The following is a 134,960-nucleotide window of genomic DNA, read 5'->3' as shown; positions in this document are numbered from 1 at the left end:
TAAACCTAACAATATTAACAAACAGTAACGCACGCGATTATACCTAGTGTAATGAACAAGGTAGGTACCTATAATATGATACACGCATTACACAATCAAAAGACATTGACTGCTGCTTTCTCCGTGATGAAAATCGTTGTCATATTATTTGAGTGTACAGTGCAAGTGTGCAACTATTCATAAGATGTAAAAAGTATAAGGCATACGCATACCTACCTATTATGATATATATTTGTCATTAACTATACCTACTTGCCTACTTGTCAACGTCTGAATATGATAACGAATGGTGAGTAAGCTATATAGGTATAGATATAGAATGCACATGTGAGTTTTGAAGTCTAGAAATTATTACGAATTTAATATAGTTAACAGACGTACACAAATAAATGAATTTTATATTTATAATAAGCACTTTTATTAAACTTTGACGTCCAGTGGCGATCGAGTCACACGATCACCACCTGGCTTTAACACTGGTGGTCAGTGGTAACCGAGTCTCACGATCACCACTTACTGACCCTGTTTCTGTCTTTCAAAATTACTTATATATCAATATTACAATCGAAGCACTATTGGTAGTATCGATATTAAGTTTAACTTAGTTACATCACTTACTGACTATGCTTAAAATTATAATAAACTAACCTACCCTATTGTGTTTTTTGAAATTGTGGCCGTCATTTTTGTAGTTTAAAATAGTTACCTAAACATGTTTAGTTACACTGAGTTACAACTTTACAAGCCTCGCAATAGGTATAGCTCCTACTCCACCACCGTATACTGATATTAAAATAAACTGTTTACTCTGTAGCAGTGTACCTAGATATCCCTATAGAATATGATGGGAAGAACTGTTAAATGTAATTAATTAATCATTGTAATAAGTGATAACTTTTATAACGGACAGTTAAGTTTTCGATGACGGCTGAAGCGTTGGAAAACGGCTCTTTTCCGTCCAGCGGGTGGTAAAGTGGAAATTCCAAAAAGTGCCGGGCAGTAAACTGGAAATCCCCAAAAGTGCCGGCCGTATCCATGCACAACCTGACACTGAATTCTATACCACGGTCCTTATAAAACATAAGCTTTTGGTTACATCTTATATTCATATTACAACTTCCTTGCACGACACTTAATAAAATAAATAAAACCAAATCGTTTCTTTCATGAAATTGTTTTTGTAGAATAGTGTAGTTGTTGCATAAATCCCTGCAGCATCACCTTGGCCGTGATCAGTGGCGGATCCAGGGCTTAATTTTGGGAGGGGCATGAAAGGGGGGGAGCAAATGCCCCCTTTGCTCTCCCCCTGGATCCGCCACTGGCCGTGATTGATGAATGCAGAGGTGTGACAAAAAATTGTATGCGTATTCTCTTGCGAGAAGGCAATTTCAGAATTGGGTGAAATAGCTCACTTCCCACCCTTGCCAGTTGTCACACAACATACTATTGTTCTAATCAATATTTTAGAAATTATTTATTTTTTTTTTGCTATTTTTATTAATATTTTAATTAAAATACTATTCTTTTTTTTTAAATATACCTAATTTATGTCATGTCACTACATCAGTTCTATCAGTTACGTATGACACGTTGACACACCCTATACCACTGGGCACTATAGGTATGTGACTATGTGAGAACACTAAATAAGAATGACGGTATAGATCTGCGAATCTGTGATTTTTCGACGAACCTGCTTCAACAGCCGGCCCTTGTGTGCGTCGTGCGTGGTTTATGTCAAACAACTATTTTATCATATTATTATTTTCAAAATCATCCTGCAGTTTAACAGTATTGTTTACTCACAGCAGGCGTACATATAGGTATATAATTACATTATAGTATTTCCTGATTCCGGGACCGACGTTACAGGAAGTAGGTAGGTAATATCGCGTAAAACTGTGCGAATTCACTATAGGTAGTGCACACTCGCACATCTCGAGGTCTCGGAATGTGTTGCGGACACGGATGAGTATATTATATTATGTTTGGCCGTGCTTAATGCGTACACAGTATACACATACAATCTCGTATTTGCGTACACATATTTATTATTGTTTATAATATAAAATATATATTGTAAATATATCATATATAGCCTGTGCTAAAAGTGGTAAAAAATTCCGAGGGGAGGGACTGTGACCTCAACATCTATAATATTTTTTTGAGTATTCCATAAAATGCATAATGTACCTACATATTTAAAAAATTTCTATTATATCTAATTTTGTAGAAATATGTATTTTTAGTTTTTACTAGGATTTGACTGGCCTCACACAAATATTGAAAATGCCCTTTTAAAAACGCCCTTATAAAATGCTCTTTTATGAAAAAAAAACTCTAAAAAATGTCATAAAAGCTATTATAATTCCATAGAAATTGACCCTGGGTTATTTCAGAAATCAATATAAATTTGTGAGCTGTTTATTTAAAAACCCTATATGTTACCTTATATAAACCTTAATTACCTTACGTTGTTTTAGTAAAATCTTCTTCTCCTTAAACAGCTTAACCGTTCATTAAGGACCTGCGCTGCCACTAGTAAACCTCTCCATTTTTTCCGTCCAAAGTCCAGTCTAACGTTGCATTCTCATCTATCAGTAATCAGTCTCATATCTTTTTCTACGGTCGTGTCTTTCCATCTTGTTCTTGGTTTTCCAAGTGGAAGTTTTTTATTTATTTTTCCTATCAGAACATTCTTATTATTTTAGTACAATATGTGTATTTATTATTTTTTCGTAATATTAACAGAAATAGGTTAAAAAATGTCTTGCAAAAAATAAATAAAGCCCTTAAAACGTTTAAAATCGCACTTAAACGTGAAAATCCTCGAAAATGCAAAAAAAAAATTCCACGAAAATGTTAGTTGTTACCATAGTGTGTACCTACTTGTAACACATTTGTATCTCAAAAAGCATTGACATTCCAAAAACAAAAAAAATGCAAATGCATCGAAATCCGATCCCTAGTTATTATTATTTAGTACTATTAGTATTTACTACGCATTATGTGTTTACATTGGTATATTGTAACAAAAAAGTATAAATATTTAACATACAGAAAATAAACGAAATTAATATACTAATATACTATATTACTATGTAATTTATAATATTATAATATTATGCATACCTACATAATATATAGGAGCTCTTATTTTGTATTTTTAGTCACCCCATACGGCTATAATACGACTATGCATATTAGGTATACGCATTAAATACGAGCCGCGACCATCGAACACATAACTCTACCGCAGGCCACATCAAGTTAATTTCTATAAGCCTCTTCTCTACACCTATACCTCTTTGTAATCGTATACTACATATATATATATATATATATATATATATATATATATATATATATATTGAAATAATAACAACATTATAAAATAAAATTCATAATATTATCAATAATACATAATATCTGTTTCTCGTATGTATAATTAATTTGGATCTGTGACCCACCTATACTGCAGGTCTCTTCGATATAATACTATGCTTACTCTATGGAAAAGTCACAGAAATTTTTCTTTTCAAGGTAAATCCCATATTATTGAGGTGAAAATGCGCGTTCCAGGTAATTGGCTATAGTTGGCTGTCAGTATACACTATACTGTACACTTACATTACTTTTGTATGATCTAAGCTTTAAAAGTTTGGTGGGGCAAACCTACGTACCTACTTATATTATATTGTCTTGTAGTTTAAAAATTGTCTTAAGATAATATTATTACAAAGTATGTTAGTTGATTGACTAATCGTCAATCGAAATAACAAAATTGAGTTTACCGGAAAATCGTATGTATATAGGTACAGTCGCGATAACCGAAAATTACGATCCTAGGTACGTATTACATATTTTAATATATTATAAACTATATCCGACGACGAAGACGCAGCGGATTGGCCCGCTCCTTCCGTACGACTCGATGAAATTAATATATTTTGTGTACACTTTCCCTCCAACAACTCGAGGCTCGTCTATAAAGCGGAATAGGAGCCTGACGGATCGCGTATTGCTCGACAGTCGTCCGCGCGCAACACACACCGAGTAAATTGTAACCACCTGTAACGACGAGCACAGCAACAATATGCGCAACGCAGTCATACTTTTACTGGCCGCGTTTTCCGCGGTCGCCAGGGCGGCCATCATTAGGTCGGGCGGCGTCGAATTGCGTAAGTACTCATTTTGAACACACTTACATACACATTATACAATCGTATAATATATTTATTATTGAATATTTGAGTCTATGTATAATGTATTGACGTATTGTATAATAGCTGGTATATTGTAGTTTAAACATCGGCGTGACCATACCATATTATAAGTTGCAAGTATTAAATTGTGTCTTCAGGAAGATTGAGCAAAATTACATTATTTTCAGTTTTTTTTTTTAATTATACTTACAGGCTACAATTTTATAAGGACACAAAAAGTATATGTAATACTACGAGAAAAAAAATTACATATGTATTATAGGTATATAAATAGTTATGTATAAACGTTGAAAAGCCATTAACGAAAACTGTTTACCCCCATTAATGACATGCACAGATTGTTTGTTTTGATTTGAGTATATATAATATTTTGTAATATTGGCATTAATGGTATTATGCATCTAGCAGGTCATGATGACGATACCATTTACTTTAGGTCTTGTAGGATTACCGTAATTGTGGGGACTGCTGTGAGCTTTTTGACAAGTGGATTAGAGTGGACGATTATATAGATCATTATATAGACCATTGCAGGAACTTTTGTAAAATACTCGTAGATTAGCTTCTTCATGGATGGATTTCAATTTGAGATCGAAATGTATTGTATGGTTAGAGAGCCAGATATAGATATGGAAGGGTGTTAATTAATTCTCTTAGTGAAATATTTTGTAAAGTTTGAACTTTGTTGATGTTTGATTTTTTGCGTTTCCCCACGATTTTAAGAACTTAAATAACTTTTTATTGCCTACTTAGGATTAAATGGCATTTTTATAGAAAATAAAACATCAAATATACTATTATACTATATACCTACCTACTTATATTCAAAAACAAATACAATTTAATACTTTGTTAAGATATTTTTTGATTTAAAAGTTTCATAATATGTGTGTGCCCGAGCCATCCATACATCTGCACTTATTTGTATGGGTATTAACATATAGGTAATGCTCTGTTTTTTTTTATTAATTTTCCCTTTTATAAGTTTATCTATCGTTATTTATATATAACTTCTAATATTAATTTTAATAGATTTATTTTTAGATTACAGTTACAGTAATTGTTGTCATTAGTCTGTAGGTATATATTCTTTTACTATGAGATATTTTGTAAAAGTGCAGAACCGGCAGAACCCCGTTGATATTTACAAGGCTACATATTATAAATAAATAAATGAATAATAACATAATAAATTAACAATTATTATGTGCTGGTGACATGGACTTAATGTTCTTCTTTTGTTTTTTCGCCTTTCAAGTTTTCAACAACATAATTATGTACAACCAAATACATGTAATAATGTTATATAATACGCCGTTACGTGTGGTGTACACGGTCTCTAAATAGTTATACGAAAGACCACTACCTTAATGTGCCTACACCCAGAGTGCGGAAGTAGGAATCTGTATTCGTAATACTATACTTTGTGAACACACGTAACCGTAGTTATATATTAATTTATACCGCGTTGTTCTTTTAGAATTTGAGCTTAGTCAACTACGAAGTTAACGATTCAACCACTACATAATATACCTAAAATATTGTATAACAATCACTCAAATTTTCTTAGAAGCGGTTTTATTTGTTTTCAAAAATTGTTATCATCTGGAAATTATTTAAAATATTCGACTATTAAAGTTTATCCAAGCTATACTTACATAATATAAAATATATTATTTATTATAAAATTATTATTCTCCTGTTTCCTATTTTTGTATTTCTACAACCAATAGGTAATAATATTGGTATAAACTATCAGAAAAATCATACTCTGAACCACAAAATTAGGTTATATTTATCTTTACATTATTAGGTTGTTACTCGTTGTGAAGTTGTGAGGTACGAAGTAGAAGTAGTAAAAAGATTATAATTTATAATCTTCTTTACTAAATAGTTTTCACATAATACTAGCTTAATTGAATGAGTATAATGGCATGTATCATAAATTATGCAATTTGAAATAAAACATATGATGTACATTGAGTTGCAGTAGAATAAATATACAGCTTAAGTCAAAATTATTAGTTTCAAATAATTTATGTTTCCATTTAAAAGTATCGATGTCAAGGTAAATGAATGATACATTATAATATACAAATATATATATAAATATTTTTTAAACTTTACTTTAAAAACAAACAATCTGTAATTTATTTATTACAATAAGCCTGTATGCAGATATATATATATATATTATATACCCAATGACAACACTTTACTCGGGGATTTGGTTAGTTTTGATTATAAATTTTAATTAAATTTAGTTTTTTCTTTTTTTTATGCTTTATAAATATAAATTACAATATAGGTACTATTATAATTTATATACCTAACCTGCTTAGTGCTTATAATAAATAATATTTTATAAGGTAATTATACTAATATGATAATTATTTATTATTTAAGCGGACAGCAATAATTGATATCATAACAAAATAGGTATTTGAATTAATTCAAAATTTCGACCGTATAAATACTTAAATAATTTATATTAGGTACCTATAAACTATATGACTAAACTATTGATTGAATATTTATGTAATGGCAATAGGTATTTTTTATAAAACTCAAATTATTCAAATTTAAAATATCCAGTTTTTTAATTTGTGTACTTGACATAGTTATATACTTGCATAAACATTTAATGTTTTGGGGCATTAGTTTTTATAAATATAAATAATTCTAGGCTAAAATGATTATGAATTATCATTATGAATATATAATTGTACCTATTATATGCTATAACTTGTTTATAATTGGCTATAATATATTGGATTATTAAAACGGGAAATACAGAATTTCCGGGCAAAATAAGACGTACGAATATTGATTTCCGATAAAAATATACTTATCCATATACTATATATACTTACAACTGTTCAAATTGGTTCATATAGGTAATTATATAAATATATGATGACTGCGTTATTTTTCACCATACATCTTTTAAGCATAAATGTGGACAAAATGTCCAACTACTCGAGAACGAACCACTGATTGCTGAAATGCCAAATCGTTTGACGGGAAACATAGTTCAGAATTTTATTACGCAATACGTATAGTTTATGCTTATTCTTGTATATAAATGTACTTCAGCTACACACAATACACATAAATATTAACCATGCCTATAGGTGCCAGGTTTTATAGGTATTATAGACACTCCTAAGTCTAGTTAATTTCCTCAAAGTTAAATCATTAAAATGAAAGTTCATCTGAACCAATTTGTATGTTACCTGTAGACTACCTGGGAATATCGCAGTATTGTATTTAGCTTATCATAACGTTTTATGATTAAAAACATAACTTAATTATGCTCGTTTGAGATGCATATCGTCCAACAATAATTGGCACGCAGCTGTGGCAATAAATTGGTAATCGCATCCGTCATTTTCCTTGCGTTTTACCCACAAGTATTATCGCATTTTGAAAATTATAATCTGGAGAGAGTTTGTTGGATTTTCTCTACAAATGACAATGAAAATGTAAAATTGCATGCAGATGCAATGAAAAAAATGCAAGCCATAATACCGCGTATCAATCTATATACAAAAACTAATTTACACGCATTGATTGTTGTCATTGCAGGGGAAATTTCACATTCACCGATATTACATATATTATACACATAATATATACATACAATGTACATTGTACACTGTGTATATAAAATATATATTTATTAAGAGTTTCCATAGTAATAATATATCATAATAGGACGTACAAATAAAAAAAAATTAACGGTTTCACCGTCGTTGTCGTATTTATATATATACGCAGTAGGTAGCGTTACACTTTCATTATAGGTATATATTTCGCAGGACCGGATCATTGACCGCAGGTTATAGACATGATCAAAAGAACAGAATATAAAACGAGTACAAAAAAACGTTTAAGTAGGTAGCTGGTAGGTATAGCTGACACACAAAGCGGTACAACTGTGGTAGTCTATAATGTATATGTAATATAGATATATATTATTATATACCTACTCAACCCATACAATTTGAAAGTGAATTTTGAGTAAAAGTTGTTTACTATATACAATAAAGTATAAATACGCGAAAGCTCAAGTCTATTATATTATATTGTTTTCTTTTAGTTGAAAGAAAATAATTTGCCTAAAAAACAGACGTAGGTATGCTGCAGCAACCACGTTAAATTCAAATTGAAAACAAATATTAATTTCATATCCTATACGAAGGAAACTTACTAGACATTAAATAAATAATAACAAATTCGAATTTGCTTATTTTTTTTTTTATCTTGTTCAAATGCATATGGCCCTGAAGCATAATTAATTATTATGTGTAGGTACGTCCTCTCAAGACTCGATTAGTTAGGACTTGGTATGGCGTCTACATAGTACCTACATATATAAACGTAAATACGTATATACGTACTACGCATAAAGTTTACCTGAAGGTCAACTACTATACAATGTATATAAGTACATAATATAGTAATAACATAAATGTGTACCTAATCAAAACATCATCATAACATTATACACGCAACACGCATCATCCAATGAGATAATAAAATAATAATAGTAATTTAGGACAAAAAGGTTTAGCCATGGATTTGCAAGATACATAATAAACATTTTATATTTTTATGAAAAAAATAAATTAGCAGTTTTAAATTTAACTAATTTTAAGACGTTTAACTATGGGTATTCGATAAAAACAAAATGTGTGCACACGAAATAAAAACATTTTATATAACTCATTTATGTACATCATAATTCATTATGTAAATATTAATTATTATATAATTTGTATTGTTTTTTGTAGCAACTTACACAGATCCATGCAAAAGAAATGATAAGGACTTCAGTGGTTGTCTAAAGAAAACCCTTCAATACTTGATCCCGAAATTTAGCAAAGGTTAATATTATTATATTTTTATACTACAACGGTTCAAAAACTAATAACTCTATTGGTCAAACAATTTTCAGAGGGCATTCCACAGTTGAACATCACATCTTTGGACCCATTCTATTTAAATGAATATCTTATGCATTTCGAGTCTACACAAATCGAAGGAAAATCTCTATTCAAAGATGTTTACAACCATGGTTTGGGATCTATAAAAATCGTCGATGTCAGGTAGTTAGAATTTAAATAGATAATCAATCGTTGTATTTTTCTACTGATTAAAGTTAATTTGAAAATTAAGTTATTTCATAACTGACGTCTGATATTCAATAGGTAATTTAAAAGCCAACGATTCAGCGAATAAAGAAAATACGTTTCACTTTAGTGCATGATAAATAATTTATTGAAAATATTGTTTTTTAGATCTGTCGTGGAAGACCCAGAACAGTTGGAATTAGAAGTCGACTTTTACATGCCAAAAGTGATATCAAACGGAAAATTCAAGGGCGAGGGAAGAATTGGCCAGATGCCAATCATGGGCAAAGGCGTATTCAACGTGACGTCTTGTAAGTACAAAATCGCTCAAAAACCAGTCAATAAAAATTTGAATAAATAATAAAAATAAAACATTGAATTCCATTTTTGTGCGTAGATGATGTGACCGGTTCGTGGATGTTGAAAGGCAATGCCGTTGAGTTGGACGGACAACGCTACATGCGTATCAAGGACGTTGGCATGAAATTAGACATTGGAGACATGAAAATATACGCGACCAACATGATTAATGGTAGTCCCGAATTGAGTGAGTACTATATACACCAGAAATACGATTGAATATTGCGAAGAGAAAGCCAATCATAAATTATAATACGTGGTGTTATTATCAATATTCTAGGCCAAATGGCGTTAACCTTCGCTAACCAATTTTGGCGAGTGATATTCCAAATCATGATGCCGTACGCCGAAGAGGGTTTCGAGAAGATCACAAGACCCATTCTCAACCAAGTGTTCCTGGAGGTTCCTTATGACCAGCTGTTCCCGCCCAGCCGCAAATAAACCCTCCCAATAAAATCATATTTCTCTTTGACTTACCTTAAGTTCTTCTCTGTGTTGTAGGACTGTAGTATTTCTTACTATATTGTAGGTGTAATAAGTTTTTATTTTTAATAATATTATGAAACGCATCACCTAAAACTGGAATTGCAAACCAGTAGGATATCCGACCAATGTTATTTATTATTAAGATTAATATATTATATTTTGTTTTAAGCGACATAAATAATTAATTTAATAACTATATATTGTTATATAAGTAAACTATTTTAAGACATAATCGCTGAATTTTTCTTTACGTTTATTTACCACCGTCACTCCAAACCTTAGAGGCTAGATATGTATTGTATATAATAATATATAGTCTATACAATTTGACTTTGAATCAATATAATATAGGTAGGCACTCATCGCATACACAAACATCTGACACTAATGCAATAACGTTAAGAGACATTTATAAGTACGCAATACAACGAACATTATTTGTTATTTATACGACAAACTTGGTCTATGCATTAACTTGGTACCGTTAATGTTTTAATTTGACACGGAAATAATATGTGTTCCTAAATATCAATTAAAATGTAATCCGCGGCTGATGAATTATCATTAACGTTTAATAACAACGTATTGTGTTTCTATAGGCCAAACTGTATCTTTATATTATTATGTTACTTTTGAATCTGTATAATATAATAATGTCTGAAAGGGGATCATCTCATTGCTGAATAAAACATTTAAACAATATTACCTGCCGTAGCCTCGTCTATGTATTGTTTGACGTTATACATAATAATACATAATATAATATTAGGTATAATATTCGTCATAAATATACAGCAGGCACGTAATAGGTATACTTAGTGTAGGCATACAGTCGCGTGTATGGTTTTAAATATTTAATTCACAACGATTTTTAATGTAATATTAATTAATCGCATCATGGTGTGTGATTGGGATTCACAGTCGCAGACGGGGACGTGTGTTAAATATCTTATCAAACTTATAATTTATAATACATATCACAATAACCAATATTAAACATCTTGCCACGAATATGTATATATATATATAATACTTGGTTAGAACTTACAATGTTACATAAACGTGTATTGTGCACAATAAACACGTAGGTTCATACGTTATTTTCATTCTAATCTCTAATGAAAGTATTCATTTTTAATAATTATAAATATGAAAAAATTATTTATTTTTCAGTTCAGTTTTATAATCTACTTTGACACACACCGGGCACACGCGATCATTTATTTATTTTAAATTATTACCTTGACTTCATTATGCATTTTAATTGATACTCTGAATTTATACGGGGACTAAAATATGTTTTAATTTTAAAACAAATTAATTATAAAACTATAATTATCCAACAATGGCGCTGACAATCGTTTGCCTAAGTCTTAAAGTTACGAAAAAAATCTAATTGTGAGGATGCATATTGTAGCAGTTTTTTAAGTATTCTGTATTATATTCAAATCATAGGTACACATTAAATATGAAACACATCGCATGTCGGAGAACCTATAATTATTTTACCTTTAAGACTTTAACTTGTGCTTAGTGACTATTAGTTGGCCAAATGGATCATACGCAATATAGTATACACTACAGATTAGTGTTATTTACGTAACGCTAAGTATATTTATCATTGTTGCTACCTATTTAGGTGAATATAGAGTTTATACTAAGGATTTTTGTCAACTGTGAATTTTGTTTTATGAAGCATAATCCATAGAAATGTCGCTAAAATCTCAAAATAAAATATTAAACTGTACTTAAAACTGGATATACATATTTAGGTTTTCGGTATAAATGGTATAATAATTAAAAATGTAACATATAAAATATAAATAAAACAATAAACATACAAATTTAAAATATTTGATTTCAATTAAGGGAATTTTTACTTTTTTGTAATAGGTATTTACTATTTATATTTTAGAAAAAACCGTTTTAATTAACGCTTTGCGGCATGTGTCACATATTGGCCGAGGGTCTTTAATAATGAAGTATATGAGTAATGAGTGTGTGAGGAAGGTGTGTCCGATTTTGATGCAGAAGCTGTGAACTGTTTACTATCAAAATATGACTGTACATTTTACCTATAACTATATACGTATGGGTTATTGAGAATTGGGATCAACCAAATATTAATGTTTTAATAATTACGCATTGGTGTGCGGTTATAATTTATTATTTCTATAAGATTATAATTTGTACTTATATCAACAAATTATTAAAAAATCAATTACGTGAAAATTGATTATCATATGCACATCTAGATTTTTGACATAGGTACGTTTCCTAAAAATAGTTGATTTTAAAAAGTTTTTGATAAAAACGGGCTTTGGCAAAAGCGGAATAAAAACTTTATTTTTTGACAGAAACGACCAAATATTAGGTTAGGTATAACCTAACCTAACCTAACCTAACCGCGATATGGCGATTACGGATAATATACTATTCTGGCGGAAATAAGTAATTACAGGGATTATTACAATTGTTATGGTCTAGCTACGTCCATAATTTTACACCTTATACTAATGTAATTTCGCATTAAGCATCCAGGAGATCCCAATAATTTAATGACGTTTCGCTGTTTTGCGACATACCTATAACTAATTCTAAGTTATTATAACATAATAATGTTTTAGACGATGTATCGTAGCCCGTAGGTAATGACTGATAATAAACATCATATATAATTATATAAATGTCCACCAAAAAAAAAACAAAAAGGTTAACATGTTAAAAATATCATTCAAGTATTTCAACTATCGTATATAAAAAAATTGTAAAAATATACTAATAAATACGAGGCCATAAGTTGTCACATCCACACGTAAAAATCATTGAATAAATTACGTATTAATATTTTTCTTACTCCGAACTTGTGTAATAATAGTATATAATAATACTACTCAGGGCTGGCACAATGCGGTAGCAAAATAGGCAGCCACCTATAAGGCGGCACGCCAGTACTTGTTTTTGGCGTAAGATTTCCAATGAAAAACATGAAACAGAAATACAAACAAATATAAATTAAGAATATCTCGTTTACCGCCGTAATCGTAATGTTGAATACAGATAGAACGGCAATTAACAATAAACGCCGAATTTTTTTGAAAAATTCAAGCTACTCTATTCCCTCACGAAAAAAAAAACAGTGTTCTTTTCTTATGAACACCTTATCGAACCCATAATTGTATAGTAGTTAGTCACTACTACTTGTATATAATATATATAGGCTAGATTGCTAGAACTTAGAAGTATAATAGGTACACACTAACTGTTAGTAAATTAGTTATATCATGGGCCATTGCTAGTATTACTCTATAACCTACGCTTTTATGCATTGTCCCGCGGTAAGTTAGATGTACCTAATACATTTTTTATTAGTTATTAGTTTATTACTTCAAACTCACTAATGTATAATACACATGATTATATAGGTAATATGCAGTCTTACGCAATCCGACCACTCTGGACACATATCCACCAGAATTTGGTTTGAGGCATGGGCCTTAAAAAACAGCTCACAAGTTTCTCGTTGTGTAACACACGTAAGTTTCGCATATCTATTTTTGGTATTTTTCAGAGGACGCCACGCATATATTGGCTTGACCTTATAAACGTACAACATAAAAAAATTGTGATCAGAAGTACCAATTTAGTGGAGTAACATTTAATAATACAGTGAATTGATCTATTATAAAAATGTAGAGTAAGAACTTTATCCTTGTTTTCATTTTATTTTTTTACGATATTTTATTTTTTAAGCAACAGATAAATTTTTAAATTGTAATATTTTATATACCCATATTCATAACTTGCATAAAAATTAAAATATCACCAAAAACCCATGTTAAAAGTTAAGACAGATAATGTTCTTATACCTTTAAGTTCGGTTATATGTCATTCGCTCTATTATTAAAGGTTATACTAAGTACCAAAAATACTCAAAAACGAAACATTTTCTGTGTCGTAGGTACGTTTGTATGACGGTGACAACACACGCGGGTATTTAAATACTTTAACTTTTAAGTTACGTTATCTTCTATCCACACCAGCCAAATAAATAAATGCCGGCCAAATTAGTTATATATTTTTATTTTATAAAATTGTATAGTGGATATGATGCAGGTATCGATTTCGAAGACGATTCTCCACTTATGAAGAGCGTGAACCCGAGGAATCACGTGGTGGCAAAGAAAACATTTCCGGACAGAAATCTTCCAGGGAGTCCAAAACGTATGTAGCGTTAGCGGTAAATTCTCTTGGTAACATGCGATCGGGTACCATAATCACTTGCATGCCGGCCGCTAAAGCCGCAGTCACACCGTTAGGTGAGTCTTCGAACACCAGGCACTATATTACAACATATCAAACATGCGTGTATATTATTAGAGTGGTCATCATTTTCAATGTTGGATTATTAATATTATCAGACAATAATCAGTTCCAATACGCGTAAAAATAAGGTGTTGCACAAAAATGTTATACAGAATATTAAAATTTGATTTTCCATTAGTGGTATTCTTTGTAAGAAATCATTGTATGTGATATTAACTTAAAATTAACACGTGTATAACGCTCTGCTTTACATTATGTGTCATCGCTCCGCTCAGAATCTAAAATAACATAGTATGGTGTAGGTGTTTGATATATCTACCGGCAGCATAATGAATAGTTTATGGTACCATATCATAATATAACATATGTAGGTAAACTTATAATCTATAATCTACTTATATATTATAGCGATTATTAAATGATTAATGATTCCTACAAATGATACGTTTTTGTTTCCTGAATTATAACAGAATACGAAGTTATTTCGGTTGGAAGTAGGTACTTAAGCTAAAAAAACGGCATGACGTGCTTATTATTATTACTGTTATAATAAGTGTTGTTAATATTACTATTATTATTTATTACATTATTTCAATGTAATTTTCATACTTTTAGGTTCTTAAAGGAGCGACGAATGTATTAATTTTACAATGTGTGTTTTTATTAAATTTTTTTTGTGTGTCTTTTTTAAAGATAAGTAGTTGAAATACCGCTTTGATTTTCAACTTCAGTATCTTGTTTGATGGGAAAGTGAATCTAGTTGGTGCATTGGGGAGGTCAAAATTCCAGTAATTTTCAAAAGCGCCAAGGAAAATAAAATAAAAATTAAGGTAAACCGGGAATTTTTACCGAAAATCGGTTTTTAACAAAATCGATTTTGGTTTTTGGTGTAACTCTAAAGCAAATGACCGTAGATACATTCAATTTTCAGTGGTTGTTTATATTATAATTTTCTATACACGATAACATTTTCAAAATATTTTGATTTGTTTTGAACTGTTTACAGATATTTTCAGTTTCCAATTTTTAGTTTTTTTTTTCTATGAATGTCAATACAATTTTATCTGTTGGGTGAAAAAGCTCGAAAATTTAATACAATAGGCTCTTAACATATTGTTATAATGACGTTTAAAAATATTAAAAATGTATAGTCACAATTTTTTTATAAGCATTTAAAGTTCAAATGTTGACAAAACACTTAAATATCACGAAAATGTGCAAAATTATTTTGAGTTAGAAATTCATAAAAATTTTTCTTTTTAAATCTAAGATTTTAAAATGTAACACAAAATTTCTCATAAGTTTTACTACCTTTATCAAAAAAAAAAAGTATCTACAAGAAAGTCACTTATGTGCGTTTGAAGTTCATATTTTTACAAAATGAATATTCACTCACAATCTCGTGTAGCGATTTTCTTATTTTGTTGTAATTTAAAAACGAATAATCGTAGATACATGAAAATTTCACTGACTGTTTATATTCCCATTTCCTATATACCATAAAATGTTGAAAATATTTTGACTTTTTTTGAGCTGTTTACGGACAATTTCAAATTTAAATTATTTTAGTTTTTTTTTTATAAATATCTATATAATTTTATTTGTTGGGCTAAAAAGTGTGAAAATTTAATACAAAGCTCCTGATATATCAATACAATAGCAGTAAAAAAATATAAAAATACATAAGCACAATTTGTTTTTATAAACATTTAAAGTTCGATTTTTGACAAAATTTATCAAATTAAAAATTTAACAATTATTTTGTAGTTAACAATTTATAAAATGTTCAGCTTTTATAGCTAAGAATTGAAAATTTAAAACAAGGTTCTACTTAAGTAGGTTATAAATAAATTACTTTATTCACAATAATATCTACAAAGTATACTTAGTAATATCATAGGCTGTCTAACCGACTTCGCTCAGAATCGTTTTTCTTATACAATGATATTATATCGTTGAATTCATATTTAATACCATCAATTACAATGACTCACTTGTAACCTAATGTACCTACAGCACAGCGAAACCCACTTGCCCACCTTTTTTTATTGTTACTATTTACAAATTTTTAATTTTCTAAATCTTAGTTTGTCTGTTAAGATACATAAATAAATAAATTACCTTGCAGTTTGCTGGGCTCCCTGGAAACCTGGAAGCACATATTTTGAAGATGTCTGGTGCTGGTTTACCATTTTTTACTTCCGGATCCGAAGAACCGGTGACCACGTGGTGAAACATAGAGAATATATTCTTTAAATGATTTGTCTTCATGCGGAAACCCTCCTCTGAACTACTCGTTGCAATCGCTATCGGTATCTTGTGTTGACAGAGATGTTTCAAGAGATCTTCGACTCCTAAATTGTTAACATATAATAATAATTATAATTATAACCACGTAAAATATTTTAACATTGCTTAAAATTTAAAATAAATTATTGTTTGGTGGGAGGAGAGAGAAGTATAGAGATTCATACATATTCTTACCAATCTACAATTTTTTTCAAATATGGTTTGATTAATTGATTTTATAGAGTAGGCAGGTAACTATTTATAAAAAATATGTTATATATAGGTGCTTGATATTAATTTATGCACACTTTTACTTTCTTGATTTTTAATCAAGTAATTATGGTAGGTAATTGAAATGAAAAAAGTTTGAATTTTGAAAACTTCAAGATTTTGTCTTGAATAGGAAAATAATAAAAATGTAACTCAGTAATGATGAGTAGTGGGCAATTTAGCTAGCTTTAATATAAAATATTAATGAGATAGCTTTGATATCACACCCAAGCGGTATAACCACTTGAATCCATAAAAGCGTTGGCGTGAACCTCGGCGTAAACAGTCTCAACACTTTAATTTTTTAACTTTTCTCCTAAACTATGATAGCTAGAAAGTTGGTTGATAACTCATTAAAAAGGGATTATCAAGTAAATATTAAAGTTATTAAAGTTATTAAAGTTTATTAAGAATTAAAATTTTTTTAAAAAATTATTTAATTTTTCAAAAAGTTATTTTTCGCTAGATTTTCATTTAGCGCGGTAGATTTCTGAAACTGGAGAACGGATTTTGTTTTTGGGGTCTTGTTAGATTCACATTGGCTAGGAGAAGTGCAGTGAAGATTTTCAGAACTTTATCTTCAATCGTTAATTCACTACAAAGCTGTCAAGCTGAAAAACTTCAAAAAACGCTGTTCAAAATAATGGTCTTTAGTGAATTAACTATTAAAGATAAAGTTCTGAAAATCTTCACTGCACTTCTCCTAACCAATGTGGTTCTAACAAGACCCCAAACAACGAAATCTGCTCTCTGGTTTCGGAGATCTATCTCACTAAATGAAAATGAAAATGATTTTTTGTGGCGCTGTTCACACCGAAATTTTTCTGGATTCAACTTGTTATACCGCTATCAGTTAATACATTTCTAAAAATTAAAAATCAGGGAAGTTTACATGCCGATCCCTGACTTGGCAAGCGTTTGTTATACGTATCTACTTACACATTGTTTCGTGATCATAATTTATATTCAACATGGATACATACTCTTGAAAAAAAAAGAATTTAACTATAAGTACTTGAAAAAACTGTCCACGTTTCTAATGTTGATAGAAGTAGTGACGAATATTTCGTTAAAAATTATATTATTCTGTTATTAAGTTTCTAATCTTAATACAGACTCGGAAAAATCAGCATAATATTATTTAGACTTTGGAGTATACTTCCGATAGTTTAATACCTTAAAATTATGTCCTATGAATGTTGGAATATGTATATAAAAGTTCAGAAATAAATTTTCTTTATAAATTAAATGATTTATGTAAAATGTTTTATGAAAATATTCATTCATTTTTATATGAGGTAAAAAATTACCCCACCAACATGGTGATGTTTCTAGAATGTAATCTAAGCCCTAAGGTTTGACTTCCTATATCATATATAGGGATGGGCAACTGGCGGCTCGTGCGCCGCATCCGGCCCGTGTACCATTTTTAAATGGTCAGTGCTACATTTCAATTTAGTGTATAAAAATCGATATAACGTTTATCATAAAACGATATAAATTATTATCTAGTATGGAACTATTAAAGTATAGTATATCTATAGTATACTATATAGTATATCACATTATATAGGCATATAGCCCAGTGTTTCCCAACTTATTGGTTATCGTGTCCCACAAATTTATGTACGCGATAATTTTGTATACAGGACCCTAGTAGATCTACTACTAAAAAAAAATTAAGTATGGCATAATATAGTATAGTTTAAACATTTTTACTACCTATAAGCAATTTTATCGTTTAATTTGTATATAATTCAATACTGATCAGTATCAGTTCGTTATTATTCATTATTCGAATAATGGATAATAACTAGTTTTGTTAAATATAAAGATGATTTTTAAATAAAAATAATATATAAAAAAATGTATATTATAATATGATTATAAGTTATAACATTTTCCACAATCGTAATAAAATAATACGAAAGTTAATAAAAATATAATTTATTATATATATACATCTATTGTAATATCCTATATGTTCTACGATACCAATTAAACTTCACATTATTATTATACCTATATCAACATAATATCAAATATAACATGAGAATTTTTAATAAATTTAGGACTAAAATTATTTTTGTATATATTTGTTTTGTCTTATAATGAAGGTAGTTTTCTTATTAGTTTAAGAGCCTTGTTGTAAGTTGGGAAACAATGATATATTATATTATATTATATTATATAAACAATGATTATATTATGTTATTATAGTATATTAATTATATACACAATGCATTGACTAAATAAAGTTATTTATTCAGTTATGCACATTATCACCACTGCACCTATTTAATATATTAAAGCATTAAATCATTACTTATTGATATAATGTTTGGAATTTTGAATGGTTTATATTTTTCATAGTAAGGTATTAATTTATTATTTAAAAAAAAAAACATATTATATAGGTACATGCTTTTACATTAGTTGTAAACTGTGTACATAATATAACATACCTATACATAATAGTATAAAATATTACTGTCATATTTTAGAAGTAAGTCTTTAAAATTTATTTATAGATTAATGCTAATTTAATAGGTACCTATTTTGTATTTCAAACTTTGAGATTCGACTATTGAAGATCACTAAACTTACTATAGATACTATATTAAGATAAAAAAAATATTCATACATTAATATATTAAAGATTACTAGGCACCTACATAAAAGCAGTGTTATAAAGTATTTGAGTAAAAGTATTCAAATACTTTTTTTTATTCCTTTAATCTCTAATTTGTTTCTAAATATTATAACAATAATTAAATTATAATATAATTACCTATTAATGTATTATATTAATCATTATTCATTTATGGACAATTCAATATCGGTTTTGGTTTTTGTCTATTTATAGCTTAATTAAATATTATCTTCTCCAGAAAACAGTTTACCGTCGACGACAATCGAAACGTACCAATTTAAAATATATTATTATAGGTTACTTTCAGGCTAAAAGTAACCTATACCTACTTACCGTTCATAAGTTTTACGTTTTTTAGTTCATTTTCTTCTATGATACGAGCTTTTTCTAATAATTCTTCGGGTGTAAAATTCAGTTGCAATGTGCTGACTATCAAATTAGCGACATCCATTTCTTGTTTTCCGAGGATTTGTAAACGTAAATCATCGGGAAATTCTTTACCACAATCACTGGCGATTTTCAAGTAAGTTTTTTTATGAATCTGCTCCGTATCTAAACGCGCAGGTAATAATATAAGTACATAGTACATAGGTACTTTAGATATATATAGTATATTACACAAAAAAAATTATTTAATTGATAATTTAAATGTACATAAGATGTATATGGTCAATTAAATACTTTTTTTAGTTACTTAATAAATTTTGATTTGCAATTAATTACTATTTAAGAAAAAAAAAACCTAATATTTATTTCTTCTGTGTTAGTAATTAAATGTAGGTACGTATACATTATTACTAGAAATTAATTATATTACAACACATACGCATATAAACTTACCTAATAGAGTTCCATCCAAATCAAAAATGACGTGGGTCACAGGTTTAAATACCGGTGTACTCATTGTTGGTTAGAACAGTTGAATGTCGATCGGACGATGTCTGTAATTGTACGCACCTATACCTACCAAATAAATAAGTTCCTACCTCGAAAATCGAAATTATAAAATATGGTAAGGCCACGGAGAGTCAAAGTAGATGTGTTTGTAAAATTAATAATACATCATGGAATATAATATTGGATAGGTACGGGATGAGGCAACTCAGCAACTGAAAACTAATAATCAGCTGTGTTTCAAGCCACTATACATTTTTTTTCTTGTATTCTTTGTTTTTTCTTAGTATTCTCTAGTATTATATTCTTGAACTATTTTTGAACCTTAATTATGATTTATGCCTATGCCTATTTATATATATATAAAATAATATCATTATACTGCTTATACACATTTCTTCGTTTGAATCAAATTAATGGTTGTAGATAATAATTTGCATTTTAAATTCTGAGCGGATAGATGAATAGATTGAATGTATTGGTCTTACAATGATACCATTTTTTTACGTCACCTTTAGAAGCAGTAAAAATGAGTAACCAACAACATTTTTTGACAACATAAATCGTATTTTATAAAACAGTTAAAAAAAAAAAAACTAAAATGTAATGAAAATTGCCCAAGTTAGAGCTAATTATTATTTTGAATTTCTAAGAATAATAGTTATGTTACCTAAACATACGGCAATAGCAAAATATGATTCGTATGTTAATTATTACAATTACGCTGATTTTCGGGCTAAAATTAAAAATAATAATTAGGTCCAACTTGGGCGATTTTCATTAAATTTTAAAATTTTGTTTTTTTAAACTGCTTTAAAAAATACGATCAACAAAATAGCTATCTTGGAAATTTAAAAAACTTACTTGCCTAAAAAGAAACTGATAATTTTTGAATTTTTGAAAAAAAATCGAATATTATGCTATTCAATCAAAATTTCCATACTTATGACTGTGAAAAAACTGAATATAAATATATTGATTTTCCACGGAGATACTAAGGGTGATACGGGACTTCTGGCCTCTGAGACATACTGTAGGTATATCGTACATCATCAGAATATATTCTACCGCGGGCTCCCATATAAGTTATAAGTGGTGTTCCCGTTCCGTCATCTTGGACCGGAGTTCGTGGACTTTTGAAAACTTGTGAAGTATAAAAAATCTTATATTTGAAATTGTGAATTAAAAATAAAAAAATATTTGATAATATAAAATGTGTCAGGGGTTTTTTATATTCTGAGCGGAGCGAGGAAGATAGTGGTTTTACAATGGTATATGTATTTATTTATAATTTTATTCTGTATACAAAATTTCTATCAGAAGGAATGCTTCGAATTTTTTAGCGAATTGGATCAAAATGGTACTTTAAAGAGGTAATTTTTCGATTTTCTGAATAGTTATTTAATGCCACGGAAAAAGCTACCGATTTTAATTTCTAACGCTTTGTTTATCACCATAACAACGATTAAAAAATAATAATATCATAATATTAATTCAACTAACAGGCATAAACTGACAAACCGTCTCCGCTCAGAATCGTTTTTCTTATACACTGATATTATATATCATTGAATTCAAGTTTAATACAATCCATTATACATTGACCTACTTGTAACCTACTGTACAGCAGAGTGAAATCCACTTACCAGCTTATTTTTAATGTAGGGTTAAAAAATGGAAAAAATAATCGTCAATACCCAAACGGCTCCCGTCTATTGTTTATTATTCCCAAACAGCTCCCGTCAAAAAAGGTTTTACGAACAGGTCAATACCCAAACGGCTCCCGTCGAAAAAGGTTTTACGAACAGGTAAATTACCAAACGGCTCCCGTCGAAAAAAGTGCACGGAATCGTGCACATTTTAAGAGACGATTTTACAATATTTTTATATTTTTATATTTTCTTTATATTTTGTAACCGTATACAGTTTTTGTATACTGAAATTAATTATATGTTACGGGCAAAGTGGAAAATTCTTATAAAGTACCTATAAATAGTTATATGCTACGTCTATCATAATCGCCAAAGCTTGTGTGTATTATTTCGTCGTGTATATATAACTCGTATATCATCGATATCTAATCTATAGCATATGTGTTCATGGCTAATTGGAAATATCGACCGATTATCAGTGTTGGGAAGGAACGCGTTCCTTTTATAGGAACGAAGCTCGGAACGCGTTCCATTTAAAATATAGGAACGAGGAACGGGAACGAGTTCCTATTTTGAAGGAACTTGAACGAAAATTTCCGTTCCTCAAATAATGAAAAAATGTTAACACGTTGAATGCCACAGTATATTTTATGAAGCGCATATAGTGTGTTTCCGCGCCAAAACTGAGCCGCGATGCCGTCGGTCGACTACGTGTCGTGTTCCGGGTCGTTTCCGGTTCCGCGCGCCAAATTAGTTCTTCTCAAACAAAACAAAATGTCAGTATAAAAATATTTTTTCAAATAAATTGAATTAAAAAAAAAAAACAGATTGTTGTATCATACTATGTCCTATACTCCTATGGGCTATAAGCCTATAACCTATAGCATATCTCTATGTGTGGTGTATCGTGTATAGTACACACTATACACTGTATACTATACTACTATAGTAATATACATGTATAATATTATGCAATTATGCAATATGAATGTATATATATAAAGTTTCAAGTCTACGCTATACAACTTTTGAATTATAACAAAAAAAATCTAAGACAAATCATTTTTGTTAAAAATCGGTGCTCCTAGAAAGGAGTGAGTTAACCGATTTCAGTGGTGGTCAATGGTGTTTTTTGCGAAAAATTTTTAAGTCAGAAATAATCGGTTAACTCTCTCGGTTCGATTATTTCTGACTTAAAAATTGTTCGCAAAATACACCATTGACCACCACTCAAATTGCAAAAAAAGGAACATGAAGGAACGGGAACGCGTTCCTTTTTAAAAAGGAACGGGAACGCGTTCTTTTTTCGGGACAGGAAAGAGGAACGGGAACGAGTTCCTTCCTTACAGTAGGAACGAGGAACGGGAACGAGTTCCTTTTTAAAAGGAACTTTCCCAACACTGCCGATTATGCGATATAAGATAATGGCTATGGCACACAATCGTGTCAGCTTGTGCAATTTGTTTGAACTTCAGTCTGTTCACGATATCCGCCGCCGTTGTGTGTATGCTCAGAGATGTCAAGTGAAATCCGTGAAAAAAAATGTATAGAACATTTTTGGTTTTCTTTTCACAAAAAACTCGCCGACGACGCGGAGCGTTGGAAATGTACAACACGTAGCTGTAAGGCTTATTTTAAGCAAAACAGTATTGGTGAAAGGTACGATGAACATCTGGACCATGACCACGAGTAATTAGATGTCAGTGTTTTAAGGAGGGGGGAGATTAACAATAGCTTAAAGCGTAAAGTGCAAGAAAATTTGCACGAAAGGCCCGCGAAACTTCTCTGAAGTGAACTTGTACCTAATGATTTACATGTTTTGACCACACAAGATGTCAATGCTATTCGTAAGACAGTATATTATGCACGTTCAAAATTACTACCAAAATTACCTAAATCGACAGAGGAGAAGCGCAGGATGCTTTAGATAAAATTGGTATTAAGACTTTGACAGGCGAGAATTTTTTATTTCATAATGATACAGCATCAAATATTGTTATTCTTACATGTAACACCAACTTGAACATTCTCAAGAAAAGCCGTAGTATTTATGTTGATGGCACGTTTAAGTGTTGTCCAAAATTTTTTTACCAAATGTTTACCATCCATGTTTTACATAACGGATACTATCTTTCCCTGATTTACTGTTTTTTGCCTAATAAAACCTCGGTTACCTACGGAAAAGCTTTTTCAGCATTGTGTGATTACATTGACCCACAAGTTGTTTTCGCAGATTTTGAAGAGGCTATTCATTTTGCAATACGAAAAACGTGGCCATCGGTAAAAATAAAGGGATGTAGATTCCATTTAGGTCAATTTTATACATTTTTAACTACAAAATAATTAAGAAATTATAAATTTGATAAATGTTGTCAAAATTTGAACTTTAAATGCTTTTAAAAAAAAATTGTGCTTATGAATTTTTAATATTTTTCAACTGCTATTAGAACGATATATCAGGAGCCTTATATTAAATATTCATGCTTTTTTACCCAACAAATAAAATTTTATTGATATTTATAGAAAAAAAAACTAAAAAAATTGAAAACTGACAATGTCCGTAAACAGCTCAAAAAGAGTCAAAATATTTTCAACATTTTATGGTGTATATAAAATGCTAATGTAAACATTCAATGAAATTTTCAAGAATCTACAATCGTTCGTTTTTTAATTACAATAAAATAAGAAAATCGTTACATGAAATATCAAGTGAATATCAAATGTTGTAAAAATATGAATTTCAAACGCTCATAAAAATTTAATTTAAGTTTCTTGTAGACATTTTTTTTTTGATAAAGGTAGGCAAACTTATGAGTAATCTTATATTACATTTTCAAATCTTAGATTTAAAAAAAAAAAAATTTTATGAATTCTCAACTCAAAATAATTTGCTAATTTTCGTGATTTTTCAGTATTTTGTCAATATTTGAACTTTAAATGCTTATAAATAAAAACTGTGATTAAAGATTTTTAATTTTTTTCATCTGCTTTTTAAACAATAACCTAGGAGCCTTTTATTAAATTTTCAAGCTTTTTTATCCAACAGATAAAATTTTATTGATAATTATAGAAAAAAAAACTAAAAAAAATGGAAACTGAAAATATCCGTAAACAGCTCAAAATAAGTCAAAATATTTTCAAAATTTTATGGTGTATAGAAAATGCTAATATAAACATTCAGTCGAAATTTCATGTCCCTACGGTCATTTGTGTTAGAGTTACACCAAAAACCAAAATCGATTTTCTTGAAAACAGATTTTGCGTAAAAATTCCCGTTTTTCCTTAATTTTTCTTTTGTTTTTCACAGCGCTTTTGAAAACTACTGGGAAATTTTTACTTTTGGCCCCCCAAAGTACCAACTAGATTCACTTTCCTATCAGAAAAGTTACTGTTGAAGAAAATCCAAGCACTTTTACTGTCCTAAAAGGTGATGACAGACACAAAAATAAAAAAAATTTAAAAAAAACTCGCATCATTGTAAAATCAATACATTCATCGCTTCTCTCAGAATCTAAAATATTGTTTTTAAACAAAATAAATGAGTTTTGAGATCTGGGGGATTCGCCCGCGTATGTCTATACTTATAGTCTCACGAAAAAAATGTACCGCGCTCGACGAAATCCGGTAATTCTTGCGCATATCCACTCCGCACCGCCTATACTACTACAACAGCTGGAACGTCGGCGATGGTCGTGGTAACGAGTAAACACGACCAGTGACGCAGTAACGGCGGCGACGTGAACCGAACGTTCTCCGTCGTCGTACTGCTGGGGTACCGATAGAGAGCGTGGAGCGTGCTCGACGGCCCGGCGTCGAATCGTAGCCGAGTCTACGCATGTGGGAAATGGTACTTTTTTTTCGTGAAACCACGGTGGTCTTATATTATATTATTACGGTCGTGAACTCGTGACCGTGCGTGAGACAGACAAGTGATGGGCATAATTGAATGATTTCGATAATTGAATGATTTCGATAATCGAATGATTAGCACCAAATCGAGACATTTTCATAATCACTCGAAATTAAAATCGTTTATTCGTTTGATAAAAATAATCGACTATTTTAACATTATTAAATAATCAAAAAATCGAAAAAGTTATTAGAAATATTCAAATATGAATCTAATTTTGTTTTTTTTTCTTTTGTGGGTGTAATATTATTAATTAAATTTTAGTTTAGGAATGTTAATACCTATTTTAATCGGTAATCATATTATATTAATTTAATATCTAATTATTAGATTCTAATATTGCATCAGGTATTATTTATTTATAAGTGTTGAAAATTAATGACCCAATACTTTTTATCTTTATTAATATTTGTTGTTAAAATTAATCTACTAGCCTAAAATACTTTAAATTCAGGATTATGCATAAAATGTGCATATTTTATCTTTTTATATAATATTTAAAAATTAGTATTGTTTAAATGATCAGTCTGTACAGTTTCTTTTAAGTCAATATGCAAATTAGTTTGATCTTAACATGACTTACATGCAATACTATTAGCATTATCTTCTTCTGGTATGTAAGCATTATTTATAACAATGAAGTCATCAAGTGTACGAGTGTACCATCCACAATACCCGACATAATTATTAAAAATGTTTATTATGGAGATATATTATAATATTTAGTTATTTAAATTTTAAATCTTTTTTTTTTAAATGTAAGTGTTTAAACAATTAATATTATTGTATGAATGTGTTCATTATTCTAATTAATATTCAAAAGTACTCACTATTGATATTAGTTTCATTGTTTATATTTTCATTTGAGATACTATGATCTATTGCTGTAACGACTAACGTTTGAAATTGGTTTATCGTCACTTTAATCAATAGAAAAAATCCAGTTATTTTACTGCACTTAAAAGCAGATGTCATTCTGAAATGAGCACCACTTAAATACTTCTTACAGTCACTCATATTTGATTTTAACTTTAAATTTCTTGTAAAATTGTTGTATTTGTAAGACAAAACACTAACAGTAGGTAACTACGTTATTGAAACTTCAACAGAAGACTGAACAAGACTTCTATTGTTATCGTAGAAAAACAACGTAAATACAATTTAAAAAAAAATAGACGTTATTGCCAATATTACGATAGCATATTAATACTAATAATCAAATAGTCAAATATTTAATATTAGTGGTTTGTTTCATAATTTTATATATTTTAAAGTTGATTTCTGAACAATGAAAAATTGCGAAATTTGTGGACGTGAAAGAGGAGACATGAACCCTACAAATTGGAACAGACATGTGAAAAGCTGTAGATTAAAGACGCCTATACCACATAAACCAAAAAGAAATTTAAATAATACTTCAATCAAAGAATTTTTCACTAAGAGAAGAAAATTAGAAAGAATTGGTAAGCTTAAAATAATTATGTTGTTCTTAATATATTATAATTTATAGATAGGTACTTTATAGTCAAATTTGGAGTATCATTAATTAATTAAAATACCAATAGGTATGTTCTACAAAATTTACTCTTAACATTTAAATATTTTAAAACACTAAGATGCTAAACTTTAAATGGTATCACATATTTCATTACAATTTTTTAAATGTTTATTTCATTTTAGGTATAGGTAGGTGTATTTTTATTTTTAAATAGCCTTCAAATTTGTACTTTACTTATAATAGTAGGGCTGGAATTTTAATTTAAACTAAAACATCTAAAAAAATGAAAAAATAACATTAAATTAAACATAAGAAGCTTAAAAACTTAAAATAAATTAAATTAATATACTAAAAATATATTTTTGTTTTTTTAAATAGTATTTTATGCATAAAGTATTAGCAATAGTATTAGTATAAATATAAGTTTAAAAAAATATTTACACTTTTACAATTATCTAGATTTATAAATCAATGATATCGATAATAATATAATAGGAATTAGTACCTCCTTTATATAATTTTCTATATTTTCTATATTTTTTCTAATATTTTTATTTAGGTTCTACAGGTAGTAATGACAATACTGAAAATGTAGAAAATAATCAACCTTGTTCTTTTATTCTAAATAGAATTGATGATCAAAATGAACAATCTACATCAACTGGTAAGATTATTATACAATTATATTGATAGGTACAATTTTGTAATTTAAATCTGAATATTTTCATTTAGGTGCTACAGGTAGTAATGACATTACTGAAAATGTAGAAAATAATCAACCTTGTTCTTCTATTCTAAATAAAATTAATGACTAAAATGAACAATCTACATCAACTGGTAAATTATCATATAATTATATGTATTTATTCATATTAGTATATTTATATTTTATTATTTTATATGTATTAAATACAAACAACTGACATAATTTGTATCACGTATTGTTAAAATTATTAAGTATTACGAATAGTTTTAAATTATACCTAAATTAATACACTATAACCATCATACAAATATTCAGTTGCTTGCTTATTAATTTAAAACATAATATATTTTTTGATTTCAGAAAATATTAATCTTCCAGGAACATTATGTGTTTCAACTTCAACACAATCAAATTTGATTTATGTAAATGATCCGGCTAAATTTCATAATTTTTTCAATATTACACTAGAATTTACTGATATGATAGTACGAAAAGGGCCTTGTCAACCTACAAATAATATTTTTATGTATCCAACAAATGAGGAGCACAGGAGTTTTCAAGAGTCGTGGTTTACAAAAAAATTAAATGATGGGACTTTTTAATAGAGTTTGGTTATCATATTCTATTTCCACAGATAAAATGTTTGGTTGTCATTGTCAGTTATTTGGTAGAACAAAAAGAGACAACTGGATCATTAATGGTGTAAGTAAATGGAAAAATGCATTACATACAATTTTAGTTCATGAAACATCATCAAATCATATAGATGTATCTTTAAAATTTAAATTGAGAAATCAAGTATTATCTATTCTTCCAACACTGACCGAGAAAAAAAAATTTGAAGTCCTCTGTAACTGTGGAATAGTAATAGAACTTATCGAAATCACATGGTTTTTAAGCCGCCATTCTTTAGCTTTTCGTGGTCATCGTGAAAAATGGTCAGATTCATTGAGAGGAAATTTCAAAGATTTTGGCAATATACATATCAAATTTCAAAAATAAAAATAATAAACCTCAGTGTTCTTTCATATCATGGCGGAGACAAAATGAACTCAAAGAATGTATTATGTATATCAGATGAAATTGTCGGAATCATATCTAAAAGTATAAAGGATTCTCCTTTCTTTAGTATTTCACTTGATACAACATTTGATGTATCTCGAAAAGAACAATTGTCGTTTATTGTTCGTTACATCGATCAAAACTCTGGTAGTATTTATGAACGTCTAATAGCTGTCCTGGAAACACCTATAACAACAGGTCATGAATTAATGAATGTCTTTAAACAAACTTGTGATTCGTTAAACTTAGATTGAAAATATCATCTTGTTTATCAATCGTATGATGGTGCTGCCAATATGAGGGGTAATTATAATGGACTTCAAAGTTTAATCAAAGAAATAAATCCTCCCGTTATTTATGTACGGTTTTGGATACACCGATTAGACTTGGTGATAACTGATGTAGTAAGTTCAGGAGTCAATGCAATGGATATGTTTGGAAATTCAGAAAAATTATATGATCTAATTAATTCAAGTAAAATTAGAGTTATGTATTACGAACAGTTTCAAAAAGAAAGGTATAAGAAGAAATAAATTCGTCGAATTAAACGTGTGACAACTACACGTTGGATGTCGTTTTCATATGCACTGTACATAGTTTTGAGTACATATTTGGCTGTATTAGACACTTTTGTCTTAAAAAAAGCTGATGAAATGAAGAATTCATTCAACTTCCACTCCTCGTTTACGTAAGAAGAAAAATGTCTGGTGAACTTTCAGATGATGAAGTTATTTTAGATCCAATTCAAAACATAAAAGTGAACACATATTTTTCTGCAATAGACATAGTACAAAGACAACTATCTGAACGTTTCAGTGATAAATCAATTGGTGTTCTTAAGGATCCATCACTTCTTACAAGTAAAGTATTTTATAAACTAAATAAAGATCCTAATTCTTTACCAAAAGATAGTTTCAAGTTCTTCTTAGAAATATATGGAAAGTTTGTCGATAAAAAATATTTATGTTCAGAGTACTCACAATTTGTTCCAATTTTCAATACTCTTATAACATCAGAAGCTTTACCAAACAACTTACATAGAAAATGTAAAGAAATATTTGGGAGTGAATCTGAACCAGAAATCGATGATGCAAGTGACGAAGATGATAATAATTCAGAAAATATTGTATCAAACATTAAAAACAATTCGGGAAGTTTACAATCAATTTTTCAAATATTTTTAAATAAAGGTTTAATATCTGTATTCCCAAATGTTTATACAATGTTAAAGATAGGATTGACTAAGTAACTAGTGTTAGTCCTGAAAGAGTGTTTTCCAAGCTGAAAATAGTGAAGAATCAACTTTGTTTTATTATGGGACAAGAGAGATTACAATGATTAATGAGAATAACTTGTGAAAAAGATATAATTATAAATTATCAAAATATCATTAACACCTTTGCATCTTAAAGTCCACATCTACTAAAAGCATTAGTATTATAGATTATAATATTTTTTTTTACCCCATATAATATCTATTATAATATTATTTATTACTTGCATTTGAAATACAATTTGTAATTATTATAATATTAATATATATATCATGATAATTAATTATTAAAATATTATACATTTGAAAGTGAAGTAGGTACCTCCTACATAAATAAATATTTTTGTGAACAATACTAGCCTAGTATGACTAAATACCTATTTATAATCAAACATTTTTTAATTCATTAAATGTATATTAATTTATAGTACCATAGTAATAATAATAATAAGTTGTAAAATTAATCATTTACATTTGAATTTCCTATTACTATCTATTTGTTTTCTCTCTCTGGCCCACGCGCAACATAGACAAAACGTATTTATGCAGATTCATTTTTTCTATGTTTTTAAAGTAATCTTAGAGTAAAATAACCCATGACAAAAAAGATAAAGAATAATATTTTATGGATTTTATGGATTTTAATACCCATTTGTCTAAATATTGTCTCAAAACAATTTAAACATAATTTCAATTTACAAAATGTTTTTGTTTATTTTGAAGGTCGAATAGCAATAAAATATAAAATCAATATCGTTCCCTCAAAAATATTATTCTCTATCTTTTTTGTTATGGTTGATTTTTTCAAAATGAATCTCGTCCACAAAATCTTAATTATTCTTATCCAACTACAGTATTTCATCAACAGAATAATGCTCCATATTTTCATCCTGGGTATTTAAATGCGTTTAATTCGTCTTCTCCAATCTCATACCAACACCAACAAGCATCTCAATCACAAAGTTCAATAGATACTCTACACCATAACATATATTCTGAACCAATTCCTACAAATCAATATTCTCAACTACAGCCTTCTTCTGAAAACTCACCACTTTATCAACCAAAGCCACAACAATTTCCTCCACATAATCCCCATGATGGTAACCAACAAATTTAAAATATGTTAATTAAGTGTATTTTCAAAAAGTGATATTTATATTTATTTTAAAAAGTTTATGAAAGTTAAACAGTTTTTTTTTGTTATTAACTATATTTGTAAGAATATTTATATTTTATATTCCTTTTACAATTTATAGTTTTTTTGTTTTATAAATAGTTAATACATTTTTTTTTGTACTTAGAAGTTAATAAAAAAAGAATACATCTTTTCATAACGTATCTGTACAAACCATATTTATATTTTAGTAATTGTAAGAAATTACAGGTAGGTATACAAAGTTCAGCGTATTAAATTTTTAGTGATATTAATATGCGTAATCAAGTTGATGCAATTTCGTCCATATAAAAAACACTTACAATTCTTTTTTTGAGATAATTTAACTTTAACTTTTAATAAATTTAAAATATGGTTTATACATTTCAGTTTATTTTATTTTACTATAAAAAATATATAAGCATTCCTACAGGGTTTTAATTTTTTTTTATACTTTTAGTAATAAAGGTAAAATAAATTGTTTATACTGTTTTTAGTTTTCAGTTTTCTCAAATAAACTATTACTTCTAATTATTTACTGATTGTTTATAAAATATTAATTATTAATATATTTGATGTGTATAAAATTAGGTAAGTACATTAGTACATATTTTAATCTATGATAATTTAAAAAAATATATTTTTTTCCTTATAGTAATTGTAAGTCTTTGCTCAACACATATTGGATTCCTCATATTAGTATGCTGCTTTGTTAAACTAGGACGAATTATTTCCAATAACTCATCGAAAGAAGTTAGCGACATTCGATAATATTCAAAAAACTTTTGAGGGAATTTTCGAATTGAAGTGTAAAAGTTTTTGAACAAATAATCCTTCTCTCTATTTTGATTGAGTGGATGTACCCAAAATTGTCTTCATCTAGTTCACCGGATGCTTCCGCAGCACAAATAATATTTAAAAGAGCACTCATAGTGAAACAAAATCGACCGTACTTGTCGTAAGCAGAAGTTTGACTGGTTCTATGTCAGCTGGTCATGATAACGTAGGTATAATATTAGTATTTAGTATTTTTAGATTTTCAATTAAAACATAAATTATATAAATCAATTGATGTATTATTTATATTATAAAAATAAATACATTTTTGATTTCGCATCCGGCAATTCCGCATCGTGTGGTCGAACACGGCTATTGCGGAATTTCCGCATTCATATTTTCCAACGCGGAAAAAACGCATCGTGTGGCCCGAGCCTTAGACGATTACCACTGCCACCTCTACGAACCACGATTAAAGATAATATTATACTGGTTAGTGGTTACACATCTAGTCAGAATAAAATGGCCTTCTTTGATTAGATAGTTACAAAAAGGTATGTAGAACTAATAACTTAGGTAGCGCCTCTGGTGGAAAAATTTCAAACATATTATCATTTATTTATTCAGCCAAAACAATTACGAATTAAATAATTACAATAAAATAAATTAATAATAGCTGATACAGTGATACGAATACCATCTGAGCTATAAGCTCGTATCTGGTATACGAAGTTCAACGATATTACAATTCGTTAAAAGTAAAATACTTATACAAATAAAAATATGATATAATTAAATAGTGTTATCTATGATCGTGATAATATTGAATATACAACATAGTTGAGTTTAAGATATTAGATAATTCTATCTTAAACTATGATAAACAGCAACCAATAGCTATCGTAATTTCACTATAGAAGCGGTAAACATTAGTACTAGGGGAAACCTGGGTAAGACGAGCACTAGAGGTAAGATGGGACATCGTTGTATCTCGGAAACTATTGAGTTTTTGAAAAAAATGTTTTAACAAAAAATGTAGTACGTTTTTCACACTATAATAATATTATTTGATATCAAGAAATAATTTATGCGACACGGTGTTATTTATGGCTTTGAGTATAACGACAATATGCGATGTAATATTTTGCGAACATCAAAATAATGAATAATAGCTATTAAATAATTGTTTATTCTTAATTACTCTGGTATGACTTTTAATGGCTAGTCTTGTTAGGTTTAGATTAATGCGACTTTGGTAGAATGTACCTACCCTTGTTTTAAGAATAATAGACAAGTTAAATTAAAATATTACTATTTGGGGTAAGATGGGAAAAATACAATGGGGCAAGATGTCCCATGATATTATTTTTTTTTTAAAGTTTTGAATTCGGCTTTTTGTTTATTCTGTTGTATGAATATACCTAGTATACTAAAGTAAATGTTTTATAAGCAAATATATTTATAGGTATTATCATTTAGACATAAGATACGAAACTTAATTCTATAACTATCATTTTCCCTCGCATTTTCCTGATAAATGTTAATGTGCATTAATTGTGTGTGTGTTAAATGTATTTATACAATAAATAAAAACAAAGATTTTAAGCTTGAATAACATTTAATTACCTATATGATATTAAATTAATTATGTTTATTATGAATAAGGACCTATCTTACCTCGGCCATGGTCCATGATGGGACAAAAATCAACTTTCATGTTTATTCAAAATGTATGTATAATTAATAATAATATAACAAAACTGTTTAGAAATGTAGTAACTACATATAATTTGACATAATAAAGGGTCTTCGTTTTTTCAATAAAATAAAGTATTAACCCTCTTATATACAATTAAAGTTGGATGTCCCATCTTACCCAGGTTTCCCCTACATGTATTTGGGGCCACAGATAAATTCGAATTATTTTACATATCAGTTGTGTACCCAGTATCATATTTAATCATGCTACGAACGATGGATACAACATCAATAGCGAGACGAACAGTAACCCCTCGTCCCGTCGTCCGCGCACGCGCACGTCGGGAAGGTAGAAAAGGCCAAGTATTGTATTGTCGATAGCCGAAATACTAGTTTTACAACAATAAAAATAAACCAGTTTTTTGCCGTGCGTTAATGGATAGTGGATCGCCACATTCCTTTATCACACAGCTCATGGGCTATGCCCAGTAAAATTAGACGAAAATTAGGCTCCGGTACGGAAAAATTCTCATAAAGCTGAATTTTGCCATACACCTTTATAACGTCGTCATAAACAATGTGTTATAAGTTTACTTCGAAATTATAGCGAGTAAAAGGCTATTCTAAGTCAAAGGTCAAAGGTCACAAAATTATTTTTTTGAATATCTCGCTTTCCATTGGTCGTACGATAAGAAGTTTCAGACAAAAATTGTAGAGGAGAAAATTATCTAAAAGATGGTTTTATTTTTTTAAATATATATGTAATAGAACTTGTTGTGTTCACCGTTAACAAAATTACGAGTGTATGACGTTATTAAAAATTCTTTCGTTTTATGTGTGATGTAACATATTTTAGAGTAGGTACTGGACCCGGATGCCGGCCGGCTAGTTGGTTGTTTGTGATAGGCATAGCGTGTATATATATATATTTTTGATTTAAAGACCGGTTATTATGTTATAAAAGCATCTTAGTCCCCTACTTTTTTTAACAACATCTGCCGAACCAGCTGCACATACCTACGCCGCACCGGCCTGCTGCACGTACGCCATCGATCATTGTAGTATTGTACGACATTTAGTTATGTTTGGACCATACTAACGTCGTCCGCTTCTGTGTAAATATACATCGTATTTTAGTATTATTTTGGTGAGTGTTGCACACATTTTTTTCACGATTCGTACGTTTATAATAAAACCGGGTGTTTTTAATTGAGTTAAGTTAAGCTGATGGAAAATATTTAAAAATGTTTAAAAAGGTAATAGGTATCCTAATTTTAAACTAAATTAAATTAAAAGATGTATGTAATATGTAAATTAACTTATTAACTTACGTTAGGTTTTTATTTTTTTTTTAATCTATAAAAACCAATATTATGATTTAAAAAAATAAACAGTAAATGTTTACGCCCAGGCTTGTAATTATAATATTACACTGCCTACTCAAAGGCATGGAATATTGTTTTATTTGTGAAAAACACGGACTAAGGTATAATGGACTGGAAACCATCAGCTTATAAGTGGCCACGAATGTACACGAGGTAAGTGCGGAGGGTCGCATTACGGACGTAGCCTATTCGGTTCCTGTCTTACAAAAAGGTCAATTCCCAACGGTCTCCCGTCAAAGAAGGTCTTACAAACAGGTAAATTCCTAGACGGCTCCGGTTTTTTACAATACAAATTTCTTCCCACTTCATACAGACTTTTGACTTAGGACTGTCTCAAAAGAGGTTTAGTTAAAAATTTGTTGTTGTTTTCCCTTTGAGTGCCAAATTAATTTTGACCAGTGGCATCTGCCAGACCAAGTTATTTCTGCATTTTTATTTTTATTTTTTTATATTTTATTATTTTTTTTCGTTGAATATTATGACTAAAAAAAAAAAAAAATGTTTGGACTTAAGTTTCCAAAGTTATTGTACTTTTAGAACTAAGCGTACAGTGGTTTCTAAAATGTTAATGAATGCGATAGTTAGCGGTGTTAACGATTGAGCATTTGCTTATGGTAACACAACTTTTATTTTTTATGCAGTACATAATAATAATAGTAATATTATAAAAATAAAAGATTCGTCTTTGAATTTGCAATCTATTGGTATACATTAAAGTATTGATAACGGCAGTAAATGATTTTAACAAGTAAAGACGCATATATGCGTCCATGGCACTTGACGGTTGTTGTATGGTGAACGTATATATGCGTCTATGGCACTCAAAGGTTTAAGGTTATATTTTAAGTAAATTATAAAAATTATATAAAACATTATATATTGTGAATTAAATGCTATTAAAATAATATTACACTAGCGATAAAAATAGAAAAATCAAACAAATGTATGTAGGACGTACATGTAAAAACTAAAAATATGACATTTTTGGGTACATTTTTTATACAATCCATTCGTTTTATTTAATTCTATGAAATTTCGTCAATGATTCCTTTGAGACGCTGTTTTTTTTCGATTTAGGTGTATTTATAATTTACAATTTATATATTTATTTTTTTCAATTTCAATTTGAATTATACAACGGTATACAGTATAACTATCAGTTAATCGGTATATCGATGTATCGACCTCAAATCGGTAACCGGTATTATTGTCAGCCGTTTGGGAATTTACCTGTTGGCTGTTTGTAATACTATTTTCGACGGGTGCCGTTCGGGAATAACCAAACAATGGACGGGAGCCGTTTGGGATGCGCCAGAGTTTACAACGTTATCTGTACAAAACACAGACTCAGATACAAAATGTGAAGCCAAATAAAACCACCGTTAGCGCTGAAAACCTTTTGGTGGCTGTCCTCCGACCCCCGCCGACCATGTAGCATGTAGTTTCCAGCCCATGACACCGGTCTAATCCGTGGTAGAAACCATAGACCTTTTACTACTATATAGAACATCTAGGTGGGTTGCGGGTGGGTGGTGCGGTCTTTCAAAGCGTGCCAGCAGTGATACCATCCTTGCGACTAAAAACATTGTTATTAACATTTACCATATAATATACAACTTATAATATACAAGCCATATTCTTATAATTAACTAGACGTAGTATAAAATATGTATAGTGTTTATTACTATATTGTATAATTGTATACAGTTACTAGATAGTACGCGATTATTACGGTGAATTAAAAAATTGTTGTATAATACCATAGTTTTTGTGCGCATGTCCGGTGTAGGTACCTTCTACTTTGATCAGCGCTCTCGCCTCTCACGCATGGACGCCGCCGCGGTGAAACTATACAACGCTATGTTCCGTCTATCTCCGTATACGGTTTATAGGTTATAGTAAAAAGTCGCATCGGTCGGTGAAACTGTTAACGTTGAGTGTGGATTAAAAACTTTAAATAAAACGTAACTAGTGATATATACGATGGCTGCATTGCATTTTAAAAAACAGTGTTGATTCGGTGATGGTTCATGTGCTGTGCCGAAACAAGTATGCAGTATGCGACAAGGAGAAAATTGCCGCATTTCAAAGACCAACGAGATGAAAACGCCGCAGATCCATCATACGCATCCTTCTCCGCAAAAAAAAAAACAAAAGTGGGCAAGGTAAACAAAATAATTAACTCAAGGTAAGTTAAAAGAATACAAGATCGATAAGTTAGAAATTAATAATAATCAAATTATAAATTTAACTTGATATATATGTTAAAAGTTAATCGACTTTTTTATATTAGTATTTGTAACAGATAAGAGTGACTCCATTCTTTCTAATTTTCTAAATTCTAATATGCAATTTTATTGAACTTTTATCATAATGTACAGTGTAAATATGTACCTAATTTACATGATTATTAAATATTCAAAATATACCTATACAGCTCAATTAATAACTTAATAAATATTATTATTTTTATATCAAATAGCATATTAAAGTCATAATATAAAATTATGCCTATCTAATTTACTAAAATATATCTATACACAAAATAAATTATGTTATCAAGAAAAATAGGTAACAGAAATGATCGTGTAATAATTAAGTATCGGTTATTTTTATTTATATTTTATGAGTAGGCCATACCCGAGTGCGTTGCCTTTGTCTAACAAACGTATAACATAGCAAATTGTAACGTTCTAAATAATTCATTTAAGAGGACACTACATCTATATTTGTTGTCTCCGTCACACGTAGGTAACATACCAAATGTACGCTCAGCAAATCACATTTAGCTCACTTAGTTTACAAATTTGGGAGAATCGACCTACTATGAAACTTGATGGTAAGAACATTATTTGTATTGGTATGTGGGATACTTCAATTTTTTAGCAAGTTTTATGAATATAATATGGCGTAAATTAAAAATGCTCATAACTCACTTAAAACCACTGTTCAAAATTGATATATAAAAATCCCTACGTCATTGACTAGATAAAATTCTTATATCTAAAGTTGATAATAGGTCAATTAACTCTAAAATTAAACACAAAAGAGTTAAATTAGTTATTCAGAACGTACAATTTGCAATGCAATGCAGCTGTAAGACGGAGACAACGCATTCGGGTATAGCGTCCTCTTAATATTAATAGTTACGTACGTATACACCATAAAAACAATACAAATTTCAAAACAATTTTAACATGATGAATTATTTTTAAATCAGCTGAGAAAAGCTTAGTTATTTCAACAGTCCATTGAACTAATCAAGTTCATATTTTAATTAGAAAACTAGTTAGTTACGTTTAAAAGTTTTAAAAAATTAACTTTTTAACTTACCATTAACTTTTAAACTAGTTAATTGCAACCTTTGTAAAAAAAAGGACAAAAGCATTCTTGAAATGAAACGCAGTGCTTATTTTGCAGTAAGTGAGAGAGGAGCTGAAGAAGAAACAGTGATAAAGGAGCATCAAGCATAAAGAACGAACAATTACTAGGTTAGTACACTTATCTTTTAAAAGTAATGTTATTTATACAGCCAAGTTACGTGATGACAACTAGGGAAAGGGTTAATTTTGAATACGATTTTGTAGCTGCTGAGGCTATATACCCAGGTGATAGTTTATTTTATATTTCATTAAATTATATTTCACTACTTCTGTCTATTCGATTTCATGTCAAAAATATTTACCGTGAATTATTAAAAGTTAAAAAAGTATATCATTCGATAATAACTAAATATGGAAATACTGTTAAAAAAATAAACACAATAATCTGTAATTTAGTTTTGGGTTGTCAGAAATAAAGTACGCTAGCATTGAATACTCAAATTAACTTTTTTCAACTTAATAAAAAGTTAACAAAACGTGTGTATTAACTTTTAACTTAACTGACTTAAAAAAAATCATAAGATTGCCCAACCTTGATAATATAGGATGCTTAATTGGAACATCTAAAAAGGAAAAAAGGCCAACTAGGACGACGATAATAAAACGCAGAAACTGACGTAACATACACCATAACAACCTTAATTTTGATACTTATTTATTTGATATATTTTATGCATTGATAATTTATTATTCTTTATTATAACTGATTTTTTTGTTGATTTTTTTATAATTTTTATTCTTAATTTTTTGAAATAGTCTAACAACTTAAATATTTATTATTATTTACGAACCTTAATTAATCACATTGAATTATTTAAGTACTTTATACTGAACTTGAACGTAAACCGAGAATTGCTGCGTAATTCTGTAACGTCACCAGCAATAACATTCGTTGTCGTATGATCCGCTACCTGGAACTGTCATCTCTAGAGCCACTGTAAAAGATTATTAAAGAATTGACGCTTGAAAAGTCAGGGGCTATGTTTACCAAACTCGAAGCATGCAAGAAGCTTCAACGCACACACGCATAAACATGTAAAATTTTGTGAATTGAAAATGTATAAAACGCCGGGCCAGACAGCCAACATTGTTCGACCTTCCATGTACGGATGCCGGGTAAACTGTAGACACAACAGCCACAGCAAAGTTGCCTCTGCTATATTTTTTTTATATAAACTAAGTTTATACATTAAATACAAAAAAGCACCAAAATTAAAATATTTAAAAGTCATGGCGAATAAACCTAAAGCTCAAAAACTAACCTAACGGACTAAATAACAAACGTAAAATTTTATATTTATTAATTTTATATTATTTTATGTGTTTATAATATTTTATTTTTCGTTATTATTAATTTAAACTACGGTTTTTATTGGTGTTTTTAAATTTTCATTCGTACTTTTTGATACAGTCTTATAACTTAAATATTTATAATTATTTAAGAACCTTAATTAATCACATTAAATAATTTAAGTAATTTATACTGAACTGGAATGTAACCCGAGAATTGCTGCGTAATTCTGTAACGTCACCAACAATAACATTCGTTGTCGTATGATCCGCTGCCTGGAACTGCCTTCTCTAGAGCCACTCCTAATAGATAACTAAAGGCTGGACGCATGACAAGTCAGGAGCCACCGTCGCCAAAGTTGATTAATGCGAGGTGATTCTACGCACACACGCATACACAAGTAACATTTTGTGAATATGACATGTACAAAACGCCGGACTAGGCGGCCACAATCTTTCGACACTAAATGTTAGGACCACTGTTATATCGTAGAAGCCAAACTACTTGCTAACCGTGTAACTTTGCTAGCGCAGCAGCACGCTGCTAATTATCTTTTAAAAAATAAATAAAAAATAGGTTTCAAAATTAAAGTACTTAATTATGAATGCAAATTAATTTAAAACGCAGAAACTGACGTAACATACACCATAACAACCTTAATTTTGATACTTATTTATTTGATATATTTTATGCATTGATAATTTATCATTTTTTATTATAACTGATTTTTTTGTTGATTTTTTTATAATTTTTATTCTTACTTTTTTGAAATAGTCTAACAACTTAAATATTTATTATTATTTACGAACCTTAATTAATCACATTGAATTATTTAAGTACTTTATACTGAACTTGAACGTAACCCGAGAATTGCTGCGTAATTCTGTAACGTCACCAGCAATAACATTCATTGTCGTATGATCCGCTATCTGGAACTGTCATCTCTAGAGCCACTGTAAAAGATTATTAAAGAATTGACGCTTGAAAAGTCAGGGGCTATGTTTACCAAACTCGAAGCATGCAAGAAGCTTCAACGCACACACGCATAAACATGTAAAATTTTGTGAATTGAAAATGTATAAAACGCCGGGCCAGACAGCCAACATTGTTCGACCTTCCATGTACGGATGCCGGGTAAACTGTAGACACAACAGCCACAGCAAAGTTGCCTCTGCTATATTTTTTTTATATAAACTAAGTTTATACATTAAATACAAAAAAGCACCAAAATTAAAATATTTAAAAGTCATGGCGAATAAACCTAAAGCTCAAAAACTAACCTAACGGACTAAATAACAAACGTAAAATTTTATATTTATTAATTTTATATTATTTTATGTGTTTATAATATTTTATTTTTCGTTATTATTAATTTAAACTACGGTTTTTATTGGTGTTTTTAAATTTTCATTCGTACTTTTTGATACAGTCTTATAACTTAAATATTTATAATTATTTAAGAACCTTAATTAATCACATTAAATAATTTAAGTAATTTATACTGAACTGGAATGTAACCCGAGAATTGCTGCGTAATTCTGTAACGTCACCAACAATAACATTCGTTGTCGTATGATCCGCTGCCTGGAACTGCCTTCTCTAGAGCCACTCCTAATAGATAACTAAAGGCTGGACGCATGACAAGTCAGGAGCCACCGTCGCCAAAGTTGATTAATGCGAGGTGATTCTACGCACACACGCATACACAAGTAACATTTTGTGAATATGACATGTACAAAACGCCGGACTAGGCGGCCACAATCTTTCGACACTAAATGTTAGGACCACTGTTATATCGTAGAAGCCAAACTACTTGCTAACCGTGTAACTTTGCTAGCGCAGCAGCACGCTGCTAATTATCTTTTAAAAAATAAATAAAAAATAGGTTTCAAAATTAAAGTACTTAATTATGAATGCAAATTAATTTAAAACGCAGAAACTGACGTAACATACACCATAACAACCTTAATTTTGATACTTATTTATTTGATATATTTTATGCATTGATAATTTATCATTTTTTATTATAACTGATTTTTTTGTTGATTTTTTTATAATTTTTATTCTTACTTTTTTGAAATAGTCTAACAACTTAAATATTTATTATTATTTACGAACCTTAATTAATCACATTGAATTATTTAAGTACTTTATACTGAACTTGAACGTAACCCGAGAATTGCTGCGTAATTCTGTAACGTCACCAGCAATAACATTCATTGTCGTATGATCCGCTATCTGGAACTGTCATCTCTAGAGCCACTGTAAAAGATTATTAAAGAATGGACGCTTGAAAAGTCAGGGGCTATGTTTACCAAACTCGAAGCATGCAAGAAGCTTCAACGCACACACGCATAAACATGTAAAATTTTGTGAATTGAAAATGTACAAACGCCGGGCCAGACAGCCAACATTGTTCGACCTTCCATGTACGGATGCCGGGTAAACTGTAGACACAACAGTCACAGCACAGTTTCCTCTGCTATTATTTTTCATATAAACTAAGTTTATACATTAAATACAAAAAAGCACCAAAATTAAAATATTTAAAAGTCATGGCGAATAAACCTAAAGCTCAAAAACTAACCTAACGGACTAAATAACAAACGTAAATTTTTATATTTATTAATTTTATTTTATTTTATATGTCGATAATATATTATTTTTCGTTATTATTATTTATTTGATATATTTTATGCATTGATAATTTATCATTTTTTATTATAACTGATTTTTTTGTTGACTTTTTTTAAATTTTTATTCTTACTTTTTTGAAATAGTCTTACAACTTAAATATTTATTATTATTTACGAACCTTAAATAATCTCATTGAATTATTTAAGTACTTTATAGACCTACGGTTTTTATTGGTGTTTTTAAATTTTCGTTCGTACTTTTTGATACAGTCTTATAACTTAAATATTTATAATTATTTAAGAACCTTAATTAATCACATTAAATAATTTAAGTAATTTATACTGAACTGGAATGTAACCCGATAATTGCTGCGTAATTCTGTAACGTCACCAACAATAACATTCGTTGTCGTATGATCCGCTACCTGGAACTGCTATCTCTAGAGCCACTGCTTATAGAATATTAGAGACTGGACGCTTGAAAAGTCAGGGGCTATATTTACCAAACTCGAAGCATGCAAGCGGCTTCAACGCACACACGCATAAACATGTAAAATTTTGTGTTTTGAACATGTACAAACGCTGGGCCAGTCAGCCCACATTTTTCGACCAGCCATGCACGGATGCCGGGTAAACTGTAGACACAACAGCCACAGCAAAGTTGCCTCTGCTATATTTTTTTTATATAAACTAAGTTTATACATTAAATACAAAAAAGCTCCAAAATTAAAATATTTAAAAGTCATGGCGAATAAACTTAAAGCTCAAAAACTAACCTAACGGACAAAATAACAAACGTAAATTTTTATATTTATTAATTTTATTTTATTTTATGTGTTGATAATATTATATTACTTTTTGTTATTATTAATTATAACTACGGTTTTTATTGGTCTTTTTAAATTTTCATTCGTTCTTTATGATACAGTCTTATAACTTAAATATTTATAATTATTTACGAACCTTAATTAATCACATTGAATTATTTAAGTACTTTATACTGAACTTGAACGTAACCCGAGAATCACTGCGTAATTCTGTAACGTCACCAACAATAACATTCGTTGTCGTATGATCCGCTGCCTGGAACTGCCTTCTCTAGAGCCACTCCTAATAGATAACTAAAGGCTGGACGCATGACAAGTCAGGAGCCACCGTCGCCAAAGTTGATTAATGCGAGGTGATTCTACGCACACACGCATACACAAGTAACATTTTGTGAATATGACATGTACAAAACGCCGGACTAGGCGGCCACAATCTTTCGACACTAAATGTTAGGACCACTGTTATATCGTAGAAGCCAAACTACTTGCCAACTGTGTAACTTTGCTAACGCAGCAGCACGCTGCTAATTATCTTTTAAAAAGTAAATAAAAAATAGGTTTCAAAATTAAAGTACTTAAATATGAATGCAAATTAATTTAAAACGCAGAAACTGACGTAACATACACCATAACAACCTTAATTTTAATACTTATTTATTTGATATATTTTATGCATTGATAATTTATCATTTTTTATTATAACTGATTTTATTGTTGATTTTTTGAAATTTTTATTTTTACTTTTTTGAAATAGTCTAACAACTTAAATATTTATTATTATTTACGAACCTTAATTAATCACATTGAATTATTTAAGTACTTTATACTGAACTTGAACGTAAACCGAGAATTGCTGCGTAATTCTGTAACGTCACCAGCAATAACATTCATTGTCGTATGATCCGCTATCTGGAACTGTCATCTCTAGAGCCACTGTAAAAGATTATTAAAGAATTGACGCTTGAAAAGTCAGGGGCTATGTTTACCAAACTCGAAGCATGCAAGAAGCTTCAACGCACACACGCATAAACATGTAAAATTTTGTGAATTGAAAATGTATAAAACGCCGGGCCAGACAGCCAACATTGTTCGACCTTCCATGTACGGATGCCGGGTAAACTGTAGACACAACAGCCACAGCAAAGTTGCCTCTGCTATATTTTTTTTATATAAACTAAGTTTATACATTGAATACAAAAAAGCACCAAAATTAAAATATTTAAAAGTCATGGCGAATAAACCTAAAGCTCAAAAACTAACCTAACGGACTAAATAACAAACGTAAAATTTTATATTTATTTATTTTATATTATTTTATGTGTTTATAATATTTTATTTTTCGTTATTATTAATTTAAACTACGGTTTTTATTGGTGTTTTTAAATTTTCATTCGTACTTTTTGATACAGTCTTATAACTTAAATATTTATAATTATTTAAGAACCTTAATTAATCACATTAAATAATTTAAGTAATTTATACTGAACTGGAATGTAACCCGAGAATTGCTGCGTAATTCTGTAACGTCACCAACAATAACATTCGTTGTCGTATGATCCGCTGCCTGGAACTGCCTTCTCTAGAGCCACTCCTAATAGATAACTAAAGGCTGGACGCATGACAAGTCAGGAGCCACCGTCGCCAAAGTTGATTAATGCGAGGTGATTCTACGCACACACGCATACACAAGTAACATTTTGTGAATATGACATGTACAAAACGCCGGACTAGGCGGCCACAATCTTTCGACACTAAATGTTAGGACCACTGTTATATCGTAGAAGCCAAACTACTTGCTAACCGTGTAACTTTGCTAGCGCAGCAGCACGCTGCTAATTATCTTTTAAAAAATAAATAAAAAATAGGTTTCAAAATTAAAGTACTTAATTATGAATGCAAATTAATTTAAAACGCAGAAACTGACGTAACATACACCATAACAACCTTAATTTTAATACTTATTTATTTGATATATTTTATGCATTGATAATTTATCATTTTTTATTATAACTGATTTTATTGTTGATTTTTTGAAATTTTTATTTTTACTTTTTTGAAATAGTCTAACAACTTAAATATTTATTATTATTTACGAACCTTAATTAATCACATTGAATTATTTAAGTACTTTATACTGAACTTGAACGTAAACCGAGAATTGCTGCGTAATTCTGTAACGTCACCAGCAATAACATTCATTGTCGTATGATCCGCTATCTGGAACTGTCATCTCTAGAGCCACTGTAAAAGATTATTAAAGAATGGACGCTTGAAAAGTCAGGGGCTATGTTTACCAAACTCGAAGCATGCAAGAAGCTTCAACGCACACACGCATAAACATGTAAAATTTTGTGAATTGAAAATGTACAAACGCCGGGCCAGACAGCCAACATTGTTCGACCTTCCATGTACGGATGCCGGGTAAACTGTAGACACAACAGTCACAGCACAGTTTCCTCTGCTTTTATTTTTCATATAAACTAAGTTTATACATTAAATACAAAAAAGCACCAAAATTAAAATATTTAAAAGTCATGGCGAATAAACCTAAAGCTCAAAAACTAACCTAACGGACTTTAGGTTATAACAAACGTAAATTTTTATATTTATTAATTTTATTTTATTTTATATGTCGATAATATATTATTTTTCGTTATTATTATTTATTTGATATATTTTATGCATTGATAATTTATCATTTTTTATTATAACTGATTTTTTTGTTGACTTTTTTTAAATTTTTATTCTTACTTTTTTGAAATAGTCTTACAACTTAAATATTTATTATTATTTACGAACCTTAAATAATCTCATTGAATTATTTAAGTACTTTATAGACCTAAGGTTTTTATTGGTGTTTTTAAATTTTCGTTCGTACTTTTTGATACAGTCTTATAACTTAAATATTTATAGTTATTTAAGAACCTTAAATAATCACATTAAATAATTTAAGTAATTTATACTGAACTGGAATGTAATCCGATAATTGCTGCGTAATTCTGTAACGTCACCAACAATAACATTCGTTTTCGTATGATCCGCTACCTGGAACTGCTATCTCTAGAGCCACTGCTTATAGAATATTAGAGACTGGTCGCTTGAAAAGTCAGGGGCTATATTTACCAAACTCGAAGCATGCAAGCGGCTTCAACGCACACACGCATAAACATGTAAAATTTTGTGTTTTGAACATGTACAAACGCTGGGCCAGTCAGCCCACATTTTTCGACCAGCCATGCACGGATGCCGGGTAAACTGTAGACACAACAGCCACAGCAAAGTTGCCTCTGCTATATTTTTTTTATATAAACTAAGTTTATACATTAAATACAAAAAAGCTCCAAAATTAAAATATTTAAAAGTCATGGCGAATAAACTTAAAGCTCAAAAACTACCCTAACGGACAAAATAACAAACGTAAATTTTTATATTTATTAATTTTATTTTATTTTATGTGTTGATAATATTATATTACTTTTTGTTATTATTAATTATAACTACGGTTTTTATTGGTCTTTTTAAATTTTCATTCGTTCTTTTTGATATAGTCTTATAACTTAAATATTTATAATTATTTACGAACCTTAATTAATCACATTGAATTATTTAAGTACTTTATACTGAACTTGAACGTAAACCGATAATTGCTGCGTAATTCTGTAACGTCACCAACAATAACATTCGTTGTCGTATCATCCGCTACCTGGAATTGCCATCACTAGAGCCACTGCTTATAGAATATTAGAGACTGGACGCTTGAAAAGTCAGGTGCTATATTTACCAAACTCGAAGCATGCAAGCGGCTTCAACGCACACACGCATAAACATGTAAAATTTTGTGTTTTGAACATGTACAAACGCTGGGCCAGTCAGCCCACATTTTTCGACCAGCCATGCACGGATGCCGGGTAAACTGTAGACACAACAGCCACAGCAAAGTTGCCTCTGCTATATTTTTTTTATATAAACTTAATTTATAAATTAAATACAAAGAAGCTCCAAAATTAAAATATTTAAAAATCATAGCGAATAAACTTAAAGCTCAAAAACTAACCTAACGGACAAAATAACAAACGTAAAATTTTATATTTATTAATTTTATATTATTTTATGTGTTTATAATATATTATTGTTCGTTATTATTAATTTAAACTATGGTTTTTATTGGTGTTTTTAAATTTTCATTCGTACTTTTTGATACAGTCTTATAACTTAAATATCTATTATTATTTACGAACCTTAATTAATCACATTGAATTATTTAAGCAAATTATACTGAACTGGAATGTAACCCGAGAATTGCTGCGTAATTCTGTAACGTCACCAACAATAACATTCGTTGTCGTATGATCCGCTACCTGGAACTGCCATCTCTAGAGCCACTGCTTATAGATTATTAAAGACTGGACGCTTGAAAAGTCAGGAGCCACCGTCGCCAAAGTTGATTAATGCGTGGTGATTTTACGCACACGTGCATACACAAGTAACCTTTTGTGTATATGACATGTACAAAACGCGGGACTAGGCGGCCACAATCTTTCGACACTAAATGTTAGGACCACTGTTATATCGTAGAAGCCAAAATACTTGCTAACCGTGTAACTTTGCTAGCGCAGCAGTACGCTGCTAATTATCTTTTAAAAAATAAATAAAAAATCGGTTTCAAAATTAAAGTACTTAACTATGAATGCAAATTAATTTAAAACGCAGAAACTGACGTAACATACACCATAACAACCTTAATTTTGATACTTATTTATTTGATATATTTTATGCATTGATAATTTATCATTTTTTATTATAACTGATTTTTTTGTTGATTTTTTTATAATTTTTATTCTTACTTTTTTGAAATAGTCTAACAACTTAAATATTTATTATTATTTACGAACCTTAATTAATCACATTGAATTATTTAAGTACTTTATACTGAACTTGAACGTAACCCGAGAATTGCTGCGTAATTCTGTAACGTCACCAGCAATAACATTCATTGTCGTATGATCCGCTATCTGGAACTGTCATCTCTAGAGCCACTGTAAAAGATTATTAAAGAATGGACGCTTGAAAAGTCAGGGGCTATGTTTACCAAACTCGAAGCATGCAAGAAGCTTCAACGCACACACGCATAAACATGTAAAATTTTGTGAATTGAAAATGTACAAACGCCGGGCCAGACAGCCAACATTGTTCGACCTTCCATGTACGGATGCCGGGTAAACTGTAGACACAACAGTCACAGCACAGTTTCCTCTGCTATTATTTTTTATATAAACTAAGTTTATACATTAAATACAAAAAAGCACCAAAATTAAAATATTTAAAAGTCATGGCGAATAAACCTAAAGCTCAAAAACTAACCTAACGGACTAAATAACAAACGTAAATTTTTATATTTATTAATTTTATTTTATTTTATGTGTTGATAATATATTATTTTTCGTTATTATTATTTATTTGATATATTTTAGGCATTGATAATTTATCATTTTTTATTATAACTGATTTTTTTGTTGATTTTTTTTAAATTTTTATTCTTACTTTTTTGAAATAGTCTTACAACTTAAATATTTATTATTATTTACGAACCTTAAATAATCTCATTGAATTATTTAAGTACTTTATAGACCTACGGTTTTTATTGGTGTTTTTAAATTTTCATTCGTACTTTTTGATACAGTCTTATAACTTAAATATTTATAATTATTTAAGAACCTTAATTAATCACGTTAAATAATAAAAGTAATTTAACTGAACTGGAATGTAACCCGAGAATTGCCGCGTATTTCTGTAACGTCACCAACAATAACATTCGTTGTCGTATGATCCGCTACATGGAACTGCCATCTCTATAGCCACTGCTTATAGATTATTAAAGACTGGACGCTTGAAAAGTAAGGGGCTATGTTTACCAAACTCGAAGCATGCAAGAAGCTTCAACGCACACACGCATAAACATGTAAAATTTTGTGAATTGAAAATGTACAAACGCCGGGCCAGACTGCCAACATTTTTCGACCAGCCATGTACGGATGCCGGGTAAACTGTAGACACAACAGCCACAGCCAAGTGGCCTCTGCTATATTTTTTTTATATAAACTTAATTTATAAATTAAATACAAAGAAGCTCCAAAATTAAAATATTTAAAAATCATGGCGAATAAACTTAAAGCTCAAAAACTAACCTAACGGACAAAATAACAAACGTAAAATTTTATATTTATTAATTTTATATTATTTTATGTGTTTATAATATATTATTGTTCGTTATTATTAATTTAAACTATGGTTTTTATTGGTGTTTTTAAATTTTCATTCGTACTTTTTGATACAGTCTTATAACTTAAATATTTATAATTATTTAAGAAACTCGAAGCATGCAAGGGGCTTCAACGCACACACGCATAAACATGTAAAATTTTGTGTTTTGAACATGTACAAAACACCGGACTTGGGGGCCACAGTCTTTCGACCCTAAATGTTAAGACCACTGGTATACTGTAGCAGCCAAACTACTTGCTAACTGTGTAACTTTGCTAGCGCAGCAGCAGGTTGCTAATTATCTTTTAAAAAATAAATGATTAATTAAATAAAAAATAGGTTGCAAAATTAAAGTATTTAAATATGAATGCAAATCAATTAAAAACGCAGAAACTGACGTAACATACTATAAAAACCTTAATTTTAATACTTATTTATTTGATTATATTTTATGCATTGATCATTTTTCATTTTTTATTATAACTGTTTTTTTTTTCGTTGATTTTTTTAAAATTTTTATTCTGACTTCTTTGAAACGCTTGATCGGACTAGGCGGCCATAATATTTTGACCCTTAATCTTAAGATCCCGCGTATATTGTTGACAGCTACACTACTCGGTACATGGGCGACTCTGCTTGCTTCCACGCACACAACAGGCATAAACAATTTTTAAACATAATTTTTTAATCTTTGTTAATAAATTTAAACTCTGAAACTAACCTAACATATAACATAACTAACTTAAATTTTTTTATTATTTTATTTTATGTGTGGATAATTTATTATTTTTCATTTTTATTAATTACTAACTGATCTACCCTTAATATTATAACTTATATGGATATGCTCAAGGACTCCAGAATGCATTGTTTATATACAGGATGTCCCACTGAGATCTGACAAATGAAATAACTTCTGTTCTAATTAATATTTTTAAAAAAATTCTTTTAAATATAATTCATAGACTATTGCGATACATTTTTAGTAGGTATACATTTTTTATTTTTTAATACTGAAAATAAAAAACTTAAAAACTGATAAAAAAATTTTCCAAAATATCCAAAATAGCCAATTTGTAAATCTGATTTTCGGAAATGTTATATCGTAAAAACATTTATTTAAGTCAAGTTGCTGATTTTTTACCATTTTTTTAAATATCAATATTCTTGTTAAGTAACAATTTCTTGTTAAGTAAGTTGTCTAGAAACATTATAATTTCAAAAAATATAAATCATTTTGAAATTATGTTACAATATGTTCATATAAAATAATTTCAAAATGATTTATATTTTTTGAAATTATAATGTCTAACATAAACTAGATCGTATATTACTTAACAAGAATATTGATATTTAAAAAAATGGTAAAAAATCAGCCACTTGACTTAAATAAATGTTTTTACGATATAAATTTTTCTGAATATTAGATTTACAAATTGGCTATTTTGGATATTTTGGAAATTTTTTTATCAGTTTTTAAGTTTTTTATTTTCAGTATTAAAAAATAAAAAATTTATACTAAAAATGTAGCGCAATAGTCTATGAATTATATTTAAAAGAAATTTTTTAAAAATATTAATTAGAACAAAAGTTATTTCATTTGTCAGATCTCAGTGGGACACCCTGTATTATAACTGATCCCGTTCGCTTCGTTGCTCGTTAAAATACGTACTGACTCTATATGATTCAAACTTTGTTCAATTTGTTTATTTTATTTTCGTTGTTTGATGTTGAAAACTTAAAACTTTTCTTCGATCATCTTGAATATAAAATTACCCGATTGACACGCGTATGTTTTGTACGCTTGAGACACACAGTATGTTTTCTGGTAGGCATTCCATCTGCGGTGGATTGCAGACCCCTCGAAGGGTGTACGTTATTACGATTGTTTTATTAACACGTTTATATAAGTTACGATGTGCAATTGTCAACAAATTAGACTTGGGAATACCAGTTTTACTATTCTATATAGCTACAGGTTTAAAATTATATTCATTATTCAATCATTACCAATAGCCACCTTACAATAAACAAAAATATATTATTATATTTAAATTCTTTTCTTACTGGGCAGATGGTTCCTACATTTAGTTTTCCTACATTTCCGTTGGATTTTTTAAAATTATATTACTTAAGAGTTAAGAACCTTCTCCTGATAATACAATAAAAAAGAATTAGTGAAGTCGGTCCAGCCGTTCACAAGTGATGCCGCGTCCAAGAGAAATATACATTTAATTTATATATATATTTATAAATAGATAGATTGATACATTTAGTTTATTAATAGAAGTTGAATTTTACTTCTCCAAACAATACATATCTACACACCGATAAAACACACACAAAAGAAAAAAGGTCAGGTACACCTAGCTGGAAACTGGCGGCCTATCGTGCCGCACAATATGTATAATAATAAGTATTTATAATAGGTATACAATGTACATGTTTATTTTAATTAATAATAACTATTTACTTAAGATTATTTAGATAACTTTGGGCAGGAACCTTGACAAGTCGGAAACCGCCGTCGCCAAAGTTGATGCATGCGAGGTGCTTTTACGCACACACGCATAAACATGTAAAATGTTGAATAGTGAATAGAACGCTGGACGAGGTGGTCACAATCTTTCGACCATAAATGTTAGGACTCCAGGTATATTGTAGACATTCACACTACTCGCTAAGCGGGCGATTGTGTTGTACATCATCGATGATCATTTATTATTTTTCATTATTTTTAATAATGATTGCTGTTTTTATTGATTTTTTTAGATTTTTATTCTGGAATTTTTCATATTTCATATTAATTATTTTATGTATTAATCATTTATAATTTTTTTATGATTTCTACTGTATTTTTGATTTTTATTACATTTTTGTTCTTATATTTTTTGCAATTGTATATTTACTTAAATGTTTATAATTATGTATTAACCTTAATTATTGACTTGGCATGAAATCAATATTTTGACGATGAAAATTAACAATATTAAATGGACTAGGCCTACCGGGGAAACCATTTAAAAAAAAACGCACCCTGCTTCTACCTCAATGGTGGTGTGGAAATGAATGCATTCTTATTATCGGTTAGATTATACTCGCTATATTTTTTTAATATTTAAATTCGTATTCCGGAATTGAGTTTACATATATATATAAATGTGAAAATGAAAAACTTTGAGGCCTATGTTCTCAGAAACTACTGAACCGATCGTTATGATTTTTTTTTAAAATTTAAAAGCTTATTACGGAGAAGGTTTATGGCATTTGATCGATTCTCTAACTTAATAAACAAAGGAGTTATCAATTATTATAAATAATGGCCTGTTACGTAATAATAAATAATTATAATAAATCAATATTCTCAACTCCTATAACCCATAGCAACCATTAATAAACAACAATTTCTATCGTAAATCTCAAAATTCCTGTTTGAGAACCTACCAGAGGTGATCAATTCCCTTTTTAAATTAGTCTATGACACTCACAAAGAATGTGGCTTTCTATTGGTGAAAGAATTTTCTAAATCGGTTCAGTAGTTCCAGAGATTACCCTTAACAATGGTAACTAACAACTCCTCTTTATATAATAGTATAGACTAGCTGATTCCGTGCACTTCGTTGCCCGTTAAATGTATCAATTCTATATGAATCAAACTTTGTTCAATTCGTTATTTAATATTCGGTGTATAGTATTCAAAATTTATCTTAACTTTTCCGTTTCCCGGAATAAAAATTCTGATACGCAGCAGTACATTATTAGGTATGTATGTATTTAAGTATAGGATAATCATATCTCTAGTGATATTTTTGTACTTTGTATTTACCTCGTGTTCCATTCTGTTTCGGCTACCGAAAAAAAATGTCTACAAGCAAATCAAATTACATTTTTATGAGCGTTTGAAGTTCATATTTTTACAAGATTGGATATTCACTCAAATTCTCATGTAGCGATTTTGTTATTTTGTTGTTTCAAAAACAAATAACTGTAGATACTTTAAAATTTCATTGAATGTTAACATTAGCATTTTCTATACACCATAAAATTTTGAAAATATTTTGACTCTTTTTGAGCTGTTTACGGACATTGCCAGTTTTCAATTTTTTTAGTTTTTTTTTCCATAAATGTCAATTTTATTTTATTTGTTGGATAAAAAAGCGTGAAAATGTAATGCAAGGCTCCTGATATACTATTACAATAGCAGTTGAAAAATAGTAAAAATACGTAAGCTTAATTTTTTATAAGCATTTAAAGTTCGAATTTCAACAAAATTTATCAAATTTAAAATTTAATAATTATTTTGTAGTTAAAAATGTATAAAATGTTCAACTTTTATAGCTAAGGATTGAACATTTTCTACGTAAATAGGTAAATATATAAATTACTTTATTCACAATAATATCATAAAATATACTTAGTAATATTAATATACTAATATCATAGGCTGACTGACAGTTTTCGCTCAGAATCGTTTTTCTTATACAATGATATTATATCATTGAATTCAAATTTTAAAACCATCCATTACAGTGACCCACTTCTAACATACTGTACAGCAGCCAAAAGTTAATTGGTGAAAATATTAAAAATTTATTTATTACTAAATTTTGAACTAACAATTTGTCAAAAACGTGTGTACATTCATACCACGTACATTTTTTTTTTTTTTATATTAAATATTGCCATGTGATAACATATTATTTATCTTATTATTATCTGTTCAATTAATATTAGCATTGACAAATACATACTATATAATGTATGTAGATTGGCTAGCTGACTAGAGATCATAATAATTTAACATAGTTGTATTATCATTATGAAGCTTGTCAGAACCAATTCATATGTTACCTGTTAACCTGTATACAGCCCAGGATCCTATTTGATAATTAAGAACTAACTCGTAGTCGCCCGTCGTCAGGACACCTTTGACACGCAAATTTTGCATATTTTTGATATTTTTTATGATAATTAAGTATTTTTACTTTTAAGTGGAGTGTTCGTATATCTTTATCAATTTATTGATTTGCACCCATTAAATAAAAAAAATCTGGGAAAATGGTTAAATATTTTTATTTGTACGTAAATAATAAATTGAATGCATATATTCAATCATTCAACGAAGGTAATAATTTCGAAGATATAAACTCAAACTTAAAAAAATCATGAACCAGTAAAATATGGAGGTAGTGAAAACATTTCCGGACGAAAATCTTCCAGGGAGTTTAACACATACGTAGCGTTAGCGGTCGACATGTTATGCCATATTGACAAAATGGGATCGGGTACCATGACCACTTGCATTCCGGCCGCTAAAGCCGCAGTCACTCCATTCGGCGATTCATCGAACACCAAGAACTGTAAAAATATATATTATAATATAATATGCATGTTTGTTACTTAATTGTATACCTACTATATAGAGTGATCTTAATTTATCAATATTGGATAGTTATCAAACGATCCACCTAAATCAGTTCCAATGTGTATATAAAAATAGAATGTTACTCGAAAAATGTTATGCTGTATACAATTTTATTTTATATCAATTGTATTTAGCTTAATTTTTTTTTTTGTTTTTTAGGTTAACCCTCGGCAACATAGGCCATTGGGTGTGGGGGAGGGAACTGTAAGTTTTTAAGTTGGGTAGGTTGGTTCACGTGTGTGTTGTGTTTTGGCAGAATTTCTAATGGGCACCGGTATAGGTTTCTGCCATGCCCCGGGTGGGGGGATGGCGGCACTTGTTCTCCGGACACCGTGACTTGCCCGAAGAAAAATGCCGCCCGCGGCCGAGGTATCGAACCAGCGACGGCTGCGTCGCAGTCGACGCCTTAGTCCGCTCGGCCACTCCGTCCCCCCTTTATTTTTTTATAGAATGATTATAACGTGATATCCATTAAAAAAATAACATTATTTAAAATAAAAAATGTAGGCAATCTAGAACTTTGAAGTGACATGGGTAAATTATCACAATGAGTATATTGTACTAACATTTTAACAATCAACTTAGAGATAAATAGATATTGCATGTTAATAACTCTTTAAAAAATGATAAAATTTAAAAAAAAACTTCAAAGTTCTGTCAAATTATGATAAATTTAAGTAACTCAATTCTGTCAACGGAATCTGTTTACAGATATTCAATAGTTTTCAACAAAAAAATCATCAAAACACTATTTTGAATCCAAATTTTAATTTCTTATTAATTTCTTAATATATTAAAAATCTATCTTCTGCGTAGAAAAGCAGTAGAATATGTATGCAATTAAAGTGAGATTTTGCAAAACCACGTCGCTGTTACCTAACCTCTGACCTTATATCGCATGTAGCCTTGGATGAGATAAACTATAAAAAACATCGCGATGTGATTATAATTACCTTGCTGTACACGGGGTTCCCTGGAAACCTAGCAGCACATATTTTGAAAATATCTGGTGCTGGCTTGCCATTTTTTACTTCCGGGTCGGAAGAACCGGTGACCACATGATGGAATACAGAGAATATGTCCTTCAGATGATCTGTTTTCATGTGGAAATTCTCCTCCGAACTACTAGTTGTCACCGCCATAGGTATATTGTGCCGATGGAAATGCTCCAAAAGATCTTCGACTCCTAAAGAAATATCACATATTAAATATTACCTTTATAATATACACATATTATATGTCCGTAGAATATATGATTCTTACATTACAATTAATCATTGGATAAAGTTTAAAACAAATTATGTGTGTAGTGTGTGTATTCAAACACGTCTTATTAGTTATTATAATCCACCAAAATTTTTTTTACTAAAAATACTAGCAGGTAGGTACATATATTTTTTACGTTCAAAATATAAAAAGATTTTTTTAAATTTATTCTCGTTATTACTCCAGCTTTAACAAAAATATAAAATTATTCTTAATACAATAGTCAATAAACAATATTCACCGCTAAAATATTTCTACTTTTAAAAAATGTGGGGGGTTGAACCTCTGGACGCCTCCTACGGTTACAGTTTTATACTGTAGTATACTATTATAGACTAATTATACAAACGGTGGCAGTTTTTACTAGTTGTTTTTATGGTCCATCTTATCTTATAAAAATATAATATTATAATATTAATATAGGTAGGTAAAACATAAAAATAATCGAAAATATATTTTAATTAACTTATATTAACGAAAAACATTTATTTTTACTTGCATGACTATACTTAATCTATTCAATTTTTTTGTTAATTTATTCGGATCCTGGATGAGAGTCCTGACCCCCCGGGCCGTTTTCTCCAACCGCATTACCACTATTAATTATAAATATAATGCATAATTGTATAATATTAGGTATAATTAAATAAACACAACGCCACTTATTTTTATTCACTTTCCACTAGTTCAAAAAAAAACTGTGTTATAAGATATCTATTAAACCTATGAAATTGTCTGGAATTCAATCAATTGGTCTCGGCTGTTATAAAATTCTATCGGTAAGATAAACCTAGTTTATACTTAAATAATTTCTAGGTAATGTACAAATAATAAAACATTTTAACTTTGAACTATAAATAAAAAGTTGGAACTATAGGTAACCATATAATTATAATGAGGTTTATGACCTTTAATAAAGGAATTATTCAAAATTAAATTAAACTAGTATAATAGTAATAGGCAGTAGGTTTTTTGAAGTATATAAGTATTATTATTTTGAACATTTTAAACGTTTATGTATAAACATTAAGACACTTTCCAACTATGTTTGGACTTATGTTTATTTTATTTTTACCTTAACTTATAAAATAATATATAAGGTAGGTACTTAGTAATTTTCAATTAACTATAGTTCAATTTTGAAGTTCGAATCAAAGTTTTTGTACAACTTTATATACCTACCTACTATTGTCTTTGTTTATTACAAATATTGAATTATTTATTGGTTCACTCAAATTGAATGGACCAATCATAGGCCACTTAATCATGTTGAAGGGACCATTAACTCACTATTGAATCATTAAATTATTAGTGATTGTTAATGCAACCTAGCATGGCGGCATATATGATAATATATATACATGACAGTATAATATTATTATTAAACACTATATTTTGTACATAATATGCAAAAACCCGTTGATGATGTGTTGTGTGTAATATGGTTTGTGATATACTCAATTTATATTTATAATAATATTAATCATCTAACATATTTTAATGGTTTGATGTTGTAAGGGTAGTTTTATACTCACCATACATGAGTTTTAAATTTTTTAGTGATTTTTCTTCCTCGATACGAGCTTTTTGTAATAATTCTTCGGGAGTTAAATTCAGTTGCAATGTGTTGATAATCAAATTAGCGACGTCCATTTCTTGTTTTCCGAGAATTTGTAAACGCAAATCATCAGGAAATACTTTACCACAATCATTGGCAATTCTCGTAAACGTTTTTCTATGAATTCGTTCCGTATCTAAACGCAACAGTGTGATAAATTGATATTATACATACCTATAAGTACATCGTACATACCATCATAAATAACATAACATAATATGTGTATTGAGTATAGTAGACAATTTAAATATAGGTACCTACATCAAAATATCAAATGTATGAAGTGTTAATTTAAATATAAAATACAAAATGCTTAACTTTAAAAATTTTAAATTTCTCATTACTTTTAAAAGATAAATTAGTAATATGTCTAATTAAATTCTAATCTATCGATCATATTGCATTATAATAATACAAATTCCCCTTTACAGAATGATATGAATTTATGCAATATTATTTATTATATATTTAGCTAACAAAAAATAATATTTTTAATGTTTAAGATTTGTCTATCGCACTAATGTCAACCTGAAATAAAATTCCTAGATTTTTAACGTAAATAGTTTAGAAGCAAGTATTCCATCAACCTTTATTTTCTCGTACAGTAGGTATACCTACTACCAATATTAAAATTATCATACCTAATTATTGGAATTATTGAAAGGTCTCCTAGCTGTCCACGGATCAAATAGAATCCGCTTTCAAACACAAAGAAAGATGGAAATATTATTCAAACCAACAAAGTGCTGCTTTTAAATATTCTGTTTATGTAAATACTAAATAGCACTCCTCCATTTCCGGAATATTATGAAACCCAACACCTTTCTTCATGACAAAAATTTTCCGAGTTAAAATGAAAACCGCCACTTTTCAAATTCTACGAAAATTAAACATAAATCCCGTCTCTCACTAAACAAAAAAAAATCATTACCAGTAGAATAATATCAGTGTTTCCCTAATCTTAATTTTATAAATACCAAGGCCACACTTTGAAAAGCTAGACAACCAATTTTTTTAATCGACACTCCATCTATTAAATTAACCGAATATCTCATAAATTCTTCTTTTCCCCCTATTTTCTCACCAGACCCTAATTGAATCTTTCGTAAATTCCCTAATTGCTATTCCTAACTCCAATCTCACCTCTTAAATAATTAATTACAATCGACAACACTTAGATCTAACTATGTATCATAATAAAACAAATTCCATTCACGCCTAATAATAATAACCTCTGCAGTGATCTCCCTCACATCCTATTCGTCTGTCCTGCACGTTAAACACTAAATCTTGTTTAATAGGTACCCTAAAAGCCTAAAATATTCTAAAATTCACATCAAGCCACCATCCTTAAAACTAATATTTAACCTGTCATTTATATATTTTAGAAGTGGGTTTTATTATACCTATATATAATAGTACTGTTCTTATTATTCTATTTTGAATAATTATAACTATTGAACCATCATAGTTTATGTATTATAGGTTTTTTTTTTTCATTAACATGATTATCCTTATTTAAGAGGACGCTACACTCACATGTGCTGTCTCCGTCTTACAAATGTACAACATAGCAAACACTGTTTTGCGAGGGAAAGGACCAAGAAGGCTACAGTCATAACTAAGAAACGAGAGATTTTCCCCACATAAAAAGGAGAGCTTTGGCAGTGCAACATTGTTTTTATTTTTTTGATATCATTTATATGAAAAAAGCTTTTTAAGTTTGAAAAACACAAACAATAATGGTTTTTGAAACAGTAAGAACTTTTTTCATATAATTGATATCACAAAAATAAAAACAACAACATTGCACATCAAAAGTTCTACTTTTTATGTAGTGCAAATCTCGTTTCTTAGTTATGACTGTAGCCTTATCGGTTCTTTCCCGCGCAAAACAGTTTTTGCTATGTTGTACATTTTGTAAGACGGAGACAACACATGCGGGTGTATCGTCATCTTAACTCGATATAAAATATAATTTATATAAAGCTAATAAAACCGTCATATAATTATTATTTATATTCTCTTTATAAAGTATAATTGTTGTCGTTTATTAATTATTAACTCAAGGCTGGGCATTAACAAGTTAATAAGTTAGAAGTTAAGTTGATTTTAACTTATTAACCTAACTTACTAGTTCGGTGCTCTAATTAACTTAACTTTAACTTAACTCATTTGCCTCTTCATTAGGAGGGCTCCAATCGAGGAAAAAAGTGACTTTTAGACCAATAAGCTAGACAAAACCGGAGGAATTTGGTTTGGCGGATTTTATCTTTGAAAACGGATTATGATTGATTAACAAGTTTACTACAAGTTTACTGTAAGTAGGTTTTGCCAGAGGCGATTTTAAATATTTATTTTTTCAGCTGTGATATCCAAGAATAAAAAAAGTGGGTGTCGCTCTGCTGTACAGTAGGTTACAAGTGGATCACTGTAATAGATGGTGTTAAATTTGAATTCAATGATATAATATCATTGTATGAGAAAAACGATTCTGAGCGAAAACCGTCAGTTGATGATATTATTGTAAATAAAGTAATTTATATATAACCTATTTACGTGAGGCCTAAGAGCCTTGTGTTCAATTTACAATCATTAGCTATAAAAGTTGAACATTTTATAAATTTTTAACTTCAAAATAATTATTAAATTATAAATTTGATAAATGTTGTCAAAATTCGAATTAAAACATAATGCGGTAGTGAAAGGGTTAAATGCTTATAAAAAAAAATTGTGCCTATGTATTTTTAATATTTTTCAACTGATATTGTATTAATATATCAGGAGCCTTGTATTAAATTTTTACACTTTTTGGCCCAACAGATAAAACTTTACTGATATTTATTGAAAAAAAAACTAAAAAAATTGAAAACTGAAAATGTCCGTAAACAGCTCAAAAAGATTCAAAATATTTTCAAAATTGTATGGTGTATAGAAAATGCTAATATAAACATTCAGTGAAATTTTCAAGTATCTAAATTCTACGAAATTCCAACGAACTATTTACTATTATTTATTTCACCTAATATATTAATCATTAAACGTACATGCAGGTAGGTATATCTATTAAATAACTCGATATTAACTTTATAAATATATTATAAGCACATATATTTTACTCACCTATAAGAGTTCCTTCCAAATCAAAAATGACGTGAGTTACGGGTTTAAATACCGGTATGCTCATTGTTGGAACAGTTGAATGTCGATCACACTATGTGTCGATCTCTATGATAATTTATTTTAAAAGTCTGTTACCGAATGAGTTCCTATACAATAAAATGAGAAATAATATAATATTATGGTACGCAATACGCCATGGTTTGTCGGAGTCGGAGAAGATGTATATTTTGATGTTTAAAACATACATATTGGTAGGTACTGGATACGGGAACGAGACAACTGAAAACTGCGAAGCCAATCAGCTGTGCAGTAGTAGGTAATATAATAGGTATACGATTTCTCGCTGTTTTATATTTCCGCGCTTTTTTGAAACTTTATTATTTCTTATTTATGCTTTTAATTATTTATAAATACAGAATAATAGCAACCCGCGTTTAACAATATCTATAATACTATAGAATATAATATTATGTATTAATGTATTACGTATTCTTTGCTTAAAACAAAATTAAATTGTTTGATAGTCATTTCAAATTTGAATTCATTATTATTTATTATTGCATCGTGTATTCCTGAGTATTAAATATATTCGTAATATTATAAGTAAAAATAAAAAAAACGAGGATGAACTTGCTCAGCTATAGTAGGTAGGATAACGAGTGAATCTCGTATTATTGAGTACCTACCTAGATCATATTGTAATAGATGTGTTAAAACTAAATGCCACATTAATCTTGGAACTTCAAACTTTGATGAAATGGGTCTTGAAAAATTAAATATTTTATTTTGGATTCCGAATTACCGAAAAATATGAATGATGCATATTATTAGGTAGAGGTATATATTGATTTTATATGCAATGATTTTTTTTTTGTATATTTATATTATATTATAGGTATACACTTTCTAGTAGAAAAAATGTTTAGATTATTAGATTGGGATGGGGGGGGGGGGGGTCGTATACTAGTAAAAAATTGGATTTATAAATCTATAGAATCTAGAATTTTCAAAACTGTCTGGAAAAACCAGTAATTTTTACGCGAAACCAGTTCTTCGCAAAATCTTAGAAATAGATAGACCTACTTAAAATTTTCACCAAATGTTTATATTAATATTTTAAATACATGATATAATTTTCAAAATATTACACTGATAACTTTTGAGATATTTATAGACATTTTAGATTTTAGATTTTTTTTCTATACATTCTAAATCTCTATATTATTATTGCCATTTAAAAATAATAAAGTTACTATACTAACTACTATCAAGGTTTTTACAAAATTATTTAAGTTCACGAAAGTCTATACATTATTTCGCAGTTAAAAATTTATTTAGCGTTCAATTTTTTTACTTAAAGCTTGAAAATGTAATATAAGGTTTCTCATATGTAAGTAATTCATATTGTAATAAATTTAAAAAATATATTTATAAGTACAATTTTATTCCAAACATTTCAAGTTTAAATTTGGAAGGAAATATATTATATTTAAATTTTAATAACGATTATTCGTGGATACCTACTTAGAACTTTTAACGAATGTGTTTACCTATATTAATATATATTATATACATTACACACGCAATGACATTTTCAAATGCATTGATTTTGACAAAAATATAGCAGAGTAGTTATCAATTTTCATTTTTTTACCCTTTTTTAAATCTTATTTGAATATTTTACATTAGGTAATCTTCGTAGATATTCAATACTTCAATAGGACGAATAGGTGCCTGTAATAATATTGAACTAGCTTAATAATATATTAATATATTTTATATGTATATATTATATATATATATAACTATTAAAATAATAGGTAAACAAACAATAAATTTAGTTAAATTTTTTCTATATAGGTACCTTATACTTGTATTAAAAATATAAATCAGCTGCAAACATTAAATAATTAAAAATTAAAATAATTTATTGTACTTACCTACACAGTTCCTAATTGTTATCCAAACTTTATATAGAATAAATAAGTATTTCCACATTAATTTTATGACTAATGACTATTTCTAATTTTTTCAAGATGTAATCTTTCGTAGTTTCGTGTTTCATACTTTCATATTAGGTATCATATATTTCCCATAAATCATTTTACCGCAAACAAAAGACTTCTTAATGTTAGTTAGTTTTCTTTTAATGCTATTTGATAGAATTCCTAAACGCTATTACACCTCATAAGTATAGAGTTAATCTAATTTGTTTCAATTGTTTTTGGTAATGTGTTAAGGACTTAAGTTGCCATGCAAATTGTTCAAAAAAATATGTTTTACATTAGGTACATATTCCTGAAATATTGTTCAAAATAGTAGGAGCTATAAGATCTAGAACATAATTATTATTAGTTGATCGTACCTATATATAATTAATCATAATATAAGTTATAACTTTTAGGTTAGATAAGTATATAGACATTTTGTAGGTAGTTGATAATGTTGATAGGTACCCGATCTCAATATTGTGATATAAAACTTTGCATCAGTTAAATTATTGTGCAAACAATATTTTTTAATTCTTTTTTCTTTATTTGAAATATACAATCTATATCTATAAGAGGCCCAATGAGCATATGTGGTAGAGAGAAATTACATATATTATACTTTATACATTAATACAACTAACATAAACATATATATTTACATGAAACAAACGAGATGTGAGAAGCCATCCATCAATGACACTCACTAATGAGTATATTTTTATTTTAAATTTGCATGGGGGGATCAAGAAGGTCACGACGCCGAATACGTTTGAGACGTCTAGGTGGATTCCCAGAAATGGTCGGGGCTGCAAGGTCGCGTATTAGTGGGTTAAAGCGTTTATAATGTGCTTTTGCTTCTTCCTCGAAAGTTTTTATTTATAAGTCGGAGTGGATAGTGCTGTTCGAGACGTGCCTTACACCTTGGAGCATTGAGTAGTTTCCTGAGGGCTAAGTTTTGGAAGGTTTGAATTTTATTAGGGTTCGATTTTTTGGCATTACCCCATAGCTGGATACCATATGTCCATACTGGCTTTATTAGGGATTTAGAGATAAGTAGTTTTGTGTTTAGGTTAGTGTATGTGTTATTATTAGGGATGAGAAGTTATAGGAGCTAAAATAGACAAAATATGCATGCAAATATGCAAGGAAAAATTATGATATATGCATACAAAATTTAAAAATATGCAAAAAATATATTATAATATGCAATTTTTTCCATAAATAAAAACATGTTTAAAATAAATTAATATAAATAATATTCCATTAAATTTGTTTCTATTAAAATATAAATAATTTTTAACTGAGTGATAAAATAATTAATATAAGTAAGTGTATTGAATATTGATTATATATTGATAGTCAGGTGATTTAATCTAAAAAAATAAAAATGCAATTTTATAAATTATAAGTTTTGTAATATACTAATATATTTGTTAATAATTTTTCAAACCTGTAAATTTGTTGCATTGAACCACCAAAGTTTTTTTAATATTTTCGACATCCAATCTCCGACGATTATCCGAAAGAATATTTTTGTATCGTGAAAAACTTCTTTCCACATCAGCTGATGTTATGGGGGCATACTTGAAGTAAATAAGATCATTTCCGGTTAAGTCTTCTGGCAATTCGTCCATAGAGGTGATTTCTCCATTTAAAATTTTTGAAATATTTCGTAAAATACTGAATCCATTATTTTTTTCCAAAACATTATTTAGTTTTCGGTTTATTGCGTCGCCTACTTCACCAACTACGTCATTTAATTTATTTTGCACCGATTTAACGACAGATATTGAATCAATCAATGAAATATCCTGTCGTTCAAGTTGCGTGATTGTTGATGTTAAAAAACCATAATTTGAATGAATAAAAACCAAGTTAGCTTCTATAGAATTTTCACTTAAAATTTGTTTAGCTTCTTTAATAGAAACCGCATCATTTGAATCTAATTTTTGCAATACACCATGTATTTCTTTAAAATGTTGGCAGTAGTATGAAGCAGCATTGATCCATGTTCCCCAACGCGTAAGTATGGGTTCCGGTGGAAGCGGAATACCCGGAGCTTCGGTTTTAAATAAGATTGTGCGAGATGGAGCTTTTAAAAACACTTGTTTCACTCTAGATATTAACTTGTCTACACGAGGAAATTTACCTCGAATTTCTTCTGCAACTCTGTGCATACCGTGTGCCAAACAAGTGACATGCACCATTTTCGAATATAATGCTTTTATTGCTGTACCAGCTTTTTTCATGTATGGAGCGGCGTCACTCAGAAATAAAAGCACGTTATTGTGTTGTATACCGTCTGGCCACAAAAGGAACATAGAATTATCAAAGAGCTTTGCTATTGTTGAAAAGTTAACTTTTTCCAAAACTTCAGTTGTTAATAAAAATATTTCACCTGGCCCATCAATTAACAATGTTCCAACAATAACGTTGGCAATGAATCTACCTTCTACATCAGTAGTTTCATCTATAGAAACCCAAATTTTTTTGTCAGAGATATGTTTTCTAATATTATTCATTGTTTCATTGTAACAATCAGTCACATACGTTTTTCGTAAGGCAGATTCGCTTGGAACATCATTAAGTGTATATTTTTCTAAAAATGATCGAAATTCAATATTGGTGATTTTATGTAAAGGTATATTAGCACATACCATAGCTTTACATAAATCTTTTGAAAAATGCGATTTTTTTGAATTACTTGATGTACTTGGTGTGAATAATTGTTGAGTTTGAAAATTTTGTTTACGGTTCAGCATTCGCTCATGTTTGGATGTTTTTAAATGCTGCGTAACGGTAAATCTTTTGTCAGAATTAACTTTAACAGAGCAAATTTTACAAAATAAAATGTCACCATCTGTAGAAAAAACTTGTTCACCAAATTCTGTAATGTATTTCTTTATTCCATTCACTTTCGGCATTTTAAATTATGTTTCTAAACCAAACAAACACACGAACGAACATACGATTGTACAACAACGGTTGTCACTAGACTAATTGAATTAAAATAACGTAAAGACGTCAAACACTCACATATTATATTGATATTGATATATCTATAAACGATTAGATTATACAACAACGGTTGTCACTAGTCAGACTAATTGAGTAATAAACGATTAGATAAGATACTAATCCTAGATTTACTTTTATATACCTACCTACTATTAAATGTTACAATTCTACAATTTTCAAATTTGTTATCTGCATTTTTATTTTATTGATTATTGCAGACTACGAACACATACAATTCTATAAAATAATAAATTTTTCATGTCAGTTGTATTAAATTCCACATAATTTTACTAAATATGCATTTTTATGCACAAAAAAACATGAATATGCAACTTTTAAGAAAACTACCAATATATGCAAAAATATGCAAAATTTAAATACCAAATTTCGATTCATTAGGTTATAAAACAGATTTTTAGCTCACCTAGCTATAAATAGAAGATACAGAAAAAAATATGCAAATCCTATAACTTCTCATCCCTAGTTATTATTAATGAATGTTTTAAGCAAACAAAAACGAAAGTTATGATTTAGACGCTTAGATTTTGTAGGTTGAGCCCAAGTTAACCTACGATCTAGGATTAGACCGAGGTATTTGACCGTTTGTGAGTTTAGAATTTGGGAACCAAAGATGGAGACAGCAGGGCTAGGTAAAAGTCTAAGAGTGAACATAGTATGCACAGATTTTGTTTGATTAATTTTTAACCTCCATTTTGTGTACCAGTCTTCCATGAGAGTTAGATGATTTTGTAGGTAACTAGAAGCTGTGACTGGGATCTGGACTTATGGAAATAATTACCTTGTCCTCAGCGTAGTCGGCGACTTGAGTGTGGGGTATGATTGGGCCGTCAGTGGCCTATATATTTTAAAGTAAAAGGGAAAGAATACCCCCTTGGGGGACACCCGCAGAGATTATGGCTATGCTAGAAAAGGTATCACCGATATAAGTGCTGAAGTATCTATCAGAGAGATAAGACTTGATGGTTAGAAAGTAGACCAGATATAAAAATGTCTTCAGTTTGTATAAGAGCCCGTCATGCCAGACCCTGTCAAAAGCCTGATATATCTAGAAAGGCACACGTACAATATGATTTTTTTTTCAAGTGCAGAGGAGATTGAGTCTACAACTCTATGGGCTTGATGTATTGTTGAGTGGGCATTGTGGAATCTAATATTCCACCATCAGTTAAGTATAACTTACCACGTCAATGGGCAATGAGCATTTAAGATGGTTTGCGGTAGAGATTGGTGTTGAATTTGGCCTTGCCTTCAATTTTAGTCATATACCTTAAATATTAAATTAATTGTGTAGGTAGTAACTAGTAGGTACCTATAGCTGCTATAGGCTATAGTTAAAGCAACATTTAAACATTTATATTTTCAACATTTACTTCATATATTAAAATATCTTAGCCTCTGTATAATAATAAAATAAAATAGCTAGTGATTAACACAAAAATACAATGTATATATTTGAGTTACCTAACTATATTATACATTAGGTATCGCTTATTTAGGTTTGATTTATTGTCTTTCAAAGCGTAATGTCCTAGTCTGCTATCGTGTGCCTTTTTAATATTTTAATTACAATTAACAACATTAATTGTAGAAATAGTGATAGTGGTCAATACCCGATGGATACAAAATCGGAAATATCAACATTTACTATACAGCCTATTAATTAGTAGGAAAACATAATGTTTTATTTGAAAACCGATTTGTCATGTTTAGTCTAACAGACCTGTTTAATATAATTTAGTTTATTGTTAATTTATGAATCACTTTATATTTTAAATTATATACAATATGGGTAATATATTTAAAGTATTGATTACAGAGCTAAAAAAAAACTTTTTGCTAAAGAGCATAGGTAGCTATTTGCATTATAAATTATAGGTTGTTTTAGCCACTTGCAGATATAATTCATACTCAGTAGTGGGGACTAGACACAGATGTTTATATTATTAAACTATTATAATAATCTGTGGTACTAGCCACTAGGGTACCTACTTAATAGAAGATAATGCAAAACTATAGAAGTACTGGTTCAAATATTCAGTCAGATCTAGGTAATAAAAGATTTTTGCATAAAAGAACTATAACTAAGCCGAGATTAAGAGGAGGCCTGGAGGGGAAGGGGAAGCGCTAGGCACACAATGGATATTGAACAATAATGGGTAGTATATTTTTTATATTATATGGACAATGGATATATTATTACTATTTGACCCAGGGCCCAAAATTATCTTAATCCTGGCTTGGCTATAAATATAAAACAAACAAAACTCTATTAATATAATATTATGATCATCTTAGAAAATGTTATCTTCAATAGTAATTTATTTTCCAGTAACTTCTAACATGGTTATTTCAATATAATATCTACTATTTATGTATACTACACCATGTATCGTATCTTTATAATAATTAATAGCAGAGATATTTCAAAGTTAGCTAAGAAGTCCTGGGTCAATGTCAGGTCTGGGTATAAATAAAATCATTTCAAGACAGACTATTGAAACGTTTTTAATACAATATTAAAACATAATTTAAAACAAACTGTACTATAGGTATATATTAACGAAAATAAACAATTTTTATACGCCTAAACTTAATAAACCCAAAATAATAAATTGGGTTTTTTAGGAAAAATATACTAAAAGATAAAATTAGATTAATAGTAAGATAGTCAATCAAATGATGGCAAACCAAATGCTTCTGGAATGAAATCTTTTATACTGCCTAATACTACAGTTGCTTCAGTACATAAATCTTTTGATAACAAATTATCTGGTACCATTACTACTTGCATACCTGCTTCTTTAGCTCCTCTTACTCCATTTGGAGAATCCTCAAATACTAAACACTAAAAAAGAAAAAGAAATTAATAAGATACTAAATTGTTCTCATTTTCATAAGAAAATAGGACCATTATCCGAACAAAACCAGTTGCAACCGATCATCATCTACTGTTCATGGCTAAACAAACTTGCCTGAGCTAATTAGACAAGCGCAAAATGATCCCATACTCTCATGAAAATGAGTATACTAACAAATATACAGTATACAAGTACCTTTTTTGGATGTGGCTGGTCAGGAAATCTAGAGGCGCATGTAAGAAATATATCTGGTGCAGGTTTTCCATTCTTTACCCCTGGATCACATCCTCCACAGACGACATGGTTAAAAAGTGAAAACAATGATTTATGTTGAGAAGTTTTCAAGTCAAAACTTTGTTTAGTACTGCTAGTTGCTATAGCAAATGGTACTTTGTTTTTGTTAAGGTGACGCACAAGCCGATCTACGCCTGAAAATAATATTTTAAGTTCAATAACAATAAAAATTAAATAAACAAATATTATGCTAAAATATTATAGGCTGGCACTAACTTTGGTTGTTAAACTAAAATAAACAATTTTTCGGATATAAGTTAAAATTTATATTTTAAAGATATTTTTTGGTGACTAGGAAATACATTTCACAAACCTGGTAGTAAACCAACATCAGATAAAACTTTATTCTCAAATGCACGGACCATGATTATGAACTCTTCAACCGATATTGGCAAATTTAATTCATCAACTACCATTTTGGCTCCATCAAATTCAGGTGCACCTAACACCCTGTAACGTAAGTCAAGGTTGTAGGTTTTACCAAATTTAGATGCCACTGCTGTTACAGATTGCTTGTGTATATTTTCAGTGTCTATATTTACATAATAGCAATAAATAATTTACTATTAAACAATATAATTTAGCATAAAGATGATCAATACCTAAAAGTACACCATCCATATCAAAAATGACATGAGACACGGGATGACATTCCTTGGTACTAAATGAACGACAAACATTTTTAACGATTTGAGTAATTTTTACAGGTAATCCTGAAATGTATTTAACTGTTATTAGATTTAATCCCAATAGTTAATATGATAAATTAACTTACTCATTTTTGTATGGAAGTTTAAGAAAAATGTACTCAAAGCATAATATTAAATAATCAAATAATTTATTAATATCAGTTAGTCTACAGAGATAAGACTAGATTGTTAACAAACAGCTGATTTATACAAACACTAAAAACAAGTCAGCAATTTGAAATTTGAATCAATTTAAAATAATACACAATATTATATTAAATAATAAATATAAATATTTCTATTTTGTTTACTAATAAATAATAATAGTATTAAACCGTTGTTATGAATATTATAGATAGTTAGAATTTGACAGTCAAGGAAACGGAGGTAGTCCAAAATCTTCAGGCTTGAAGTCCAACAATGAAGATATCACTTGAGTGGCATGAGTAGTCTTCTCCATAGGAATTATTTTATCTGGAACCATAACGGCTTGCATGCCAGCAGACCTTGCACCTGTAACTCCATTTGGGGCGTCCTCAAATACCAAACACTGTAATTATCAATATAAACATTTTTTAGTATTATGAAACTGAACATACTATTAAAATATAGAAACAATCATCAAAGCATAGCTTACATTTTGTGGTAGAGGTTTATCGTCAAACCGTGATGCACAAACCAGGAATATGTCTGGAGCTGGTTTTCCTTGTTTTACTTCTGAATCCGCACTACCAAGTACAATGTGATGGAATTTTGAAAAGATGTGTTGATAGTTTGCCGTTTTTACTTTGAAAGTATCTTTTCCACTACTTGTAGCCACAGCTATTGGCACATTGTTGGTGTGTAGATGATCGATTAACCTTTCAGCTCCTGCAAACAGTCACTATACTATCGGTAAAAAACAAATCATACACAGAATAGATTCAAACCTGGCAAAAACGGAACATTTTCCATTTTGACGATCTGATTTTCGTGGAATTCGGCAAGAAGATCGACTGGTTTTATGTCCATTTCCAGTTCTTTTATTATGATTGTAGCGGTGTTGATTGGTATTGTGCCCATAACGCGGACTCTCAAGTCGTTAGGGTAGTCCTTGCCGTGGTTTTTTAATACTTCGGTAATGCTTGACAAGTACACCTTTTCCGTGTCTGAAACGCGAAATTGACAACATTATTACTTCGTACAATGCTATGGTACCTTCTATGACAAAGCGAAGGTGCACGAAAAATATTCATACATTCGCTCGTACAATCGCAATTAATGTACATAAAGGTAAGTACTCGCCTAAAAGCAAACCGTCCATGTCGAATATGACATGAGTCACGGGCGTATACTTGGACATGTTGTTATTTTGATTTTCGGCGACGCACTTCGGACACACACGGACAACGATAGAAATAAATGAAATACAATGGGTATAAATACTAAATAGGTTCTGTGTGGAAAAAAAAAAATTACAGGCACTTCGAAGACCGATTGATTGGTCAGTGTTGGTGATTAAAATTGTTTCGATGTGTCGCTGCTTGCTATTCCGTTCGTCCTATTTATATTCGCGAGAATCGCACGCCCAACGCCGCCGCCGCCGGGGAGTTTCAACGTTTTTACTTTCGCCAGACAGTACGCCACAACAATATTATTATATCACAGCTACTCTGATACTCGGCAGTACCTTCTCCACAGGCAACAGTCTGGTCGGTACGTCGTGTCGGCCGTCGGGGCGCTGCTGTATAATAATAATATGATCGTTTACGTATTTTCGTCCCGGCCCGTTAATCGTTATCATAATATTATAATCATTAATCTCGATCCTAACCCTTTCGCGGTCTAGACGATTTAATATCATTTGTACTATATATAAAGCCTGGGTAATAGTGGTAATAGATTTTATAATAATATGGTATGGTAGCGGGTTGGTACCGCCTTTGATTACGATTTGCGACGAATGTCAAAACATGGGCATTATGCTCGCCTTACAATTTACATTTTACATTAGTTACGACCACGGTGGCACGGTCTTGACGTCTTGTAAGTTGTAAGCAAGACCGTGCTTAAAACAATGTTGAATGTTGTATAAATTAGATCTTGTCTGTAGGCTATGGGTGTACCGGTACCGTACCCTACAGCTGTACAGAGTACAACACTACAGTACATTCATGTCTCGTGATTAAATCATAAATACTTATTGTACAATATATATTTATTATTAGTATTTTGTCATGAGCACATTATAATGAGTTCATCGAAGTAAAAAAATTTCAAAATATCAAAAGATAAAATCGCTCGATGTATGCGAAAAAATTAATTGCGTGACCATGTCAGTAGAACTGCGCGAGTGACGTGATTGTGAATACTGAATAACAATTAACAATATATTGATAAGTAAATATTTTTCAGTAATTCAGTAATAATTGGTGTCGAATTAGTGTCGATGTAAACGACCTTCGGCTACCGCGATAATTTCACAATTTTATTCGTCGTCGTTGTGAGTTTGTGACCACGAATATATAAGATATATCTTAATTCGTGTTAGTGACTATAAAAATATACACCCCGCATAATATACAAAGTGTTCCATTTAAGTGAACGATCATTATTTAAAAAAGTCTTAACATTTTTAAAATATTTTTCTACATATTTTGAAAAATAATAAATTTTTTTCATTTATTAATTTTTACTTTTTGAAAGAACTTTTAGGTTTCTAAACATAGTACATATTTTAGAACGCCTTATACCTCCGCTGTGTCCGTCCGTTAGTTACCACTGTTAGCAGTTATACATAGTTACGAATACTTACGACTGTTGATTTTAATTTTTCCATTTTAGTATTAGTATTCATGAATTCAAGTACTAAAAACTATACACTTTAACTATGGAGTCTTACTAATACAAATATGTTAATACTACAGTTGAATAAATAAATAGTTTATTAACGGTTTTATTCTGCGTACATATTCATACTAGCCAGTATTATATATACACTTACTACTTAGAAACCAGGAATTTAACACGCTTGCTTAAAAGTAAACCTAAATAAAGATTTAATGATTGTTGACTCGGAGGCGGACTGGCCCAGTGCCTTGTAAGTCGTACGATTATCGGATTATATCGTATAGGAAATATATATTTATATGAGACGGAGGTGTCATCAAACTTAAATAGTTAAATGGTTAAATATATACATTTTTTTATTGCAATGAGATAAAATTATGCTAAAATGATGAGTAAACATTGAAATGAGTTAAATGGATCACCTTGTATACCATCATGACATCGCCTGTTGCCTGTACAACCTATATCTAATATATTATAATATAGGAATATTAATTATTATAATAGCGAGTATTTTATAATCATAATACATAAATATTATCTTCAACTGGTTCTGTAATCTATAAATATATATAGCGATATAGGCTTCAATATGCAAATTGTTATTGTCGTTGGTGGGTTTCCTAATTTCCATTTGGCCTTCAAGCGGGCGCGCAAACGAACCGCAAACGAACCGCCGGCGATCAACGATCGATCCGTACGTGTTTTTCGTGTAATACTGTAATATTTAACTATACTACTAAATAACTATAATAGCGTCATTCCGCAACCAGTTTTTAGTTTTTTTCTACGGCCGAAAAAAACGATTGCACCCGTCCGTCCACTATAGCAGTATAATAGTAGTCGGGTACTCAGGATTCTGGTAGTCTGGTACTCGGGTACTCCGCCTCCCCACCTGTGGACTGGCACCTCGTTGTCGTCATCGCGTGGTCGTTTTTCGCGCGCGCGGTGTCTCGACGTGTCCGTCGTCCGTGGTTGTTTATGCGCACGCCGCCGCCGTTTCCGAGCGAGTAGATTATTTAGAATTTCGATCCTTTGTCTCCGAAATTTTTTTATTCTGGTCGGGTCAAACGCGGAAATAGCCAAAAACGAGTCTTCTCATTATTTTTTTGTTTATTTTGCCCGGAATGTCGTCGCAAAATGTCATTAGCATAAATTAAAAAAAAAAACACGCGCGAAACTTCGGTAAGAAAACCGGATTTCTATCGTTAGAACGGGGAAAACGCGCGATTCACGTTTGCCACCCTGAACACATGTTGATTACGGTGAGTGATAAGTGATAACCGCTGTTGTTGTTTGTGCCCGTCGCCCTGTCCCCGTCACCGCCGCCGCCGTCCAAGTTGGAGGACACTCCCAGTTTTGTTGTCTTTTTTCAAAACTTGAATCTTCAGTCCGTGTTTTGATGTACCAGTGATTTCTATGGCCAAGTCCAGGAACGGTCTGACGGCCGTTGGCCTGTCGGTTTTGGGAGCGTTTTTGGTCCTGTTGGCGTTCACGACAAAGAGCTGGTTGGTCACGGATGGAAAATTAGAGCACCCGAAATTCGAAAGGATCGGTTAGTATAGCGCGCGCGCAGGCTGGTGTCCGCCCGCACGGTCACGCCCAAATGAGGGGCTCTCTCATAGTAATTCGCATTTCTTTGGTCCCTCCCGTCCAGTAGAGACTTTTCCCTGTTGCAATACGAAAGATTTCCAGACCGAGTGTCTATAAATGCGCGCCATCTGTGTTGGGGCTTATAAAATGCGCTCGAATTTCTTTAATTTTTTTCAAAAATAGTTTGTAGGTACTTAATTCCTGCGTTCTAAAGACTAAAATAGGTATAAGCAGTACATACTAATAAGTCTATAATTATGTGATTATGTGTTTGTTTGAAATTTAATTGATAGAATTATGGCTTTTTATGTATTGTGTCCCCTATTCTGACAGACTTGTTTCTACTCATTGGGGTCACTGTCCATTTTATTCAATTAGTTTTTGCAGTTGAAAACTAGAACTCAAGAAAAATGATGAGATATTTTACACAACAATATACATTGAGCAAGTTTCAAATGCTTAGAAAATATAGTAGTTCCTACTATCTGTGCTTAACTATAATAATTTGAATTTTCTTGATACTTATAAAACTGATTCACAAAGCAAAAATATCTTAACATATTTTTTTAATTGATAATAAGGTTATGATGTTATTTAAAATAATCCAGAAGTAGGTTTCTAGGTTTATTAAGCATTTTGAAAATAACACTATTAATATTTGTTTTTTTTTTTATTAGTATTAATAAAAATACATTTTAATAAAATGTTGTTGAATAAACATTGTTTCAAGTTTCTGAAATTAATAATGTTAAGTTATTCTTTATAGTAACTAATAACTATGATCAAAAGTTAATACAATTTTTATTTGTGTTATTAATTTGTATTTAATTACAATTTGTTAAACTGTTTTCTCATCTATAGGTCTATGGGTAGTATGTTTTAAAGAATTTGAGGACCCTCGTCATTGGTACGACACAAGATTCCATAGTTGTTGGTGGGTGTTTGAAGAAGAATATTATATTATCTATGATGTTTTATTCAAAGGTTTGTTTATGATTTCGGTTTTTTTTACTTTTAATCCATAAAATATAAAAATTTTTTACTTTGATGTGGGATTTTAAATTAATACAAATTTTTATTTATAGGTTTTTATGTTGCTACTCAGTTTTGGTTTTCAGCTTGTGTTCTTTTAACAGTATTTGGTTTATTCTACACTACACTTTATATGTATCTAAATAGAGCTTATGAACGTTATGTTCAAATTCTATTTACAGCTGGAATACTTTACATAGCTGCAGGTAAAACATAGTGTTATGCTGTCTTATACTCTTATAATTTATAACACACCTAATAATTTGATAACAATGTTATTTTCAGGTGTATGTGGTACTATTGCTCTGGTAATATTTGGAATAGATGGAGACAGTAGAGTATGGATGCCACATTGGGAACACAATGATATAGGATGGAGCTATGGAGTAGCAGTCGCAGGAACTATTGCCCTTTATGTCAGTGGAATATTGTATATAATAGAGGGACGGGCACACAAGATTAAACGTCAAAAGATGGCTACTCAAAGAGCCAATTACAACTATGATGCAGATGACTTAAAACAATCGTCTCACACTGACATATAAATTCTCAAATTTTTATTTTTAAGTCATCAGTAGCAACATTTGCACATTTTCATTAATTTATTCTTAATGCATATGTACAGTGAGCACTTCTTAAACATAGACTCGTTGACATTCTTCAAATGTCTGCATGAACGATTCACTTTGCATAGAAAACACTTGGTATTTGTTTTGGATAACAAATATTATTAAGTACAGTATGAATGAGCACTTATGGATTTTATTCTTAAGAATGGCTTTTTGAAAACAGTTTGTTACTTGGTCATTTATACAATTATTGACAAACTGTAATAAATTAATTATAGATCTTACTTTGAATTTGATGTGCAATTTATATTGGATAGATGTATACAACTCTAAACGCAAGAATCTCAAGTATTTAATTTAGAATCTACGAATTTCAATAATAGTTATTAATTATTACATGAGAAATAATTTATTTTTAATTGTTCGTAAGACTAAAAATAATAATTGAGAATTTTGTAAAAAAAAAAATTACAAGGTAATTGATGTATATTTTTTATAGTTAGATTAACAATTATCCGTCCATTTAATTCTAAGTTAATTTTAGTAACTATTGCTACACAATTGGCGCAAAATGTTCAACAATACTTTTACATTTTTATAATAATTCATATTAGGTCACTATATATTTTTTATACTAATTTGTTAAGTATGCCTTAAAGTTGTTGTGGACTAAAATTGTAATACGTAAAAAATAAATTGTTCTGTGATTACATAATTATTGTTTATATAAAGGTTTAAGTTATTCTGATTGAATATTCCTCACAATTAAATCTTACAATTGTTTTAAAATTGAAACCATGCCGTTTGTTTAGTATAGAAGTTGAGTAGAGTAATCTGTATGAATAAATACCGTCCATTTTTTTTTTTTTTTTTGTTTTATGAATTATATGTTTAATTAATGTTATAAACTGGTGAATTAGGTACAAGATCTGAATTTAAAAGAAAATCGAAAAAGAAAATTTAGAATTCACTTGATATATGATATTTAATTTTTTACCATGTATAAATAAAAATTAATAAGTTGTGATTTTTTTGAGAAATTGAACAATGTAATTTTTTAATTTTAAGCTTTCCTATGTTACTAATATTAATATTTTATTTTTTTATGTATAAATTCGAGAATTATGCTTGTCATACTCGTCTTACCAAGGCTACATATCATTTACTTTATTATAATTTTTACAGTTTTTTTAAAAAATTATTTATTTGTATTTTTAAAACGTACGACCCGAATTGATAACAAATATACATATAATACATTTATATACAATACGACTTTTGATTGGATTTCATCTGATGTGTGGTTGGTTTTGTCGTGTGTGTCTTGAACCGCCTGTAGATACCAATGAATCCTAATATTTATGCGTCTTGTTTGTGATGAAATACATTCGTTTTTATAGCCGTTATTATCTTTGCGTTTCACTTGGTTTTCAGTTAACACTAAACATACTTAACGACCGTCTAAAAATCCTTGGGCGCGACTCAGCGGGACGTCGTCGCCTTGTACCCTTGGAACAACTCTACGCGCGCACTCGATGTCCATCCGGCCGCGAAGAATATACCAATGCAGTACAATGTAATAAATAATAATAATAGCTATAGTATAATAGTCGTTCTCACGTGTCCCGTACATTTGTGGTTCCCACGTTTGATGATGCGAATATGCTAAAGCCACTCGAAACCCGGAGACCTTCCGACGTCCGGGGCTAATCATATCATATAGGAAGGTACCTAATAATTTCGCTTTAGTATTTTATGTTTTTCTCTGACCAAACTCGTCCTCGAGCTAATAGCTGTATTACTATATTATAACAGTTGTCTATCGACGATGTCTCGTGCTTATTATACAAAATATATTAACATAAACTAAGTATAAATAATTCGAATAGGTAAAGTTCAGATAATTTTATTTTTATAATTTCCACGATGATGATATATGTGACCGTGACCCAATGAAAAGAAGCCAGTGATATTGTCTTTCGCGACGGCTAAACGGCTATGTAATATAAGCATGTAACTAATAAATCATAGAAAAGGTTAGATGTAACTATTAATACTACTAACTAATGGTGTACTCATAGTCCGTGTACGATATACATAGGTACAACATATTATAACCATATAGATAGGTGATTAGATTAGTAATTACTAAATTTAAATTTATATTTACACATATTGACATATCTATCACTATATCTATAGTGTTTGCACTACCGATTTTTTGGATATAAATAATTGATATAAAATTGCGCTTATACAAGTACAGTGAAGTACCTATTGAGTATTGGCTATATAATTATTACACATGTATTATAATTTATAAAGGCTTGTATACTCTACCCAATAGCCACTATAGGTACCCGACTACCAGAACTATATGGTTAGTCGCCAAGATCACAGATAACTACAGAAGTATTATTTCAATTTGATTTTAATGAGCGATCATTTATTTCTTTATTGCGACGAGATCAGTTAGTAAAACTATAAGGCCATATTATGGGTTCTTGTGTACCACCGATATCTCTGACTAACAGTATAATATTGTACCTATTACCTATATAGGTACCTATATAGATTGGTACTTTAATGTTCAGCTAGCGCACAGGTACCTATATTATGTATCTATTTTAGATTTTAAGCGAACTGTGAAGAGACGAATACACCTATTAATTATTATAAGTTTTACTGCGAAATTACATGTTATTGTATGTCTTAATCTTAAATACAAGGAAATTACAAATAGGATTAAATGTTGAAATTGTTAAATTTTTTTGGGGTAGGACATTCTTCAGGGAAATATTTTAAATCTTTTTCTGTTATTTTTAGACTTTAGCGCATGCAAGTATATAATATATTATTTATTATTACATCGCATATACACTAAATATTAAATGATACGTATATTAGGTATCCAGAGACCAGAATCGGCAGAATATCACAATTAGCGATGTTTCATTTTTGAAGACGTTTCTAAAATAAATATCGTGTCGACTGACTTACCACTCATACTTTATAGTCATATAGATATAATGCTGTTCGCAGTATTCAGTAGTAATAATATCTATACCTTATTATTAATAGTACCGGAATTAAGTTGCAGCCGCATACTCACATCACAATACACGATTTGTCGATTCGTATAGTTGCTATGTCGTCGTCGTCATCGCCGCCTCAATATAATAATTATTATGCGACGACCATCGTCGTGGTCACTCAATTAGCATAATATTAGTAGGTATACTATAGATATAGGTGTATATATTTCGATTTCAAGTATAAAAATATATATACCAGTAGGCCGTGGATGCGGTGGTGGTGGCGGCGGGGAGCGAGTTGGTAAAGCGAAAAAAACTGCTGAAACCGAAACCGAAACCGCCGCCGCCGCCGTTTGAATCGGCGCGCCCGCCACACGCGACCTAGGGCGTGTCGTCCCCTCTCCTCCCGCACGTGATCCCGATGGTCGTATTGCAGATAACATAACAAACAAAACCACTGAAAACGCCAAATTCCGAAGAGCCAACGTGCCGTCGTGTTGGTCAGCAACTGCCGTCCGTTCATCTTTTCCTTTGTTTTTCCGATAATTTTTTTGCAAAATTTTCCTCCACCTTTTCCAGCTCGTGGTCTGTGTTAACCGTTTTTGTGTAATTAATCTTCACGTAGGTAGAGACGTAGAGTCTTGTTTGTCTGCGCGCTCGTTTGTCTGTTCGAGTGATGTGAGAACGTAACTACACCTATTTCTTTGCGACGAGACTGATTTTTCTTTTTCGTATCAGTAATTCATTCGGATTTTTCCAGTTTTCACCGCAAACGCTGTCCCGATTACTCACGTAGGTGATATTTGAACTTTTGTTTTTATTTGATCTAACACAATAATAATTTATACCTTTAAATACCTGTATTTAATATTTACGTATTTTAAGATTGACTTTAAATACCTACCTATTAAATTAAAAAAAAACAATTTTAACATTGCTTTTCGCACTAATTTAGGTCTGTCTTGTGTTGTTCATGTGGCATGCCATTAACAGTTTTTGATTAACTCTATCGTACGCCGCTTACCAGCACGATGCCAGGGTCAACAGTTTCCGACAATGACCTGAGGTACACTTATGCCATACCTAATTGTTAATTTATTGCCATCACTATTACCTATACATGGACCATCATGTTAATTGTTATTGCCTACTGTCTTAAGTAATATGATTTTATGCATATGTCCTCATTTTCAACTGCACCTATGACAAATGCTATTATGTAGCCATAGTACACTTTGTATAATTCATCACTGATTTAAGATGTTTCTTTTGTTGTGTATGATTTAGTGTTAATTGAATGAGTTAGTGAAACATAAATAAATCTCTGAACAAAACAATTTGTTATTTTATGCTTATCTCATACCTATATCTATCTTTCGTGGTTTATTGCCTACTATAATTATAGTATAGTATAGAACTTCAATTAAGTAATCACATCACCCACCTGCTGTTTGCAAGTATATCTTTTTTTGATAACTTGAAATGTAATTTTAACTCTTATTGTATTATTTTTCTGTAAATATACCTAGTATAATTAGGTACATATGTAGGAATATGTACCTACTTAGTGTTTTTCAATCATGAATAGCGAACATTTACTTATAGTAATAGCTTACTGCATGTATTTGCTATAAAACTATAATATTATACTTGTGACATAATATTATATTTATTCTGTATTTATGTGATTTTACTGTTATAGTATCATAAGTACTAATATTTCTATTTAGTGTTTATAATTTTACTTGTATTTGAAAGTACCTTTCAAAGAAAAAGTATTTTTAAAATTGCATGTATTGTAATCAATTACCCACTAAGAATTAAAAAATGAATTAAAATAAATATACAATAATACAATATCTAAAAATAATTATTTTCTAACAAAAAAAATATAGTTTTAATGGGTACCTAATAATTAATAACTTAAAAATAAATGATAGCTGATAGAACAATTAAACTGATTGATTTAATTTATCATTATGTGTTTTTATTAATACTAATAAAACTTCAATTGAAATATAGAATTAAAAACAAATTCAAATGTAATATATAGAATTTATAATCTAATCGGCAAAGCTCTTTAATTATTTGTGGCTAATAATGGCTTGATAATAATATTATTATTACCTACCTATCTTTATACTTAATTATAATCATAAGTACATTTAATAACATATTTTTTTAATTGCTAATATTGACACAATATACCTTTAAGTAGTTATTCATTTTATTTTTCTATACAGCCTTTACTTAGAAAAATATTTGGTTTTGTAGAATGAAAAAGCGTAGTTTGGCTGGGAACGTAGCCCTTGGTTTGTACGTTTTGGCTTTAGTGTTTGTGTTCATTTCATTTTTTTCAACCAGTTGGTTAGTCAGTGATGGGAGAATCACAGGTATTTATTTATTTTTACAATCTATCTTTTTCAACGTTTAATTTTGTCATATTTTTGAAACTTTAATTTAGGTGCAAAATTAGAAAGTTTTGGTTTGTGGACTCATTGTTTTCGTTCACTACCTGATCCTAATGACCCGGCTGAACGAAGGTTTTTTGTTGGATGCCACTGGATTTTTGACCCTTTCACCAAGGGATATGATGAAATCAAAGGATTTTTGTTACCATGTAATTAAATTTATACTCTACAGTTTCTCAACATTTTATATTCTTTGATTTGTGTTTTTGTAGTTTACATAGTGGCAACTCAGTTCTTTTACACAATTACATTCCTTGGAACATTAATATCAGCTGTTGGTTCATCAATGTTTCTTCTATGTTGTACACCTGATGAAAAACGTTTTATACAAATAACATTTGCATTGGGAGTAACTTTAATTGTATCTGGTAAATTCAATGTTTATATAATATTGCTATAAATATTCATATTTTGTTACTAAACATTATTTTATTTTATTTTAGGTGTATGTGCTGCAATATCAGTGTTAATATTTGCTTTGTTTGCCAACCGTCCAGGTTGGATGCCTGGTCATGACAACAACTTCTTTGGTTGGGCATTTGGTGTAGCTATTGCAAGTTTCTTCGCTTTACTTGGATCTGGAGCATTTTATTTGGTAGAAACAAATATACAAGTGAAAAAAAGAAAATATTTGAAAGAATCACAAACTAAATTTGACATGGAGTCCAAAGGATAAGATAAAATTTATTGTTGATTTTTAATTTTAAATATTTCCAATTTAGACCATTAGTATATATTTTTGATAGTAACCTTCAGCCCGATCAGTTTTAAATTATACTATTTCCAAAATCTGATAGCAATTATTTTTATGAAACTAATAATCTCATTTTTGTTTAAATAAACACTATTATCTATACTATTTTAAATTATTTGTGATAAAATGTGAGTAAATACAATTTTGACTGTTGTATGAAACCGACTCCGTCCATTTAAAACGAGTATTATTGCAATAATATTAGTTATATCATTATTAAGTGTACACTTTAATTAGTTTTAATATTTGAATTTCTCACATCTGTCTCATAACTGTTAAAAATAAAATAAGTATTGTAATTTTAAGATATTATATTACATACATTTATTTTTTTTCATTTTAAGCAAGCTTGTATTTAATGTAGCTAAATACTTGCAGTATTAAAATATTTAGTTTTAAGGACATCCTGTGCTACAGTTACAGGATTCATCACTGTAAGGGATGAACACCATTAATTTTCACTTTTCTTATGCAATCCAAGTTTTTAAAGTTTGTAATTGGTTGATATTTTTTTAGTTTATTTTATTTTATCCTAGAAACTAGATACATTGACATTTTATGAAGCCAGTATTATATTATTTAATACCAAATTTCTGCACATTTATTCTAAATTAGTTAGTGTTCTTTTACCATTATTGCTTGTCAGTTATCAGAAATAATATCATAAGTTTTCTTTTCTATAATGCCAAATATGTATATTTTTTTTTAAGAGTACCTATTATGAATAATATAGTTACTTTCTAGCAATATAACATAGCTAATAAGTAATAACTACAACTTTAACAAAAATTAAATGAGAAATTTATATAAACTATTTAAACTTTAATTTTGGATGATGATTTAATTGTTAATACAACATTAAAGGTTGCTTTATGATAATTTTTAAAAAACTATACTTTTAGTGATGTGTTTATCAAAAACTTAATTTGCTTTATTATTTAGTATAATATTATGTTGTAATTTGTATTTTCCACAAATCATTGAATTTATTTATCTTTGTATCTTCAAAGTAATGAGAATTAGTAACATCATATTATACTATACAATTCTAATTATAGTTCTAATAAATTTACTATTTGCCATTTGTATCATTGTATAACATTTATTGTTAATGTTCATTATAATTCTTTAAGAGCTTAAACTGATTGTAAGAAGTTTATGACAGACTCTTAATATTTACATTTTAGTTATTAATAATAATTTTATATTTATGAACTGTATTAAGAAAAACTGCCTTTTGTTACAAAACATTAAAATTTTATAACTTAGATTTAATAACAAAAAAAAAACAGTATGTATGGAATATTTCTGAAAATAAATCAAACTTTGATACATACATATTAACTATATAGGTACATATATATATATTTTTTAAAATGTATAAGTTTTTTTTTAATTTTGCTAAGCGTAACAATTATACTAAGAGGACACTATACCTGCATGCGTTTTCTCCGACCTACAAATGTACAACATAGCAAAAAACTGTTTTGCGCGGGATAGAACCACTCCCTCAGTATTTATAGTAGAATTATCAAAATTCCACAACACATAGGTAACAACTTTATCTATATCGTAGCGTTTTTATTTTTTTGATAGCATTTACCAATATTTCTTAATAGTTAAATGAAAAAAACAAAAAATCAAACTGATAATTGTAATTTATTTATGTTATCCAAATAGTAAGAACGCTACGACAGATAAAGTTGTCACCTATGCGCTGTGGAATTTTAGTAATTCTACTATAAAGGCCGAGGGAGTGGTTCTATCCCGCGCAAAACAGTTTTTTACTTTGTTGCACATTTGTAAGACGGACACAACGCATGCGGGTATAGTGTCCTCTTAAAACATAATCAAGTGTATACATTTAAATATTACGTTGTAATGTAGTGTTTTAGGATTTAATTTTCTTATAAAACTAAAAGTTTAAAAGATAGATACTGTAGGGCAGTCAAATACGATATTGAGAGAACAAAATGATTTCATTGAGTAATTATTATGATATCAATAACTAATTAGTAATAAAATAAACATTTCCTATTTTTAATTTTTATTTGTAGGTATATAGCGAAATGTTAATCAAAAAATGTATTGCACTAAAGCAATACTATACAGCAGTGACAAAACGTTACGCGCAGTTACGCAACTGGGTACAAAACTAGGGGGGAACAAAATAATTTGTTCACCTAAATCCAAATCATAACCTAATTGTTATGTTTTTACACAGGTTTTTAAAACTTATCTTATGGCTTAGAAACTAACTGTAGGTACCTATATGGTTAAATAATATTATATTGTATTAAGTACTTAATGGTTCATAAAAAAAATTATACCTTTGGTCCCCTCTAAAATTTTAGGGGGTGGGAAGGATCCTCATTCCTCTTGTCGCCCCTTAATTATACCACTGCTGTCTGCTATACTATAGTAATTAGTTTATTAATTTTGATTATTTTTCTTTTTTTACGTTTATGGAAACTAATTAAATAATTTACTTGTTATCTGTTGATACTTTTCACTTAAATGCATTTTCTTCAAGCTAGGCGTCATAATTACTATATTTTCATTTATCCTACCAAGTGTTATCCATAAGTGAGAAAATTCTATCTATTGGAGGATATATATCTTCCTGCCATACAAAGGATAAACTGCAAAATTAATTGTATATTTTAAGTTGAGAATTTAGGTATCATTTTCTTTAAAATAGATAAATACAGAATAGCTGCACCCATTTTTCTTCACTTATAATTTTTTTCTTAGTTTAGATTTTTTAATTTTTTTCATACTTTAACTTTTAATACTCTTTAGCCTTTAGGTAATACAACTTCATTGAAGAGCTGATCTTGGTTTTCAATATAGTCTCGATCAAAATTACGGAATATTTTGTTAGTCGTACCTACGTACGGTACCTAGTTTTTTTTATAAAAATTGTCCTGCATAGTTGTAAATAATTATGTATGCCTACTTAGAAATTAATACATGATTAAAGAATTAATTACAAAGAAATTATTTTGTACAGCCTTGATTGTTGGAAATAGTAAAAATCTCATAAGGCGACCTTGAACTATTATTTTATATTACGTCGGGTTTTGTGTATTTAAAAAAAAAAAAAATTGCTGATGGCGTAACATTTAATAACAATCTAATTCCTCCGGTAACGTCCTTCATATCATATTTTTTTTTCTGTCATTACTAATATAATACTATATAGAGCTGTCCCAAAGTTTTTCGGGACCAGGAGCAAATTAAATTAATGCCCACCCCTCAATCATCATAACACGATATAATAATAAAATGTGGGCAAGTGGGTGTTCCTCTGCTGTACAGTAGGTTACAAGTGAGTGACTGTAATGGATCGCGTTAAATTTAAATTCAGTTATAGTTATAATATCATGGTATACGAAAACGATTCTGAGCGGAGACGGTTTGTCAGCCTAGGATATTTTATATTTTATTTATATTGTTATTATTAATACGGTAGGAAGTCGGTGATGTTGAATTATTATTATTGTTTATTATCATATTTGTTTGTAATAAATAATAATATACTTTAAAACTTTCAAGTACCCACGTATAATATTTTTAAAATATTACATTAAACTAAAATTCTCAATAGTTGTCAAAAGCATCAAGAAAAACAAACAAAAATAGATTTAGTTTTTTATTGTAACTCTAAAATAATAACCTTAAATACATGACATTTTCCCCAAATGTTTATATAGGTAAGCAATTTCTATATGCACCATAGAGTTTACAAAATATCGTGACTCTTTTCAAGCTATTTATTGGTATAAGAAAATTTCGAGTTTTATTAACTTTTTTTAAAATTATTGTCGATAAAATATTTTAGGCTCGGTAAAAAAAACTTGAAAATCTTCACTGCACTTCTCCTAGTCAATGTGAATCTAACAAGACCCCAAACAACAAAATCCGTTCTCCAGTTTCGGAAATCTACCTCGCTAAAAGAAAATCTAGCAAAAAATAACTTTTATTTTCTCTGTGAAAAATTTTAATTCCACATTTTGTATCTACTTGATAATCCCATTTTAATGAGTTATCAAAAAACTTTCTAGCTATCATAGTTAAGGAAAAAAGTTAAAAAATAAAAATTTTGGGACTGTTCACGCTGACGTTTTTATGGATTTAACCGCTTATACTATTTAATGCTTGGGTGTGGTATCAATTCTCTCCCATTAATATTTTATATTAAAGTTAGCTAAAGCCTAAATTACCCACCTACTCATCATTACTGAGTTACATTTTTCTCATTTTCCTATTTAACACAAATTCTTGAAGTTTTCAAAATTCAGATTTTTCATTTCAATTTCCATTCTTACTTGATTAAAAATCAAGAAAGTAATAGAATATTGATATTATCAATCGATTTTTTTGTACACAGGACGAGCACCGTGTTTAGAACGACACGGTGCTCGTCCTTTAGACGTGCAAGCTATTACCGAAACGGCGCTCGTCATATTGCATCAACATATTAAAAATAGTTCTGCCTACCGTGTAACATAACAATAGCCGTGTTATTAAAGTTAAGCACAGTGCTTATCTCAAACGCAATAACAAAATAAAAATAGTTGGTTTCCAATGTGTTAATAAGAATCATACAAATAACAAATCAATGTGTCATCAACTATTATACAATATTGATATTATTTAAAATTTTAAAAATAATATTGTTATTTTTATTATTATTCTAATATAATACTTCAAAATGCAAAATAAACCAGTTATATCTAATTTTTGATGTATTACAAAAATATTGAAGTTTAAAAAGTAATTTTTCAGTCGTTTTCAGATAAATTTTTATACATTTATAATAAACAAATAGGTGAGGCGAAACGCACTATATACCTACTGAAAAGCGCCGCCGCCGCGCGCCGTCTCAATTTATTTGGCAACGACTGTATAACTAAGTGTTTAAAAGTTTTTAATGGGCTTACAGAAAATGTAATATGTTTCGATTTTTATTTTGATGACTTGTTTGAGAGGTTCAATAAATGTGGGACACCCCCCGATAAATCACCCAAAATACGCCACTGTACAGCTATACCTGTATGGCTGTATAAAAGCTGACCATATCTGCAGCAGATACTTTTAGCGATAAGTTGATATTTCAACATTAGCTACTACACTTTAAGTGATCTTTTGATATTTTATCAGTTATATGACAAATACATATATTATATCCAACATCGAATTGCACTCGGGTTCATAAAAGCATTTTTAACATAAATATTCAAAAAATAAGCTTAATTTAAACGTTTTGAAAACACTAAATTCCCTTCTCGCATAAAATGTAATCATTTACATAAGATCACTGGCACATGATATACTAATTATTATTTTTATATACCTACTTTTTAATTTTATGTGTATGTATATGTATATTATATATTATTTAATGAAAATGTTGTTGTAAAAATTATAAGAAAGTGAATTAGATATTATTTATTTACAGATATTTGAATTTTTCCATTTTTATAGTTTTTTTTTCTATAAATGACAATAAAATTTTATACGTTGGGTCAAAAAGTTAGAAAATCTAATACCGGGCTCCTCACACATTTGTTACAATTGCAGTTTAAAAACTTAAATGCATTTAAATTTCAAACTGAAAATTTGCAAATTATTTTACTATTGTTTGGGTTTTTTGGAGATACAGTCTACAATAAACCGGATACCTACCATACTCGGATATCAGTAAAAATGTAGAATAATACGTCCTTATGAATTTGACCCTTTGACAGTACCTATACGGCTATACCAACTAATAATTATAACATTAGACATTTAGACCTATATAAAAGTAGTACCTACTATAGCTACTATAGTACCTACACGCTCTTCTGTTGTTGTGTAAACATGTTGTACGATTTAGAAAATATTATTAAAAGTGAACGAGGTAGTGTCTTAATTGTATATTTGTCATTTCTTTATTTGTATAACAAAATTATAAATTGTATAATTTGGGGGCTAAATGGCGTTGTACCCATTGCGGATGTCTTTCAAAACTATATCTTAATGAAAGTTCTACTGTTATTTTTCCATGTGAGTTAATACAATATAATCATGGATACAAGATATCCACGTAATTTACCTCGAAAAATTATTTCAAATGCAGAAAAAAAAAAGCAACTGACCTAAGTATTTATGGACCATTAAAAATGATTAGGGAAGAACTTGTCAATGTTTAACCCTTTCATGCATGACATATATATTGACATATTGTCGTTGAAACACATTTTTTGAACCCGAGTGCAGTTCAAGTAGTCACTTTGTACGATCGAAAATTAAAAGTGTGAAACGAGGAAATTTTTTACGGTGGAGTAAAAATGTTCATTTCTGAACGCGGACACCTTGTACGGTTCAACAGTTGGGTAAAACTTTAGATTGTGCTTGGTGTGGCGTGGTGGTTGTATTCAGTCACGAAACGTGTTCTGAGTGCAAGCACTGACCGGTGTTATTAGTTTCCGGATGGGTGACCACCCGGGATTTTAGTGACAAATCCTTGTCACACACTGACACATACACACACGTGTTCCAGTCCAACCGTACCGCCCTTACAAACAGTTAACGACCGGTTCCCGGGCTTAAGATCAAACAAAAAAAAACTTCAGATTGCAGAACGCAGACGCTTTGTACTGTATACACATAAAGTATACATAATAGTATAATACAAGTAAGCGTGGAGTACTGATCGCATGACCAATTATATTAAAAATATTATAACGTTTAATTACCATTTATTAGTATATATCTAATATACTTTTTAATTTTATAATTATAATTTATAAATATACCTACTATTATGATATGGTACCTACTATACCTACTATAATGTTTGGTTGTTACCTAACATGTAAATTATTTAAAATTGATTAATTTTGACTTGTTTATATACTATATTTTATTACATTTTAATATAAAATAAATAAAATAATGTTTAAATCTTATCAAACTTCATAATATTATAATATATAGATTATAGGTACTTACATATAGGCATGCTCGGACTTCAATATCAGCACATCAAAAATGTAAATATATTACTAAACTCATTTATACACTAAATAATAAATAGTTATAAGTAGTACCTAAACAGTTAACATGTACCGACATTGGCGCGGTGAACGATAATTTCAGAGGTATTTGTTTCTGCAGAGATTTTTCTTAAATAGATAGTGGTGAGTGGTAGCTGGTGCCCGGTAGTTCCCCTAGTAAATGTAATATTAATTATTATGATATACCCCAATAGGTAGTCAATAATAATCTGAAATATAATTAGTTGTATTATATTAATACATCATTTTGCATTAATACTTGGGAGTTGGGATACATGTTACTTGCCTCTGGACAATTTTCAGTTCGCCACGCCACTGTATACCGATTAGATTATATCGAGGGCCGAGGGGGCATTTCACAGTATTTAATTTGAAAGCAACTTTTTGGGGATTTACAGTGGAGCTGGTGCGTTTTCACTTATCCAATATTAAATTTTACCATACCTACCTCTTATAAAAAAAAATTCCGATCAAACCCGGGCTTGACTGGCTCACATCGTGCGTTTGCCTATGTAGATATACTTATATGTTTACATGTATTATGCATACTTTATGTATATAATAGTTCAATGTGTCTGCTCTCTGAAAAGTGAAATGAACATTTTTAACCGACCGTACCTAAAGTGTCTGCGTTATGCATTTTAAACAATGGACCGTACGACAAACTGACTGTTTACGTTCGATCATTACTTTCTTTTTACCCGGGTGCAGTTCGACCATTACCTTTTTTTACACAAGTGCAGTTCAGCCATTACCTTTTTTTAAATCAAGTGCAATTCGATTAAAATAAATGCAATTTAAACTTACCCTTTATAAATGTTGTGTTTAAAAAAACCCAAAGCATTTGATTTTGGAGGTTCGTGTGGGCTAATTTTTTACTATAAAATACAGCGGTACAGGGATACATAAAAATCAATAGGAAGATATTATTAATATAATATAGGTACCTATATACTAGTTGCCAGTTGGAGGACCAGCTGGTGCTTGTAGGCCAGTTTGCCCACTATGTTTGAATCTATCACGATATTTAATTTACATACATTTAGGATAGCAGCTGAGAACGAAAAGCGAATACAAATATTAATTATACATTACGAAATATTTATCATATTTTCAATTGAAAGTTTGCATAATAGGTATATTATTATGGGTCAGTACGTAGTACAATCTTTGTATAAAAATATACAGTGGTCATCGCCACCGTGATATATTGTAAAATGTAAAGGTATACCTACAAATCTTACATATTATTAGACTGCATGAGTCTAGAGAAATTCGTCAACGAACGAATGATGATGGGGGGAATTCTGGACCAATTCGACCAAAATCGTACTCTTCCCTTTTTGGCCAAACCAAAAAGAACAATGTTTAATTTATGTTATACATATAGAAAAGTATCAAATAGTAGGTATATTTTGTCACGCCTGCACTGAAAGTTTAGTTTTCGATGGAGGTTGAAGCGTTGGAAAGCGACGTTTTTCCGTCCAGAGGTGGTAAAGTGGGTATCCCCAAAAGTGCCGGGCGGTAAAGTGGAATTCCCCAAAAGTAGGTACCGGGCGGTAAAATGAAAATCCCCAAGAGTAGAACTGAGCTCAGATATCACGCGTATCCTCTAAACAAACAGACACTACAATCTATACTGCTGTCCTCATAAAACATACATTTTTAGTTACAACTAATATTCATATAATATGTTATAAAACCTCCTTGCATGACGCGTTAACATTTTTCTTTCATGCAATTGTTTTCGTATAATAATTTGGTTGTTGCATAGATCCGCATAATACCTTTGCCTTGATTACATTTTTGTATTCTTATTTTATTTTAATTATTATTTGTACTGAAAACTATATTACTATACGGTCTTTACAAAACATTAACTTTTGGTTACATCTTATATTCATATTATAATAACCTCCAAGTGCGCAGCACTTTTGGGGATTTCCACTTTACCGCCCGCTGGACGGAAAAAGGACGCTTTCCAACGCTTCAACCGCTATCGAAAACCAAACTTTCGGTGCAGGCGTGACAAAAAATACATATAAGTTGTATAAAAATTATATATAATAATAATATAATTAAATATAATTTTTATCAATAATTATTTGATCATAGTACCATTGATTTTATAATATCTATACTACATAATATTAGCACCAAACAGTAAGCATACACATATTTTGTCCACATTTATAGGTTCTACTTTATGTTACACATAATATTGTCTAGAAAGGTATTAAAAGTATAAGTTGTATACCAATTATTCATTTATTACCTTTTTATTTTTGTCTTTTAATTGTATTTTTGTATTTTTTACTTATGTCATATACCTAATTATATTATGTATTTATACAAGTATACAACGTACTATATAAATGTATATGTGACGTATGGTAATGAGATAATGCGTTGGTATGTATGTATAATTATTATAATATATTTTACTTAGATAGTTTCCTTATATTATATACCATGACCTATATCGTATTTTCTAGTTAGTTATTCTATTGTAAGTATTAGATAAACGTGTATTTTTATACTTCAATCCGATTTTATTGGAGAAAATACAATTATATTCGCTATGTAGTTAATAGAACTCAATATATTATTACTTACCTTTTCGAATTGTTATCGTTCGTTTTTGATGTGAAAAAAACTGCTGCGTAGATAAAAATCTCATTCGAGGTAGATAACCTCGCCAATGCCAACGAAAAACCGATTTTCGTCGAGTAGTTGACTGTTAGAATCCACCGGCATCCACCTACGTTTTGATTTTGTATTTGAGCGATTAGGTGGCTTGAATACTCGATGCTTTTCACGAATTGTTGAGAGAAAAAATTTCGTACACTCCGATCACAGCAGTTCATCTGGCACATAACAAACGATGAATAAAAAAAATACAATATATAGGCGTGAGTTGACGACAGCATAGAACGATCAGAGTGTAAGACTGTAAGGTTCCAGCTGATCAAATTATGTTATTCATTATTGATTCAAAAAACGGGTACTACACCGATATCGGAGGAAACTAGAATTAATTTTTTTTAAAGTAAATAACGGAAAACGGGTAGTGTCCAAAATGCAGTGGAACCGGTTTAGAGATTAGGAAACTCTTAGAATATTAACGCTTGGTGTATGTTAACAAATTTAAAAGTTTAAGTTACCTAAGTATCGGTGTTGACATTTTAATATATATAATACTTATATTTTAATATTTATGTATAATATAACGAGTTATAGTCTATACTATAGACTCTATAGGTATAACTGCATAATTTATTTTTTAGTTTTATTCATGTAATATTTATTAGTAACTAATTTAACTTAAGTCTATAAGTTTGTACACCCACACATTATATATAATACATTTTTACAAATAAGACTAATTACTAATTAGTAATTTTAAGCTATATTTACACCACGAACGTATCCATACGGTTCTACGGTACCTACCTACGCGATATAGTTTTATACTTATATAGTTATATAGATATAAATGTATGCGTATAGATACATAGAAGGTAGAAAAGTTCAAATAAGCAATTTTTATTACAAGGTAAATCAGTGGCATGTAACATAGGGTCCAAGTGTTGCTCTGCGTGCCATGGCATTATGATGAGTAGGTATTGAGTAAGTCGCCTAAAATTATTAGGGCAACACGGATTTTTTTTATGATGCACATAATAAACACATTACACGCCACTGAGTTAAAATACCCAATGAGAATAATAGTAGTGCCACTTTAAAATCTCTAGACCAGGTCCGTTTGAAACGTCTCTGAGAGTTATTATCGGGGATGATTTATAAGTTAATTAAAATAATAATTATATAATATAATACTTTGTTTTTGGCTGAAATTAGTTCAGCCTGCTCCTATATCACTTTAAGATTACTATAATAATCTAATATATGAAATATGAAAATGAATGTTTGTTTGTTCGTCTTTTATAGACTCAAAATCTACTGTACCCTTTTCAATCAAAGTTATACCTATCAATTGAGACTTGAAGATGGTTTGTAGTTTCGTTTTTAATCCTATAGGGTGGCTCACTTATGGATTCAGTGGCGTATTTAGGAATTTTCTAGGGGGGGATGAAATATAATATAATAATACACCCATAAATACGTACATAATATACATTTAAGTGAAATAAGAATTAATACAAACTGTATAGTACCTAATACTTAATAGCATTTATTATAAATTCATACTAGCGTCATTCTCGTTTAATAAACAATGATAAACAAAAAAAAAATATTTATAATACAAAATCCAGTTTTCTAATTTTTTGGATGCTCAGTTCATCGATAACATCTAATAATATTATTAATAATAATAATATTCATCTGGAATTATTATTGTATTGACCGGTGACATGCCAATAAAGCCAACACATTAAGGAATAAGGGCACACTGCAGCGGTGGCGGTAGCGGTTACGGCAAAATGAGTCCGGACACAATTTTACCGCCACCACTGCAGTGTGTGGCACCCTTTACAATAGGTTAAACTTCGGAATTTGGCGGTTTAACCTTATGGTTGACGATTGTAATACGGACACTTAGTTGGTTCTATTAAACAAAGTATATAATAATTACTACTTAATTTATAGTTATTATTATTGAATATTAGATAGGAAAATTGATAAAATATTTACTTCTGTCATACTATTAATTACTTAATAAAAACATCGTTCAGGTGTAGCAGTTGATACAGGCAAAGTACAAAATATAATTCATGAATATTTGGATAAAAATCTTTAATTATAGATATTTTTATTAATTGGTTACAGATAATAATAGGTATGACTAGTTATTATGGTTGGATATAATTGGATTTTGTAATTTAGGCTAATAAAGCTATTCTTTATAAATGTAAAATTGAGTAGGTACCTAACAACTATTTTTTCTTCGAAATCTAAAAAGAAATGTAGTATTTTTATTTTTTATCTTTATATAATTGTACTGATATTGTTAACACTTTTACAGTACCTATTGAATAGGTGACTAAATATGGGTCAACGTCGTCATTACTTATTTTATTATTTGTTTTATACACGTCACATGCACAACAGTGTATAACAATAAAATAATATTATAATTTAATAATGAATGTTACTTGAAGGACGAGTTTGGGGGGGGGGGTGTGGAGAAATTTCTTACTTATTTTAAATATGTTAGGGCTGAAGCCCCCCCCCCCCCCCTAACCTTAAGGTCTAGTTACGCCTATGCTATGTATCAGTGGTCCTACTAAAATTATTTGTACTAAAATATGATTAATTTTACTTCTGCTGTACTATACCTATCTGAATTTCGATTCCGCTGACATTGTTATTATCAAGTGTTATTGTTTTTGTAGTTTTGTAGCCTTGTACCTAACACTTGTATTTACTAAATGTGTATTTTTTTGTTTGGGCGAATTTATGTATATACCATTTGTATGCGATTTATATGGATAGGTACCTGTAATATAAAAATATGGTCTAATACATCGTTTGGCTGCAATTCATATAAATACAGGATCCCTAGCATGTCTAAGATATTTTTCTCCCTGTTTTTAGAGACTTGGGAGTTAGGACCCTTAGTTGGTTTTAACTGGAAGGGTTAAAAATAATTCTTGAACACAATTTATATGTGTTGATATAGGTAATGTGCTGTAAATTATGTAAAATATATTGCAGCGACAATTCAAATCAACCAACTCACAAACACAGATAATGTTCTCAAATTATGGTTCGATAATAGATAAATATTCATTTTTATATTAAAGTTAAAAATTGATTCTGCCGAACGCAAAATTTACAATTAATAATTATTATCTTGCGCGTGGATCAAAGAGAGAAAACAAATAGTGACTACGCGCTAGATGAGTGCTGACATCCTCTTAAGAGTCTTAAATATAAATTCACTCTGACAATTTCTTGCGCAAATTATTTACTTAGTGTAATTTTTGGGTCATTCGCTCAAATTAATTACGCCCAAAAATTCCAATGACTACTCCTTACAACCATGCCAATATAGTGTAGCATATAAAATACACACAACCACTGCCGTGTTAATAAATATGCCACCAAAAGACAGATTTTAAAATTCCACCACTTACTAGTTACTACCCCATCCTACCTTCACAATCAAATTGTTACAATCTTTTAATTAATATACTACGATGAAATATATATAATATGTATTTTTAATCTTAATTAATATTTAATACCTATATAATACATTATGTACTATATTTAATATTTATATGTTATAGTACTATACATTCATATTCAATGCACACATACATAAACTATTGGAGACACTTAAATACATTTATTTAATTTAATTTATTTATTTCCTATTAGTATTTTAAAAACACTGTGTAATCAAATATTAAAAGAAACCTTTGGCATCAAATGAAAATTGAAATTGTCTGTTTTAATAAATCGGGTTAGCCTATTTCACCGATCTAACATATATTGTCTCTATGTGTATTAAAATAATTACTTTGGGGTAGCTGGTAGGCAGGGCCGTCCCGAAGAACAATTTATGGGGGGGGAGGTGGTGGTATACCTATTCATTTGCCGACTAAAAAAATTTTAGATTTTGAGCGAAGCGATGAATGTATTGATTTTACAAAGATGTGTGTTTTTTTTTTTTTTATTTTTGTGTCTGTCATCACCTTTTAGGACAGTAAAAGTGCTTGGATTTTCTTCAACAGTAACTTTTCTGATAGGAAAGTGAATCTAGTTGGTACTTTAGGGGGTCAAAAGTAAAAATTTCCTAGTAGTTTTCAAAAGTGACGTGAAAAACAAAAGAAAAATTAAGGAAAAACGGGAATTTTTACGCAAAATCTGTTTTCGAGAAAATCGATTTTGGTTTTTGGTGTAACTCTAAAACAAATGACCGTAGGAACATGAAATGTTGACTGAATGTTTATAATTGCATTTCCTATACATCATAACACTTTCCAAATATTTTGACTTATTTTGAGCTGCTTATGGACACTGTCAATTTCCATCATTTTTTTTAGTTTTTTTTTCTATAAATATCAATAAAATTTTATCTGTTGAGTAAAAAAGCTTGAAAATTTAATAGAAGGCTCCCAGGTTATTGTTTCAAAAGCAGATAAAAAATTAAAAATCCTTAGTCACAGTTTTTATATATAAGCATTTAAAGTTCAAATATTGACAAAATACGTAAAAATGACGAAAATGTGCAAATTATTTTGAGTTAGAAATTCATAATAAATTTTCTTTTTAAATCTAAGATTTGGAAATGTAATACAAGATTATCCATAAGTTTGTCTACCTTTATCAAAAAAAAAAAATGTCTACAAGAAAGTCAAATTAAATTTTTATGAGCGTTTGAAATTCATATTTTTACAACATTTGATATTTACTCGATTTTTCGTGTAACGATTTTCTTATTTTGTTGTAATTAAAAAACTATGACTGTTGATACTTGAAAATTTCACTGAATGTTTATATTAGCATTTTCTATACACGATAAAATTTTGAAAGTAATTTGACACTTTTTGAGCTGTTTACGGACATTGTCTGTTTTCAATTTTTTTAGTTTTTTTTTTTCTATAAATATCATTAAAATGTTATTTGTTAGGTAGAAATGCGTGAAAATTTAATGCAAAGCTCCTGATATATTGTTACAATAGCAGTTGAAAAATATTGAAAATATATAGGCACAATTTTTTTTTATAAGCATTTAAAGTTCAAATTTTGACAAAATTTATCAAATTTAAAATGTAATAATTATTTTGTAGTTAAAAATTTATAAAATGTTCAACTTTTGTAGCTAAGGATTAAATATTTAAAACAAGGTTCCACGTAAAGTAAATAGGTTATATATAAATTACTTTATTCACAATAATATCATCAAATATACTTGGTAATATCATAGGCTGACGGACCGTTTTCGCTCAGAATCGTTTTTCTTATACAATGATATTATATCATTGAATTCAAATTTAACACCATCCATTACAGTGACCCACTTGTAACATACTTGTGGATAGTGGATACATAAATACATTGATACAACATAATATTATTTATATTTTTATTAATTATTATTAGATTTTCATTTTATTTCGCTTTCCAAAAATGTCTACCTCTTAAGGAGATTGCAAACTGTCAATTATTTAAACCAAAATGTACCAATATTTTGTCAATCATACCGATGGATCTGATTGCACAGAATACAGATTTTATAAAATAATAAAATATATATAATATTTAATATAATCTGTGCTGATATACTACTGCCGCCGGTAAAACGCTACTGCAGGGTGGCGACCAAAGTTCATCTGTCCTCGCGGCTCGCGCATTCCCACCACTAAACCCTCCAAAACGCTAGTGCGCCGTTAATTCGTGTCCCTGACGCTGATTTGAATTCAATAATATGTCTTCTTGAAATCGATCAGGCCATTTTTCCAAAATGTTGTTCCTAAACTACTTCATATATTTTCAATGAAATTTTTAAATGTTGATTATTTGAAACTTTAATTAAATAATACATATCTTAAAATGTGGCCTGATAGATCTGACTCAACTAGTCAAGTAGACATATTAACGAATTCAAATCAGTTTTCAGAAGTCTCATCACATTATCAGGTCCATGGGTATACGATTGACTAAAAGTATAATACCTATACAAATAACAAATGAGCATAAATTGTTTACCGTTCACGCGCGTAACGCCGCCGAGGCGGTGACGTCTTGTACATACAGTAATACGCGCGCGTGCGGGAGCGCTCCGTTATTTCTTATTTACATAACTAATGAATAATTATCAGTTAGAATAAACACGAGATCTGCTTGCATATGTAATTTGAAAATTGCTTATTTTTAATTCCTTAAAAACCGTCCATTTGCGATCCCCTTAAAATTAGCCATCCGGGGCAATTACCCATTTTGCTCCCCTCCCCCTAAACATGGACTACGCTCAACATCCTGTTGTCTGCACTAATATATATAATATATTATATAGTAATTTGCTTTCCATTTCCGCGTGTCCCGATTTTCACGCACATCAAGGCATCACGCATTCACGCATAAGTGCAGAAAATCCATTTAAATGTCAGGGGGGGGGGGGGGTGGCTAACCCTCTCACCGTTTTCACCTATACCCACACGCAAGGGCCGTAACTAACTATCTACGTATAATTCATAAATATTTTTAGTTTTTACATTCCTTGTCTATATTAAAGAAAACATGTCACAAATATACTTTATAACTTAAGTATAGGTACTAATCTTATCACTAAATAATAGGTTAACACAAAAAATTTAAAAAAGAAAATATTTTGCCCTCCCCTTGACAAATGCCTGCGGACACCCTTGCCCACACGTAAACACTGCAGCCACACACTATATGAAAATATAATAGTATAAAATATATAGTCTGTGCTGCAGCTATTGCAAGTGTAACGTGACGACATTAGTCGCGTGGTCCAATAACAAACGCACACGCGAATGAATCATAATGTCCCCGCGACAAAGTAAAAATCTGTGACGACCGAGGACATATAATACAATACATATGACATATATATCTATTAATATGTATCTAATAAGTAATAGCTAGGCAAATATGTGTTAGGCACAAATTGTCTTTTTTATATCAATGGGCCCTTGGGTGTAAAAAGTTCAATACTTATTAATAATTAATAAAAACTAAAAAATCCCGTTTATAGTCCTATATTCAACGTTTTATTTGTACATTATTATAGTTCAGATTTTGAAATAAAATGTATATAAATAAACAAATAAATTGTTGAATAACTCAAGAGAGTTAGGATTTATTAGTAGGTAGGTACCTACCTAAACATACGATGATATGCGATAAATTTTAAATTTTTTCGTCGGTAATTCATAAGTTTCAGTATCAAATTTTTAATAATTAATTTATTATGTTTAGATAAACCTTAAAACCTGTTCTATAGGTACTAAATAATGTGTAAGAACTTTTTGTTGAATTATAAATTATTTATAACTATGTCTGTGTGACTATGTCTACCATAGTATCATAAACTAATTATTTATAAACTTGTTAGTTTTAGGTATAATAGACTAATAATTAGTAATAGTCAATAGACAGTTTATAGGTACGTATTATTATTACAGGTTGCAGAATTTAAAATTTGTACAACTAATAAGTAGTGCTATTTAATAAATAAAAATATGTTTTTCAAAAGATTGTACAGAATAACATGAGACGTAGTAATAATAATTTTTTTAAATTTCAAAAAAAATTTGAACTTTTGGCTATAGATGTTAAGCTTTTAAATATCATACGGTCTACCGTTTTCCTTGGCGATTTGGCGCGGAAAACCAAACGGACCAATGGAAGTACAACACGGTGCCCGACCGGTCGGCCTACGGTCGCGTTTGGTGCCGACCGAGTCAGACGGTTATATGCCAAACACGGCTGTCCCAGAATCCGTTATCAGCGTTTTCTGTTATCAGTCGTCACGGCGGCGGTGGCAACCGACTAGGTTTTGGACTTGGGTCACCCGCTCAGAGTGCTCACTACTCACTAGTCACTGCTCAGACACCGTTCGTTTGCGCTGCTCGTCACACGTACACCGGACGTATTGTCGTCTTTTCGTCGCGTAGGATGCGATTGGTTCCCATCCGGTTCATCACGACCATCCGCCGCGCACGTAAGTACGCCCGACACGTCTAGAGGATTAAAGTGACTTTTGCCGCCGTCGTTATGGATACGTGGCACAGGATGCGGCCGAAGCTGTACTCCACTTGTCTGTTTTTCTTGGCCTTGGACTGTTCAGTTGTCATGGGTAAGCAGTGCTTTTGCGTGCATCCGAATGCCATCCTCGGATACGTCGGCCATTCGATTTTGTTTGTATTTATGTTTCGTCCGATCCGTAGGTTCCGAGGTCGAGAACCATTTGGATATGGGGCGCGACTTCCTGGCCCGTGGACAACTCCAAGACGCCTTGTCCCATTATCACGCCGCTGTAGGTAAGTGAATACGTACTTTTATGTGCTAACCGAATTTTGAATCTCTGTCGTTTAGAGAAACACCGATAGTGTTTAGCGTTAATAACGTTAATTACACAATATTCAACATTAATCTTTATGGTTTATTTAATAACACCATAAAAATGGCTAATAGATTCTAATGACATTATGCACCTTAAATTATTTTATCTATACTACATGGAGGTATATTATATTATATTATACTAATTAGGTACATCATAGGTTTCTAATTCGCAATATCAAATCCAATTCAATCAAATTTATTCTGTGCTTTCATATGAGCACTATTATTATTTTGTACAAAATTTTCTGAATTGTCTTACCTAATTACTATGAATAACATTAAAAGTACCTACCTACAGCTTTTATTTTGATTTAAATATATACCCATACCTATCTGTTATTTATACCTACAATATCACTGATTTTATAGTGACTGACAAACTATGATGTGTTTATTTATATTAATTTTGAATTTGAATGCTAATATACTAAATATAGTAATAATTTTATGATATATTGTACTATAATACTGTTATTGTATTATACCTTGTATAAAGTTGTTTCATATAATGATATAATATTTTAGAATATCAAAAGATTAGTCCATAGTTATTTTAAATCCAAAAATAACTTCAATTTATAACTAAAAAAATATCTTACTAAGTAATAATATGTAACATATTTTTTTTTTAGAGGGTGATCCAAATAATTATTTAACTTATTTTAAAAGAGGTACAGTTTATTTAGCACTCGGAAAAGCTAAATTTGCTTTATTAGATTTTGGAAAAGTTCTTGAACTCAAACCGGATTTTACAGCTGTGAGTAAATACAATTTTTATTGATAATATAGAACATGGATGGCAAATAAGTGGCGCAGGAGAAATTTTCGATGGCACCCAAAAGATTTTTATGTGTCTATATAATATATTTATACAAATTGCAAGCAATAACACATTAACCAGACATAAAAAATCTTTCAGGCAATATATAGTAAAATGTTTCTAACAATCAATAAAAGTTAATTTTTTTCTACATTATTGTCATTAATTTTTCATTTATATTTTATAAAAATTCTCTGTTAACAGAATTATTTAGTGGTACGGCTAAACATTTTTTTTGAATTGTGTCATAAATTGACACAATTACCAAATCCTATTTGCCATCTACCCATCCCTAATATAGAATCATAACAGTTATATTTTATCTATTAATATTTTTCATTAGGCACGCTATCAAAGAGGTGTAGTATTGATGAAACAAGCTTCAATCGAAGATGCAAGAAAAGAACTGTATAATGTGGTAAGTATAAATAATTAAGAGGACGTTGCCCCCGCATATGTTGTCTTCGTCTTACACGTGTACGACATGGCAAACTTTACGCTCAGCAGATCACATTTTTAAAATTAGAGTGAATTGTCTTCTTATAAAATTTAAAGGTAAGAATATTATCTAGGACATCTCATCGGTTTTTTGTTATATTTCAATTTTAAAATGAATTATTAGTATTTTAAAATTGTAAATTGTTTATACATCTTTTAATACACATAACTCAATTTAAAATTAAAATATAACATAATGCCGATGAGATGCTCTTAATAATATTCTTCCCTTTAAATTTTATAAGAGGCCAATTTACTCTAATTTTAAAATTAACAGGGCTAAACGTGATCTGCTGAGCATAAAATGTATATGTCGTACATGACAATAAAGACGGAGACAACATATGCAGGTGCGACGTCCTTTTAATATATTATATATTAACTAGAGGTGGGTTGAACTCAAAAATATAATTTTTAACCATTTTTTTAATTGTTGGTATATCGAATCAAACCTGTACCAAACATTTAATTTATTACCAAATCAAGCTTTTGAATTAAATTTAAAATCAAACTTTTCAGTTATGTATCAAACCAAAATAACCAATTTAATATTATTGAAGTTTTAATTTAATTTAAGTTTTATCGGGTCTAATTTTAATCTGTTTTAGTACCAATTGGCTTATTGAAAATAATAATCAAGTATAACATACAGTTGTATAGCATAAAAATAGACACTGGAAACATCTTTTGTTTGACGTATAAGAATTTTTTTTGGATTTTGTAAATTTCTTTGAAGTTCGTTTTAATCGAAGAATTTTTAACTTTTTATTCGTGTTTAGTTTTGTTTGATTATTTTAAAACTTGGTTTAACTTTTGAACTTAAACAGTTTAATCCACTTTTAATATTTACTGTTTAGGTATATTTGTTTATTTATATTATAAATTATAAAAATTTTAGTATATTGGCAATGGTGATTTTGCACGAGAAGCATATGATTTATACTCAAAACTTGATGGTCTTGCCTACGATATAGAATTAGCTACCTACTATCAAGAAAACAAAGACTATGAAAGTGGTATAAATTCATTGGATCGTCTTATAGAACATTGTCCTTGGGCTCCTTCATTACGTGAGCAGCGATCACAATTGTATTTGAGTTCTGGAAATGTGCAACATGCTATAATGGACTTGCGGACAGCTACTAAACTCCAAGCCGATGACACAGACGGCCATTATAAATTATCGAAAATTTATTACAGTATAGGAGAAGTATCTGAATCACTCAAGTAATTATTATTTATAATTTGTTGTCTATACCATGCAGTATTATCATGTTGAATTATTTTACAGAGAGATTAGAGAATGTTTAAAATTAGATCCAGATCATAAACTATGTCACTCACATTATAAAATTGTTAAAAAAATCGATAGACTGATAGTAGACAGTCAATCAGCGCTCAATATCAAAGATTTTTCCAGTAGTATTCAATTCGCAAAAAAGGTAAAATATTTGGATTAATTAAAATATTAAGTTCCATTCCAAGTCCCAACTTGTGGTTTAAGTTAAATTGTAATTAATACTTGTAAACTTTAGACACTATGTAATATGTATTATGAACAGTTAAATTTAATTTACAATTACCTAATTTAATGTGGAAGGCAAACATTAAATTGTATGAGGAATTATTGTATTTACTGGGTTCTATTGATAGATGTTGATTGTCTGTTTCTTACTAATATTTTGTAAAAGTTACATTTTTATAGTTTTAACTTTTTAAGTATTTTTTGCTTACCAAAACTACCAAAACAAAGAAAATATTGTTTTTGTGTTACTAACTTTTAGAATTTATATTGCTAATTCATGTGAATAATTTTAAATAATTCCAAAAATCTTAAAGATTAGGCAGGTAGAGAAGTATATATTATGATTTGTATGTACGAAGACAAATAGGGTGAGGTATTGTCCTTTTCTTTATAAATTGTTTTTATCCTAAATTATAATAAATTCTTTAGTTTAAAATAAAATATTATTAATGTAATTGTGTTTATATGAAAGTAACTAGGATACAAATGAACAATAGTGAGCACTTAAATAAACTATCTAAGGAGTTTGGAAATTTATTTCTAGTGGAAAATGTTGGCTTAAGAGAATGTCGCACCCACATGTGTTCTGTCTGTCTTTCAAATGTACAACATAGCAACAACTGTTTTGTGCGGGAAAGAACCGAGAAAGCTAGTCATAACTAAGCTACAGAATTTTCACCACATATAAAAGAGAACTTTGGCTATGCAATATAGTTTTTATTTTTCCAATACCGAAAAAAGTTATTAAAGTTTGAAAAACACAAATAATAATGGATTTTGAAACAATATAAACTTTTTTCTTATAAGTGATCAAAAAAATAAAAACGATATTGTACAATTATGTCTGTAGTCTTCTCGGTACTTTCCCGCGCCAAAACGTTTTTGCTATGCCGTACATGTGTAAGACGGAGACAACATATGTGGGTCCAACGTCCTCTTAAATATTATATTATGAACATTTAATTTACCTGTTAAATAATTTAAACAATTTTGAATTTTAGATATTAGACTTAGAAAAAGACACTGAACACATAAGGTTTTTAGCTTTGGAAAAACTTTGCCGTAGTTATCAACATACAGATGAATTATCACTGTCACTGAAATACTGTAGCGATGCACTAGAAATAAGTCAAACACCAGATCTTTACTGTCTGAGAGCAGAAGGATACATTGCCAACTCAATGTTTGATGAAGGTCAGTAAAATAAATACTTTTTTGTTAAAATCAAATTAATAATTGTAAAGATGCAAGCCGCAGCAATGACTTGTTTATTTGAATTGTTTGTGTAATACTGAAAAAAAATCAAATAGGTGTGGGTTTTGAATAGCTCATGGGTAGTCACTAAACTAATTAAAGTCAACCAAAATAATTTTCAAATGACCCTAATCAACAGTATGAGCAAGCAAATAAAATTAATTAAAAGTGAAAAGTTAAAAATGTAATAACATAAGTAGGTTTTTGATATCAGTAAATTTATATTATACCTAACAAGATAAGAGTAACATTTTATTATATTATCTACGACTACAATAATTGATTCATTTATCTTATAATATTTTTACATTAAGTTAACATTACCGTCTTACATACATACAACATACTACATTTATGTTCAGTTAAATCCATTTTGTGTCATTAATTAAGATATAAGAGTGAATTGACCTATAATAAAATTTAAAGTAGGAGTATTATCTAGGACATATGGGTTAAGCTCTTATTGATATTTCAATTTTAAGCCTACTTATGAGCATTATTGTATTATTGTATTATTTTACATAGTGCGCAGATTTTAATGCCCTAAAAAATACCTAAAAATGCAATTATGACCTAAAAATTTAATTAATGACCTTACAAAATGCATTTTACTTCAAAAATGACCTTAAAAATACCATATTAATTTTTTGATGATTTTTTTTGGAGGGCATTATTTAACACAATATTTATTCTTATTAAAATTAAAATAATGCTAAAAATGCAAAATAAAATTTTTAGCTTTTAAGCACTCGTTACATAAAACAAATGATGTACTTGGAAAGTATTGTCTAAAATAAACAAAAAAAAAAATGCATTTTACATTGAAATCCATGCCCTAGTTATGAGTTATAACTTACTATAGTATTGAAACTAGCAGCACAAAAAGAATTCTCCTGAATACAAATTTGCTAGGTGTAGGATGGAGAATATACATGTAGACATGCGTGTGTAGCGTCCTCCAAAAAGCTGTACTGTTCTAAATGATAAATATATGTATTATTTACTAACATTACTTAGTTCATAGTTATATTTTATTTTTAGCTATTAGAGATTTTGAGCATGCACTTCATATTGATCAGGAGCATCGACAAGCAAACGAAGGACTAAAAAAAGCGAAAAATTTACAAAAACAAGCTGAAAGAAAAGATTATTATAAGATATTAAATGTAAAAAGAACTGCCACCAAACAAGAAATAATTAAAGCATATAGGTAAATTTGTTAATGAATATTTTCTATATTTAACAAGAGTAATTTTTATTAAAATATGATATACATTTTCAGAAAAGCTGCTCAACAATGGCATCCAGATAATTTCCAAGGTGAAGCTAAAAAGAATGCAGAGAAAAGGTTCATTGAAATAGCTTCTGCCAAAGAAGTTCTGACTAATCCAGGTAATAAACGAAACTTAAAATAATAGTGTATTATTATAATTTTTTAAAAGTATAAAATAAGTTACAACTATTAATACATTTTGCTTTGTGTATAATTAGAAAAACGGGAACAATTTGACCGAGGTATTGATCCACTAGATCCAGAATCGGGGCGTCATCACCAAGACGGTTTCAATCCATTTCAACAATTTCATCAATTCCACGGGAGCCCTTTTACATTCAAATTCAACTTCAACTAATACATATTATGGTACAAGAATAAACATAGGTGCCATAATGAGTTTAGTTATCGTCCCATTATCTAGGGTTCAAAAGGCTGTGTATGGTAAAATGTAAATAGAGTAATACATAAAAATGTCATTGTGTATAACAAAAATCGTATATTAATTTATTGTACATAGTAAATAATAAACAATAACATCCAAATACAATTATAACACGGTAACTTATAATTTATTTGACTCTGCAAGTCAAATAGTTAAACCGACATTTTTTCTACAGTTAACATCTTCACTCTCTATTCAATAACACTGCGATAATTTTAAAATTAAAAAGATTGATAATAATTGATAATTATTTTTAGTATTTTTATTCTATGTTTTGAGTTTCTTTTTTATAAAATATGGTCAATTGACCTTATTACATGGTTATCGTGATATTTGTACACAATCAATTAGATTAAAAAATCAAATAATGTTATTAAAATAAATTAATTTTAAATTTTTGTTTTTTTTTCTAATCTATCTGAAAGATATATTTTGTATCTTTAAGTCTTATAAACTGTGTCCTTTACTTATTGTTGTCTATTGTTACTGAAACAATGTATATAGTCTAATTGAAATTCTTTAGCATCATGATTCATGTAATAATATTATGTCCACACGTAAACCGGTCTTGATTTTTATATCAACATCTTTTGTCTGCTAAAACTTGTAAAATGTAAAGATTAAATTTGAGTGTCATAAATAAATCACATATGTATGAGAATTTCTCGAAACTCAATTTATAATTCAAATAATAAAATTATTTAATGATGAGATTGTTTGCTAAAAACTAAAAATGGTCACTGACTTAATGGAAAATTTGATAACCGTTTAATTTAATTTAAAACATGAACTTATTGATTGTGTACATACTACACACATTTTATTTAACACATAATTATTTAGATATTTTTGTACAACATAATTACTAAAACTATTCGCCTAGTCCTGTATATTTATTTTGCTTATGCAAGACAATTCTCGTACGATAACGTTTGATGTGATAAACAAATTCTTTATCTTTTTGTTACACTGCAATTATAGTAGTTAACAAGGTGTGTCGTATCCTCGTCAAACAAGACTGAAAGTTTTATTTTGTGCCGAATTTCTTCTTAAAAATGGTATAGTTTAACTATCAATTAAATACACCACATTATTTGTTTATTGTACTTTCATATTTTAGTAATATTTTTGCTTGTTTGATATTAAACAGTGCAATATATTGTAGGTGGTTAATAATTAACATAATATTCTATAGCATATTATTATTGATTAGGTAACCTATTAGAAACAGTATGAAATTATAGGCCCATAATTACCTATTTATGTAGCTGTTAACTCCACAAATCGCTTATTATTATTTGTTAAGATTAATTTTTTTTTTACCTTTTGTCTATATAATCTATATATATTTTGTAAATGCAATATTATATTAAACGTTATTAAACATCATTACGCGTAGTATTTTGATTTAAAAAATGGTTACTATATATACTATATAGGTACTTGATCTTAATTTGTTTTATTACTTCTTTTTTTTTTCTATAAACATTACACAGTAAAAATTAAACATGCAAAATAGAACAATATTTGGTACATTGTTATAGGTACTAAAAAAATGGCACATAACCAAAAATATATTTTTATTTTTTTTGTTCTTGGTACAGCTTTAACAACTTAGGTTATTAGCTTACACAATTAAATATTAATGCAACATATGGTTGAATTTAGTGGTTTTCCTAGATTAAATTGTTAATTCAATTTAAAATAATTTATCCAGTATTTCGTAATTTAAAATATGTATACATTCTACCTAATCACAAATTGTTTAAATTCTCTCGTTTCAAATTGTACTATAGATATTACATTTACAAACGTTTGCAAAAAAAAATTACTGCCAAGACGAACACAGGCTAGGTAAAAAAACGGTGGGTGTTGAAGAAAAATAAGTTAACTCTATTATTTAGAATTTTTTTAAATCATTATTTGTATAATATTGTTTCCAACCAACAGATCTAAAAGGTCTTCCTCGATGCCCGCCACATCATTATTCGGTATTCCCCTTGATAAGAGCACGCCAAGCTGTGACTGACCATCAGTTACTCAGACACTTTACAGAGACACAACCTGGACAAGTCGACACTGTGGTCAAGACCTGTGTCAAATAATAATCAACAAAATCATTCAGATTACTCCATAGCTATTGTTTAGATTGGTACCTACACTTAACTACCATGGATTTGATATTACACATTTTTTAAAATTATTATTTAAGAAATGTTTTACATCAAATAATTTAATAATTTAATAATATTAAAATATATATAAATAAAACAAAATAATAATAATAATTTGAATACAATGTAATACTTTATAAGCATTTAAAGTTCAAATATTGACATAATACGTAAAAGTGACGAAAATGTGCAAATTATTTTGAGTTGGAAATTCATAAAAAATTTTCTTTTTAAATCTAAGATTTGAAAATGTAATACAAGATTATCCATAAGTTTGTCTACCTTTATCAAAAAAAAAAAATGTCTACAAGAAAGTCAAATTAAATTTTTATAAGCGTTTGAAATTTATATTTTTACATTGATATTCACTCGATTTCTCATGTAACAATTTTCTTATTTTGTTGTAATTAAAAAACGAATGACTGTAGATATTTGAAAATTTCACTGAATGTTTGTATTAGCATTTTCTATACACGATAAAATTTTGAAAATATTTTGACTCTTTTTGAGCTGTTTACGGACATTGTCAGTTTTCAATTTTTTTAGTTTTTTTTTCTATAAATATCAATAAACATTTATTTGTTGGGTAAAAAAACGTGAAAATCTAATATAAGGCTTCTGATATATCGTTCTAATAGCAGTTGAAAAATATTAAAAATACACAAGCACAATTTTTTTTTATAAGCATTTAAAGTTCAAATTTAAAATTTAATAATTATTTTGTAGTTAAAAATGTATAAAAGTTCAACTTTTATAGCTAAGGATTGAACATTTAAAACAAGGCTCCACGTAAATAGATTATATTATATAGATTACTTTATTCACAATAATATCATCAAATATACTTGGTAATATCATAGGCTGACTGACCATCCATTACAGTGACTCACTTGTAACCTACTGTACAGCAGAATGACATACACTTACCTTTATTATTATTTTTTTTATCTAAACGAAGAGAATATTTTTCAGGTCGGATTAAAGGTCGAATTTTCTTTTTTCTTTAAATAGTGGTAGAAAAATAACGAATATTTCAAATGCATATCTTAGCTTCCATAATTATAATTTTGAAAATCGGACTGTAATCAAACCTGCAAAATGTTCTCTACTTTTAAATAAAAAATCCGACTATTCTATAGAGGGGGGGGGGACTCAAAAAATGTTTGCTTATTATAAATAGCCTATGGGGGGGATTGATCCAATTGACCCACATCCCCCATGAATATACCACTGCATATAAATGCCAAAAATCTTCGAGATCAATATCCAGAGAGCGATGCGAAGAAGTATCTTTATTGTATTGGTACATTTATTCACTGATGTGTAATGTTGAAGGGGGGGGGGGGCTGTTCTGAGAAAATAAATGTGCCTCCAGCAGTATTATACCTTAATATGGCACTGATTATGATATAATCTATCTATATTGTATCTATTTAAAAGAAGTATAATGTAAATACCTAGCTACTTAGAATAAAATATATAAGCTTGGATACAATATTCCTAGCTTTTAGTTTTAATTGTATGATTTTACCTATGTTATACTGTTAGGTCTAACAGCGAACTGCAGTAACTATTCGGAAAACCAGACATAATAGCAGAAATACGCCACAAGAGACTGAGTTGGCTTGAACATGTGTTAATGGGTAAGTCAATAGCAATAATGATGTATTAAGCTGGACTCCTCAAGGAAGGAGGCCGGTTGGAAGACCGAAACAGAGATGGATGGACAAGAATATAAAAGAACTAAACCAACTTGGGATAGACAATATTTTTGAAGCAGCTCTGAATAGAGATAGATGGAAGATTTGTTTTGCAGGAATGGGCCTTAATGGCCTTTAAAGCTGGAAAAGAAGAACAAGAAGAAGAAGTATGCTTTATTAAATTTTGCCCATTAGAATACATTAATCAATCTATGAGTATTATAATATAGCCATTAGTGATTATCGGATTATCCAATATACTATGTACGGAATATAATATTGAACAAAAACATAAAAGTTTAAATATAATTTAATTTGGCGGACCGCTGAATGCTGATCAATGAAAATTGATAATGTAATTTGTTGTTAGGTTAGGTTAACCTATAGAGTAAAGGTTAACCTAACCTAACAATTAACAAACGGATATGATATTTTTGTTTCATGATTGTATGATACTGGTGTTGTTCTATGATGATACCACAGAAAAAAAAAATTTCATATATTCTGTGATGACCACATGTGTGATTTAGTATTCTTTTCTATGGTGATGATACTGTCTTATACTGTATTTAGTCTTATATTCAGTCTCAGTGGGTGTTCTGTGTGAGGTATACAATTTTAAACTGTAAAGCAATTGGTACAAAAAATAAATCATTTTAATTTCTGTCTGGTAAAATCATAGACCTAATACTCGGAGTATTATCTCGTGTAAAATACTAAAATAAAACATCGCCCGACGCCCGTCGCCCATACGCAATCGGCCATCAGTACTGTTAAAGCATAAAGATAATTTTACTTATTTTTGTCTTGTTTTTACGTTCTGCCTTTTGGTAATAATTAGCGATGGTGCGGATTATTGGAGAATGATCTGATGGTATTTTGGACTAGTAATAATATCAGCTAATAAATAATACAGCGTGAATGAACAGTAAGTACCTTGTAAGTTGTAATAAATGCATCACATATCATTATATCAATAGTTTATACTTTATAGCATAGACAAGAATACATAGACAATGCATAGACGATAGACGATAAGTATTTAGTATATATAGTAGGTATAGGTTTATAGTTCTAAATCAACAAAGATTGCTGGTGTATTAGGAAATATACAATTGCTCGGATATTTTATAAGTATCGAAAAAAATTGTTAATTGAAATAGTCAAAGAAAGTGTGAACCAACAAGAGCATGGAGGTGCTCGTCCGTACTATGCAGAATCATGTCTGAGGATGTGCTGATTTTGATCTCCTATATGCTATATAGTGCAAAAACTCTATTAGTCCCATGCGATTTGTACTGCCGTTTCCCCAAAATCTACTACCTCCGAGGATTTCCCACGGTATATTATATTCTATCTCCCGTTTTGTCGCATGTGGTCCAGCCAGGTGTTGCGACTATTACCAGTGCAAACGTCAGGGCGAGCAAGACACGTGCCCTAGACCCCGTTATTTAGTGTTCCCACCTGAATGAAACCAAAAAAAAAGGGTGGGTAAGTGGATGTCGCTCTGCTGTACAGTAGGTTACAAGTGGGTCACTGTAATGGATAATGTTACATTTTAATTCAATGATATAATATCATTGTATAAGAAAAACGATTCTGAGCGAAAACGGTCAGTCAGCCTATGATATTACCAAGTATATTTGATGATATTATTTTGAATAAAGTAATATATATATATAACCTATTTACGTGGAGCCTTGTTTTAAATTTTCAATCCTTAGCCATAAAAGTTGAACATTTTATACATTTTTAACTACAAAATAATTATTAAACTATAAATTTGATAAATTTTGTCAAAATTTGAACTTTAAATACTTATAAAAAAAAATTGTGCTTATGTATTTTTAATAATTTTCAACTGCTATTAGAACGATATATCAGGAGCCTTAGATAAGATTTTCACGCCTTTTTACCCAACAAATAAAATTTTATTGATATTTATAGAAAAAAAACTAAAAAAATTGAAAACTAAAAATGTCCGTAAACAGCTCAAAAAGAGTCAAGATATTTTCAAAATTATTATGTTTAATGTATTTAAAAGCCGGTGTTGGAGAAGTATCTTATTTTTGGTTATTAAATTACATTACCAATTCCTTATCAAAATTGTAACTAAATTATTTTTAAGTTACTTTTTTTATCTTGTAAAGTTACATTACTTTTGAGTTAAAAAATAACTCAATTACAATAGAAGTTTTAAAAAAAATGTATGGAAATGCACACCCTACTCAAACCTTTTTTATGACCAAATGGCAAGTTTAATAACCTATAATTGTAATGTTTTATGTTCACAGTATCTAATTGAAAAACAAACAATAAAGAGAATATAATTCAATATGGAACCATTAAGAACAACAGTTGATGATTGGGCTATAAATTCCAAGTGAGCAAATTAATGTATTTGATATTTATTGATTAGTGTAGCATTACAAAATATAATTTGAACCTACATTTTGAAAGAATTTCATTTTATAAAACTAGTTGTTTCGATAATTTATGTATTATTATATTTGTGCATAGTATCTAATCTTTAAATTAGTAACCTATTAATAAAAAAATCGATTTTTTTTTTTTTTTAGGTATAATGATATAATACACAGTACTAGAGTGTTGTCAATCCCACTTATTAGATGTGATGATCAAGTATTTAATAGAATTATTAAACCAGAAAATATTGTCGATCAAGTATTAAGTGGAATAATTAAACAGGAAAATATTGATAGTCAAGTATTTAATGGGATAGTTAAAGAGGAAATTATTGATGAAACAGACCATCACAATGATACTCAATTATTACAAAAAGGGTATGAATTAAATTTACATCACAGTATAATGTTAATTTTGATGATACAATTTTTATATTTTTAATTTGTTAGACTGTAGGTTGGATTAATTTTTTTCCAAAAACTTAGTATTTGAAAAGGTCATTTTGTGAATAAAAAATGATCATACTCGTATACCTACTTAAAAAAATCGATTAAATACAAATTTTAAATTTTAATTTAAAATACATAGGTTAACCTATAAATAGATAGTTTATACAAATTAATAAATAAAAAGGTTTGGTAAGTAGGTCCTGCTCTGTTGTACATAAAGTATCATTTGGGTCACTAATGGACAATATGTTAAATTTGATTTCAAAGATAAAATGATTGTACCTATTTGAAAAATGATTTTCAGTGTTCACAGTCCGTCAGCCTATATAACCAAGTTCCTATATTTCATGATGTTTGTTATGTCGTTGCATTAATATGAATGCTATGATTAAACGTTAATCACTAATCAATATAATTGCAGTTTATAGATATAAATGATTATAACGTGTTTATTGTAGAAACAGCATAAGTAAACTGGGTGTCGTGCGAGGCATACACGTTGCGTATGGTAGGACAATCCCCCCACCATATATATATAAACATTATTTAATATGTAACACCCATAGGTGCAATTAGAGTAAAAAAATTGGGAGGGGCTTCAGCCCCTCACATAAATTTTTCAACCACTGCCTCTCAGAAGCTTTTTTTCCACCCTTTACCCTCTATAAAAAATGTAATAATTGGAAGGCAATTAAAATTTAAAAATAAATAATAAAACAATAATTCACTTTTAAGTATAGATAACAGATTTAATATAGTTTTCTACATTTTATATTCTTATTTTTATATTTTTTTTTAGCAAATGTATTTTAAATAATTTCGGTGTCAACAATAATATCTCTCTCAATATTAAGTATTGCCAATTTCGAAAACCATTCCTGTGACATAGTAGACCTGAGATAATTATTAATTCTTCTCATTACAGAAAATGACCGTTCGCAAGTAGCCGAACTGACCCGAAGAGTGATAGCCAATTGAATAATTTTAAAAAGATTTGGAAACATATCTTCAGATATTTTTTTTTTTATGGTTAAATAGTTAGGAACTCCTTTTATCATATTTTTAAAAACAGTCATCTCACATTTCAAATCATTAGGGATGACTTCAAACAAATTCTGTAAATTAAAATACAAATATACAATTTTTGAATGATATAGGTACTTGAAAAATATTAATTATATAAAAAAAAAACCTTGTATTGAGTTATAAGTAATAATGATCCCTCAAAGTCTAATTTTAACAAGTTATCTACACACGTCGCAATTTGAATGCTTTCTTCAAAAAATCTTTCTTTCATTTGACATATTATTGTATCTATTACTGAATAAAAAGCATGTATCTTCAAATATTCTTTTGGTTCTAATGTAGTGGTACTTGTATTATCACTTTGGTGATTATTTTCAGCGGAAGTTGATGACATAACCACAAATTTTTTAGATTAGTGGACTCCCTTCTCTGTCTTTTAAAGCCACCTAAGTTAAATATAAAAAAAAGATATTATCATATTGAATTTTAAATATTTAATTAATTAACAGTATAATATAATATACTGCCAGTGGATAAAAATTTACTCTAGGTACCTTGAAAAGGAACATTAATTTCAATTTCATTGTCTTTTGAAAATACAACCATTTTTTCCCACAGTTCACTTTAGTGAATAGAAGAACGATAACTTTGTAATGTATCAATTACTCCTTCTATTAAATTTGCAGAATTTCCAAGTGTTGCTGATTTTGACTGAAGTTGAATACTTAATATATTAACAACTTTTAGAATATCATGAAGAATGAATAAATAGGCTACAAATTAAAAATTTGATATTGTAGAAATAATACTTAAAAGAAATAGCACAATAAAATCAGTTGCATTATATGAAACCAATGGTTATTTAATATTTTTCATAACATACCAATTGCTTGGGCAACACATTTACTTTGTTGATCATCAATTTCATCATTTAAAACTTGAGCTATGGCATTAAAATTGTTTATCACTGCTCCACAGCTTTTATAGCGGCAAATCCAACGAGTGTCACTTAACTGAGAGAGTGTTGTCTTTTTCATATTCAATTTAAGTTGTAAATCAGTAAGCTTCACATTTCTTGTTGGATGAGAGAAATGAACATAGAGTGCCTCCAAAGCATTAAATAAGTTTCTAGCATCCTTAAAAAAAATATATATAAATACAAATCAGAATAATAGGTAGATAAAATATTAATTATGAATTTTACCTTTAAGTGCTTGCACATATCAATAACTACTAAATTAATCTTATGTGCCATACAATGTACATTGTACATACACTGCACATTGGGCTGGAGGGTGAACTATTTTCAATTTTGCTTGAACACCTCCTATGTGACTTGACATGACATTTGCTCCATATATGCCTGTCCTATGATGGGAATTTTATCTAATTTAGATGTATTTAAAAATTCAACTAATTTTAAAACCAAAGCGTCTGCAGTTTACTTTTCTGATACGTCAACAAATCCTAAAAATCGTTCACAGATGTTCATTCTATGGGGATATCTTACGCAAATACTTAATTGCTTTTGTTTGTGAGACCTAGTAAGTGTAGAAAACTTATTAAATATACATAAACATATTATTAAATATTCAATTTTTACTTCCAAGATTGTATTTATTATTTACCGAGCCTCATCACACGAGATACTGAACATTCCACAATCTATAATTTTTTGTATAATGGTAGATTTAACATTTGCAGCATACGTCTGTATCAGTTCATTTTGTATACTCCAACTTGTATGGTTCAATAAGGTATTTTTATATACATTGCAAAACTCTGGTTTATGTTTTGATAAAAATTCACACTTTCTTTAAAATTACCTAGAACAAAAAAAAAAAAACAACAAACTTTAACAATGAAATTCAATTAAATAATTTTAAGGTACATTTTAAATAATATATTAAGTACCCTTATTAACTGATGTCTCATCTTCACGGTGTCCTCTAAACGCTATACCTTGTCTGCCAAGATATAAAACAATATCAATTAAACATTTAATGTACATTTTATTTGTTTGTATTTCTTTTTGAAGAGCAGTAGACATCTTTGCTATAACAATATAACATCACCATTTTTTTCTGAGTTTTTATAAGATGGTCAGCTTAAAATGGCAGTCAAGTGGTGGTGAGAAATTTCATGCAATTTAAATTTTGTTTTTCCTGTTTTTGAATCTCTAGTTCCACTCAACTATAATAATAGAAATAGGTACATATTATTATATAATACATTTTAAAGATAATATTAAACAATTATGATCTATTAATGTAAATCAGTGTATTTAAAATGGTTAAGCTTGCCTTTTACCAATTATTGAAACCTGTTGTTTTGAAAACATCTTCTACATGACCAGAACTTGTTGAAAACATTCTGCAAGGAAATCAAAAAATAGCATCTTTCTCTATGCTATATTCAAGCCAGTTATACTCCTTGAAATATTTGGAACAAAAAGATCTATTTTGTGATCCAAATGCTGTTTTAGGATAAACATATGTAATAAATTTATTATTTTATTTTTGTTATTAAATATTGAAGAAAAAAAAATATTGTTACAGTTATGTTTAGTTGGCACAACAAAAAATGTTGTGCTCGTATTTGTTTATTTTAAATTCATAACATTTAAAATTACCAATTATAATGCACTTTTTAGTTTTTACCATGACGGGTTTCAAAAACTTCAGTAATATTTAGTATTTCAGTATATGTATTATGTTTACTCAAACGTTCTCTAAGTAGACTGATTTACCAGGTAAAATTATAAAATACCTTTAATTCTATGTTTTCAAACGTTGTGTCTACCCTAACATGTTGGCTTTTAGGTCCATGTGCGATGTGCCTAAACGACAATCACTCAAAATAGAGACCCCCCTGGCTACACCACTGCATTAGAAGTTAAACAAAATAGCAAAATAGTGATTGAAATACTTGTATAGTTTTATAAAATTAAAAGTATAAATATTATTATAAATAAAATTAAATGTATTTATATAATTCTATTGAAATAGGTAAATATAAATATATAGTTGGAGCGTTGCGAGAAACATTTTTTTTGGTGATTTAATTGGTGAATTGTGGATGGCCTACTGGCCTGGATAAATTTCAATCTCCCGGCCTGAATTTTGTTCCCACTCCGCCCCTGTACCTAATATATATATTTTAAAATAAGCTATAATCATTAAATAATAAACTATAATTATTATTTTTATCTGCAAATGCGTTATTCATAATTTATAATTGGAAGGAGAATATCCTTGAGGGGGCTTTCTTATCCTGGAGCAGGCACGGCACTAGAATTTTTTTCCAGGGTGGGCAGAATGGGGCAAATATTTTTTTTACATGGGCTAAAATTGTTTTAACTTTTTTTGAATACTGTTTCAATCATCTTTAATGCAATGATTTGGGATACGTTTATTTGTTTATTTTCATCAAGTAATTAGTACTCAATAAAGGTAATAATAAATAAATAAAAGATTTTTTCTTATTTTACAAATTTCAATACACATTTTATTGAAATTGTAGTAAATTTTTTCCTCATTAGACAAATAATAAATTTAATTTATTCCTCAATTTTTTTAGTTGTGACAAATATATTAAATAAGCTAAATTTTTATACAATATCTGTCATACAGTAAATGATTGAAAATCTTATAATATTGAAAAAGTTAACAAAAATGTATACAATTGCACTGATATCAGTAGGAATACAATTTGTTTTAAATAAAAACTTTTAATTACCTACCTTATATTTAACTAGTACATTTTAAATTTTTAATTCAATACATTTTTAAATTGGTATTTGCACAGTAGTGTATGTATTGAAGTAGGTACTTTATATTTTTTGTTGAATTTTGGAGGTTAAAATAGTTCATATATATACATTAAAACATAGATACTTTAAGAAATCCTTTTTTATTAATTATCAAGTAATATGTGAACTAATTACCATGACAAATAAGATGATAAAAATAACAAAATAAGATAATTGAATAAATTATTTAATTATTTTAAATGAGATATTTGTCATGCTTATTACTAAACTAATATAAGTAGGTAACTACGAGTACCAACTCCTTACACAATAGTATTGTGTTAATTAAACATAAACATATTTAAAATAATAAGTAAACTAAAAATATTTTTAACTGTATACAACAAACATTAATTTAAGTTAATAATATTCTTCTGTTTTTGTGAATAGCTGCAAATTTATCAACAACAACTTCTAAATCTAAGTTCTTGGCAATTTTTTTTTTCTATAGATAAAATTACTATATTTGTAAACCTCTTGTTAGTCATTTTATTTCTCATGTAATTTTTAATTTGTCTCAAACTGGAGAAAGTTCTTTCAACCCCAGCACTAGATGGTGGAATGATTATGGATATAGTACAGAGTATATACATTTCAGAAAAAGCTAATTTATATTTTTCAAGTAATTGCATTAAATCAAGTATATTTTTTATCTGAATATTGTTTTCAACTTCATGTTGTTTGATAACTTTTGTAACTAGTTTCAACTGATTCTAAGCTTTCTATATCTAACTTATAATGTTCTGCTAACGGTTTAATATTTGATAAGTTTAAAAAAATGAGTCACTTTTTGGGTTGAGGGAACTGATACCTGTTAAAATTTCATTATTGTCTGAAAATCTTCTATTGAGTTCATTAACCATTCGATCAAGGACTGGAAAAAATATCATTGTCTTTATATCGTTATAATTACTAATTACTAATATTTTGAAGTTGCTACTTCAGTTAGATATGAAGAAAATTGTTTAGGAAGTTTGCGGAACCTTGTTTCTTTAACTGTTTTATTAGGGAGTTGAATGTTATTTTTTTTGTGCACATAATTCAACTTCTTTCAAAAGATCTTCAAATTTGTTTGGTGTATTTCTTAAATCCATTAGATAATTAATTAATGATTCTACTAGTAGACAGCTAGAACCCAAATCTGAATCTGGTTTTTGTAAATAATTTGACACAATTTGTATCTCACTAAATGTATCACAAAATAAGTAGAGACAAAATATAAATTCAAAATTAATGTGAAATAATAGTGATTTAGCCTCCATTTGTTTTTCATTTTTGGTTTCTAAGCTTATTTGATGTAATATAAGTAATATCACTGGAAATGTTTTTTTCACAGCGATGCAAGTAGAAATTTGACATATCCATCTAGTTTCAAAAAGCCTTTTAAGTTCCATATTTCCTTTTTTTGGTAAATATTTATTTTGAAGTTCTATGAATTTAGTATGAACAGTTGACCTACTAACAAAGTTGTACAATTGTTGAAGGAGGGCAATAAATGTTTCTATTTCAGGTATATTTTTACATACATCAACTATCACTAAATTTAATCTATGGTTAAAACAGTGTGTGTAGAGCTCTTGAGGAACATGCTGTTGAAAAATTGATCTAACCATGTTTTGTTTTCCACTCATCGCGCCGTCATACGTTTGAGCTATACAGTTTTTTTATATCTATTCCACAGTCTGTTAGTGTTTTATTTATGTAGTTAAAAAGTGCCTTTGCATTTAATTCATTACAAGGTACATACCCTAAAAATCTTTCATTCATAGTATTATTATGATAATAACGAACCATAATAGATAACTGCTCAGTTTTGCTGGTGTCTTTTGTCTCATCTGCAAGAATAGCAAAATATTTGGCTTCTTTAACTTCTTTTGCAATAGTTCCTAAAACTAATTTACTCATTACATAAAATTAATCATTTTGAATAGTAAGATGAGTATATTTTGCATTTTTTGGTAAAACATCATTTTTAGCTTTAAATCTTGTATCTCTCCTAGCACAAAGTTCAAGAAGTTCTAAAAAATTTCCCCTGTTAAGGCAAAACCTTCATCATCACCACGTTGGGCAATATTTTGACAAGCTGTGAATAATAATATTTCTGCTATAACTGATATGTAGTATCGATTTTCTTTAACTAAAGATATATTTTTCTCATTTAATGTTGACAAAATTGATTTTGTTTTTTTAGAGTTATTATACCCTTCCCACTTCATCATGCAAGTTTTATGTATACATGATTTATTATAACCTTTTATTCCTGCATTTTTGTCAAGAGCTTTTTTCCAATTTTTAAATCCAATTTTATAAAACGGTGAATTATCAGACTCAGAAGAAAAAAATCTACAAGGAAAACAATAACAAGTATTATGTAATACACTGTATTCAAGCCAAGGATATGATTTAAACCATTCGGGACGAAATTGTCTACATTCTTTTCCAAACTTGGATTGTGGGTAATTTTTTAAAATTGGTCGTGTTGGTTGATCACTAACTATATGTGTTATATCACTAGGTCCTATTTTAGATACGTTTTCTATTTGAATCTCAGTTACCTGTTTTTGATATAAGTGTTCTGGATCAAGGTTTTTTATTTCTTGTAGATCGTTTAACTGTTGACAATCATCTGAATCTGATGAATGATCATCAGTACCAACACTACTGTCATAATTGCTTTGTACTTCCCATTCTTCATTTTCTGTTGCATTATCGACTTTAAGTTTTTCATTTGTTGTGGTTTCTGTCTCTGCCTTTATTGCATATGAACTTGGTTCAAAAAACTAATCAATTTTTCTCACTTTTCTACTGTCTTTACTCATATTAGAATTAGATATAAGTAATATAAATCAAACAAAAACAATGTTTTTGAAGAACACACGACGAATTAACGTTGACGCACACGAGTACACGACACTCAAATACACTGATTTCTTATTCAGTATACACTGTGTAGTGTGTACGCGTATACGTATCGAATATAAACATAATAAATAATTCTAAAATTACGTCATGTAATAATCTAATAAAATGTCCCAAACGCTTTAAAAATAAAACACAATTATAATCGGTTGCATAATATAACAAATATACAATCATAGTATTATCTAATGAAATAATCTAATTTTAATAATATTACTATTTATTTTCTACCTATTTAAAAATAGACTGTAAGTCAGGCGTTGCATGTTGACGCATTGATACGCCGCGTCGCACGCCCGTATAAAATATTAATATTATTACATATTTATATCAGTTTTTATAACGGAAAAAACTTAATACACAAGTTTTCGAAAATACAAAAGTATTTCATAAATTAAACATTTTTAAAAACTAAAAAGGAATATTTCATAAATTCTTTGATGTGGCTCTTATTTAAAAATAATGTATTATGACTTTATTATATCGTACATATTTTCAGGGGGGGGGGGGCTAGAGCCCCACCATGCCACCCCTTGGCGCCGTGCCTGTTCTGGAGGGTCTAGGAGTTGTTTGTGTATCAATCGATGTGATATTATGTGTTGGTTCAGATTTAGTAGAATTAATATTTGGTGAATTTATCATGCTGGTTGCAGGGGACAGTGAGTTGTTTATTTGATTATGTGGTCAGGTTAGGCTAGATCAGTGTGATCAGTTTTTGATTGTGTGCCCTATCCATTCAGAACCTTCATCTAGTATGACTAATGAGTGTTTTCTGTTATTTTTCCTTTTTGCTAATTTTCATTTTTATTTCGTTTATCTTTAACTAATACCATATCACTCTCTTTTACATTAACATCTCTTTTTTCAGAATTTTTTATTTGTGTAATTTGGTTATTAATAACTAAAAATACTCATTCGTGTTTGGGATTAATAAATCAAAAATAGTACGTGTTGAGCGGCCAATCATAAGTTTTGCTGGCATTTCATTTTTAGTTGAGTGTACAGTATTTCTATACATCAATAAAAATGTATTCAAATGGTGTAATGATGTTGAACATTTATTAAAAAATTGCGAGTTTAATTCGGAATTTATTGAAAAGTCATTACTCTATCAACCTGTTTTTGTAGCGTGTAATTGGATCTATTTTCGTTTCAATTTTAATTTTGTGCCAGTCTAGCGGGAATGGTGACTGTTCGTGAATACAATTAATGTGAGCGTCATCATATTCATTAATGTTATTGTTACGTTGGTCTGTTTTAATGCGTGATAAAAAATCAGCAGTATTTTCTTCTATTTTCTTTTTATATACTTAATTTCAAAATCAAATGAAGAAAGAACGTATGCCCAACGTTGTAAGCGATTTGCCGCATAAATTGGTATTCCTTTTTTTTCTCCAAATATGTGGATTAACGGTTTGTGATCTGTAACTAATGTAAATTTTCTACAGTATAAATAATCGTAAAATTTTAAACGCCAAAAATTAAGGCTAGACCTTCTTTTTCGATTTGTGGAAATTTGCATTCATTGTCTGATAATACTCGTGATGCATATGCAATTTATCTTTCTGAGTGGTCAGGATAAGTGTGCGATATGATTGCACCTAGTGCTTATGCCGAGGAGTCGACCGTGAGTTTTATGGGAAGTTTTTGGTCATAATGTGCTAACACAGGACTTAAGATAATCTTTATGTTATTATATGCTTGCCATTTTTTTCTCGTCTTAGTAATGAATATAACGGTTTAAGAATGTCTGCTTCTGAATTTTATAGATTTTTGGCTTACATATATGTTCATGAGAAATTTTCTTTTGGAATTTTAAATCCTTTAGGTTAGTGATCATTAACTAAACAAAAATTTGGAATTTTTGTGATTTTGTCAAAATAATATTATAATAATATATTTTTTCTTATTCCTAAAAATAGCTCAAAAAAGTCAACATATTTTGATGTACATTTTTTGTTTTTTATTTAAAGGATAAGGCTTTAACAGCAAAGGTTATTAGCCTGGGAAAGTTACATATATGTTTCTTAAAGTTAGATGTACATTTATGAAATAATAGTTTTTTTAACAATTGTTATTTACAGAGTTTACAATTTTTTAATAATATTGGTAATGTTTAGGAATTTAATGATGTAAATTGTATGGTTTATAGAATCATAGATTTTTGGTGAAAGATTAAATTATATAAGCGTTTAATTGTTTTTTAATTGCACCAAAATAAGAAAATTGTTCCATGAAAAAAACTTTCCTGTAAATTAATTTTTTTGTTAAAGATATACTTATGAGATATTTAGTAATATTACATTTTTGAATATTAGATATAAATTTAAAAATTTTATGAATTTATTATTCAAAATAATTTGCAATATTCAGACGCTTATAAAGATATTAGTTTGATTTTACTCTCAACATTTTTAAATTTTATAAAAATCGAGCAAACAATTTTTTATTAACAACTTGGAAAAAATCGTAATATTAATATGCCTATAAACAGTTTTAAATAATCAAAATTTTATCAGTTATTGAAATGGGCGATTGTTAACTCTCCCGGGTCTACTTCAGTACTACTAAGCTAAAGGAGCATGGGGCATTATTCGTATTACAGAGTTAGTAACACTAAAATAATTTAGTTAATAATAAAAATCATTGTTGATGTGAGCTATAATATTTTAGTCAAAATACTACTTTTTATGATAATTGGAACACACTGATTTCAAAAAACTTAAACAGTGGCGTCATTTGGGGGGGGGGGGGGTTGGCAAGGTGAGCATTTCCCCTGTCTGATTTTAAAAGTGGCCCGATTGGCCGGTGTCCAGTTGTTGCCGTTTTACTATTATTATATTTTATTAGCGCAAAAATATGCCTATTTTATAATATTTTCAGAAAATATTATAGGATGTACTAAGAAATTATTGTCACAATGATACATTTTTACAAATTGATAGTTGGAATATATTTATATTTAGACGTATGCGGGCATTGTATGTATGGATATGTATTTATGTATGTTTGTTTGTGTGAGTGTGTTTTGTGAAGGAAAATGAACATATTAATATTGTTGTATGCACAACAATAATAATAATTAGTATCATAATCTCGTATAGTTTAATTTCTAAAATCTAAAATTAATACAAATTCTAAAAACAACAACCGATTGGCACTCTTATTAATTATCATTGATCAGGGACTTCAGTTAACTTGTGACAGTCGTGTATAATAATTTAACTATTCTGTGTATTGTGTTAATTTAATTAAGTACCTAAATTAAATTAAAATTTATTTTTTTTCGTGACGTGTGTTTACATTAATCTTTTAATTTGGATGAAGTATGACTTAAAAAAAATAAATGAGTGGTGCGGCTAAAAATATAAAATTACCGCAAACTGCTCAAGAATCGAAAATAATTTCTGGTATGTTTAATAAATAGACAAAACTTGAGCCGTTAGCTTTAAGCAGGCAAGAAAAAAAAAATATATTATAATTTAAGACAATATTAATTTGTAAATATATTGTATACCTATGTAAGAGTAATATAGTATAGGCTAAAGTGATGAATCAGGTAAAATTGATTTATAGATAATGCAGTTGATATATTTTCAAAAATAAACTACTAATATTTTTGTTTATTAATTAATATAAATATTGCCATATAATAATTTGTAGACTTTGTCTTTGTCTAACTCACGCGCTCATTGTAGACGTGTTTTTTGCCAAACAAATCAATTTATCTAATCAAGCGATAAGAATTTTGAAAACAGATTTGAATTTGTTGTCAAGTCTATTTGAAATTGACTTTCCCAAATGTTTGATATTATCCCCCAAACTCCTAAAAACGTTATACTAAAAAAAGAGTATTTAAAAAAGGTGGATAAGTGGATGTCGCTCTGCTGTACAGTAGGTTACAAGTGGGTCACTGTAATGGATGGTGTTAAATTTGAATTCAATGATATAATATCATTGTATAAGAAAAACGATTCTGAGCGAAAACGGTCAGTCAGCCTATGATTTTACCAAGTATATTTGATGATATTATTGTGAATAAAGTAATTTATATATAACCTATTTACTCGGAGCCTTGTTTTAAATTTTCAATCTTTACCCATAAAAGTTAAACATTTTTATACATTTTTAACCACAAAATAATTAATAAATTATAAATTTGATAAATGTTGTCAAAATTTGAACTTTAAATGCTTATAAAAAAAAATTGTGCCTATGTATTTTTAATATTTTTCAACTGCTATTAGAACGATATATCAGGAGCCTTATATTAAATTTTCACGCATTTTTACCCAACAAATAAAAATTTATTGATATTTATAGAAAAAAAAACTAAAAAAATTGAAAACTGACAATGTCCGTAAACAGCTCAAAAAGAGTCAAAATATTTTCAACATTTTATGGTGTATAGAAAATGCTAATATAAACATTCAGTGAAATTTTCAAGTATCTACAGTCATTCGTTTTTTAATTACAATAAAATAAGAAAATTGTTACATGAGAAATCGAGTAAATATCAAATGTTGTAAAAATATAAATTTCAGACGCTCATAAAAATTTAATTTAAGTTTCTTCTAGACATTTTTTTTTTTGATAAAGGTAGACAAACTTATGAGTAATCTTATATTACATTTTCAAATCTTAGATTTAAACAGAAAAATTTTTATGAATTCTCAACTCAAAATAATTTGCTATTTTTCGTGATTTTTCCGTATTTTGTCAAAATTTGAACTTTAAATGCTTATAAATAAAAACTGTGACTAAGGATTTTTAATTTTTTTCATCTGCCTTTGAAACAATAACCTAGGAGCCTTCTATTAAATTTTCAAGCTTTTTTATTCAACAGATAAAATTTTATTGATATTTATAGAAAAAAAAACTAAAAAAATTGAAAACTGACAATGGCCGTAAACAGCTCAGAAAGAGTCAAAATATTTTCAAAATTGTATTGTGTATAGAAAATGCAAATATAAACAACCAGTGAAAATTTCATGCATCTACGGTCATTTGTTTTAGAGTTACACCAATAACCAAAATCGATTTTGTTAAAAATCGATTTTGCGTAAAAATTCCCGTTTTTCCTTAATTTTTCTTTTGTTTTTCACATCGCTTTTGAAAACTACTGGGAAATTAAATTTTGACCTCCCCAATGCACCAACGATATTCACTTTCCCATCGAACAAGATACTGAAGTCGAAAATCGAAGCATTATTTCGACTACTTATCGTGTACACAGACACAAAAATAAAAAAAAAAATAAAAAAAAAAACACACATTATTGTAAAATCAATACATTCATCGTTTCACTCAGAATCTAAAATTGTCTTATTTCAATTTTTAGAAATGTTAAAATCAAAAAAAAACAAAATTGTAAGAAAGTCAATTTCAAGTATACTTGACGAAAAATTCAAAACTGTTTTCAGAATTCTTATCGCTTCATTAGATCAATTGTTATGTTTGGCAAAGAATCCGTCTAAAATCCTATGTCGCGCGTGTGTTAGACAAAAACAGAAATCTCGGTATCGAATGGCCTAAGTTGAAAATCAAATTATTATTTTGACTACCTATTTATCACGTGTGTAAAATTGCTCCCCCGCCATGACCTATTTCTTTGAAAGTTATGTTCTCATTTTGGAAATTGGTTTTTAGAATTTGCTAATAAATTCCCTATATTGGTATGATAAAATAAGAAAAGGAGGCCAACTTCACGATGTCCCCCCCCCCTATATGTATCTAGTGGTTTCAAGATGCTACCAACACTTTGTAAATAATTTACAAACATTTGCAAATCGGTTTTCAGAATTTTCAAATAAATTCCCAGGCTAGTTTAAAAAAATGGAGAAATGGACCTTTTATTTTGAACAGAGTATATATATGAATGTATGTCTGTGTGTCCATATTACTATGGCAACCATTCATATATTATTTTGAGATTTTCGATGGAAATTATTGTTTATAAATAGTTGCCACGAGGTTTGAAACTATTATAATAATAATTATTGGTTGCCGGGCGACAAAGTGCACGGGATCATCTAGTATTTGATAAAAATTCTTAATTATTGTTTTTTACCGGTCAGGGAATTTATTTGCAAATTCTGAAAACCAATTACCAATTATTTGCAAACTATTTACAAAATGAGAACATAACTTTCAAAGACACTGGTCATGGTGGGGGCCAACTTCATATAAGTCTATTTACCGTGTACAAATACACAAAAAAAATTATATCATATTGTAATTTATATTATATGTTCTCTTGTATTTATTGTATTTGAACATATTCGATAGGTAGAGATAAATAAATATATCCATTTAATGTTATAAATATATAACATTTTTAGTCAAGATGTAAGTTTGATGTAATATTTTGAATATATAAATCGGTTTTGAGCTCAAACATTTATTTTCCTTTATTTAACATATTTAAAATACCTTATTTTATTTTTTTTTAGAACTAAAACTGAAGAAGAAAGAAGCACAGTTGATATCGAAATTAAATCAGAAATAGATTTTATTGACTGTTATGAATTTGAAGGGACAACAGTTTTAAACGAAAGCAACTCTTCAGAATTTATTACTGGTATGAATTTGGACACGACATCTAACTGCCGAAGGAAAAATCCATTGACTGATAACCGTGATAAAATGTTTACAGCATCCAATTCAACTGTGCATACAAAAATACATGTCGGAGACAAACCTTCTACATATAGTATCTGTGATAAAGGGTTTGTTTCATCAGGTGATTTAACAAAGCATACAAGAACACATATAGACAAAAAGCCTTATAAATGTGCTATCTGTGATCGAACTTTTTCTCTGAAATCATACTTAACAAAGCATACTAGGACGCATACCGATCTAAAGGAATATAAATGCGATATCTGTAATCGAGCTTTTCTTCAAAAAAATAATTTATTGATACATATAAGGGTACATACCGGCGAAAGACCATATAAATGTGATATCTGCAAAAAAGCGTTTTCTCAATCAAGTAGTCTATCAAAGCATATAAGGACACATTCCGGAAAAAAACCGTATAAATGTGATATCTGTAATAAACTGTTTTCTGAAGCTAGAAGTTTAAAAAAGCATACGCAGGCACATACCGGGGTGAAGCCTTATAAATGCGATATCTGTAAAAAAGCTTTTTCGCAGAAATGTTATTTAATGGTACATAAAAAGAGGCATACCGGCAAAAAGCCTTATAAATGTGCTATTTGTGATAAAGCTTGTTCTCAGAAAATACATTTAAAAACTCATATGAGAACGCATATGAAGACGGATAATGACGAAAAGCCATATAAATGTAATATCTGTGATAAAAGGTTTTTTGAAACATCTAGTTTAACAAAACATACGAGGACACATACCGGTGAAAAGCCGTATAAATGTGATATATGTGATAGACCTTTTTCTTTGAAATCATCTTTAAGAAAACATAAAATGACACATACTAGAGAAAAACCGTATACATGTGATATCTGTGGTACAAGGTTTTCTAGAAAATCTCATTTAAGAATACATTCTAGGACGCATACCGGCGAAAAACCATATCAATGTAATATCTGTGATCGATTATTTTCTCAATCAAGTAATCTAAGAACGCATACAAAGAGACATACCGGAGAAAACCGATCTAAATGTGATATCTGTAATAAACAGTTTTCCGGAACATCTAGTTTAGCAAAGCATACTAAGACACATACCGGAGTCAAGCCATTTAAATGTGATATCTGTAATCAAGCTTTTTTCCAAAAAAGTACTTTAACAACGCATACAAGGATACATACCGGTGAAAAGCCATATAGTTGTGACATCTGTGACAAGGGGTTTGTTTCATCAGGTGATTTAACAAAGCATACAAGAACGCATACCGGTGTAAAGCCATATAATTGTGATATCTGTGGTAAGAGTTTTGCTCAATCACCAGATTTAACAAAGCATAAAAGGATCCATACAGGTGTAAAGCCATATAAATGTGATATATGTAACCAGGCTTTTAACCAAAAAAGTGCTTTAACAAAGCATACAAGGAGACATACCGGTGAAAGGCCATATAATTGTGATATCTGTGGTAAGAGTTTTGCTCTACCACCAGATTTAACGAAGCATAAAATGACCCATACCGGTGTAAAGCCATATAAATGTGATATTTGTAATAAATCTTTTTCTGCGAATAAATCCTTAAAACACCATAAAATGACACACTTTAAATAGTCTTTAGAAATAACATATATACAAAACACTTAAAATTATATATTATTTATTATTTCTGAACTTTAAATTTTAATAAACCTGAACTTCAATCATCTCACAGTAATGTCAATAAAAATCCACATTTCCTCTACTCTCAATAACTTTTTAATACTGAAAAAATTAATTCTTATTTATCTTACTTAATACCTTTCCTAGAAAAAGAACCCGATGACTCGAATGATAATGTTAACTTATTCAAATCATATTTTTCTGATACAAATTGTAACAGTACACCAGCAAACAATACAAAAACGGTCCTTTTCAGGACCACCATTCGCAGTGCAATACGACCGCACAAATGACTAGGACGACTTCGAACCCTTATTACAGGGCCCCAAGTAGTCCCACACATATAATTCCGAGAGCTACATGTAGTGAGACTTTAACGAAGCGAACGACGCCAACCCCGCACACACAACCCCAAAGCAAGGTGACAAAGTCACTTTTCGTACCGAACACAAACACAACCGCACACGCACGGTGCGGTAAGCACTATATATACTGGACGTAATCTCGCACACTGCATCAGTCTTCCGTCAACTTTCATACCTTCAACATCACAGTAACCAGAAGGAACGAAGACCTGAAGACCTTACGAAATGGCTGCCTACGATCCAGCGACAACGTACGGAGCAGCAGAATAGTAGAACGACAAGAACTGGCCGTAGTTCGATACAAGATCAAATCGCCTAAGTCATTCGACGCCGCCCGCTGACGACAACCACCACATACAGCCCGACGTCAAGAGTCCGCCGTAACCCATCACAAGCCGATCCAGGACCCCGCGACACGCCCAGAGTGTTAACTGCGATCCACCAGCACGCCCGAAGTACCAGGGCAGCCAGTAGTAACCGACGTAGTGCACGACTAACCGTTTGCATATACGCCGACGATACCAAGACACCTGCCACGCACGGTACCAGGAACGCCGCAGTCAGTGAGTGTTTACGACCGACACCAGCCACCGACTCCATTGCCACCACTGGATTCATCGATTAGAAGTTAACGTACCTCCCCTCATCCCCCCACTGAACAATTGATCGAGTTGTGTCAAAACCCGGGTACGATATATCATTGTAGCCACTTCCCGCGAGCCACGCGCAGTGATATATCTACCCCGCCCACACATTTATTGTGAAACGCCAACATCGCCAAAACATTCCCGTTATTGTAAATAGTACCAGGCTTTCGCCGGTCGCACCGAGCTCTCACAGCGACGGTCCGTCTATTTAGGCCGGCCGTCGCACCCGTGAACTTCGCAGCCCCCCGTTTGTATATAAATTATATTTTATGAAAATAAAGGATAAGACGTGATACTGAAACCGAACGCGTTGTTATTCCGGACGCCGGTCCGCTGTGACTGTGCCGTCTCAAAATAATATAAATATATTAAATTTACCTAATATTGATTATCCCATAAATACCCTAGACCCTAATTTTTCAATGAACATAAAAAAATAGGTATATTTAATGAACTATGGAATATTAACCTGAAAACATCACTACAGTACGCATCACAAAAACGTGTGGATGACCGCCGCGCGCCCAGTGGCAATTTCTCGTTGGTGGTGGCCAAACTGTTTCGCGCCAAATATAAAATTTAAAACTCGTATTTTTATATTAATAAATTATGTATATGTATTTAATGATATTAAAGTCAACAAAAGACAGGGACATATTTAAAGGTGCAGGTTAGTTGTTTTTTTTAAAACGTATAGTACCCGTCGCGCCAGTGGCGCGCACCTGTGATGGATCAAATATTGAGGCCCACTGGTTTACTGAAAAACCGACACACGGCGCGCTGCGGTCATCCGCACGTTTTCGTGATGCGTACTGTAGTCACTGACTATATTTCTGCAGTTTTCTTAAGAGGATGTCAGCGCACTATTTGTTTTCTCTCTAGCCCTGCACGCGCAACATAGACAAAATGCATTTGCACAGAATCGTTTTTTCTATGTTTTTAAGTAATCTTAGAGTAAAATCACTCATTACCAAAAAGATGGAGAATTATATTTTTGAGAGAATGACATGTCGATTTCTCTAAATATTGTTTCAAAACGATCTAAACAAAATTTCAATGTACAACTTTTTTTGTTTATTTTGAAAATCGAATACAAAATCAAATAACAATAAAATATAAAAACCGATATGTCATTCCACTAAAATATTACTCTCAATATTTTTTGTAATGAGTGATTTTACTATAAAATTACTTAAAAACATAGAAAAACGATTCTGCGCAAATGCGTTTTGTCTATATTGCGCGTGGGTCAGAGAGAGAAAACAAATAGTGCGCTGACATCCTCTTAAATAAATGTGCTTTTGTGTGCTTTTATCTTAACACTGGTTTTAAATTTAATATTAATTTATAAAATATATCTTAATACTAGTATATTCCCAAATAAATGGAAAACCTCATTGATATCTCCTATCCATAAAAATAAAAGTAGAAATTCTGTCTTAAATTATCCTACAACTAGCCGACCCGTCACAGCTTCGCCCGTGATTAGTTGTTTATTTTGCCTCCGGACGATGATATGTATAATTGTTTATTCAATTTTTTTCGTTTAATGTGATCGGCAAGTAAATATAAAAAAACGGTTAATGTAAACTATTGAAATGTTTCTAGCGGTATTAATGTTAAATATATTTTTATTACAAAAAAAACGATCCCGTGCATTTCGTTGCCCGTTAAATGTACCAACTCTATATGGCTTAAACTTTGTTCAATTCGTTATTTAATATTCGTTGTATGGTGTAACAAACTTATCTTAACTTTTCCGTTGTGCCCAGAATAAAAATTCTGATTCTCAGCAGTATATTATCAGGTAGGCAATCTACTTGCGGTAGATTGCGGACCCCCTGCTGTTTGTACGTAAGTATAATATGACTTAGCTCTAGAGTATCAAAGTTATACCAAGTTGGTCGTTTTTACTTAATTCCACCTACGGTGGATTAATATAATCAATTAATATAACTGTAACCTAACTGTACTAAAGTCCGATGAATAAAAAAAACCAAATTTAACCCTTTTTAAAGTAATCTATCTTCTTCCCAGAGGTCTAATATAAACACAAACATTAATTTATAATATATACCTATATATAATATATATATTTAATGACAAAAAATAATAATACAAATCAACAAAAATGCCCGATTAACCAATGGCAACCAATAATATATACACTATTATTGTTTTAATCTGCAACATTAAGCTAAATTATTTTTTTCTGGACAGATATATGGCGCCACTATTGTATTTTTGTCATCCATATTTCCTACTTTTCTGGTGGATTTTCCTAAAATGTTTTTTCTTAAGAACGTTGATGATGCCTTACATAATTTACATTGGTGTAGCATGTAAGAATGAACAGAAGAAATAGCTAAGAAGGATTCAAAATATTTTTTAATTTTTACTTTTTATGGGAAATGCAAATATAAACATTTGGTGAAATTTTCAAGTTCGTTTTTAAATTATAATTAAATATTAAACATCGATTAATAACTAATTATAGGGTATGGGACTTGTAGCATTTGCATATTTATTTCGCACAATTGCACAGTCACAAAAATAGCAGAGTACAAAACAAATACGTTTCATGCTTTCACAAAGCTTATTTTGGAATTATATTTTGCATACAAATACATTTTTTAAGTTTTTGTACAAACAAAATCATTACATTCATCGCTAAGGTCAGAATCTAATATAAGCTGTAATAAAACAATATACCTAATGTCATATTAGGTATTTAGGAATACAATAAAGTAAAACTTTGGTACCATAATTTTTTTCCTGATTATAATTTACATATGTATATACTCATATTGTAAAATAATTATATTTATTTTTAGAAGAACGTACAGAATTTCATTACTAGGTCTGCCCGCAGATCTTACATCACGACTGCACACGAATACACTCGGAACCATTCCTCTATTAACCGACTACCTACTGTTATCAATTATACTGGTAGGTTACATTTTAACAACTTTAATTATTATTTATTATAGTGCATAATTTATTTCCACGTAAATTTAAAATGGTAGCCGGTAGGTACCTATTAATTTTATAACTAACTTCACTTTAGACATTTTTTTGTTAATTTATTAACTATAAGATTATAATATTATAATTTAAGAAATTAGTACGTTTATAAAAATGTATCTTATATTATAGAAATACGTATACTTTTCATAACTATATACCTTATGAGTTATAGGTTAAAAACTTAAATTAGGTAGGTAAACATATATTAGGTACATTATACATTTTTGATTGATTAGATAATTTAAACTAAACCGAGCTTCAAAACTTACAAAAAATAACTTATAGTAGGTATTGAACTTGGCAAAAACATTAAAGATAATGGTTGTAATTATAGGTATCTATAATTTATTTTTATTTTTTAGTAACATTTTTTTTTAGAATTAAATTCCAAATTTTGCTAAGTTGTGGGGAGTTGTGTGGACAACCGGAAAAAAAAAAAAATAAAATATACAAATAGACCAGGTTTTTTATTTGTAAAAAATATTTTAAATAACATTGGTGAAATTTATTGTTTTTTTATTAATTATGATTCAAGTCAAAAGATGTAAACACGCATTTATATCTATACTTGTAGATTACAGTAAACACAAAATGTAAAAAGTCAACGTCTCAATATAGTAAATGATTTATTAACCTATTGGATAAAAAAAATATATAGAAGTTACCTATATGTAATATAATATAATAAATAAACACAGAGAATTGTTCTGTGCTAGTTTGCTGTGTGCATGTGTAGTAGATTTCGACTGTGCCTGATCAATATTATATATAATAATGGATGTGTTAAATTTGAAGTCAATCATTGCATATATAGTAATTTAGTTACCTACGATACACGATTCTGGTTGAAGAGGATGCAACACCGTACTAAAAAAAAACCAAAAAACTAAAAACCAAACATTTGTATATATAGGTTAGATTAGGTTAGAGAATTAATCAGTAAAAATAAGAAAAAAAAACAATGCAAAATAATAAGTCCACCGATACCATGGTTCGAACTCGATATATTTTGTACTAAATAACATACAAGTGTCACTGCTCTGTCATATATAATTATTATAAAATACGAAAAAAGAAATATAAATGCAATTAAAAATGCAAATATTTTTGTAGGATTATTATTAGAAACACCTACAAGTGGTATCTTCTGGCTTATATAAATGGTTCTAATTTTTATAATCTAGTAAAATGTTTTAGGAGAATTATCATTAATGCGTATTACATTTATGCAAATTCAATAACAAAATAATTTTAGGGCAATAGAAGTGTAATGTGGTGGAAAATGTTTGTAGAAAATTTTACACTTTTTTCAATGTTATAAGTAATAATATAATTTATAAGTAATAACTTATTATATAATAAATAATCTAAGTTAACACTCACGTACCATACATAGATCGGTGTATTTGGTTCAAGTTATTCGTGTAGGTTAATAAAAAGCCTAAAATCAGTCTT

At 29.4% G+C, this 134,960-nt stretch overlaps 10 protein-coding genes across 15 annotated transcripts; 5 read left to right on the top strand and 5 right to left on the bottom strand.

Annotated features, from left to right (window-relative positions):
* The first annotated feature begins 4,003 nt into the window (after positions 1 to 4,003).
* On the top strand, positions 4,004 to 10,439 carry LOC132950697 (protein takeout-like). Its single transcript, XM_061022235.1, has 6 exons — positions 4,004 to 4,181; positions 9,023 to 9,115; positions 9,187 to 9,337; positions 9,530 to 9,672; positions 9,759 to 9,908; positions 10,002 to 10,439. Exons 1-6 carry the CDS (start codon positions 4,097 to 4,099, stop codon positions 10,160 to 10,162), a joined length of 783 nt encoding a protein of 260 aa, XP_060878218.1. The 5' UTR covers positions 4,004 to 4,096; the 3' UTR covers positions 10,163 to 10,439.
* Positions 10,440 to 14,324: 3,885 nt separating this feature from the next.
* On the bottom strand, positions 14,325 to 25,984 carry LOC132951242 (pseudouridine-5'-phosphatase-like). The gene is made up of 5 exons (XM_061023026.1): positions 25,898 to 25,984; positions 20,586 to 20,708; positions 20,079 to 20,297; positions 16,655 to 16,887; positions 14,325 to 14,548 (listed from the first exon to the last, which is right to left on the bottom strand). Exons 2-5 carry the CDS (start codon positions 20,647 to 20,649, stop codon positions 14,351 to 14,353), a joined length of 714 nt encoding a protein of 237 aa, XP_060879009.1. The 5' UTR covers positions 20,650 to 20,708; positions 25,898 to 25,984; the 3' UTR covers positions 14,325 to 14,350.
* A 29,237-nt stretch (positions 25,985 to 55,221) lies between these two features.
* On the bottom strand, positions 55,222 to 92,775 carry LOC132951243 (pseudouridine-5'-phosphatase-like). Of its 2 annotated transcripts, none has more exons than XM_061023029.1 (4): positions 92,424 to 92,775; positions 58,381 to 58,599; positions 56,533 to 56,765; positions 55,222 to 55,512 (listed from the first exon to the last, which is right to left on the bottom strand). In XM_061023029.1, the coding sequence occupies exons 1-4, from the start codon at positions 92,485 to 92,487 to the stop codon at positions 55,318 to 55,320; spliced, it is 711 nt and encodes a 236-aa protein (XP_060879012.1). In that variant the 5' UTR covers positions 92,488 to 92,775; the 3' UTR covers positions 55,222 to 55,317. The 2 variants fall into 2 exon arrangements, with proteins under 2 accessions (XP_060879012.1, XP_060879010.1); XM_061023027.1 differs by lacking the exon at positions 92,424 to 92,775 and adding an exon at positions 61,587 to 62,045.
* Positions 69,106 to 70,682, bottom strand: LOC132950139 (pseudouridine-5'-phosphatase-like). Its single transcript, XM_061021380.1, has 5 exons — positions 70,544 to 70,682; positions 70,371 to 70,481; positions 70,082 to 70,300; positions 69,670 to 69,902; positions 69,106 to 69,461 (listed from the first exon to the last, which is right to left on the bottom strand). The coding sequence occupies exons 1-5, from the start codon at positions 70,545 to 70,547 to the stop codon at positions 69,285 to 69,287; spliced, it is 744 nt and encodes a 247-aa protein (XP_060877363.1). The 5' UTR covers positions 70,548 to 70,682; the 3' UTR covers positions 69,106 to 69,284.
* Positions 70,585 to 72,259, bottom strand: LOC132950140 (probable pseudouridine-5'-phosphatase). The gene is made up of 4 exons (XM_061021381.1): positions 71,742 to 72,259; positions 71,387 to 71,605; positions 71,095 to 71,327; positions 70,585 to 71,007 (listed from the first exon to the last, which is right to left on the bottom strand). The coding sequence occupies exons 1-4, from the start codon at positions 71,797 to 71,799 to the stop codon at positions 70,831 to 70,833; spliced, it is 687 nt and encodes a 228-aa protein (XP_060877364.1). The 5' UTR covers positions 71,800 to 72,259; the 3' UTR covers positions 70,585 to 70,830.
* Positions 74,129 to 76,569, top strand: LOC132950141 (uncharacterized). The gene is made up of 4 exons (XM_061021382.1): positions 74,129 to 74,841; positions 75,741 to 75,863; positions 75,965 to 76,117; positions 76,197 to 76,569. Exons 1-4 carry the CDS (start codon positions 74,706 to 74,708, stop codon positions 76,454 to 76,456), a joined length of 672 nt encoding a protein of 223 aa, XP_060877365.1. The 5' UTR covers positions 74,129 to 74,705; the 3' UTR covers positions 76,457 to 76,569.
* LOC132950929 (uncharacterized) lies at positions 79,950 to 82,852 on the top strand. Of its 2 annotated transcripts, XM_061022557.1 has the most exons (6): positions 79,950 to 80,307; positions 80,471 to 80,581; positions 81,790 to 81,908; positions 81,980 to 82,135; positions 82,199 to 82,354; positions 82,430 to 82,852. In XM_061022557.1, the coding sequence occupies exons 2-6, from the start codon at positions 80,547 to 80,549 to the stop codon at positions 82,660 to 82,662; spliced, it is 699 nt and encodes a 232-aa protein (XP_060878540.1). In that variant the 5' UTR covers positions 79,950 to 80,307; positions 80,471 to 80,546; the 3' UTR covers positions 82,663 to 82,852. The 2 variants fall into 2 exon arrangements, with proteins under 2 accessions (XP_060878540.1, XP_060878542.1); XM_061022559.1 differs by lacking the exon at positions 80,471 to 80,581 and having other exon boundaries at positions 79,951 to 80,307.
* A 7,535-nt stretch (positions 92,776 to 100,310) lies between the features above and the next one.
* LOC132950797 (dnaJ homolog subfamily C member 3) lies at positions 100,311 to 108,081 on the top strand. Its single transcript, XM_061022367.1, has 10 exons — positions 100,311 to 100,605; positions 100,697 to 100,789; positions 101,507 to 101,631; positions 102,038 to 102,112; positions 103,091 to 103,419; positions 103,484 to 103,634; positions 104,719 to 104,911; positions 106,013 to 106,181; positions 106,254 to 106,363; positions 106,463 to 108,081. Exons 1-10 carry the CDS (start codon positions 100,524 to 100,526, stop codon positions 106,600 to 106,602), a joined length of 1,467 nt encoding a protein of 488 aa, XP_060878350.1. The 5' UTR covers positions 100,311 to 100,523; the 3' UTR covers positions 106,603 to 108,081.
* A 2,976-nt stretch (positions 108,082 to 111,057) lies between these two features.
* LOC132950207 (zinc finger protein 260-like) lies at positions 111,058 to 130,770 on the top strand. 3 transcript variants are annotated; one of them, XM_061021512.1, is made up of 5 exons: positions 111,058 to 111,491; positions 112,858 to 112,946; positions 113,143 to 113,367; positions 127,648 to 127,775; positions 127,851 to 130,770. In XM_061021512.1, exons 2-5 carry the CDS (start codon positions 112,900 to 112,902, stop codon positions 129,413 to 129,415), a joined length of 1,965 nt encoding a protein of 654 aa, XP_060877495.1. In that variant the 5' UTR covers positions 111,058 to 111,491; positions 112,858 to 112,899; the 3' UTR covers positions 129,416 to 130,770. The 3 variants fall into 3 exon arrangements, with proteins under 3 accessions (XP_060877495.1, XP_060877493.1, XP_060877494.1); XM_061021510.1 differs by having other exon boundaries at positions 127,648 to 130,770; XM_061021511.1 differs by having other exon boundaries at positions 111,058 to 111,502; positions 127,648 to 130,770.
* LOC132950209 (52 kDa repressor of the inhibitor of the protein kinase-like) lies at positions 113,944 to 121,431 on the bottom strand. 2 transcript variants are annotated; one of them, XM_061021513.1, is made up of 10 exons: positions 120,832 to 121,431; positions 120,024 to 120,111; positions 116,380 to 116,941; positions 116,094 to 116,291; positions 115,911 to 116,006; positions 115,670 to 115,833; positions 115,349 to 115,601; positions 115,020 to 115,238; positions 114,632 to 114,911; positions 113,944 to 114,554 (listed from the first exon to the last, which is right to left on the bottom strand). In XM_061021513.1, exons 9-10 carry the CDS (start codon positions 114,857 to 114,859, stop codon positions 114,249 to 114,251), a joined length of 534 nt encoding a protein of 177 aa, XP_060877496.1. In that variant the 5' UTR covers positions 114,860 to 114,911; positions 115,020 to 115,238; positions 115,349 to 115,601; positions 115,670 to 115,833; positions 115,911 to 116,006; positions 116,094 to 116,291; positions 116,380 to 116,941; positions 120,024 to 120,111; positions 120,832 to 121,431; the 3' UTR covers positions 113,944 to 114,248. The 2 variants fall into 2 exon arrangements, with proteins under 2 accessions (XP_060877496.1, XP_060877497.1); XM_061021514.1 differs by lacking the exons at positions 115,670 to 115,833; positions 115,911 to 116,006; positions 116,094 to 116,291; ... (1 more) ...; positions 120,024 to 120,111; positions 120,832 to 121,431 and having other exon boundaries at positions 115,349 to 115,650.
* Positions 130,771 to 134,960: the final 4,190 nt, after the last annotated feature.

The sequence above is a fragment of the Metopolophium dirhodum genome, chromosome 8 (genome assembly GCF_019925205.1).
Source record: "Metopolophium dirhodum isolate CAU chromosome 8, ASM1992520v1, whole genome shotgun sequence".
Classification (NCBI taxonomy): Eukaryota; Metazoa; Arthropoda; class Insecta; order Hemiptera; family Aphididae; genus Metopolophium; species Metopolophium dirhodum.
Note: the sequence above shows the minus strand (reverse complement) of the source record. Positions and strands in the feature narration are given on the sequence as shown.

Coding starts and splice junctions, on each gene's coding strand:
- LOC132950141 (XM_061021382.1), top strand. CDS start 74,706: ATGGCCAAGTCCAGGAACGGTCTGACGGCCGTTGGCCTGTCGGTTTTG. Junction 74,842..75,740: donor CCCGAAATTCGAAAGGATCG/GTTAGTATAGCG, acceptor TCTCATCTATAG/GTCTATGGGTAGTATGTTTT. Junction 76,118..76,196: donor AATACTTTACATAGCTGCAG/GTAAAACATAGT, acceptor TGTTATTTTCAG/GTGTATGTGGTACTATTGCT.
- LOC132950139 (XM_061021380.1), bottom strand. Junction 70,301..70,370: donor TATGGATGGTGTACTTTTAG/GTATTGATCATC, acceptor ATGTAAATATAG/ACACTGAAAATATACACAAG. Junction 69,462..69,669: donor ACCAGCCACATCCAAAAAAG/GTACTTGTATAC, acceptor TTTCTTTTTTAG/TGTTTAGTATTTGAGGATTC.
- LOC132950929 (XM_061022557.1), top strand. CDS start 80,547: ATGCCAGGGTCAACAGTTTCCGACAATGACCTGAG. Junction 80,582..81,789: donor GTTTCCGACAATGACCTGAG/GTACACTTATGC, acceptor TTGGTTTTGTAG/AATGAAAAAGCGTAGTTTGG. Junction 82,136..82,198: donor CAAAGGATTTTTGTTACCAT/GTAATTAAATTT, acceptor GTGTTTTTGTAG/TTTACATAGTGGCAACTCAG.
- LOC132950797 (XM_061022367.1), top strand. CDS start 100,524: ATGGATACGTGGCACAGGATGCGGCCGAAGCTGTACTCCACTTGTCTG. Junction 103,635..104,718: donor GTATTCAATTCGCAAAAAAG/GTAAAATATTTG, acceptor TTTGAATTTTAG/ATATTAGACTTAGAAAAAGA. Junction 106,364..106,462: donor AGAAGTTCTGACTAATCCAG/GTAATAAACGAA, acceptor GTGTATAATTAG/AAAAACGGGAACAATTTGAC.
- LOC132950140 (XM_061021381.1), bottom strand. CDS start 71,799: ATGTCCAAGTATACGCCCGTGACTCATGTCATATTCGACATGGACGGT. Junction 71,606..71,741: donor CATGGACGGTTTGCTTTTAG/GCGAGTACTTAC, acceptor TTCGCGTTTCAG/ACACGGAAAAGGTGTACTTG. Junction 71,328..71,386: donor AAATGTTCCGTTTTTGCCAG/GTTTGAATCTAT, acceptor GACTGTTTGCAG/GAGCTGAAAGGTTAATCGAT.
- LOC132951243 (XM_061023029.1), bottom strand. CDS start 92,487: ATGAGATTTTTATCTACGCAGCAGTTTTTTTCACATCAAAAACGAACG. Junction 58,600..92,423: donor AACGATAACAATTCGAAAAG/GTAAGTAATAAT, acceptor TGTTGCGTTTAG/ATACGGAACGAATTCATAGA. Junction 56,766..58,380: donor AAATTTAAAACTCATGTATG/GTGAGTATAAAA, acceptor ATATTTCTTTAG/GAGTCGAAGATCTTTTGGAG.
- LOC132950207 (XM_061021510.1), top strand. CDS start 112,900: ATGGAACCATTAAGAACAACAGTTGATGATTGGGCTATAAATTCCAA. Junction 112,947..113,142: donor GATTGGGCTATAAATTCCAA/GTGAGCAAATTA, acceptor TTTTTTTTTTAG/GTATAATGATATAATACACA. Junction 113,368..127,647: donor ACTCAATTATTACAAAAAGG/GTATGAATTAAA, acceptor ATTTTTTTTTAG/AACTAAAACTGAAGAAGAAA.
- LOC132950697 (XM_061022235.1), top strand. CDS start 4,097: ATGCGCAACGCAGTCATACTTTTACTGGCCGCGTTTTCCGCGGTCGCC. Junction 9,338..9,529: donor ATAAAAATCGTCGATGTCAG/GTAGTTAGAATT, acceptor ATTGTTTTTTAG/ATCTGTCGTGGAAGACCCAG. Junction 9,673..9,758: donor CGTATTCAACGTGACGTCTT/GTAAGTACAAAA, acceptor TTTTGTGCGTAG/ATGATGTGACCGGTTCGTGG.
- LOC132950209 (XM_061021513.1), bottom strand. CDS start 114,859: ATGTCATCAACTTCCGCTGAAAATAATCACCAAAGTGATAATACAAGT. Junction 114,555..114,631: donor TACTTATAACTCAATACAAG/GTTTTTTTTTTA, acceptor TTTAATTTACAG/AATTTGTTTGAAGTCATCCC.
- LOC132951242 (XM_061023026.1), bottom strand. CDS start 20,649: ATGAGTACACCGGTATTTAAACCTGTGACCCACGTCATTTTTGATTTG. Junction 20,298..20,585: donor TTTGGATGGAACTCTATTAG/GTAAGTTTATAT, acceptor CTGCGCGTTTAG/ATACGGAGCAGATTCATAAA. Junction 14,549..16,654: donor GGAGCCCAGCAAACTGCAAG/GTAATTTATTTA, acceptor GTTGTAATATAG/TGCCTGGTGTTCGAAGACTC.